Below are 144,179 nucleotides of genomic sequence, written 5' to 3' on the forward strand. Positions count from 1 at the left end.
GTGTCCTCGTGTATGGGGAACTGCATATAGGCCATTGTCAAGGTCATGGCTGACACATTACTTTCAAGTGTATACATCTGTATGAAGACAAGATATAAGGACGTTGATGGCATCATTTTATATCATTTGTAATATTGACAATTACCTGCAACTTTCTGTCAGTCGTGTATGTAAAACATAAACGTAAGAATGACACACCTGCGTGTCACTCAGCATTAGCACCTACGTCTAGATCTGTGGACTGTTTACTGACTGTTTGGGGCTGACCAAGTCCACACTGGCTTCCTACGTTCAGCAAACAATGTAGGGGCAAATTGAGACTGATTTCAGATTGTAACACAACACAGCAACTCATATAGTGTTATCGTGATGATCTTTATGACATGACATATTCTTTGCAAAATTATCAATGTGATTAACCGTGGAGGACGTACAGACGTTATTCTCGATTCTTCTATTAGTCCGTAGTTGAACTATTTAACCGTTGTGGAACACATGCCATTAGCAATAGCAGCATGCCAACCTGAAACTTAGATGGAACCGTCCCTAATTGCTCGGGCAAAACTACGTATGAGGTCCTTTCCGATCACACATTTTCTTCTTGTGTCTTTACAGGTGCAATTGCGCAGATCGATGATCATGCTGTTGATCACTGGATTGTCTGGACCAGACTCGATTATTTACAGACCGCCGCCATATAGCTGGAATATTGCTGAGTGTGGCGTAAAACTAAACTCACTCACTCACTCTTTACAGGTGACAGGATTGAAGAGTCCTGTCTTCAAAACTATCAGACAAAATACCCATTCCCATTCCGAAATATCCCTGGCTGCCAGTCGCCAACACTACACTAATAGTGCTTGTATTTTAACGTTTTTTGAAAGTCATTGGATGCTCCGTTGTTTTGGACATTTTCACGAACTGATTCATTTTCAAGGAATGAAAATCTACAAATCAATTACAAAACAGATTATTATTGTAATTGGGGGCACCGAGGGAAATAAACATTGTCCGATTTTTGCAAGTCCGAAGTGGGGAATGGAGTTCGTCCATCTCAGAATCCCACCAACGCGAATGCTGTGAAATAAATGAGCACTGACATTCAACCAGCACATCCAGATATGGAAGGGAACAATTTTCCCGAGCCATCAGTGCTCCCAGTCCAAACATGGAGCAAACTACCATCACATAAATGTTTCTAGCATATCAGTACGTACAGAACCAATGCACAGGGCATATTTTAAAACATAATTTACTGAACATTCAGCTATCACACATCACTAATATCACAGCAGTCTGGAAGTAATCTGTTCTGAAACTGGCAAACCCGTGGTGCGCTGAAACAAGCATTAGATTCTAACCCGGAAACTCAACGGGCCAATATATTGTTACTGTACGGGTTACTCTTTAATAGATTCTGGATTGTTACAAAATCAGGGATGAAGCATGCTGTTATGAGAGTCAATGAGTACAAACAATTCTTAACCATATGTCCGTATAGATACTCAGAACTAATGGTTTCAGAGTGTTGTGTACCATACCATCCTGGTATGTCTCAATTATTCACAAGCTGGTTTTGATAGAGCCACAATAGAGCTATCTGGGATCTGAATCATTTCGGACTTTCCTCCACCATTAACCTGCACGATTTAAGTGTAAGCAACAAGCCTGAAGTACATGTCATATAATTACTACATCTTTATTGGACATTAAAATTCCAATAGCACAACTGACACAATACTTGTCAATGAACATGTTTGTGAGTTCAGTATGCAGTGGTCATATCAAGTAAGAACTGATCTTTTTCTATAGTCTCTAAATTGCAAAACCCACAAATTCCGTCACTCTGAGGACTCTTGTCTGTATTCCCATTTCGATAAAGAGTTCGTGTGAGCTCCATCTGAATCTTGAAAGCGCAATTCGAAATTATTTGCGTGTTACATATAACGATAACTACTCCTACAAAAACCGTTTTGAAAGTGGGATAAGTTAAACGTTTATTGGATAATGACAGAGGAACATTGTCAATAAGTTAAAAGTTTTTTGGACGATGAAGATAAATGACAGTTATTCATGTAGAAGACTTGTAAGGTGAAAAACGTCTATGAAATTATCTGGATATCCTGTTGTGACATTCATTACCGTAACCACATGAATGCAGCTGATTCTTCACAGAAGATGCTTAGGGAGTTGGTCCTTGCTTTCACAGAGTTATGGCGTGTTGTAAAATGTCTCTGGGTATCTTGTTGCAAGCAATTTAACCAATAAAATCAAATAACGTGCCGTCTTTTTATTTGCTCTAGACGTTGATGGGCATCATCCTCTGTGAAGAGGTAAGTTAGGCATACTGGGTTTCACACCAAGGATTCATTAACTTTTATATGAATGTGCCTTTGCCATAACCTCCATGTTTCTAATCCACAAACATCCCAACTATACAACGATAATTAGACGTGTGTCGTAAATAATAAAAACTGTACTGTTGGGTGTATTTCCAAGGACTTCCAATTGACATCTTATCTTGTACAGCAGGCTTGTTTGCACGCATCGTCCCTGACAGTTGTAAATATGCATCTAAATAAAAAAACACATTGCATTGCATCATATGCATGGCTAGTGTGCAACCGTTTGCAAGTACAATAACTTTTGTTGTATTCATATATTGAAAAAATCCATTGTTTCAATAACATTCTGAGTAATTTGCTATTTCAAACCAGATATTACCTGAAAACGTTACTTTAGATTCAGAAGAAACAATGCCATCTGAACTGTATGAATATGTTGAGCATTCACAAGGAAAAAGAACAAAAACAGACTTTATCAGCATAACGCCAAGAAATATCAGATGCAATAACACATTTACGCACACAAACCTGTACATTCTGATACATACAGTACGTAAGCCTTCCAATTGTGCTGCTCATACCATGTCTTTCGGAACGTGATTACAATGTATTCCTGCTTTCAGAACCAATTTTTTAAGACTTTAGGAAAATCTGTTGACACTCTGCACCCTTTTCTACTATGTAAATTTGTATTATTGTCAACATATGTATTGTACCAATTGTCGACCATTATAACCTTAAACCAGACTCTGAAAGCATCTGCCAAGAATACTAACCTTTTGTAAATGATATATATTGTACATGTATGGGCTCTATGACGAACACATGATTGAGATAGGTGTCTATAGTTTTGGTGAGGTGGGGGATATCATAGGTTTCTGTAGAAACTTTGGAATACTCTTGCCATTACTATTTTTAAGATAAGAAATACCTTTCCTTATTTCATCACTCGTAACCGGAGTATCGAATGTGTTTCATAATTCGATATCAACATGTTATATCTTAATTACAAAATCCAGAGAATTTTTAATCATCATCATCACCACCATCGTCATGGCTATAAAACACTTCTTAAAGTAAACAATGTACAAATAATACCTTGACAGTGTATAGTCCGTTGTTTAAGTGTTGTACAAAAGACTTTGAATCTGAATGTTTTTCCAGGAGATGTTTTTCCGTGGTGTAGTGGAAAGCGGAAGGTCGCGGGTTCGATCCCCGACCGCGTCATACCAAAAGACGTTAAAATATCGTACTTTTTGGTCCCTGCCTGGCGCTTGGCATTAATGGGTACAACAAGGACTGGTCGGCTCGGAGTCAGAATAATGTGTCTGAGTGGGGTATTCATGCTTCACTGCGGCAAAGTATCTCAGTGGGCTAGCACTATAAAACCAGCTTCAGTCTGGGCTAGTACAAGCAGCCGCACATACACATACACACGCATGCACGTCGTCATATGAGCGAAATATTGTCAAGCACGACGTTAAACCCAATTTCACCTCACCTCCAGGAGATTTCTGCTCTTTTGATAGTACTGAACCCCTCTCTCCATATGTTTCGATATACTGATTGCGAATACGATGATACCATTAAATAACATTAAGGCTGTGTGCCTTCTAAATATGTTCACATGTCTACATCTCTGTTTTTATTAATTCAGGGCAATTTGTTAATGCAAACTTTTCTCACGTCGCATGCAACCATACATCAGACTTCAGTGATATATTTGAAAGGAACATTGATGCTATGGAAAGTTGTATTTACTGCCTTTGTAAGTAAATACGATACTTGACCCGATGACAAAATATGTCTAAAGTTACTCGCCCTATCGTAGAATCCTGCTATAAGAAGCGTTCGCAAATGCATTCGGAGAAGAGGGCTGTTGATGACTCGGCACATGAACATATATCAAAACTACTACATGTATCAAATAAGCCATAAGCGGTGCCTTGGTTTCCTATAAAAATGAACCCCCCCCAACACGCACGTGTGATCAAGATCTTTAATCCATGAGATGGATGTTCCAATTGCTGCACATTTCAAACAAACATTTACCAAATGTTTGTATAGATGCATCACAGAAATTCCATTCAAGCCAGAAGTATCCAACGACGAATCCCACCTGATGTTATCATTTCCTTCCAGCTATTCAAGGGTATCGTCTTGAGGTGGTGTGTCAGTTTTGGAGTTAAATGATCTCCAATGATAATGTGCACATCATCATATATAAACGGCATGCACAAAGGATCATCTTGCAACATTAATATATCGTTTTGACATTAAGTAAGGGGTTAATATACCAGGTTGAAGACTCACGATGATATATTAACTCGGAAATGCTTATCAAAGGGACCAACTCACTCACGCTCTTACTAACCTGCGGTTATGATCTAGCATTATCATAACGGCCCTGGTCTGCTGAATGCTGTGCACGTCTCTGTAATGCCAACCTCTCGCAGATCAATCGTAGTTCCGGACAGTAAAGGATGAAAAGTGTACTACGGTTTCTATTCTGACGTATTATGACATACAAAAACGTCATTAACACAAATGTAGTTCTAAATGCAGGCCGTATGACGTCCTTTAGCTTGAACTGGCCAATCACTTTTGAACATCGCTGAAATGCTCATATACAAATACTGAAGGTTATGACAATCGAACTTTCCGCCGATATCCGGTAACCTTATCCGCTGAGTAGCCCTCGAAATGCTGCTACCACCACCCACTTCTCAGTCAAGAAATGGTAATCGAGTAAAATTAGATATGCGACTAAAACAATCCTGATACCAGAAACTCATTTGTACACAAAAAAGCCTTGTGGAAAGACTGGTATTGATTGAAAATCTGGAACGTCTGCAAATGTCTACCCAATGCTCAGCATATGTATATCCTCTTTACTTTAGATCAGATAGGCTGTGTTTTGTTTGCTCTGTCCTCTGATGGACAAATAACTAACCGAAAGAAGGGAGGGGATTTACTTGTGGATGCCCTGTCACCTCACCAGGAAGAATTAAGGATATGAACTGAACGAAAGTTTCTCAGGATAGGATCACGTGTTTTACTCACGTGAGTGCCTGGTGTTTTTGGAAGCTCACCCGCACCCTAAACCTCACGTGGTGACATCCGCCAACCGGAAGATGGCAAATGTCAGCGATATAATTAGAGTGGTGGCGCATGGGAAATCGATAATTGTCGTGGCTGGCTACTGATATCCAGCGTAGGAAGTAAAAGTCAAAGTAGAATGTTAAGTCGGAACATCATCCAATGAACGTCGGTGGTTTGAGAATGAGATATTATGCATCTTCTGAATGCACACAGGGATACTTTCAGAGCATACAGAACATCCGTATCCAATGGGGCGGGGATTGTGAATGGGTGGATTTAGTTTAACGTAGCCTTGACAGTATTATAAAAGTCAAAGGTCAATAGACAACATACGGAAATGGGCCTTTCGAGAAATCAATGAACCTGATTCAGTGACACACTGGATGGAAGGCAAATGACCTTTCTTTTTACATTAACGACGGACAGAAATTGCATACATCTCCACAAATTAAACTTGACATTCAATAAATTAAATTATCTTTTTTAAAAGATCTCAACCCAGTATAAACAAATGTGAGATCAGGGTGTGATGCCGCCTTGACCTGTCAGTTTTCAGTTGTATCAAAGCCCGTGAGCAGCTCTTGGGAGGAAAGCTAGAGATGAAAGTCCTCTGGTGCGTTTATGTGCCAACCAGCCTACAAACAAATCCCAAGGCGATTCTGTGACAACGTACACACTAAACAACGACAACATGCTACGGCAGTGATCACCTAAACTTAGAATGTTGCAGCTATCCATGAATAATGACTGTGATTTATCGGGCTACACCACTGTACCACCGGATGCCGTGCGGTATTAATCTTCATCCCAGCCATCTAACATCGAAGATTTGGCTGGGTTCCTATTTAGAATCCCATCAATAGGCTCATTAACTGTTCAAGACTAAAACATGAAATGAATAGCTAGATAACACGATACGTTACCTTATCAGATCTTAAACTGAAGCGACCTACCTTCTTGTCATGTATACAAATAATCTCTGCCTGGAGCAGAGTCAATTGTATGATTAATAAACTGCTCAGTATATCATGAGCATGACTTACAAGTCATTATCACATAGTGATGATACCAGTTGTTTGCGAAAATGTGAGCGGAATTGACGCTTAAAGGGATGACTATCTACACATATGTTGTCGATGAGGAAGTCCAGCATTTCGCTTAGTGTTTTCTCAGTAAACAGATTGTGGAAGAAGTCCAAGCAAATAATTTGAGATTTTTTAGAACCGTGTCTGAATGTTTTCTGTGAACACACAAAAAGTGGATAATATTCAGGATTTTGGTTAATCTTTGAGACAGGGACTTGGTTTACATTTGCTAGATATATCCCCTTGTACGGATGTTTATCGAGATTTGAGAACCCGTACAAAGGAGGAATGAACATGTCTTCAAGTTTTAGAGTCAAGCCAAAAGTTGATAGTACTGATGAATGGTAGTGGTAAACTTCTTCCTCACTTAGCACACTGGTCTTATCTGTATTCCTTCATATGTCACTTTTACCAAGCTCTTTGGTCAGCTCTAACTATACTCTTGTAATAGTGATTATTTATTTGGGGCCTTGTCAGAGGGAGGAACGGTAAACGTTCTCCCCCTACGCTCATGAAACGCAACTCCAAGAGGATCCTGCAACTGCCATGATAGTTCATTTAGTTGTGTCCGGAACATCTTTTGTGTATCAGAGTATAGGATCTAAATCAATGCAGTAGAGTACTCAGTCTAAATTATCCGGTGACACATGTGCGACAGGCAAAACTACGGCCAAAAATATGTTGATGGATCAGAGAAACCTACTGTTACTTACGTACTGATGGCAGCAGGTGTTCGTCAAAACGTTAGCAATGTCTCGATACAGAATCAACATCACCAACACTCACAAACCACTTACCATTTGGACAAGAAGGTATGTTTGGTATAACAAATCTTCCAGATAAAGTGTAACATTTCGCTTTCATCCTTTTCTGATGATCGTGGATACGGATGTGCTAATGCAGAGTTACACGAAGGAGGGAGAGACAGACACGAAGGTGAGACTCCGTACTGTTTATTGTCAAAAGACTCAAACACACGTCTCACACGGCGCAGATGGTAAAGGATGGAAACCTAATCATAACTAAGTAAGCAACTTCTTAAGTTAGAACATATTAAGTATTCACAAATTTCAAGTTGTGAATAATTTTAAGAAAGACTGTGTACATAAGCGTCGCTGAACTGAATGAGTGAAGATAACACACAAATCAATATGCAACATTTAAAAGTCAGTACATTAAGTCTTGAACTCTGTTGGTGCATGTCGCTAGCGTGTCGAAGGACAGAGCGTTCAAATTCCAAACTGAATGTCTTTCTGCACCATGGGGAAGAGGCCTATTAGAGCCTCTTCCGCCCCCCCTCCCCCCTCCCAATCCAAACACGAATCAGCACACAAAGGTCAATATTTTGACAAAGACAGCAGGTTGAGACAATTCGTGGGGGATAATCGGGGACTGTGACTCATTATGCGTATCAGATGCGTTTGAGGGTAATTTGTCCTCAAAGTTATAATCTGGCTCATCTGGATGAGTGTTTGGTCAGAAAGATTAATCCGATAATCTATAGCATTGGGGCAGATTGACAAGATAGGAAGTCCCAAGTAGCTGATAGCTGAAGACTTTGCAGATGTCGCATGAACATGCACTACCAGATATCAGCACTGGCTATATTTTTTTAATCCATCAAGTACACAACATCTCCTGATTGTATGGATATGTCACGGGAAACATGTCCACTGGGGCAAGGGGAACATGTCCACTGGAGTGTTCACTACAGGAATTGTTTTAGACCGCCTTGCATGTTGGTCCTCAATCAGATACGAATCTAAGGATCTGAGATAGGAAATTGAATTTTAGAGAATTGGTCTCGCTGAGGCCGCATGTCTTGAGAGGACAGGCCTTGAGTTGAGTCGTGAGATAGCTATAACGAGAGTGAGCTGCCAGCATGTTCTAGGGCGTCCTGATTGAGTATTTCTGATTTTCAGTTGATGGATGTGCTTTTCTCCCATAGGACCCTTTATTAACATGTTATGTTACGTTTAGCTAACAGGGGATCGTGAACAAAAACTAAACTTCTGATGCAAGATGCTACTGTCCTGGGACTATAGAGTGGAATTAGCGGAAGACAAAGTTCAGATAAGCAATGTCTCATGTTTCGTCGCTAATGGAACAGGCACAAGTGTAAGATGTTATCGTCTCATTCATTACTGAGATGAACTGTACAGCACGTGTAATGACGTCAGCTCCAATTGGTAGCCACACTGACCTTAGTTGCTATTGAGTGTAAACAACATTCGGAATCTTGACACAGCGGAATGATGACACGCACTTTGACTCTGTCCAAAGCCTTATCTGTGTCCGGTGCAAGTTTGGGTTGAGGGGTGATCCCTGTAGTTAGTAAACCGTCAGTAAGGTTCCCGAGGACAGTGATACATTCTATTGATGGATACATCAGATCGCATTGAGTGACAAGTAGGCCATCACCTAATTAATACATTGAGATACCTTTTAATGTCTTTGACATCTCTGTGTTTCCAGGGAATGAGCCTGAGTTCGTCCCAAGTCTGAACATTCTAAAGATTGTGCCAGGAACTTGACAAGTTTCACCCTGACCTTAGTTGACTTCCTGAAAGTTTATGTTAAATGCCATAGCCTTCTCCATTTGCATAATAGGAGGAAACGTGTATGTCCATTGCGCTCGGCAGCTTTGCGACTCGCAAAATCAGATGATATGTTACCTGAGCCCCTACGATGACGCACGGAGACCTGGTACCTACACACACTTATGACATGTTTAATTCTTTTACATACAATGCATACATTGGTTTGTGACTGAATCATATAGGGGCTGAAATGCCGAGTTGCTTCTGCTATTGACAAAGCTTCTATTTCACATGGGATTTAAGTGTCTTGATGACCACGCAGTAACCCTGCCAACAACAGCTTGCCTGCTCGCATCACACTTTGGGTAGGCCCAAGACCATGACTGATCCATCTCGGACGATCCAAGTTGATCACAAGGTCATGGTAATGTGATGACTTGATTTACGCGCCTTTCGTGCGTAATGGAAACAGTGCAGATGCGCATCTGTCCATAGAAGTTTAACCTTGGAGTATCTACCTCTAAAGGTATCTACCTCGACACAGCCATATCCAATCCTGTAATATTGCAGAATTAATGTATTGGAGACTAAAGGTTTTTGTCTAAAGCTGATAACGCTTTTGAGAAGTTAGCGTATAAGCTGTCCAAATAGTTCAAGTTGATATATGAACATTAGTTACACAACACTATACTCTTGCAATTGATCGCTCAACACCCGACAGAAGCTCTTCCCCGATCCAAGCATACAAATGTACCCATGGCATATCTTACATATACCCTTACCCCTTTGACTTGGGATACTACTCCACAGTATTTCAAATATGTGTATCTAGTTGAATCTGATGGTAAGCTTTTAGGCCTGTGGTAATCATGCCCACTTTTGCCATTAACACTTGATGGATAAGGCTTGTATTGGCCTACATTTGCAAACGCAGTGACCAGTCAAACACCTCCATTGTTTTGCTTCACCATTTAGAAAGTGGAAGTCGCAATGGCTTAGCGGGTTAGGCGGCTGACTCGACCCAAGAAAAAGTACTCTATACTTTACTAAGAAAGTGTAATCCCAAATATAACATATGTTACAAGAATGGGTGTGTGGTGTGTGTGAGATATTCTACAGTTATAGCTGCACCATCTGGACCTACAAACACTCCACTCTCTTCAAGCTCATCTTTTTTTGCAATTCACGGAGCTTGTTCCTGACTCTTTAGGCTTAAGATTCTGCAATTTGGATTGTCGTACCTGTACGCGTTGTGTGGAAGCAGCTTGACCTTGAGTGCTCATATCATCCGTGACATGAGGTGTTGAATATCAGACACTCATTAGTTCTTCAAGGACGTCCTTGCTGTTGTATTCATCTAATAAGCCACAATCGGATGCCTGACAGGTCTGTGATTACCTAAGCGAGGGTTTTGAGCACGGTTCTGGTCAATACCTTTACTTGACCAGTTTTGGTAAGTCTGTATGAATAAACTAGACCACAGATCTTCTACAATTTCAACTTATGGTGAAATATTCCTCCATTATGGCGGAACCTGTTGTGACAATAAAAGCTTATAGACCCTGATACAAATCCTCAGGGCGTTCATCAAGTTGCAGACGAATGTCAGAAAGATCTAGAAAGTAACCTCATGTTGATTAAAGGTCAAAATTATGGCGAATAACTTGCCCAGTGCTTGTCACTGAAGTGCTGTTGGGCAACAATTTGCAGTCTGACCTAACATTAGTTCTAGCATGCTGACCTTTTACTGAACCGACCGCCGTTGTTGCCTTGGCACATCTTCACCATCGTCTTCAAATCTCAGCATGGGGTATTTACAAGAACGTTTCCGCCAAGTGACACCATCTATGAGAGGTGGGGTGAAATTAGGGTCGTATACAATACGTTGTGTCTCCGGTTGTCGAAAGTATTAACTGTTCTGTTTTAGACATCGTTGTGGATATGTCAGTAATCACCCACTGTTTGAATGCCTGGTCTGTCACAAATATACGCGAAATATCAACACGTTCCGGATATATGGCGGTCTCGTCGGAGTCGTACGTAATCCCGCTGACACCACGCCAGAATGACACAAACCAGTGACGATAATTTGCTGTTTAAGAACAAGCACACAGGTAGTACCCACGAGAGACAACAGAAAGATGGCGTCTGGAAACGGTACATATCCTAACGGGCGGAAAACGAATTACGTGCATTTGTGTCCTTGTCAGTTAATGTAACGTCTGCTATTCTGAGGAGAATACGAGGTGTTCTATTTGTTCAGCTACACAGTTCACTAAATTATAGACATTTTAATGTTCAGATTTACAGAAAGGTTTACTGAGTTGAAGACAATCACAGAAAAATGAAATTGTATCCTACGTGGAAACCGGTAATCACCCGGAATCATTCCAGCAAGTTTCTTCTAAATTATTGGAAAACTCTTCCAATTAGCATGTTCTCTGTATAATAAATCTTTGCTATTTGATTCATGAGGCTTATATGAATGTTAAAAAATATAAGTAAAGTAATAGTCCTTATTAAGTGTGCCCCGTGTTTGGTAGAGTCGTGATCGAATAGAAATATATCGTGTATACTGATGTATGCCTTATATCAGAAAGTAAATACTATGAAACCTGTATATTATCACCTATATTTATGCTTCATATGTAGTTGTTGAAGTTTGTTTTCATGTAATAGTGAAAGGTCACTGCATTCACGCTTTGAATGTGTAGAGCCGATGAGACTTTCCTTTGAATCGCAACAGTGACATTTTCCTGACTGTATCGATTTATAAAATACAAAAATACAAGAAGCGGGACGCTATTGTTATGCGCCACAAGGACTCTCTAAGAATCTGTGCCATCGCATGAGCTATTTTAAACTTGAAATGAAATGACATGTGAAATGTGTAACTGTCACATTCTTTATACAAATCACGAGAGATGAAGATTGTCATTGCAAAACAATCTCTCCAATAAAGAGAAATATAACCTCTTTGCACAAAACCATAAACTCGCACAAACACGCACGAACGCACATATATATTTGGTGGTACTGAAGAGTAAATTTGCTTTTGAGGGCACTGGAGCTCGGCACAAGTATGATGGATGAACATATTTTTCCATGTCTGACATGCCACAGTACGTAATGCCGACTCTATATAAAGTGGCTACTGAAACATTACCAAAGAGGCAAGAGTTGCATGAAAAGAAGCCTCTTGGTGATTAACGAGATTTAACGGTGTCTCGTGAGACTTGAGTCGACATAAACTTGAACGATTGAGATGGAGGCCTTATAGAGTAACGACAAAGCCCTCTCGTCCTCAGCTTAGAAATTGCGAAGCCCGTTTTTTGCAACATTTCTCTTCGTCGAAAGGATCAGTGTCACCTTCCTTGCAATCTTAAACAAGGTTCATTTTTTCTTCGATAGAGTTCCTGCAGTAATTTTGCTCATACACTGAATTTGAGAGTTTATACAGTGACACTTAAGTGTCTGTAAGAGGCACTCTATGTCAACTTTGTATTTCAATTTATTTTCATTTATATGACTTCTTTGTTGCCATTGCTGATAAGCACACGGAAAGTAAATTTTAGTTAAGCTTAGCCAAATTGGTCTCTTAATATTTTCTCACTTTAATTCTTGCACAAATCTTAGCCAAATTGGTTTCTTAATATTTTCTCACTTTAATTCTTACACAATTCAGTATTGTAAAAGGCAGTCCAATGTACGCGGATAATGTATTTAATGGTTTTAATTCTCATAAATTGAATTAATGTTAATAACCAGATAAATAAAAATCCAAAATGTATTGTTTGCATACGGGTCTGAAACAATTTAATGTCTAAGTTTGTGTCCACAGCGTCACTGGAACTGTCGTGAGTCGAGTGTCTCTTGAGACACATCTAAATTCACTCTGTAATATAAAGCATTCCGGACGTGAATCATCGACTAAAACTAAATTATATCAATCGAAAGATGAACTAATGCCCGCCGTATATGTTTCACGTGTTGCTTCTGTGAAATGCGTTTGTGAATATCGGCTCAGATTGTTTAGACGTTACTGTGATGAAATGATGAAATGACACATATGTCAATGGCACGATTTATACTGAAGATGAAACAAACCAACGTATAGAAAGTATGGTGTTGTAATTCAGTGTTTCATTTCTAATTGTTGAAAATACTATTTACGATATATTTGTAACATATGCCTCTATCTGCCCCAGAAGTAACTTCTATACTTATCACTGTCGTAATTACCTGCTGCAACAAGTGACACAGAGTGCAGTTTCGCATCTATTTTGAAACTAAGATCAAATCATTTTTCTTTGACAAGAATAATATTCTGAAGACAGAGAAAATCGTTTTTGCTGTCAATGCAACTTCATATACTAAGTCGACAGAAGCGCCGCAATTCGCTGTGAAGAGTTGTGACCCTTCGGCATGCAAGGAACCAGTTATCGAGGGTTTAGACTCGTCCTAGTTTTGTCATGAGCATACCATTGCTCACGGGCTTCAGTGATATACATCTAAGGGCTGTTTAACGTCGGATATTTTTCAACATTTAGCTCACATAATCGTCATCATGTTATGACTGGTAAAGACACAGGTATTTCCAGGCGGTTTGTGAGTAGCCTAAACATTGCTGGCAGCAGCGTAGATAGAACTACTTCATTTTCATATATGATTGGACCTTTTAGGTTCCGAATAATCATACTTCGGTATTCAATCGAACATATTACCAAAGTCCGTCGAGATTACTCTGTGACAATGCGTCCCTGATATGGCCTCACTACATAAGAGACGTCGAAAATTGTAAATCAAGAAGACATCTTCTGTCATGCTACCAAGAGCAGTGCAGATGAACGTAAATAGCATCACGCAAAAAAACCTATGAATAAGATGAAGCATAGCCATCTTTCATGTACAAAATCTTAAATGTCAGAGATGTTGAACGTACGAGTTATCAGAGATAAAACGAAGGTCCAAAGAAAGATGATATAGCTTTGCATCAAATTTCTTTGAGGGTGTTTTTATTCAGCAACAAGTCAACCTGACCCTTGAGATGAGATATACGACTTTAATACGTTCGTGGATAAATACGTGCGTCATGCGTATCAAATAGTGCAGGGTTCATATCAATCGTGTTCTGTCTTACAAATTAAACTGTAAACGAAACATGAACTCGTAGATTTGCTTAAGATCATGTAGATAGGAAATAGGATCTTCAAGAAAACCACAATTGATCAATGACAAGTTGTTAAGCACAGAGTCGTTTCTGGCTGGACTGCAATGTTGTTTCCAATACACAGATGTGCCCCGTGATGGTAGAATTGTTTTTTTCCTCTTTTCAAGGAAACTTATTAACAACTTGATCAATGTCTCTGCTATCTAAACATGTGCATGTAATTTGTTTCATTTCATTTGTCGCTGCATGTTCCTTCACTTTGCGATACTTAGACAAGGTGTTTTCCCAGGCTAATCTGAATATCTAAATGTTTGCCCAATGATAAATTCTTATATAATACTTATTCCAGTGTTGAAACCGAGTTGCCGTCTCCATCAATCTGCAATACAGACTGCTGAGACAAAGGTTCTCCCCCGGGCATCACTTGTAACTACAAGGTGATAATACGTTAAACCTTTCCATTCAAAGCAACATAACACTTGTTGTGGAATGTGGAAATGGGACTCTTGAAATATGTGTTGTCCAGTAACAGTTGTTCTTAAGAACTGTATTCACAATCATTTTGAACTATGACTTAAGGGTGAGAATGCTCACTTCAACTAGGGTATTAGAGTGATAATGTTCAATATAGAGTGGGGGAGTTGTGCAATTGTAATCAGTATTCAACAGTAACATATGTTATTTTTGGAAATTACCCTTTCTTAGTTTAGCACAGATTTTAGTTCTTTTTTTGAGTTGAGTCCCATCCGGGTTTCGAACCCACACCCTCAGAGTCAGGCACCTAATCGCCAACACACAAAGTCAGCCGCCTAACCCGCTTAGCCACCGCGACGTCCCGGATGGGACTAAACCCATCAAAAGTACCAGAATCTGTACTATATTAAGAAAGTGTAATCCCAAATATAACATATGTTACATTTGATCACTTTCTAAATGACATTGTGTAATCATAATCAGTATTCAGCCTCACGAGAAAGGAGACGTAGACGCTGACGGTCAGGTCGAAGACGTTCACCAACGACGGTGCTGACAGACCCAGGATTATGGTTATTACAAATCAAATCTCAACTGCTCCTGGAGAGACAGAGCGGTGCCCCTGGCAAAGCGCACTGTTGAGATCCTGTCAAATCACAATGAGAGGGTGACCTACACTCTTTTTTCGCCACACCATCTGCAACATGTAACAAAGCAGATTTGTACTCTACAACGTGGCAAGGAAGAATGACAATACATGGATTACAGAAGTTACAACGTGGCAGATTATAAATATACAAAAATAACAAGAAGAAAAAAAGTTGAATCTGAATTTAAGTTGGACAAAAGAACAACAAAAACACACCATTACAAGAAAACAACGTACAATCCTCGTCAGTGCTTTGGTATGGTCATTGTCTGGCGTCACGCACAAAAACGACATCAGCTTAAATTAAACCGAAAAAGATTTGCCTCAGCTAGCATTTTTTAAGCTTCAAAGAAGCTTGTTTCCTTGGTAACCATAAAAATTTGCAATTATATCAAGCACGTAAAGTGACGTAAAGACATAACACTTGGTTGAAACCATAGCTCCAGGTTTAGAACGGGCCAGCTGAATACACAGGAACTGCTTCAGGAAACGGATTGATGGAAAGAATGAACTAGATGCTACTTTTTCATTAGAGCCAGTTTGGACATGATCAATATATAACGATGTGTTAAGCTGGGTTTATTTATAATTAATGAAATCTTTTCTAAGAATGATTCACTGATTCACATATTAACACTAAAGAAAGATGTTACAAATAGGTTAACATATGATAACTCTCTTTCTCTCTCACTGTCTCACTACCTTTACACATGACCATGAAAGTTACGAGATGGTCATCACTAAAAGTGTAGTTAAGACGGAAATTGAGATCGCTAGTTCAGATTTAGTTTCAATTCATCCACATTATCCGTATGTCCATATGTCAAACAAACTATCTAATGCGTAAACATGGTTCACATGGACAGTTGGTCTAAAGCATGTCCTTTACATGGTACCCACAGGCTTGACTTTCTATACACATTGATAGATGCAAAAAGTAAACATACTGTTTATGATGAAATATGTGTAAAACGGATTTTCAAAAATTTAATTGATTTGAAAAGTAAATTAGTGAAAAATCGGAAACACTAAACTATTAGAAGTATTCTCCACGTTAATACAAATGCTTGATAATAATTCCGTATTGTGACCTAAAAGCGGCGTAAAACCATACTCATCCACCTTATTGTGCCCAGGGGATCGTCTTGCATGCATGGACCGATAGCCCGTAAACCCCACTTTCAAGTGGCGAGATGGCTGTTTGCCATGAAAAGTGGATCAGAGAGGTAGGGCTGATCAAAGAAGCCAGTGTAGTTGGAAAATAAACATACGAGACTGTCGTGGAAGGCCGCGGGAAGACGTACGTGTACCAAGACGGTGCTTAATTAAATTTAGCCCCCAGCAGGAGGAGATCTTTCCCTGTTCAAGCCTCCGATACATCAGCTACACTCCAGAATCCAGCTTCACCCTTGTACTTCCCATGGCATTGCAATGTAGGACTGTTTTGTAGCGCGATCTATAGAGAACGGTGTCAGCTTCTGCAGGCATATCCTGCCCGGCTGTCCGAGTGTCCAGATTACCAAGACCCTGACACCGAGCTCTGTAACGTAGTTAGACCTTGCAATATTGCACCAAGTGAATGGATCTACACAGGAGCTACCTTCGAGTGTATGCAAGCTATATCACGTCGTAGATGTTTGCCAATTTAGTAAAACCCGAGAGTTTCTAGGACTTCAGTCCTGCCCCACAACGAAGCACATACATGTGGTCTCACCTTAGGCAAGTGAGTATGTTCAAAATTGCGTCTGTTCACTCAGCAGAAAATGGGCACCTGGTGAAATAAGTCGTGAGACAACCTTCTAGCGACTAACAGGCAGCTTGGATTATCTGGGGTAATAATGATCAGATTTGAGAAGGATATCTAGCCTGGAAAAGGCGCGTTACAAATATTCTCGTTATTAGAAAACCTATGGACATTATATGATGCTTGTGGACCAACGTTGTTATCAGATTCGAACAATATAGCAGATCCATGCATATAATAGGACTCAAGTCGGCAGAAAATGACATTAGTTGGTGGTAGAGACGTGCTCACTCTCTCAACCATACCGGTGTCTGCACATGACGCAGACCTTTAGGTTTCAAACTATGCTCATGTGGTAGACGTTTTTTGTCCTTTGATGTTCACCGATCTGGTCTTGCACCTGATTGGTGTTTGTTTATCAATATATCTTGCGCACTGTATTACTTGTAAGAAGTATGCATTAGAGCTGTTCCAGTCAAAAGATCTCTTAAGAGTGTACTATATATTTTGTTGTGCATCGCATAAATTGAGTGTTTAGTTAATACGTTGTTTGAAAGATCATAACCAACTGTTATGCTCGAAGTGTGGTGCAGCATTTGTTGAAGATGAATTTCAGTTCCTTCTGTTATGTCCTTATTATAAGACATGTAGAGAACTTTTTGTACAACAATATTATAACAATCCATCCCATGATAAATTTGTCTCATTAATGTCAACAACATATTCTGTTCGTATGAAGAAGACATCATTGTTTCTCATAAGAAATGCTTCATGTTAAGTAGTCTTGCATTGTAGATCAATATATCTTGCGCACTGTGTGATGATTTTAGTATCCTAGGTAGCACTATGGGCCAATGATGAGGACTCGAGTAACTAATCAACTGAGTGAATAGTGATCAATCAGGATTAATTACATTCACCTATATGAGTAGGTATTCATCTACATTTAACCATTTTCAAAACGACACTTTTCACTTTACAGATGTATATTAATAATTTAAAAAATGTTCATTGGAATAGAACTTAAGGGAATGGTAATTTGGCAATAGCATCAGTCCCAGCAATGGCAGGGGTACAGATGGGTCAAGTTTATACCAACTGCTAGAGGTGGTAGGTTTTTAGGTGTAGGGGGATTTATGTTCAGACTGAACAAGAGGAAACGAGTACATCCAAATGTCAACTGAGTCAAGACTAACAGTATGCAGCCGGAGGCAAACCACCCTCAGAGAGGAGGAAATATGTCCGGTTGGATGAGACACTACTAACTCTGAAACGTCGACTTCAGAATGACGAAATTACACTCATGGACTATACGGATTCTGCTTCTTTCAATCTTAAGTTGTGCTAGCTTGTATGTGTCATGTGACATTTTAATTGTACAAGATTGTTTATATGTAAATATATGTACAGTCAACTCTCGTTAATCCGACACTTGTGGTTGCAGAGAAATATGTCGGATTAACGAAAATGTCGGATTAATGAAAATGTCGGATTAATGTATTGGCGTGAAAATATCAATGTTTACTAAATGTCATGATCGTCATACTGTTGCATGCATATCAGAAATGGTAGATCTAGTTATCGTCATCGTATGTAAAAATATTCACAGAAATAAAACATACTAACAATACATACTTGTTTTCATTTATGTATAAAGTTTATCAGTTCTTTCTGTTTTCATGTACCAGTCGATAAGCAGGTAGACCGACACACCTACTGAGCTGATCACTCAGGCATATAATCCGGGTTATCCGGATTAGCTGACAGAACAAAAACATAATTAAAACTGGCTTAACACTACTAGTCAAATGCACATGACACAGACCTAATTTTTCCCTCGAAAAGCTAGAAGATCTGCTTCATGTGCATAAACCACCATATAAAATGTTCAATTATAATATATCAATGCATTCATACAGTCATCTGAGTGCTGGCACTAATGGTTCCTCCAACCATAGATATCTAGCTGTCTAGTCTCTGTTCCATCTGCCCGTCAACACATCTATATCCCTTCTCCCCAAATGACATTAATTTGTCTCCGCCAATCACACAAGGGCTGACCTTTATCTCGTCTCCCGAGACTATCTCTGTTAGTCCCTTGTTTGGAGTTAATCAATCCTGCTCGGTGATGACAGGGGAGAGAGTTGACAACCTACCCTATAGACCTTATGCTATTGATTTCTATACACCACGCTACACTCCGCCTTTGATGTATCCCTGTTGTGGAGCCTGTCAACGCTCAGATCCAGCGATTGTAATTATTTTACATGAACCTCTGCTTGATTGGACTCGGAGTTGACTCGCCAGCAGTCGCCCCGCTAGACAAGGGTTTCTAAATGCAGTGGAATAAACATAGCAAATCCCAAACATAGTTGCAGACAAAATGTAACGATGGCATTGTTTGGCCAAAGTTTCCTTGGAGATTTGACAGTCTCCCGCTGAACCTACATACGCGTTTAACCTGTATAACATGTAATTAGCCAGTGTCCGCGAGCAAGTCTTCCACTCAAGTATCTAGAAATAAACATCTGGATCATGAGGAGGAGAGTAATTGCTTCATTGATTGTCTTGATTAAAAACTATTTGTGTGTCTTTCTGTCTGTCTGTTGTTAAAGCTTGTTTGACATAATGCTTCTTGCGTGCCCTGTCATCACTAATGAGTGAGTGAGGGAGTGAATAATGTCGGGTGCTGCGCCAATTACCACCAAGAAAGATAGCACAGAGGCCATCCACTGGAGTATTTGTCTGGGAACAAATGTCCGTTTGCAAACTACGTTCGTGACATTTAAATGTGTTCTTAGGTGGACATCTTTGATCCATCCGGGATTCGAACCCATACTTTCAGAGTGAGGCACTTAATCGCCAACACACAAAGTCAGCGATCTTTGTGCCAACGTGGCTTCCACGAAAAATCTGACAACTTGTAGTTTCATGTACTTTGGGTACCCCTCTGACAAGTGTAAATGGGCCCGACTCACAATGCCGAAGCTTTGAAGACATTTTTGTTGAGGCCGCGGTGTCTTAGTGGATTAGTGTGCAGGCAATTAAATGCCTCACTCTGTGAATGTGGGTTCGAATCCCGAACAGAAGTACAATCCCCAATATAACACATACATAATAGTTTAGTCATCATATGAAGGAAGAAATATGTGTACTTCTTTGGTGACACAGGGGCGGTGGGGTAGCCCAGTGGTTAAAGCGTTCGCTCGTCAAGCCTAAGACCCGGGTTCGATTCCCCACATGACTCAGTATTCCAATTTTGGGCACACACAACAAAATACGTACCGTTAGACGCTCTACCCTCGGCACCAACCACACCCCCTCACACACCTGCATCGGTGCAAGTTCTCAACAACTTCATGTTCATGTGAAGGATTGTATGAGACGTTATGTCAAAGTACACACACACTGCACACAAACTATTATAAATTATGTCCAATCAAATCCTATGTCAATAAATCTACTGATGTCTGCAGAATACTGGAGATAACGATGTAATCAAGTAGATCAGTCTGCCCATGTTAGGATGACACGCCGTAATATGTCTGAAAGAATGTTCACTCGCGCTCGCTCATTACGCACGTACTGAATCTTGGGAGAGATGTGATTGTGTTTAACTGTGTCCAGCGTAAACCCGAGTGACCCCATCGATACTACAGAGTGCCCAATGGCTAACATACTAAAAGAGAAAATGACATGGCATTATTAAGTGTCTGATTCCTCGAGGACATAACGTGATTACCATCAGAATGTTATTGCCAGTGTCAATCAGTGAACTAGGTCGTCTTCCTGTCTCACTGGCTTGTTGTTTTATCTGTCCGCGTTTTACATATCTTTTTATATTGAATAGTCATCCACCCGTTCAGTTGCTCTGCCGGTCATTTCATTGTGTCTCAATATATACCCTCTATTAGCCAGTGTATTCAAATAAATGGAAATCTGTAAGTGACTGAGTACCAAGACTGATTGAATTTAATACGTCACCTTGCCTTTTGCTTTTAGTTGGCAACCGTGCTTTTGCTCGCAGTAGTCTACCTTGGCCATTTTGGAAGATCTGATCAGTCCTGTTTGGGATATACCACGATGCCTTTGCTTGGAACACGCCTTTGCTTTAAGTAGGCAGCCATGCCTTTGAACGGCACGACGCTAAAATAGACGTCTAATACATGCTTCGACATTATCAGCGTCCGACTTCACTGTTTCGTGTCGTCTCATAACCCACAATTGTAACAAAATTACTTCACTCCATCTGTCTTGGTTCTCAAACATCTAAAGCTACATTAGATAAAGTCTTCGATTAATATATCAATGCGCGCTGGGACAAAACCGAAGTTCGAGTGTAGATCGATGCTGAAGTCACGTTTAGAATATGCATTGGCTGTTCATGAACTTGAGGATGTGCGAGAGTGATCAGAGAGATGCAACTGGTAATATTTCACTTCCGTAAAGGCGCAACGTCTTTTTCAAGATTGTTCTGCCGTTATAGCGACTTGCTGGCATGCATGTGTTGGACAGCTTGTACAAGTCCTGTATTATACGAGGTACCTGTCCACTGAGTCGAAAGACAAAAATAACTGTAATTAAAATTTGGGCACAAAAAGTACTACTATTATCTTACTTACCATTTTGACTCAGTCAACGGCGAAAGACAAAAGACTAAAGTGTGTGGTTTGGCCTGCAAGCGGACAATTGTTGCTTTCATCTGCTGTCATTTCAAGTCAACCCTCAACGCTATCTTTTTCTCGAAGCTGTGTCAGCCCTTCTACTCTTTTGCTTCGTTCATTTCTTCGGCGTTTTCTGCTGTTCTATTGCCGGTCTGTCTTGATGTATCTTCACTCGAATGCATGTGAAGGACATGGACGCTTGTGTTTCATGCTCTACACCTTGACGAGCGCATATCGTGTTCTTGTTGGGTTCACTTTACAACGGTTACTTGACAAAGTGCGTGCGTCATTACTGACTGGAAATAGTATCGAGGATCAGGACAGCTAGAATCTAAACCCTCACGTTGTTTGGTGATCACACATGTCCGCTACTTGGCCAACGCGCCGGGAATGATGGGTTGTTGAGCAACATAATATGTTTCTGTTTACATCCTTTGTGTCTTTCACCAAACTATGCATCATGAACGTGTTAGATCTGAGACGGAATGGTGGTCCAGTGGATAGAGAACATGGTCGGAGAGCGGAAGATCGGGATCGAGCTCGACGCCCGGAGGGGTCCGACCAGAATATATTAAAATATGGCACCTGGTGTTATCCTTGGCATTAAGGGAAATATGATCAAGGGCTGGACGACTGGGAGTATGGGAGGCGTATTGATGCCAAATGTCGGCATTCAGTAATGCCGACATTACTCTTGAATAGTTTAACTTAACACACACACGCACGCACGCATGCATGCATACACACGCACACGTCAGACACAGGCCAAAACACAAACGTGCATGCCTCTTGCTGTTAAAGTGTAATGATCTAGAACGCGACGTTAGGCCCTATTTTATCTCACCTTAGAGACAAACAGATGACGTTTCTACCAGACTGATTGTTCCTGGGTCTAAGAACATCCTGTATTTCTATCAGGCGAAGTCACTGACTTGGCTGACCCTTGTAATATGACCCTTGGACAGCCATTGTGAATAGACAGATGTGTAGATTGGGATAATGGGCTAGAGTAATACATCCTTCAAGGCGGTAGGAGCAAAAGACATTTATTCTAATTTGAGCCATGTACATAACACGGGTCATGGCCATTGTTCGTGACCCTTTTCGCAAACACCTGGTGTCATTCATGAATTTCATTCACCGCCTTGCCTTTTACACCAAAAGGATTCAGTTTCAGCAGAAAATGGAAATTATATTTAAATGCCGTGAAATAAGCAGTGAATGCTTTTTTTATGCTAGCAAGATTAAAAGACATTTGAGTGACATTAAAATTAAGTAAATATAAGCCTGTTTGTTTGTAGGTTTAATGCAAAAGTCAACTATATTACAGCTGCACAAGTCTGGACCAGATAATCCAGTTATTGACATCACAGGATACTATGACAGAGCATGTGTTTATGAATCACTGTCAACAGTACCATAAAGATTTTGAAAATTATACTTGGCCTTGAATGTTGTTACTTTGATCGAACAACTTCTGAGCAGGAATCGTATTATCGATAAACCCGATCATCTTGTCATCAGTACGCAATCTGCAAATGAATGAATACCAAAATCGTAAGAAATCTGAACTAACAGGAGACTCATTTGTCCTCTTCCCTCAGCATTACGATTCAGTATCATGCCAAATGGGCCAAGTTGTACACAGGGCTGCAATAGTCACAGATGCTGACAACCTGAGTCAGTCAGTGAGACTTGGGCGTGAGGACCAAAGGAAATATGTACAGACATTCCTGACCACCTCTCGCAAATATTCCGGAAGGGACCATTCTATGAAAATTATCAACAAAACCGAGATTATTAAGACTTAGTTGCAACTACTATGCATTAATTAAACGGGGTGCGTCTTAGTAGTATCGAGCTAGGATTTCTAACTTATAACAACAATAATGAGAGATGTCTTTGTAAACATATGTCCAAATTGCACGATTAACAGATCAGCAAAATACTCAATATTGACAACACTCTAATCCCCGGAAGCCAGTTGACATGTCACCCAGAACAGAACAGGTCTGTGCATTTTTAAACGAATAAATAACTTTTTACCACGAATAAATAACTCCAATGTTAGTTTACAGTGCCACGACGGGGGCTGGGCAAACACGACTAACATTATGGATGTATTAGATAAGACCTCTATAGATTGTCTTCTTCCATGTAACTCACCCGGCGCCAATGGAAGCTGTGAAGCAGGAAGCGTCATTATTGATCAGCTGAGTACATACACCACGCTACCGAGACGACGGACGTTATGACAACCACAGACAAAACTTCAACCCTGATAATGCGGACGGTGATGTTTTCGGTGTACATTATTAGGAATAAAAAATCCAGATCAACGAAACATAACAAATGATATATTTCGAATTACACTTCATAAAGTATATATATACAACATACAATATAGTATTTGACCACTTATAGGCATTGTGGAAACTGGTTCTACAGTGGTGAGTTGTTGATGGTTTGGCGTCACCAGACATACTCGCTCAGGTGTTTCAACATTAACAATGGGGATTCTTTGTAAAGGTCTTTCGTAAAGGTAATGATATATAATTATAGAACATATTTTGTTGTACGTCTCGTTTTATTGTCAATAGATAGATGCAGTTGTAGTTACAATAATGGGACAATCTGTTCGTTTCTGCACTGAGATAATTATATCAAGTATCACGTTCGGCTACGTTTATCATGTGTAAAATATCGGATATGAACCTCAAAAACTTCAAATGGACAAATTAATGTAAAATGTACATAATGAGTTGAAAGTGACTGTTCGCATGTAAATGTCGACTTGTGCAACTTGCCAGAAGGTTCGATATTGCCCTTTGAGTTTATGCATCTGCTTCAAATGTTCTTCACGAAAGGAAACACATCCAACCCGCCCTCTTCGTAACCAGTCTTCGAATGTGCTATGCTGAGAAATAGACCACACATCATCGTCATGATGAAATCTGACAATGACACACCAAAGTGACAATGACAGCCGGTGAGGCATGGGAATGCTTACACCCGTACATTATAGGGTGACGTCTTACGTAAACGCTAGTGGCACTAGCAAAAGAACAACCACGTAAGAAGCCATCCCCGTAGTGACGTGCGGATTCGAAGCACGCGTCTTCGACCTACATTTCTGAGAGCATCTTCACAGGGACGTATTTGTAGGACGGCGCATCTGCAACCGTCGTGCAGGTGGCCAGTGCTAACGGCAGATCATCAACGTCAACTTCCAGATCGCAGACAACCCTGGACATGGACAGCACTTCATTCAAGAAAGGTTCTCTTCACTTGATGAGTCACGTTTTCTCCTTCGTCGATTCGATGGCGGGACACGTGTAGAGGCGTCGAGGGGAACGTTACCTTAAGCCAGGCGCTCTTGAAGTCGATCGCTTTGAAGGTAGTTGCGCAATTATCTGAGGTGAAATAACCACTGAAGGACTCAATAATGGTGATTGATGGGTATTTAATACTGAGAGATACCAGGAAACAATTTTGCAAACAACAATGCAATACAATTACGTCAGTCCACCTGCTGATAGGGTTGTACAGCAGTATCGAACGCTGTCGACGTGTTTTCTTTGAATACAGAATTCTGTTATCTGTCACTAGTGAAATGTGTGACGCAGTGAATGGAACAACGCTTGTGATGTCTTCCAAAATTACCACTGTGAGAACTCCAGCTTATCCCTCCTTAGAGCCAGGTTACAATTCCTCGGGTATTTCTTGATTTAGTCAACGTTTAGAGAATTCACTGAAGTGACTGTCTTCGTCATGCATCATCCCACAAGGTCGAAAGCTGCTGACTGTGACGTTTTCTCTCTGATCTTTTGACTTTGCAAGTAGCGCTCCGTGTAACCTGTTGCTGGTTATTGTACCTGAAGTGACTGTCCTCTCCAATCATAATGCCATCCACGTTAGTGAACCATCTTTAGCGATATGTCAAAAATGCCTTCCAGTATATTGGGTCATAAAACTAATTACCACGTTAATTCTTGATACAATACGTTACATGCCTACTGCTACTAAACAATCAGTGCAGTTGGATAGCCCAGTGGTTAAAGCGTACCCTCGTCACGCCGAAGACCCGGGTCCTATTACCAACATGGGTAAAATGTGTGAAGTCCATTCTCGCCGTGATATTCCTTAAAGTAAACTCATACTTACTCACTCACTATTACGCATCCACGATTAAACATGAGAGTACGGAGATGGTATCGGTGACCTACAGACGTAAACTCCCACAGAGTGCGATTCTAAGACCATGTCAACCAAGGGACGCCACTCTAAGTGCGGTGCTTCCGGTAACATGGCATCTCCTGTTAGCACACAAGCTGGATCAGACACTTAACACTCAGGAAAGGTATCTTATCTGCTTCTATGCTGAACGACTGATTACGGGAATTAGCACTCCCTCGAGCTTCTGCAATGGGACATCATACAAAAGTAAACCGGTGATGTAATTGCCAGTAGCTATGACGAGATGTTTAGCATTATTCATCATAGTGACGTCACAGTATAATTTACATGGTTATCAAGGGGTATTCAACAACGCAATGTAGGTCAACAAGGATGTTGATGTTGATAACAAAGCGGCTGAGTTTGCTTTATGTGATGTCTTAAAGCACTGTTGTGCATTTTCTTTTGAGTATAGATGTACAATATTGGGTTTAAAGCGTTCATTAAGTTACTCATTCACCTATGTGTTTGACACTGCTTGTTCAGTGTGAATTAGTCGGGGTGTTCTCAGCCGTCCAGATGATGTACAGTTTGTTCCTGAACTGGGTTCATCATAACCTGGCGCCAGACACCTCCTGGGGAGAATCTTCTCAAGGATGATGGCGACATCGTTGCAAAGAAAAACAGCCTGTGATGGGACGCCCCAGTCCTGTCCATCTGTTTTCTACCGGTGTAAAGTGATCTGATCACTCCCAATCACTCTATTATTCACTTACCCATACGTTCATCCCCTCCCAGTTTCGGTTCTAACAAACTCTGTCTTTGAGTTCTACTCTAGTTGGTTCTGAAGGTACTATTGAAGTTTCGCACATGCTTTTTTATAAAGGCATATCAACAGCAAGTGCCTCCACATGTACTACCATGGACATCTCTGTATTGGGTCAGAGAGACAAACGGACCAGAATGTCGTGTGCAGCACCATCTGCTATTGACATATCTGTTATCCAGGCTAGACAAGGACGCAAACAGAGGCTTCAGTAAGACCACTTTCTTGTTGCACCACCCGTGCTCTCATCCAATTGTAAGGCGAACCTCAAAACCTGGAACAGACACTCCAGTCGCCTTTTGAAGACATAGAGTATTGACAAAGATAAGGGCGATACTGCCATTCAAAGAGAGTGATTGTTTGGGTGAGTTAGAATTCTCTATTTGATTCTGGCTGGTGCAACAGGACAGGAAACGCTCACCTTTTCGCGAACACCTGGTATCATCACTATTTGATTCTGATTCTGAGTGAGTGAGTGAAACTTTATAGTTACGTCTACAATATTTCAGCCTTACAGTGACTAAAACAAGTCATCCATCGATAATATATACAGGTAGATTATTAAACCTGTCGACAAATGACAGAAACGAAAGTATTTCTGATAAAAGTTTCAGTATGTGATTAGTGGTGAGAAAGATATCAGCATCTGTGAATACGGGAATGTGTTCCATGGACGTTCATTTAGGTGGTGATCCTCTTGCTGAAAAATTTGAAATGAAAGTGTTTTGTGGTAAAGTTACCTTTCGTAAACTATTACTTAGCTATATGTTAGAAGCCACTTATCTGTAGGCATTTAAATACAATAGGTAAATTTTGAGATGCAGTGGTTTTTAGCTGCAAGGGGGCAAACCTAGATATTCGTCACTCCAATGTTGGAAACCCGTTTCTGATTTTTTTTTCTTCAAATCTTGGTGCTCAAATTAGGTATAATTTCCATCATTGTAAAAGATGTTAGTTTCCACTATCAGTTGCATGATAATACTGACCGGATGAAGAACACGTTAAAACAGGGTAGTGAAGATGGCATTATGACCACTATCAGTATTGAACGACATGGGTGGGATGAGGACAATGAAAGTTGGCGTTTTGGAATCAGCAGAACGTATATCGCCACACTTTGCCAAACAGTTATTCATTCGACAGACGTCTGTCCTCCTCTCTTGCAGCGACTGGCCAAGTTGAACCAAACAGATACGCGACCAATAACTTATGTACTCAGATCCCTACCATGTCTCAATCTTTAGTGGGATAATACTCTGGACTCTTGCTGGTCATGAACTTCTATGGAAGTGGTGCTACTCGAGGTTAGAGCTGACTGTACGAACTTGTGAGCACGGACGTTGTCGTCCTGAAAGACAAGAAAGTAGAGGCACCAACACGCCGAGCAAGCGGGGCAACACCAGGTGTCAGTATTCATGATGTCTCTATGCTACAGTTCGGTGACAGTGGGAAGTCACAGTGATGGCACCCAACGCCTAACCGATTCCTCGCCACTGCCCTCTCTGTAATGAGACAGTGTGTTCATCACAGACTGTGAAACATTGAATGCATTGGCCATTACATGCTAACTTCTGCCGGTTTCCAGCATGCAGCTTGCCTTGAGATGCTCTTTGGATGGGAGACGCTGAGTCGATAGATCCTACAGTAAGCCACAACTGTATGGTGAGCACATTCAACATCATTGACAGAAATAATATTCCAAGTGATTCAATTGACCCCTGAAAGTGTCAAAATCACGAATGATACCTGCAAACTTGAGGGTGGGTTTTGTGTTTCCCTTTTTACCGACAAAAAGATACTTTGGCTGGAATGTAGGTCGTCAACACTTAGCTTTGTTTTATAAGTCGGTTTTAACATTTATATTTCATATATCTACGATGGGATCTGGTGTTACACGGCTTACATTTACTAATGGAATATCACCATATCATTGCTGCTCCAGGTATTATGTACAGTAGGTAGGGTGATTACCGTGTTTTCCCTAATCGGCGTTCACGGTGTCCCTCGCCGCTACCTGGAATATTGCAACAAGTGGTGCTAAAGTATACTCCTCGCCCACAGCAATAGTTCAGTTGGACACATTGGCTGGAGTTAAACAAATATCCAATTCCTTGCTTTCCTCGTAGTGGGACAAGCCTCAAAACGGTGATGAGAAAAACATCTTCATCAGTTGTGCGGGAGAATGTGGGTTTACGTCAAGTTAAGCACAATTACAGATATTTCACAGCCAGTTAGCTTCAAACAGGAGCAATTAGCGGGTAGCAGACGTTTGCAAACTTTGTCAACCCACGCGGGACGCCGTAGTGCAAACAGGCCTTATCGAGGCGAATACTGAGATTTAAACATAAACGGTAGAACCTGACATGATGGGGTACCAGGAGAGATCTTCCACTTCTACTCTGCCAGCAGTCAGTGTCTGAACCTGAGGCAGATGGTGGCGATATACCATAATTCTACGGCACCTCCTTCTTCCATGGACCATCATCTATCTTCCATGGACCATCATCTAAGTGAGGCCGTACATTTTCACTGCTGCAAGGTTGTTTCATTTGCGTGGGTGGTATGACGTCACATGTATGCAAGACAGCCTCAGCCATGGTCGGTGACAAATGTCTTTCTGATGCTGAAGCCAGAAGCCTTACAGACACACAGCAGGATCCATTGAAGCAAGCATGTGGTAAACCAGAGCCATCTGTTTTCGGAGACGAGGTTTGATTTAATTAAACATTTACAGAGCAAACCAGAACTGAAACTTTAAGCTGCAGGTGTGAGGGATGTCGGGCCTTGTTGAGTAATATTCCACGAATGTAGCGAGGAATTCTGCGACTGGTCTGGACACATCGCATCTATATCGGAAATTTACAGGCTTTAATAACCTGAGTAGACCTGTGTCCATTTTGAGAACTGGGAGAAATATTGTTCAAAGTGGCGTCAAAGAAAAGTTGCTAATTCACTCATGACATCTCTCATCCTCGCTGATCAGTGTGGCTGTTGTATTGTTGGTATATTGGGGTTTGGGGACAAGATCACATGTTCCTTGTGATCAGGGTCAGTGATGTGGCAGGCTGTAGGTCATCGTCACCCACGGATCGATGCTTCAAGACACGAGATGGTTTGCCTTGTCCGGCCGCATGCTAGAATGTTGCAGCTTCAAACAACACCAACACAATTGCTTGATGACAATGTTACGCACATTATTTACGAAAGTATTTCCACTGATGATGTACAATGTTAGGTCATTACATAGCGGCAGACGACGAATAGACCTCACACAATGTACGCATAATGGGAATTGAACCGATATCGTCAGCGTGACCAGAGAACAGAGAACACGTTCACTACATATATATGACCTCACAAAGGACAACTAGGCGTAAGGCACTCGGCTATTAGGCCATGAGCAAGACAATTTTTGGGTACCACTCTGAGGGACCAAACACTTTTATGTTTTTTAAGTGGTTATGGTCTTTATATATCATAAAAGTATGATGGCCATGACGGTTTGGTAGCTCAGACTCAGAACGAGGCTAAATTCAAGATGGCCGCCAAAAAACCCAAAATTTAAACAAAATGTCAATTCCAAGCTTTAATCATGAGTAAAGTTCAGCAAATAGGTTGGAAATGAAAAAAGGGAGGTAACATGGTGCTAACATGATTAAAAAGATTTAATTAATATCAAGTTGTGTTACTTGATACCTTTAAATCATATTTTTTCCTAGTTTTGTAAGAGTCAAAATTGTACGTTCAAAAAACGTTTTAAAAAACTTATCATTTAATTTATTCTGAGGACAGCTCTTTAATTTCAAAAAGTGAGAGCAACTTCAAGTTCCTCAATTTGTCTAGTGATTGAGTGAGTGATTCAGTATGGTTTTACGCCGCTTTTAGCAATATTCCAGCAATATCACGCGGAGGACACCACAAATGAGCTTCACACATTGTGCCCATGTGGGGAATCGAACCCGGGTCTTCGGCGTGACGAGCGAACGCTTTAACCACTAGGTTACCCCACCGCCCAGTGATTGAGTGAGAGCACCTTCAAGTTCCTTAATTTGTGTAGTGATAAATGTAAATATTGGTTGCCATGTCACTGCTCTTTGCTAAGGACATGACAAAGACATCTGTGTCATCTGAGGAAATGACAACTGATTCGCATCATAAATATCAGCTTCATCAGTGTCACTCTTCCGCATGTCATGGTCCATTGGTAAGGCACTGACAACTTGGCAGTTTACAGACTGTTGTGCACTTGCAAGAAATGAACTCAAGAACAGCAACTGATTTGGATTCCTAAGATGCATGTTTAGCATGCAACAGCATCTGCGTGTCTGCGTCTTCTTGTGTAGCTGACAAGGATTCAACTTCAGCTGAAGATTCAGAGGTCATTCTGTGGCACTTGCTTCCACATGCCACACACAGTATTCTGTCTTCAAGTTTGGCCCTGGAATGAGGAAGCTGCCAGTCTTGTGCTGAAGAGTGACACTGATGAAGCTGATGTTTATGATGCGGAACAGTGACTATCACAACACAAATTAAGGGACTTGAAGGTGCTCTCACCCAATCACAACACAAATTAAGGAACTTAAAGGTGCTCGCAATCTTTGAAATTAAAAAGCTGTCTTCAGAATGAATTAAATGATAAGTTTTTAAAAACGCTCTTTGAACGTACAATTTTGACTCTTACAAAACCAGGGAAAAATATGATTTAAAGGTATCAAGTAACACAACTTGATATTAATTAAATCTTTTTAATCATGTTAGCACCAATTTCCCTCCCTTTTTTCATTTCCAGCCTATTTGCTGAACTTTACTCATGATTAAAGCTTGGAATTGACATTTTGTTTAAATTTTGGTTTTATTGGCGGCCATCTTGGATTTAGCCTCGTTCTGAGTCTGAGCTACCAAATTGTGATGTTCATCATACATTTTTGATATATAGAGACATAAAGGAATATAAAAAACACTAAAAATGTTGGTCCCTCTGAGTGGTACCAATATGTCAATTTTCAGCTCCTGGCCCATGGCCTATATACACGTCTCCTTCCGCTACCTACGCACTGTCCGTGAGCAACGTTCGTGATGTACTCGACTAATTCCGGAACGAGCCAAACGGAGAATCGTGCTCACTCACAACATTCCACATTGGCGTGTGAACATCAAAACTATTACAAAGAAGATAACGCTTTTTCTGTTTGATTCCAGCAGTAATAACGGTGACTGTTACACTCAATCATTGCCGCTTTAATTAAGAAATACACTTCGCTTTACCACCATGTATAGTGTAATAAAACACACTTTTGCCCTGAACTATTATAGTTAAAGCACGAGGACGATTGCGTCCGAGTGCTTTAACGTTATAGTAGTTCAGGGCGAAAGTGTGTTTTATTACACTATACATGGTGGTAGGGCGAAGTGTATTTCTTTTCTAAGATGCCAAATGTAATACTTTCTAAAGATAATTACGATTAATTTAAGGCAGAAAACAAACGACGGTGTCGGTGACCTAATTTAAGAATCCTCGCACAGGGCTAACTGGCGCGCTGTTCTATTGATGTGTCTGCCCCCTACGTTAAGATGAACGTTACCAGAAAAAACAAATGATAACAGTTTGATGACGGTTTACGTTCGGATTAAATATCTTCTCTGAATTATTTTAATTACATCTGTCATTAACGTAAACCATATGTAGCAATATGAACGTTGCATTTCTACTACCAGCGTAAGTTTAGATCAGTACATCCAGAGGAAGTTGAGTAGTCAAGCGACATTCCACAATTGCATTGTGGGAATGTAAACATTACGAACGTTACCGTGTCGCTGAAAACTTGTGAGTCGAAATGACACATTTTAACCGTCGTAAAACATAAACGTAATGTTTCCACCAGTGATGTTAGCTGCGTGAAGCAACAGCAAATCCAGAAACGGGATGCAACGGTGTAGTTTACTGTAGGAGGCCGTACGAGGCGATGACAACTGACATGCATAGTGACGTCGCTTACATTGTGACGTAATGTAAAATGGTTCGATTACGAGGGGGCACACTAGAATGGCGCAGTGACGGGATAACGTCATTCAATTGTGACGTCATCAAAAAAACTATACCTTTATTGTCTGATAATGTATATTTTTTCGATTGTTCTAACCGCTAGGCATCTTAGAAACGTATATAGTACATCTCAATGATATATATGTATATATCGTTTATCAAATGTATATTCTTTTTTATATTTTTTAATTTTCATACCATTTTTACAGTTGCACATGGGCTCCAACATGCAGGGTTGAGGGCTTCCTCTGTTTAGAGGTTATACAGAGCATGTAGCAATGGCAATACAAAATAAATCAGTCATTGAACAGGTTGTGACATGCCGACCAGAATTTGTAAAAAGCATGGATTCTGGAGCATAACATAGCTGCATATTTGGTTAAATTGTAATATTGAGTAAGCCTTTTCAACACAAACTGAAATGTTGGCATATTTTCGGATGTTTTACGATTAAAAATTATACTTTTGAAAAGGATGAGGATCACATTAATTGAGTCGTTATGTTTACGACGGAATCCAAGAAGAATTTGAATCAAGTTTATCATTTAGCCAATCTTGGAGTTTCTGCCATATATGGGCAACCTTGCTACAATCATAAAAGATTTGGGGTGTTCGTTTCTATAGAATTTGAGCTATAGCTACATTGGTTATGGTCAATGTATTTCATTCTAAAAAGTCTACTATTCGTTGGCAAAATATGATGAAGCATTTTGCATTGAAACCATTGGAGGTCTGTATCTTTTGTACAACGAAAGGGAATATGGTTATAGTTGTGACAAGGATCTATATCAATTGCAATTTCATTTCCTAATATAACATTCCATTTCATACAGTTTTGATTGCGATTTGTTTTTGTTTCCAATAAAGCCCTGTAATAAACTGAACAACCAGTTCTTTGTCAGAAGGTTGAGTATATATGGTTGTATTGGGTCTACTTTTTTGTTGATGTTTTCTAAATTGATTTGTTTGCTTTTAAAGAAAGCTTTAACTGCGCTAATGACTCGACAATAATCTCGAAAATGAGTTTTTAGAGTATATGTGGTTCTTAATTTTTTCATGGGATAGAAATTTGCCAGCGTCGTTAAGAATTTCGTTTATAAATAGTATACCTTTTTCCTTCCAGTTTGTATAAAAATCGTTTTTCTATCGATTAAAATGTTTTGATTATACCAAATTATTTGGGAAGTAAGGTTTATTTCCTCATATCTCGAGAATAGGTCCCGCCAAGCATTCAGTAAGTCTCGGTAGAATTTATTGCGAACCAATGGAGTGAAAATGTTTCTTAGATTTGGACAATTATATTAAAAACTAATTGCAGATCTAAGTTCAGGTACATTTTCTGCAAATAGGTTGCTGTCTTTAGTGTTCTTCACGTAGAAACGTCTTATAACCGACACTTTTTGAGCCTGCATCACATCCTTTATATTTGGTGCGTCCAGGCAGCCATCTTTAATATTTCATATAAGTTGATCACGTTTAACTTTATCAGGTTTGTTTCTCAATAAGAACTTGAAACATTTTCGTTGAAAGGCATCTATAACTTTGTCCGGAGGATTTTGGATGGAAGCGAAGAGATGATTTAATTTTGGAATGATTAACGATTTAAGTACAGTATTTCCAAAGGATTTCTAATAGACCAAATTGACATGAGGGTTTATCTTTCTAGTTAAGATCAACCATTTCATCAAGATCTAAATCAAATTTTATTCCGAGTAATTCAAAATTAGTTTGTTCCTAATTTAGATTGAAATTTCGACAGGCCTCTATTCTTGAGCGTTATCTAGAGCCAATCCATAAAATTCTAGTTTTGTCTATATTTACTTTCAATCCTGAAAAACGGGCAAAACACGTTAAAACCCGAAGCACTGCTTGCAAACATCGTTCAGATCCATCTAAAGAGCAGCTAGTATCATCGGCAAATTAATTGAGTAAGCATTCAACATTGTTTACATGTACATGTATTCCTTTTATTTCTGCATTATTTCGTTTCATTATTGCTAAAATTTCAACACAAAGTATGAAGAGATATGGTGAAAGTGGATCTCCTTGATGACAGCCTCTATAGATGTTAAAGTTTGAAGAACCAAAACCATTAACTAGTACACTTGAAGTTATATTTTTATAAAATTTATGTAACCAAGCTTATGATAGAATTTCCAAAATTGAAAAAGGTGAGTGTCTTTTCGATGAATGACCAGTCTACTGTATCAAATGCTTTTTCAAAATCTACAAGAAGTAAAAGTCCAGGAATCTGGTATGTATCGGTGTAATCAATCAAGTCATAAATTTGCCTAATAATATCACCTATGTATCTTCCAGACATGAAACCCTTTTGATCTTCACTTATCAAAGTGTCAAGAACAGACTTGATTCGTTTTGAGATAGCCATAGAGGCAACTTTATAAAATACTGACAGTAGTGATATCGGGCTCCAGTTTTTAATGTATTGTTTAGACTTATCTCCCTTGGGAATACAGGTAATAAGTCCTTGCTTTTGAGTAACTGATAGTTCTCCATTTCTGTATCCATAGTTGAAAGAACGTAGAAGGTATTCTCCTAAATCATGCCAGAAGAACTCTGAAGAAGAATTCTGCAGTAAAGCGATCTGGGCCTGGACTTTTATCGTTCTTAAGACATTTAAGAGCAGTTAGGATTTCGTCTTTGCTAAGTTCACCTTCGATGCTGGATGATACGTTGTGACTCAGTTTCGAAATTTTACAATTAGTCGATAGGTCGTCATTTATTTATATTAGAAACGTCATGATTACTATAAAGCTTTTGATAGAACAGTTTTACTTCATTATGGATATCATCTTGGGTGGTTAGAATTTTTCCATTCACATCTTCCATTCTTGAAAATGATTTATTAAGCAAGTTTCTAGATTCTAAATTTAAAAAGGAAAGAAGTTGTTTTTTCTCCCTGTTCGATCCATGTAGCTTTGGACCTAAGAATTGACCCTTGAGTTTTGGTTTCGTATATTTCTTCGAGTTCCTGCTGTAATTGTTTAATTTCAGAAATCAGATCTGCCTTTACTGTGGCATCGTTTGATTCATCTAGATTAACTTCGGCTTCAGTGAGTTTATATGTAAGTTGTGTTTCTTTCTTAATTCTTTCCTTTTTCAGAAATGAAGAGTACTTTATGGTTTCTCCTCCTATTCGTTTGTCCCAACGTTGTACTGCTGAACTGTTTGGGAAATAATGCCCATAATTTTCATTAACATAACAAACAATAAACGGCTTCAGTTAAAATGTATTACCTACAGTTTAATGGATATCCAAGAAAAGCAATTGCAATGCCTTCCTCTGAATGGGAAAGAAAATGATTTTTTGAAAGGTAGTATTATTTTCAAATGATAGCTGTAACGAGCCATAGCTAAAAATATTTAGTATACAGTGTTGTTATTTATACGATTAAAATACATTATATTTTTACAATTCACATTTGTCAGTTTTATATAGTTTTACCTATATCATAAAATTAACATAGCTGCTAACTGAGGGAAAAACTTGATTACTCCATATTAATATAGAAATATAGCACAGGAATCGGCGTGCTTCCAAAATGGAATCCTGAAGCTATTAATGATTATCTGTAATAATAATAGAGCATCGATTAATTCATCATAATCATAATATCAAAGAATTTCACTACATACGTTCAGGTAATTTTCACCATTCATTATACTGTCATGGAATATCACCATTCGACACAGCATCAGGGAATTTTAGCATTCAATATGATAATTTTATGTTTCAACATAATATCAGGGAATTTCACCATCAAACATGATACCAGTGAGTTTTATCATAATCATTTTCTCAAAGATTTCATTTCATTTACCAGACAGGAATCACCGCACAGAATTAACTATAAGAACGTTATAAAGACCGGATGCAGACGTGTTCTGATGTAACGGGTATACAAAGCAGCGTTAAATTTACCTCACCTTTTGTTCTTATTTATAACATTGTACACAGACATTCCCGTGACGCAAGTGAAATATAGACTGTGTTGAACTCAGCTGTAAATCCAGTCTCTAACTATAAACAGATTTTACAATCCATAAACGACTCTAGCGGAGGCATAAGCCTAACACTTTACGCAAGTCACATATAAAGATATCCTCATTAAAACCTCTTTTTCCACTCCAATATGTCATGCCTCTGTGTAAAGATATGGAGACACGTCCAAGGGAGAATATCGGATTTTAAGATCAGTTTTCAAGTAGATCAACATAAAACATAGTTCAGTTGTCTTGTTAGTATGTAATGTTCAATCTGCATTTAGATAAAAAAAATCAAGTTTCAGAGTTGATCATAGCATTGACCAAAACGTGTACTTGTTACCAAACTTTGTATGAACCTATCGTCAATCAACTGTCTTTGTGATGTTACTTTTTTTCAAAAACTTATCCTAATATTGAAATAATATTAAATTTATTATCGAAATGTTCTCATGTCTAATCATATCTCATCTAATTTACTCATGCTTTCAAAACAAAGCGGGAGATATTCGAAAACAACAGGTGATTCCAGAGAGACACAAAGAGGTATCGAGCGATGGAGACAGACAGGAAAATGGGAAGGACGAGGTGTAACATGACAATTAAGTAACATGCTGGCGGGTACAAACAACCAAGAACGACGAAAGCAGCGTGTAGTTAAAACTGAACGTGGCTTGATCAATAATGGAACATGCCGCCACCATTTGTTAAACATCCTGTCCCACGGCATGGCGTGATCCGAATCAATCTCCCAACCATAATTTGAAGGCTTCTTGTCCTCTCCTCTTGCAGCGCCTGACCAAATGCGGCCAACGTAGCCGATGGCTTTTGATGTCGACGTTCAGGTCTTGCGATCATGTCCCAGAGAAGATGTATTTGGGAAAGGTCAGGGCTCAAGCTATCCATTGTATTCTAGTGACGTTTTGCTGCTGCATATAGCTGGTTACGATATGTGCACGGTGGGCACGAGCGCTACTGTCTTGACAGAAAAAACGCAGACAAGCACAACTATTGACGACAGTGCTACTCAGAGACTCTTCTCCGAACAATATGTTGTGGTGTACTGATAGTCATAATGATCCTGCGCCTTATTAGTAGAGATCGACCCCGAAAGAGCTGTTAGGTTGCCTTGCGTTATCCTTCGATGATGTGAAGTTGGACGTCTCAAGAAATCATTATCCAAAGATCCCGCATTATTTCCTTGCAGACTATTTCTTAGGTGGTGAATTACTTGTGTGAACGTTGTTTTTCTTGTGTCTGCAGAAACTTATTTTAATGTGTAAATAGTGCGACAAAACCCTTTCCACATCCAAATCAAAGACTGGAGAATCAGAACTATGGCTATCTCCCGTGAATTTTGTCAGTTTGAAAAATTCCAATATTCCCCAGGCCTTCGTCACTTTGTAGGTTACGAATTCCTAATCGGATCACACATACTGCATTAGAGCAAGAGTATTAACTCCCGTGTTACTTTGGATAATGAAAATCAACAATGCTAATGGCTCCGAGCGACTTCACGACCTTTTGCTGAAGTGTCAAAATCAAGAACTGTACGGTCTACGTGTATTGTTCCAGGTGTGTTGGAGCGTGAGGTTTTGTTCCAAAACCATTCTGTCTCTGCCAGTCATTTTTCAAAGCTTGATGACCGATCATAACCTGTATGTGCACAGCGTCATTGTTGAAGGGCGCCTGACTATGTTTGCAATGTGATAAACAGTTAACAAAAATGTTCTTTATGTCCATTTATGAGACTGGAAACACTGGACAACAACTATAAGAAACTATGGAAAGTGCATGATCAAAATCAATCTGAATACAACAGTTACTGATAAATATTTAACATGTTTCCATTTCGGGATGAAGATATGGTTAAATACCCCGTATTCCATGTTGCCATTGATGCTATGTGTGTAATGTCCCTGTTTTTCTGAAAACTATGCAAATATGAAACGCCAGAGAGTAACTATTCACAGATATCCGACAAAACAGTTGCCAAATAAAAAACAGTTGCCAAATAAAAAAACATTATATGAATCGATCACCGTTAATCAGGTGATGATACCAGTGGAAACAAATATATAATAATTGATATTTGAATATGTCCAGTAGTGACATATATAGCTTAACATAAACATATACTCGAGACTTATCGCTAGAGAAGTATGGTATTGTACGAATTGTGTTTCTAAGACTCAATAGATTACACAGACACACACACACACACACACACACACACACACACACACACACACATATATATATATATATATATATATATATATATACTACAGAGCCATTTAAACCTAAAGATACCACTAAGTGAGTAGAGAAGACACGTGTTGCTTGTTGTGACAGTGAAATTCATTTCACATGACCTGTGGTTTGTGATATCAGGAAAAAGTATATTCAACCACGTTATTGATTGTAACCATCAGTCTCCAAACGCGTATAATCACTGCATGTCGACATCAGTGTAATTTACTTAAATCTATCATACAAACTATAAAACCTAAACTAATTAGTTACTGCTGGCTGATTGTATACATTCTCCTCTCATAAATGTGTTCATTTACTTCTCACACAGCATCATATCCTAAATACCTGTATAATGTATGTATCTAAGCAGCAAAAGCTATGAGTTGAATCTCTTAAATTCATAAAGAATTGATTGAACTGAAGACCACCCAATCCATCACTTGCGAAGTTGATACCACTTCTCATTTCATTATGAAGGCAAGATCTTTAATCAACCTCACTATGAAGTTATTGCTACCTTAAACACAATAGACGTTATAACGTTATTGTTGACAAAGTTCAACACCGTGTACGATAAACACTTGAACAATATCAAAATGACAAAATGAAAAGCCACACAGGACTACTTACCTTCTCCAATCAACCTGTTGATGACAAGGAAAACCTAGTGGTTAAATGGAAGCTGAGGAGTCAATGAGTCCATGGAATTTTAGCGCTCACTCCTGTTCAGATACCATTGTATCAATGTCCTCGGATTGCCATCAGAGGCAGCACCTGTTAGGTTAACAGTCTAACGTAGTGGGAGACAGCAGGGTCAGATTAAGTCCCTTCTCCGTGTGTTGTGTGCACTGTCATGCTGGAGAGACGTTAGCTCGGGTAGCAAGTGACGCAAGTTTCGATCGACCCCGCGTAGCGTCCTTTGTGGTTGTGGCAAGTTCAGTTGACAATACAATCGATGGCTGTGGGTTTCATTACCGACGGTTGGCGATTGCAAGCACAGGTCCGCAAACCTTGCTTGTATTTTGGTTAGATAAGCCTAATAACATAATCATTGGTTGTTATTCCTGACATTGTGAGGTAACGGTATGAGGATCCTTCTCCGAGTGCTGATTTGTCATCCAAACCAGCGTTAGTTGCCCATCAAAATGCGTCCAGTTGTACTGGGATCACGTCATATATATCCCGTGTCTGTGGGCACTGTTGGCTAATACTTGGCCGGGTTGTTAATAGCTGTACGTGTACGATTATTTTATTAGCTTGTGTGGAAAGAAGTTTGAGGTGAAGGTATTTTAGGCCGACAAATGTGTTTATTTTTCCATGGATGTGAGCATGAATAAATTAACGGTTGATGTACCAGGCGATAGATGTTAGCAGCTAGGTGAAATCCCGAACACCTGCATGGCGCTACAACAATGAAAAATATTAATCGGGTGGAATCTTGAAACAGGCGATTATGGCATTTGCAAAAAGTAGTCATCCGTGTCCCCCTGGCGATGACAGAAAGTCATAAATAACAACAGATGCAGAAGGGAGCAGTTTAATATTAAGTTAAATATACCACACACAACGGAATCACACGAAATTCAGATCGACATTGATTGATTGTTGTTTAACGCCGCACTCAGCAATATTCCAGCTATATGGCGGCGGTCTGTAAATAATCGTGTCTGGACCAGACAATCAAGTGATCAACAGCATGAGTATCGATCTATGCAATTGGGATACGATGACATGTGTCAACCAAGTCAGCGAGTCTGACCTGCCTCTTACGACAAGCATGGGATGCTGAAGATCAATTGTTACCCTGATCTACACGGGTTCAGATCAACAGGTGAAGGTAAGGGTGTTAGATGAAGATGTTGACAAGATTTCCAACATTAAGGAAAAGTTCAGAAAAACTCATCAAAGAATGATTTGTAACTTATCGTCTATGCAGTATATTGCATAATATACAAGAGATTGAGGCATGTTCGAAACAGAATATGCGATTCAAAATCGAAATCAAAAGTGAATGCAAAAACATTATAATGATGCCCACATGTAATCCGAGGAGCAGATATGAACACAGCCATTGGTCGAGCTCCTCTTACAAACAGAAAACTACGATTAATTATGTGAATGTGTACTTTTATTGCAGCGTCGTCTAAGAGTGATGAGGTTGTATCGCATGCCAGTCAGCATCTCGCCGCATACATCCTGTGAATACGTATTTGTGTGCACACATCAATGACCGCACAAGACGCAATCGGATTCCAGACTCATCCTCCACGGACAAAATAGACATACCTCTCGTATTCTGAAAGAGAAGGAGATAATCAGGCTTTCATCGGTCTCGTCTTTCTCCTATCAAGGGATAAGTCTGTCGTCGTCTGCGTGTACTGCATGATACCGTAATGTTCCACGGATTAAATATAAACTCGTAGCTCAACTTTTCTGCGCACTTAAAGCTTGTTTACAATTGTCACATTTATAGTTCGTTCACAGTGAGTATATTTTCTGTCATGGAATACGCACTGGAAAAGAACAAATTATATTTCGACATATGACGACTCTTTGGCATGTTGATGAGTTTCATAATCCGTGAAGATCTGGGTTAGAATTGAGTAACCCATGCTTTTCTACCCGTGAAGATCCGGGTTAGAATTGATCTTCAGTAACCCATGCTTGTCGAAAAAGGCGACTAACGGGATAGGGTGGTTACTCTCACTGACTTGGTTGACACATGTCATTGTATCCTAATTGCGTAGATCGATGTTCATGCTGTTGATCACTGGATTGTCTAAGTACAATGTGTGAAGCCCATTTCTGGTGTCCACTGTCCTGACATTGCTGGAATAGCTGAACTCACTCACTCACTCACACTCACCAATGTCTCCACGGGGCGTTCTCACTTATTGTTCTCATCGGCAGACTGAAAGCCATAGTTTGTTCACACAGTGAGTGTAACTGTCTCAACATGTTTTATATTCACTTTATTCATTTCATTTATCATTAACGAACAGAACGAATAGCATACAATTCAAACAGAATACATAGCACTACCATCACAGAAACTGGTCACAGAAAATGTTCAAGTTCTTACCTTAACAGCAACTAGGTGTGAATCAGCATCACCATACGGAGGACCCACAACGGTGCCATCTTCCAGTCAGCGTTTCTAGGTGACGATTTGGTCGTCGTGCTAGATTAACTTTTTCTCTTGCGTCTCAATGAACCACCTGATTCAATAATTTCAGAGTCTGACGATCACTTCTCAGAAGTCCAATTTCTCAGTCGCGTTTAGATGGGAGAATAAAGTGCTCCTGATCCCCACAGGTGTAAATATCGGGGTCAAATCAATTCAGGAAGTGAATTTGAGGTATCCATACAGTAGTAAGTAAATGAGGTGGTAAATAAATGAATAAAGTAAGGAAAGACAAAAGACCAAACCCTAGATAATATAGAGAATAAAGAAAGACGTCAAAGACGGAATCTGGTTTAAGGTATAACTAACATGAATCAGTGTTGCATAGTAAAGCATATGTTGAGGATCAGTTAAGCTTGTAGAAACAGTGTAGAAAAGGGGTTACAGCAAACATCCTGTGGTTAAAGGAGGACAAGGGACTGGGAGGTCAATTGTGTGGTTATAAGAGGCGTGCATCCTGGATTTTGATATATTTCATCTTATACAACAGGTGAACATATTTCCCTCAGTGGTAATTGACTGGCATACTTGGCACTTATCATGGCGGGTTTGTTACTGGGCCGCATGACCCGTGAAGATCCGGGTTAGAATATTGATCTTCAGTAATCCATGCTTGTCGTAAGAGGCGACTAACGGGATCGGGTGGTCAGGCTCGCTGACTTGGTTGACACATGTCATTGGTTCCCAAATGCCCAGATCGATGCTCATGCTGTTGATCACTGGATTGTCTGGTCCATACTCGATTATTTACAGACAGCCGCCATATAGCTGGAATATTTTTGCGCTCGGCGTTAAACAACAAACTAACCAACTAAAATCCTCTTCTAAACCATGTATATGTATCTATAATAGGGGTAACTATAATATTGTACCTGCATGCCATGAACCCGTGAAGATCCTGATTAGAACTGATCTTCAGTTACCCATGCCTATCGACTAACGGGATCGGGTGGTCAGGCTCGCTGACTTGCGGCGTAAAACTAAATTCACACATTCACTACTGGACCAGATCCTTATTCCGCATGCCCGCATGACTTCTATGCCCGAACTGGAGACAAGAACTTCTTCACTTCGAGATAACTTGGCAATGATGGTTTCAATTCCTGTTTTGGGAGGGATCTGCATTTACATTAATTTGCAATTGTGAGATGTTATGGTGTAAGTGATATATGGCTGGAATATACATGTAGTGTTAAACTTCGCGGTGTAGCTCAAATCGACATTTCTAAACTGTCCTTTTGAACAGGCGAATCTTGGTCATATCAATTAACAGGAAATTTATATCAACAATAGTTTTTTCGTCGCGGATATGTCTGAAATATTGTCAGTGTGACATGAAAGTTTAACTCCCGCACTCACTGTTACCAAGAAGTGTACCAAGAAGTTTTCACTGTGACTAATGGTTGGCGAGGCATAGGGAATACGGGCTGACGCCACTGTTGTCTATACAGTAATGATTTAAGTACTACGATATCCTGCATTGCTCTCTCCTGATATTATCAGATGTAGGAGAACGGTAGCTGGCTATTAGACTGATGTGGTTAGAACTGTCGATATTCAGGCCTCAGCTCCGCTGTCAAGTGCTCGATCTCAATCACAGAATCTGCACGAATTGAAACTGTCGGGCACGTAATGAAGATTGAAGTTAGGACAAAATATTATTTGACTCTCGAGTTTTACAGGCAATTTCTTTTGTTAGTGGTCGCAAATTGAATGAAGCGCCCATAAAATGTCCAATGCACTACTTGGCTGTGGTATGAATCTACACCCACAGCAGTACGTATATCCGGAGTAAGCGTCCATGAATGTTTACAGTGCAAGCTCCGTCCAAGCGCTCTCCCGGTATATCACAATGTCTATCGAGCTGGTTCACAGTTGCTGGTTCACAGACTGACGCAGCCTTAGTTTGTTTGAACCTTTTCTGGACGAGGAGTGAGTGAATGGGTTTAGTTTTACGCCACACTCAGCAATATTCCAGCTATATGGCGGCGGTCTTTAAATAATCGAGTCTGGACCAGACAATCCAGTGATCAACATCATGAGCATCGATCTGCGCAACTGGGAACCGATTACATGTGTCAACCAAGCCTGACCACCCGATCCCGTTAGTTGCCTCTTACCACAAGCATGAGTTACTGAAGATCAGTTCTAATCCGGACCTCCATGGGTGTTTGGACGAGGAACTGTAGCATACTTTCGGCACTCGGTGGTGGATTAGTGGCCAGTGAATAGAAATAAACGTTCTCAAATCGAGGAGTTTTGTCTCGTTTAAATGATCGTTTCCAAGTAATTTTATGTCTTCAGGGTGGATTCCATTCGAATATCAGGTGTGAGATCAATCAAATGACATCCACAATATCTCTCCGTCCCAAGTTGTGCATTTTAGACTCAATACATTCGTTATAAATTATTATTATTACACGTGTCAAGTAAGTCAGCGAGCCTGATCACCCGATCCCGTTAGTGGCACTTTAGACAAGCATGGGTTACTGAAGACCAGATCTTCACGGGTCCATCTCTTGTCATAAAGGACATTTAAAATAGAAAGATATAAATGAATCAGTTTTTATTCATTAAAAAATGACAATTTAAAGTTTGCTGGCCTAATCGAGAACACTCACCACGTCGTGAAAACTAGACAACCATAGTAGGTCGACGGAACCGATACCAAAGTGAAACATTTACAACTCATTCAGTTCCTCCGTTAACCTATCAGTGGCAGAAACGTATCCATCCGGCTGAGGGAGCTCCACATCCGATCCCGACGTCCTTCGATACGGCCCAGATTGATTCCGCGTCACTAGCAGACACGTCTAGCTTGGTACTGACAGCATCCGAGCTTTAGGAGATAAAGTTCTGACAGTAGACTGTTCACAGATGGGACAAGATTCATCGGGACAGCAATGATGATCTTGTAGGGGTATCCGGGCGTCTTGAGGACGTTATAACGGCCTTCACGTTATTCAGTTTGGAGGGCTGGGGAAGTATAACGGTGTAGCATTACAACTCATGGGAGAACACAACACATAATTGTTATTGAACAATTAACAATCATAATTGTTATCGAAACTTTGAATGGTGTACTCTTCCAGCACGACATCGTTCGAGACCATGTTCTGTCCTTTGTGAAACTGTGATGATTTGACGTTACATTGCAAACTGGGTAATGTCCACCCACGTGTGACATGTGTTGTCCATGCGGTTGTTGTGATAAACATCGATCAGACGCATGACTAAAATAATATTATGTCCTTAGTTTCGATATACACCATTGTATATGAACCATGGTTAATATTTTCTGGGGCGGTGGGGTAGCCGTGTGATTAAATCGTTCACTCGTCACGCTGAAGACGCGGGTTCGATTCCCCACATGGTTTCAATGTATGAAGCCCATTACCTCGTGATATCGCTGAAATGTGCTAAATGCGGTGTAAAACACTCACTACTGTTTTCTGCTAGCAACCGTACAATCCAACAGAAGCAAATGTCAATAAGCGTGTTGATCTGATCCGAGTTAGTATTTTCGTGGGTGTAGAGGAAGGTTTACCAGTAGAGGTAGCTGACAATGTAAGAAGATTTAGTCATACCGATTCTTCCTTCATCAAATATCACATTCGTCACCACTTGACCCTTGACCTGCAAGAACCGATATCAGGAATACCTTCTCTGTAAGGCCGGGTTCGGTTTCCCTCATGGGTACAATATGTAAAGCGTGTTCGCCCGCAGTGATATTGCTGGAATATTGCTAAAAGTGGCGTAAAATATACTTACTCACTCACTCACTCTATATAAGGCGTAACAAGATATGTAACAAACACGTAAGAGAGTTTCTTTATTAAACGATTTGTTTTGTTTGTTTTTGGTCTTTTATTGTTTGCTTTTGTTGTTGTATTTGTGTGTGTGTGTGTGTGTGTGTGTGTGTTTGTTTGTTTGTTTTTTATTTATTTTTGGTTGTTCGCGGGGAGGCGAATTGTGTTTCAGAATTGGAAAACGGACTCGCGGAAAGACAGCATGGATATTCTCAAAGCCTAATCTCTTAATCCCAATATGAGAAGGCTTGAGAATGGTGAGAGCAACTGGGACCATGTAATAAAGTACGCCCGTAAGCTGTTACATGTCTTATGGTATGACTTCAAACATGTAGCTCAAATTTACTGTTTGATGTAAAAACAGGGGGAAGTAACTTTATGTAGTAAATCAAGTCTCGTGGATTGTGTAATGGATTTCGACAAAGACCATCTGCTCTTCGTTGATGTATAACCACTTCTATGCCGTACCGCATCTGATGGGTTGTCGCTTTTTGCATCCATATACCGGCGCTGTCTTCATCAGTGAGCGATAGAGTAGGGTCTCTTTGGCAACACGATTTAGATTTTCTTTATAATGGTAAAAAGACTGTTTGAAGCCAGACGTTTTACTTCGTGATGAATAACAGGTAATTCCGGTGGGTTAAGAAGTGAAAGGTTTTTCTGTGGGAATCAACTTCTTGCCAGAGTCGCAACATCTGCCCTTTTACCCGGTGTCACTACTATAGTGCACTATGTCAAACTCGGACTCTGTCTTTCTCGGATTGCTGTGTAAACAGGACTGAACTTACGGTCCCGACGTAATTTGTTGTCATAATGTATAACGCTTTTATCATTGTGAATGGGTAAGCTGAATTTCGATGTTACGGTCCACGTCCACCGAGGCCTAAAACTGTTCTTTTCCCATGCGCATTTAGTAATGAAAGTTATTTTAACAATACATACTGTACGTCCATGTGAATGATGAAGTGCCCACTAACATTTCATTCTCAGCTCCTTGAGAATCATACCACCAATGCAGCCTTGTGAAACGCCGGACGTTTCGCACTTATATTACAATACCATTCCACAGGTTATATTTCGAGTACACTCTCATGAGCCAAGCTTCCCAATACGGCCACCATTCCATCTCCTCTCCGTGAGGACCCATACTAAACTTGTTGGCCTGTTTGCAATAGTTCGTGCGTGCAGTATCCACGTGACACATTTTTTAAAAAGAAAAACCCTGTTTAATAAGCAGTATTGTCTTAACATATATTGATGACTTATCGCGTGATGTAAATATTTGCTGTATTACTGAAACTTTTTTATGTGCTGTAAGATGTGCCTGACGTGTCCCACTCACCTAACAGTCATGCAATTACAACACAAAAGATGGGTAACTGAACTGAATTGATGTTTACTGAAAGAAACACGTTCATTGTCTTTCGAAAACACATTACTTGAAGCGTGACAGTGATCGATTGCACTCTGACGTTTTTGCATTTGCAACACGGAAGAGAAATATTTTTCAACTGAGCAGGCGAAAAACATGGACTTGGAATGAACATGAGAAACTGTAACACTATTGTTTGCCAGATGACCAATGTTACAATTGCAAAATAACGGGGTTTTTACGATGATTATAAAAGCTTTCGTGCTAAACGTCGAACTTATTCCTATTCCTGCATAAAGGTCAAATTATGTGGTGTGGTTGTGTCTGTGTGGATGAAGACGTGTTACGACATTTACGTTTGGTTTATAGATCTGTCAAAGTTGGGTTTTCTTTCGTCGTCAGGTACAAGGTTTGAGATAAATGGGACTATTTCTAAATGCATTATAGTTTTCTCACAAAGTGTACAAGAGAATCATTAAATAGAATACCAAGCCCGTATATCGCTTTAGATACTGATTGTTTCCCAAGAATAATCCTTTTTATTCTCCTGAGCCCAACATAACACGCCCCCAACATAAAGGCATCATGGCATCAACATAAAGGCATCATGAATATACCGGAAACAAAATATTCTGAGCAGTACAGAGTTACGGTTACTACAGCAGATAAACGGTAAGCCTATTATTTTGTAATAGCTAAACGAAAATAGCTAAGTGAATCTCGTGATTTTCAAGACCGCCTCCGTGGTGTAGTGGTTAGAGCGTCCGCCCGGAGAGCGGTAGGTCGCGGGTTCGATCCCCGACCGCGCCATACCAAAAGACGTTAAAATATGGTACTTCTTGGTCCCTGCCTGGCGCTCGGCATTAATGGGTACAACAAGGACTGGTCGGCTCGGAGTCAGTATAATGTGTCTGAGTGGGGTATTCATGCTTCACTGCGGCATGGTATCTCAGTGGGCTAGCACTATAAAATCAGCTTAAGTCTGGGCTAGTACAAGCAGCCGCACATACACATACGCATGCACGTCGTCATGTGAGCGAAATATTCTCCAGCACGACGTTAAACCCAATTTCACCTCACCTCACCTCGTGATTTTCATGAACTGAAGAAATCTGTACAGTTCAAATTATATTGGACTTTCGTGGAAATATTCGCATATACTTGTTAGGGAGTTTGTGTGATGTATACTCGCCACCACGATGTATTGTGTCGGCCGGTGTGAGGGGCAGTGATGGTGACACTGGTTGACGTACTACAAAGCCAGGACTGAGTGAGTTGCATTAAACACTACCCACAACAATATTATATTCCAGTTATATCACAGCGTGCCAGCCTCATGTGTGAATATAGTCATGTATATATCAGATATTTACCACCACAGTCAAACCCATGAGGACAGGTATGGTGCTAAGAAACAACACACAACATACTTGGGTCGCATCGGGAGTCAAACCCACATTTCTGGTTTCTGGCATGGAGTGTTCAAGTGACCAGGGAATTGCGTCGGGCGCAGTACGGTAGACCACAGAATCGATGGAAGATAAACGTGGTGTCGTTTTATTGCTTGATTGTAACTATCAAAACATTTACACAAGCACCCGAAGCAATTCCTTGTTCTAAACCAGTACAAATACCTTAACATGTGGGACAACGTGTTGCTTTTGCAGGATTTTAAGAACGCTTCGATCTTCTCCCTTCTCCCTCATTCCAAACACATATATACAGTCTGTAACCTTAAGTTGGGTTTAGCACCGAACAGAAAGTGAGTGAGTGAGATTAGTTTTACGCCGCACTCAGCTATATTCCATCTAGTCTGTAAATAATCGAGTCTGGACCAGACAATCCAGTGGTCAACAACATGAGCATCGAACTACGCAATTGGGATATGTGTGAAATGTGTCAACCAAGTCAGCGAGCCTGACCACCAGATCCCGTTAGTCGCCTTTTACGACAATCATGAGTTACTGAAGATCAATTCTAACCCGGATCTTCACTGGGGTAAAAAGAACAGAATGAAAAAGGGTTTAAATGTATGAAATTGAATAACACATTCGCACTTTCATTCCACAGGGACCAGCACGCCGTTATACATTTGTAATAATAGCTCTGTAAGAAAGACGTTGGGGTCTGAGTAACTTGTGTGTAGGAAATTGAAATTTTGAAATCATTTTGATTATCATTTTAAAATAAACTATCTGCAACAGTTTAGTTTTTGACATATGTGTTTTATACATTTTCATTAATATGATGTTAGTTGTTCACTTACATTGTTAACGAAACTCCTGATTTCATGGAAAACTTTTGGAGACGCTGAATGGTTTACCGCGCTTCCACGAGGTTCTAGCGTTAGGGGAGATAACCGCATATGGCCTAATAGAGCCACCACGACCATTGCCTGTGGAGATGCAGACTAACGCTCGGTCTATTCTAATTTTATAGAGAGAAACAACCCCATTTCAATCGGAAAGGAGCCTTATGAGATGGGAGATTCACAACCTGAGGAAACGTAGTCTTGCTTCATTTAGGGCTATATCATTGCAGGGACGACTATGCAGTAGAGAAAATAATGTGGTTCAGGGACTGTGAGACAGACAAGTGGTGATGCCGTGGAGGAGATTATCGTATGGAAGTCGAAAACAGGATGTTAGTGTAAAACTGAAAAACGGTGAATGAACTGATATCAGTATTGTTAACACAGTGGTTAACTATGACATGCCTGTGTTGATTAAACATTAGTAGAAAACTGTTTCATTGTACATAATTTTGTTTGCTGTTTTGAATGAAGACATGCTACTAATCTTGCCCCGTGGTGGTGCCTTTCAGCAAAACGTTCTAGTAAAAATTGTGAAAGGCTTCTGATTATCAACTATATTTCAGTAAGGTTTTTCATCGACGCTACCGGGACGGTGGGGTAGCCTAGTGGTTAAACCGTTTGCTTGTCACGCCGAAGACCCGGGTTCGATCACCCACATGGGTAAAATGTGTGAAACCCATTTCTGGTGTCCCCTGCTGTGATATTGCTGTAATATTGCTAAAAGCGGTGTAAAACCATACTCACTCACTCATCCACGCTACCACAGAACCACAGAATATATAACCCGCTCTTTTAATTTCCAATATTTCATGTAACAATATGATACATGCTTGTAATTCAAGTAATTTCATGTGAAACAACATGAGCGTCTGTCATTATGGAGGTTATTTTCTCCGCCCGTAGCCAGGGTGGTTTGTGTCACGAACCGATGTGCCACAACCGTCGCTTTGACATACAAACAAAGCCAGGAGCAAGTCTAGGTCTAGGTTTACCTTAACCAATCGCAGGCTTCGTTTCATTTAGGGATGACAAGAGCCAAAATGGCGGACGTAGATAAGTGGATTGAGGTTGCGAAACAGTGCAAATATTTACCAGAAAATGATTTGAAGGTACGATGTGGAAATCATGACTGTGTGTATTTAACATCAAGTTAATGTATGTGAATATTTGTATAAAGTCACACGTCGTGTTAAAACTTTCCTTGGAAATTGTGTGTCCTGTTTTCGATCACTTTCCTAAATTTAGCTATGATAACACAGCGTAGGTATGAAGCCTCACGAGTGATTACATTGTCAGCTTGTCAAAATGACCAGTTTAAATATTTTGAGGGGACGAATTTGCTCATTTAATTATCTTACATGCAGTACCTATTCGACCACAGGTGTCTATTGATATGTGAGAAAAACAGGTCGCTTATAATGAGTTGTTTACCAAACACGCTCAAGTGTAAAGGTATTTTTATGCCAAAATCATGTTTTCCAGGCTTAATGTTGCAACAGGTTAAGAGAGTTTATATCCATTGGTGGAACCTTTGAATTAAAATTCGAAACATCTCTAGGAAATTATATGAACTGATTTGGAATTCCGGGGGATTCCCTGGTTTTCTACCCTACTCTTTTGAAACCAAGTCTGTTGGTTGCATTATCATGTTAATGTTATGGTGTTAATGTGGGCTAATTAAAAGCAGAAATATACATAAAACTGCTTGTCACAAATATACATAAAACTGCATGTCACTCAGGGGTGGAAATAACCCCTTTTTCCGATGTCTGAGTCCAGTGGTTTTTTTTGTTGGGCAACAAATTTGTATATCACACTCTACCGTTGTCCAGTTGACTTTCTAATGTTAATTATGTTGTTTATTTAAAAATCAACAAGAAAACGTCCTGTATAGTGGAAAAATTATCAGGGCAAGTGATTTTACATGTACCACTGTACCTGAGTACACTAGCAATTTTAAAGTTATTTCCACCCCTGGTTACAAAATACTGTTTTTTGTAGGTGAGTCAGATAATACATATTGTGAAAATTTGTCTGTTAGGGTAAAAAGATATTAAAAAAAGAAATATAACAAGAAGTATCATTGTTATAATTGTATCCAATACAACGAAATTGCATTGACTGACCAAGCACAGTAATATTTCCTTTGGAATGTATACATTCAGTGTCGTGAACTGTAGAATCATTTAGCTCCCAATTTATTGCAATACACATGATACATATCACAATACAGCTGCCTGTCACAATAACTGCCTGAATTTTAGTATACTGATCATCTAATAATGACAAACATTTTCGTGTTTAGTGTATTAGGCTCAGTTAATCAGACTATGTTATGTTTGGATGGTCTAGTTTGTGTCAGGTGATTGACTTGAGGATTAAAATGTTTGCTGTGTTCTTTTAGAAACTCTGTGACATGGTGTGCGAGCTGCTGCTGGAGGAGTCGAATGTCCAGCCAGTGTCCACCCCAGTCACCGTGTGTGGAGACATTCATGGCCAGGTGAGTCAATGCAACATCACAGGTTTTACCTCCATGTGAACGGCACACTAGAAATTAGGTCCCCTACATGCTGCACGATCTCCACATGGGGATTCAGGGATAGAATAGGTTCCCTACATGCTGCACGATCTCCACATGGGGATTCAGGGATAGAATAGGTTCCCTACATGCTGCACGATCTCCACATGGGGATTCAGGGATAGAATAGGTTCCCTACATGCTGCACGATCTCCACATGGGGATTCAGGGATAGAATAGGTTCCCTACATGCTGGATTCGATCTCCACATGGGGATTCAGGGATAGAATAGGTTCCCAGGGATAGAATACATGCTGCACGATCTCCACATGGGGATTCAGGGATAGAATAGGTTCCCTACATGCTGCACGATCTCCACATGGGGATTCAGGGATAGAATAGGTTCCCTACATGCTGCACGCCACGATCACCACATGGGGATTCAGGGGATAGAATAGGTTCCCTACATGCTGCACGATCTCCACATGGGGATTCAGGGATAGAATAGGTTCCCTACATGCTGCGATCACCACATGGGGATTCAGGGATAGAATAGGTTCCCTACATGCTGCACCATCTCCACATGGGGATTCGATCTCCACATGGGGATTCAGGGATAGAATAGGTTCCCTACATGCTGATCACCACATGGGGACGAGGTTCCCTACACCACATGGGGATTCAGGGATAGAATAGGTTCCCTACATGCTGCACGATCACCACATGGGGATTCAGGGATAGAATAGGTTCCCTACATGCTGCACGATCTCCACATGGGGATTCAGGGATAGAATAGGTTCCCTACATGCTGCACGATCTCCACATGGGGATTCAGGGATAGAATAGGTTCCCTACATGCTGCACGATCTCCACATGGGGATTCAGGGATAGAATAGGTTCCCTACATGCTGCACGATCTCCACATGGGGATTCAGGGATAGAATAGGTTCCCTACATGCTGCCCAATCACCACATGGGGATTCGGGGATAGAATACATCCCAAACAATCGTGTGGGGAATTGGTTGAAATCTCATAGTTGACAATTCGTTCATTACATCTGACCAATGAGTGAAAAGAAATTGGTTAGCATAATAATTGGTTAGCATAATATTTCATATTTATCTTATAAGGCTGTGACTGCAGATACATACCCCCCCTCCCCTCTCAAAAAAATAAATATTTGGGTTCACTGTTTCTTTGTAATTATTTTGAAATGTTTGGTACTTTAAACTAATGACTAATAATATATATATCATGAATAAAACCTCCTTAGTATGATTTGCATGATTTTTATTATTTTGAATTTCACAGATTTTGAATTTGTTTTATCTGGCTTGTGAAGGAATGTATATATTCAGCAGTAAATTTTCTCTAAGACCAAATAATGCTTTCAAAGTTCAAAATCCGAATGTATCTCATTCTAAGGTTTTTTACAATAGGAACCATGATGCATTAGTTTGAGGGGCAAATTGCTGAACAGTATGAATAAGGAATCTGGGTGCGAGACTAGACATATCTTTACCATGTTTACAAAATTTGCAAAAAAATACCATTTGCGTTTACACTTTCGACTTAGTTTAATTATAGCTTGATTCATGTCTAAATAATGTTTGGATAGTTTTGTTTTTGTCTTGTCAATTTTTTAAACTAGGAGTGAAAGGTTTGACCAGCATAACTGTTTATAATGTCCGCCCTTTTTCATTGCCGGTTACTTGCAAAATAAGAACTAACATGTGGAACAAAGTTAAACCTCATGTAACACTTAATTTAATGCATATGTAAGACGTGGGTAATAAATAAAATACCACACTTGGTCTCATAACATACGAACTATACGGAACTCGTGACCTTCCTGTGGTTTCTGACCTCCTCGCTTTCGCTCGGTCAGATACCATAGGAAGGACACTCGTTTCGTATTATTTGTATGTAATGAGACTCGTCTACTATTCTCTATGTATACCATGGCTTTACATAATGCAAGAGTCATACATAATGCTTACATATTGTACATGGCAAAGTGGAATACTTTATTTGCACAGAAGTAATTTGAGTAAACATGGTAAATGTCTGTTTCTAATGACAATGAATATGATAAACATTCAACAGAACTCCTGAAAATGTTCCTCTATAATGACATGGCTTCAGATTACAGTGTGGCAGACTGGCTAAATCATTTGCCCCTATTTATCTAACATATATGTCAAGTTGTCTGTCAGTCTCTACCTTTAACATTTTGGACATCTTCTCTGAAACTTTAAGGCCTCAGGAGCTGAGTGATCTGGTTTTTATGTCTGATCAGTGCTCACATGTTAACTTGAAAATCAATTTTGGCTGCTACTTGGCCAGTTCTGCACATATCATGAAGTTTGCAGCAATACAGTGAAACCTGCCAACACCTGTCTAATCCGGCACACTGTCAAAACCAACATAATATTTTGGTCCCTCCATTTTACAACGATATTATGATCATTAAAACCTTGTCTAATCCGGCACCTGTCTATTCCGTATTCCGGCACGACTTTTCAGTACCAACAAGCAATTTGAACTGTAATTAACACTGTCTAAACCGGCATGGGTATGAGTAGTCCAATCAAGGACCCATAATCCAACACACCAATTAGTCCTCTTGGCACGCTAGAAAATCAAGAAGTAGTGATTGCGCGGTGAATCAAACGCTCTAAGCCGGCATGGGTATGAGCAGTCCAATCATGGTCCCTTTATCCAGTACACTTCTCTTGGGACATTGTTTGAATTTGTTGCACAATTACGAAAGATCAAAGGCATTATAGAGATAAAGAGATTGTCGAGTGTAAATGGCAGCCATGTTGGAAAATGATCGTCACTGTCCAATCCGGCACCCTGTCTAAACCGGCATTTTATCTCGGTCCCGTGGGGTGCCGGTTTAGACAGGTTTCACTGTACATGAAATATGTGTGCTTTAGAGTTTAAACTTGTATCAGCTTGTGTTGATATCATTTTCCAAAGGACAATTGGTTGAGCTGAAAACAAGTAGGATGTCATGTATAGCAGACATAAGTATTTTTAAAAATAATAAATAGTTTTTTAAATATTTCTTTTTCTTATCATTTCCAAGGTTGAAAATGGGAGTCTGAAATATCCTTTACATATTTATTTTGTATTATTTTCTTAACAAGCAAGAAACACAGAGTCTGCATTGAAATGGATAATTCTCCAAGACTTAAGATTTGTTGCTAATGTGTTTCAGTTCTATGACTTGATGGAGTTGTTCCAGACTGGTGGACAGATGCCAGACACAAACTACATCTTCATGGTAATATCACAGAGAGATGTCGCCCTTCTGTAGTTGTATATACCTTTCCCCAGTAAATATAGTATATGAATATGTTAACCTCACATGCAGTGTGGCTGTGTTGCCTTACCGTTTCCTGTAAACTAAGTAGAGACTTTCCTGAAATAAACCAACTGGACATCATATCTGTGGGCCCTACAGTTTCCAATAAATATACAGTATATTACAGTCTATATCAGCATTTGATTGTGGTCTGACAATCGTGTAACCTGCATTAAGTTGTGAGTTCCTTGGCCTTGGTTCACTGAAGAAGCTGGAATGTTTCAGGGGGACTTTGTAGACCGTGGGTACTACAGTCTGGAGACCTTCACCTTGCTGCTTACACTCAAGGCCAAGTGAGTTTGACCTTCATAGTAACTTATGAATTGTCTGTGGATTTTGCTTGATGATGTAAATGCTGATGTTCCGTCTTTTGGTTACCAAGGTGAACAGATACCTGGCACAAACCTGTTCAATCTTTTTGATGTATGTGTAAAAGCTTTTGCTACACTTTTGTAGTGGAAGTAATATATATATATATACAGAAGAATCCTTTCCCTACTTGTCTTGATGTACCTTACCACTCACCTGACTGTTACCTTCTTATGTATCTGATGTCGCATCTTAAACATCTTCTCTGCACCAATGAACTTCAGAAACTTGGTACCTTGAAAAGTCAGTAATGTCCATAATTCCATTCCAGATGGCCCGACAAGATTGTTCTATTGAGAGGAAACCATGAAAGTCGTCAGATCACACAAATCTATGGGTTCTATGGTAAGACTCACTTCCCTCACAGCGTCATGGTTACTGGAGCACTGTTAAATACCAGTCCTGTTTGTAATATAGTCCAAGTTGTTGTCATGTCCAAAGGTTTACCTTGTTGTATCTGCTTGTGACATCTGGTGAACTAGGAATATGTTTTTGGAGTGCAGCAAAATTAGCCACTGTAAAATGCACCTTGTGGATGTCACTTCCATGAAGCTTAATGCTGTCATTTCATTTCGCTTCTTTTTGTGTACTGATATCCTCATTTGATGATTTACTTGACTGAGTGAAGAAAAGCTTTAAATGGACACTATGTGTCTATTGTTTCTTATCAGAGTTGAAAATCAGCTATATATATTCTGAATGCAATATTTGAATGAACCTCTTTGGTCAGAGGGCGATGGGGGAGCCTAGTGGTTATAGCGTTCGCTTGTCACGCCCAAGACCCGGGTTCGATTCCCTACATGGGTACAATGTGTGAAGCCCATTTCTGGTGTCCCCTGCCGTGATATTGCTGGAATATTACTGAAAGCAGTGTAAAACTAAACTCACTCACTTTGGTCAGAATGGTGAAGAGGTGAAGGTGTGCGACTTCAGATCAGGTCCACAGTTTGAATTCCTTCATGGCAGTTGGAAAGCCACCACAAAATCACTGGAATATAAATGTAGTTACATCCATTCTCAATGTTCAAGTCTATGAGGGGGTGTTAATGGGCAATTCAATGGTGATGCCATTCTGCTGTGCAGTTGTGTCCCCTTAACATACCAGAAGCCTGAGACAGTGGGATTGAATTCTAGTGCACCCAGATTGTTTCTTGCTGTGTCAGCACCGTGGCCATCTCATGGCTGTAACTGAAGTGATATAACAGGAACATTGTCAGAAGTTGTGTTGAAACCAGTTCACATTCTCTTGTGTTGTGTGTTCAATATTTATGTCCAGCACCTTACATGTTGATGTTTTCTCCCTGGTGTCACTGGTCAATGAATACTAGCCTACTTGCTACTTAGATTGTGTTTTATATCGAGAAATGCTGTCTGTTCCAGACGAGTGTCAGACTAAGTATGGGAATGCCAATGCATGGAGATACTGTTGTCGGGTGTTCGACCTCCTCACCATCTCAGCCGTAAGTACATGGAGTTGCACAAAATATTCTCTGTCAAACTGGAGCTATGTTACAAGCTACCACTCCACTTTGACTATATGATAAATATTTGTCACTGATATGAAGCAACAAATCCCTCCAGGGCCTAAAGCACCATTCTGTGAATCCCTTTTGCCCCACCCTGATATTGCTGTGTTTTTACCAAGAGGAGAGTTCGGCCAATCTCACTTACTGACAAAAGTTCAAGTTCAACTTTCAAGTTCAATGCTGATTTGGCTGTCTAAGGATATGTGGCTAATAGTTTATCAAGAGGCTATTGCATGTGCATGTTATTCAGCAGTGCTCATTGGTGGAATATAAAGTATGAAAAGGAAAACACTTTCAATTCCTTTATATGTGTTTGTCCAGGAACACAGATACTAATATCTGCTTTCATTTCTAAGATCAAGACATGCTTGTACATCCTACATGCATAAACATAACTATCTGTACCTTTTTAACTTAATCATCTCCAGATCATCTCAGCAAAATGTCAGATATAAATACTTGTATCCTATAAATGGTAAAGATGTTCATGCTCTTTTTAATATCACAAACTAATTAAGACCCAGTATCACGCTGAAGACCCGGGTTCGATTCCCCACATGAGTACAATGTGTGACCCCCATTTCTGGCGTAAAACTAAACTCACTCACTCACTAAGACCCAGTATAGTTCACAAACACTATTAGTCACTGGATGAGCCTCATCTTGGCATGTGGGGGCGGTGGGGTAGCCTAGTGGTTAAAGCGTTGGCTCGTCACGCCGAAGACCCGGGTTCGAATCCCCACAAGGGTACAATGTGTGAAGCCCATTTCTGGTGTTCCCCGTCGTGATGTTGCTGGAATATTGCTAAAAGTGGCGTAAAACCAAACTCAGTCAGTCATCTTGGCATGTTACACGACGACGATGATGATGATGATGGTGATTTGTTCATGTTTCAGATCATCGATGAATGCATCCTGTGTGTACATGGTGGCCTCTCTCCAGACATCAAGACAATCGACCAGATCCGTACCATCGAGAGGAACCAGGAGATCCCTCACAAGGGGCCTTTGTGGTATCCTTTTAGAAGCTGCATGTTAGAAAAGACTTCCGGCTTCCCAAATCTGCCAGTACATAGCAAAATATTCTTCTGCCAAATCACAGGGACTAATACTGTTGTGGTCTACATGCAAGCACTCTTCCATCCCCAGTTTTAGGTCATAAGTACTGTTGGCATTTTAGCAGATTAAAATCCACCACACTACAGAAGATCATTAATAGTAAATAGACAGCTATCCCGAACATGCTGAAGTGTACTGTGGACCATTCTCAAAGCTCTTTCTGAAACAATGGTATTAGTATATACTAGGGCTGTAATGAATACACTATGTGGCAAATATGATACGTATCATGAATATTGGGTAATGAATACGAATAACTATTTAAGAATACAATATTGTAGTTAAGTGATTGATGCACAATATTGAACGCCCATGTTGACAGTTTTGATTTGTCACAGCAATAACCAGTGATCTCATGACACTCAAATTTGGTATGTAATAGTTATAGTCGACAGTACCATGCGCTGCCTTGGCAAACTAACATGACTTGCACTACTGCAATGCTAGTACATGTTCCATTCTTGCATATCTCACTTTGGAAAAGGACATAAGGGTTCAAGTAAAACATGCTCCCTTAAAAAATCATAAATATTTGTTAATATTCGGTTCTGGTGACCACGAATAACGAATTGAATTCATGAAGGGCTACGGTTCGATTCACCGAATATGCGAGTGAATCGTTACAGCCTTAGTATATACCTCTTTCTCATTAGGATACTTGTACAAGTGAGGGAGATAATGCATGTTCTGCCATGACTTGTGTAAATACTTGATTGTGATTAATTAACGTTATTCAGAAGTACAGTCGTGCCCCGTTTATCCGGACACTTGTGTTTTTCTTGAAATTGTCCGGATAAACGAATTTTCGGATATCTGAAACCACGGAAGATATGTAAAACGACATACAAAGAAACGAACATAATAGACCTCAGACGTAATCTTTATTGAAAAGACATCAACAAATAACGATGCATACATAAATATCATCTTGTCAAATAAAGTAGTCAAGTCAATAACGTGTGCGAATATACCTGTACATGCATCTGTCTGTCAAATGCTAGCAACCAATCACGAAACAGTTCGGATGTCATCCACGCGTTCGCATTGTTGCTGTACCTAACATAAACTTCCGGATTAAAGTCACTACCAAAACAACAGGGACGTCTTGCCTTGCCAATCACAACTCAAAATTAACTCAGTGTCACCTTGCTAATTACAGGTAGTTAATCCTCTCACGCATCAAAGACTGCAGACTTCTTTTATGTTAGGGCGTGCAAGTCCACTTGGTAAAATACGTGTGTAAACTTTACTGACAGGTGCTCAGCCATCCGGATATACAAGAAAAAATGCATATAATATAGCGTTTTGTATGTGAAAATGACCGTTCGGTTACAGAAACAGGATTTCCGGATAAGTGAGTAATTTTGCAACGTTGAGAATTCGTTTTGATGAATTTTCGTTTGAAAGGCGTGTTTTCCAGATATCTGAGGTTCGGATAAACGGGACACGACTGTATATGATCACATTATTCAGGTCTGTGATTTTCCGTTGCAAAAGTGCTATATCATAATGTACTAACTAGCGGGTCAGAAATGGAGTACTATGATTGTGCTGTCAGAAATTACATATCTGAACATGTTCAGTTTTAAATGATATTTAGAGCTGTAAATCTATGATACTACCTCAAATTTTGTTGGCCTTAATTCCCAACACAGACCTGGTCTGGTCCGACCCTGAAGATGTTGACACGTGGGCTATGAGTCCAAGAGGTGCAGGCTGGCTTTTTGGGGCAAAGGTTACCAATGAGGTTTGTGAAAATTTAAGATCAGTTGTCATAATTATGGGGGATGTTTTTGAGGTTTGTCCCTGCACGATTTGAGTCTGGGAACCCCCTCAAACTCTGTTTTTCACCATTATTGTTATACCATTAACACCTTGAATTTGCTTAGTTTTGGATGCTAAACATCTCTCCCCATGTACATGTTGAAGTGTAGAGAGATGCTGTTTGGTCTTTCATTGCATTGCTTCGCTCCATCCTTTACCTCTTTTGGATGATGAAAAAGAGGTTGAGCATGTTTTGAGTACCGGTAGCTTCAAAATATTACAGGGGGTGGTGGGGTAGCCTAGTGGTTAAAGCGTTCGCTCGTCACGCCGAAGGCCCGGGTTCGATTCCCCACATGGGTAAAATTTGTGAAGCCCATTTCTGGTGTCCCCTGCCGTGATATTGCTGGAATATTGCTAAAAACGGCATAAAACCATACTCAGTCAGTCAGTCAGTCAAAATATTACAGCATCCCAAGCCCACAGGTAAAGTATTATGAAATCTTGGTTTAACTGTTTAAATTACATGATGCAAAACTGTACGTGTACACAAATGTATAGAATGGATGCAGAAAAATGATATATTGCATGCTAATGGATACACTGTAGAACTCTTGGTACTCCATGGGGCATTGTCTCCATCCTGTACACATCATTATCACATTACCCCTAGAATCTAGAAAGGTTGGGCTTTTGTGTTTGTCTATTTTGAAAATGTGTTTCTGACCTGTGTACAATTACAATGTCTACATGATGTCCACTACTGTACTCAACATTCCATTAACATGATTCCTTCTGTTGCCAGTTTGTCCACATCAATAACTTAAAGCTCATCTGCCGAGCTCACCAGCTGGTTCATGAAGGTAAGAAGAGCCTAATGGTGAAAACATTCCATATCACTGTCCCATCTACAAAGTCCACTTGTGATGATCTCTGATGTAGAAAAGTTGCTATGGATTTAAACCCATTCCAATATCATGGTTATCTCAGTTGTCTAAGACTTGTGGTGTGGCATGCAAGGATCCTATGTTGTGGGATCAGTGTCAGATTGACGCTTGTGTGCCTGGGTTTTGAAAATAGTAAAACCCCTTAGACCTGTATCAATTTCAGCTTTTCTCCTACATTAATCTGGGCGAGAATTTGTGTCCCTCAGTTGTCCCTTTTGGCCTGGTCCAAAGCTGTAATATTCAGAACCCATTACTTATAAGGAATATGGTCTGCCTTGTTAAATAACTGACAACTCCAACTCAGCCTTTCGGGTTGGGGCGCTGAGGTAGCCTAGTGACCAAAGCATTTGCTCTTGATGCTTAAGTTCAAGGTTCAGTCCCAAAAGTGCATACAATGTACGAAGCCCACTTTTGGTGTCCCCTGCCGTGATATTGGTGGAACATTGCAATAACCATACTCACTCACTCACTCTTCCAGGGTACAAATACATGTTTGATGAAAAGCTGGTGACGGTGTGGTCAGCACCCAACTACTGTTACCGCTGTGGCAACATCGCCGCTGTCCTCTCCTTCAGCAACCCTGACACGAAGGAGGCCAAGCTGTTCCGTGCAGTGCCAGACAACGAGAGAGTTATCCCCCCTAGGACACAGACCCCATACTTCTTATGAGCAGTATGTTATAATAAGAAATAATAAGTTATAGTGCTTCACACATTGGCATATGATTTACTAGCAGTGAAATAATTCAGGGTCAACCACTGCAAGAATCAAATGAAAAATACTCTTTATCAATGACTGAAATATTAACATTCTGAAGTGAGATAACATTTGCATGCAACAATCGTATTTGATAGAGACATACTAATGAATATGTATTTCATCTGTGTTTAATGTGTGTGGACAAAATATGATGAGATTCAGTCTGGGCAACCCTCAAATGTTTAATATTAAGATATACATTTAACAGGAATTATTGAAAACATCATGTTACTCTCACCTTGCAACTTTCTTTTGGTAGTGTTGGAATTATAACACAAAAATGGGCAATGGTATAACTAAGAGTTTTAAATACAGGATAGAGGGAAGTCTCTTTTGAGAGCATTTCCTTGTTTCAACATGAGTCAGTCCTAGATGTGTTTAGTTAATGAGAGTTTATTACAGTTTATAACATTGGTTCAATTCTTTTATGGGTTTATGTGTACTTGCTTATAAGTCTTTTCTCCTGACCGTTGTACAAATGTGATCTAAAGTTGCAGTGAACCTAATGTATCAATTTTAAGCACCATTTCAATCTGTCTCAGAATTTAGAAAGGGAAGAAATTAGGTCATTGAAACAGATTTATCACATGTCTTATCATTTTGACTGAAGTGTTGAATATTTCATTCCATGTGCTCGCAGCAAAACTATTATTTGAAATTGATGTTATCATTCTTATTATCATTCTTGTAATTGGAGGAAAGGTTACTTCAAAAACCAATTACAAAAATGTTCAACCCTTGGCTAACGTTGCAAGGGAATGATCCCAACATCCCTCTTTGTCTGTGCATGCTGTTTAGCAGTATATGTTAAGTACAAACCATCCAAGTCAAGGGTGTTTATCTATACCATAGATGGTGTAATTTCAGATTTAAAATATGAATTATGAAATTATGTCCTCATTTTCTAAAGTAACAATACAGTTCTTTCCTCAATGAGATTCTTTGTTTCATATTCCAATAATTTTCATTTTTCTTCTGGTTTTCTCTTATACGATGATATTTTAAGAAATCTTATTAAAATGAGATCTTTCTCTCAGACTTTCAGATCGGATCGGATTTAAACATCTGATATTAATGAGATCGATATTTTGAAGAATGTCCATGTCGTCCTTGTTGATTGAATGTGAGCAAAGCTAAAATATTCATCATGTTTAATGATTAATAAAATATATGTAAATATTTTTATAGTAGTTCATTGATTTACTGATATTTATATTGATTGTAAATCAGGTATAAGCATTTGTTTATTTGTTTGAAGTTGTAATCTTTGTACGGACAATTCATCCATTGCAAAGATGATGAGTCAAGATCTACCATGAGTCATAAAATTCTCACGATAGGCCATAAAACTTGCGCTATGTTCAGAACAGTGATGATGTGGTTAATTGTTTGTGCAATCTTTGGCAACCCACTTTGAAAACCGACAGTGAAGATTATTTTTAAGATGGCTTTAAAACAGTATTCCAAATTGTAAACAGCAAGATCTATAATTTATGAAGAGAGACAGTTCAGTTTACATTCCTTCATACCCTGATATTTGTGACCTGACAGCTGATCGTCTCAACAGGATAAGATGACTGAATGAATTGTTAAATAGACTGAAACATAAAATAAGTCAGTGATTGTTTGTGTGGATAATTACTAACACATTTCTTGGCACCATTGACTAACACAACTCGAATTATGTTGCATGTTCAGCTAGCTGCAGACAAGATGTATACAATGTACGCTACTTAATGCTGTGACACTTTCAATTTGACTTTGGATTATATTGCAGCTGTTTTAGACAGTATCACTTGTATGGTGTCAAATAGTAGCTGTGGAAATATATTTTTGTGTTCAAATACTTCAGCTCTAGGGTTCTTTCGCGTTTTGTCATTTATTGTTGGAGTTGGAGGGGAGCGGGGATTATTAAAGGGTGTCATTAAAAAACTGAAACCACAGAAAAACTGATGGCCATTAATCATTGATACATATGATACAGTCTACATGCCCCTCTCACCCCAATCCCTCAGAGTGTGTTTCCACTACTTACTAGTCAAGGTAGTTGTGGTATATGACTCTCAAGTCTCTTCCCATTGCCACTGTGTGTCACTTGGTGGGGCTGCTGTGATCAGTTGCTGTTTAAGAGAGGTAGTACACGGAGGCCTTCTGTAACTCCTGACAGTCACACAAGCACGACACCATAGATGAATGTTGTTCAATACCTGACATTGCCTGATATGGATGGTGAGATGTCACTGGAAACCAAGGGCTTACTGGTCTCAACACTTGCTGTTTTGCCTGCATATAGAATAGCGACTTCACAGTGCATCTTTACATATTTACAGCTGATGGAAGAAGGTATTGTATTAAGACTTGTGAACGTCTGAGGATGTGCCACAGCATGGCTGCCTTGGAATTAATTCTGTCACAGGTCCTGTTTCAACAAAGCATTGTGTTGTTATCTCGCCTGGCAAAGAAGTACAGAATGTCTACCTTGAGATGCCTGTGGTGGATACAGGCATGGCAGGGCATTAAGATGGTACTAATAGATTGCCAATCAGTGCCAAAACTTCCTGAACTGTACAGTAGCAGGATCTGGTGATTATTGGTTTGAATCACAGATTCACCTCGGCCCTTTTCCTTGGTTTGTCTGCACCATACTGATGTCATGAGTTTATCAGTAGGATAAATGTCTAGGACGGTTGTTGGGCTTCCCACTCACATTCAGCTGACATACTGGTTGAGCTGGTTTGTCTTGACTTGACCACTCACATTCAGCTGACATACTGGTTGAGCTGGTTTGTCTTGAGGTGACCACACACTTGATGACATTCTGATATGTGATGTCATACGCTTGTGGAATAACCAGAGGAAATCACAGCAATATTTACACATTATGTTTTTAGTTGTTTGTAACTTTGATGATTGTTAAATATCTCCAGGCTGCATATATTGATGGAAGCTGTATTCTTTGTCAGCTGATGCACAATCAAAATGGTAACGTAATTTTATGACAATGTCTTTTCTCATCACATGTTATGTAAAGGTTATCTTAACATATGCATTGATTCCAACATGAAATGACCGGTTGTACATATTTTTGTGTTATAATGTAACATACATGTTTTGTAAAACAAAAGTACATATGTAGTTTCCAATAAATATCATGAATTAAAACATTTGTTTGTTATATTATGGTTGTGTTTTGTATCAATGTCCGAGAATTAACAGTGTATATAGTGAGGAATAGGGGCGGTGGGGTAGTCTAGTGGTTAAAGCGTTGGCTCGTCACACCGAAGACCCGGGTTCGAATCCCCACATGGGTACAATGAGTGAAGACCATTTCTGGTGTCCCCCGCCGTGATATTGCTGGAATATTGCTAAAAGCGGCGTAAAAGCAAATTCAACAGTCAGTCTAGTGAGGAATAACGTTTTTTTGTTTGGTACCATTTTCAGTGAAATCAAGATTTACGTATCAGAAATAAGCAATGGACTTCACCTCACCCAAATGTGTAGTGTATTATATTAAATTTGTTCTGAACCGATCAAGCTGAATCAAGAGGACGCTTGCATCTGAGTGCTTTGACAATTGAATAAACTGTCTAAAACTCTGGCACTTCACACAGGGGTAGATCAAACTTTATTTATTTTCTAAGGTGTCGGCCGCTTTATTTTGACTAAAGGTTTCTACAGAATGAGAATGTCCTTTTAAGAGAAAGAGGTGCGAATATGATCGTGATACTTTTTAAGAATTCTCATTCCTGTGTTCCATGGCGCACAGACAACATTCACAGAACTAACGCCCACCTGCTGATATAGACCATTAAGTCATTAAACAGATTTCTGATGGTTTGGGGGCGGTGGGGTAGCCTAATGGTTAAAGCGTTGGCTCGTCACGCCAAAGACCCGGGTTCGAATCCCCACATGGGTACAATGTGTGAAGCCCATTTCTGGTGTCCCCCGCCGTGATATTGCTGGAATATTGCTAAAAGCGGCGTAAAACCAAACTCAGTCAGTCAGTCTGATGGTTTGTTTACGGGGTTCGATCGCCGTAAAGCCTTCCCTGACCTTTTCTTTAATCCTCCTCCAGAACCTGTCATCATCGTAGTTTTATATTTATTCATTGTCAATCAATTCTATTGCTCTTGCTGAATACAAATAGGATAAGGAAGGATGACAATTATGGGACTGTAATAAAGAAGTTGTTCATCCCTATATTGTCATCCTTTTTTATTAATCCAACTTCTAAATGCCTCCCAAATAAGTTAAACATAGGATGTTCATTTTGAAAAGACTCTTTACTACGTGGTAGTCAGTTTGACGATAGATGGCACTGCGTCAAAAGGACACATTAGGCAAGTGGATTCCGGATAACAATAGGTTCCCCGTAACCGATGCTGTCGTGAGGGGCGACAACTTGGTAGGTCAGACTTCACTGGATTGTCTGTTTCAGGCTCCGTCCTTGGTAAAAGCTGGAATATTTTGCATTAAGTTAAAACTGGTTCTTTGTGAAAAGTATGAGTGCAAGACGCATTGTTGGAAATGGATCTGCTCTCGTGAATCGGCAATTCTATGCCGCTTTCTTTGGGAGTCGTATGATCTACAGTGACAAATATCACAAACATTCTAGGCCAAGAAAACCGCAAGTGGGCACGAAAAACGTTCCACGGTATCGAGGTCCGATAAGAGGCAATCAACCAAATGATTGAGCCTGACCACCGCATTATAATCCACCAGCGATAACAATATTATATACTGGGGTCTATCATTACCCGGGTCGTGCAGTTGTTTATTAAGTACATACAGTTTAACGATAAAGTTGGCGATGTCACAGCAATAACACAATCGGCAATTTGTTCTAGTCAAACTAGTGACATTGAGGTTGAAGTAATCGAGTTCATATTCAGGTCAGACCTAATTCTTTTGACGATTTTCTTTGATAAATAATATGTCAATACGGAGCAAGCAAAGGTTATCCTATCTGGACGTTTTCAGTTTATTCCGTACAACGTTTTTGAAGTGAAAATATTTTATGTTGGCAGGGATTATCTGTAAGACAGGAAAAGAAACTTGATCAGGATCTGTTGAGATTCTATAACGCGTTCTCAACAAAATACAATGTATTGGGAATCCTGAATGATACACCTGCACGACTTAAATTCTCTGTGTGAGTGAAACAAAGTTAAATGTACTTCTCAGAATGTAAATACTAACAAACGCCAATGTTTTATGGGTATTGGCCACACTATGTCGTTTCTGAGCACCTTTACATCAACACCAAACATATGGTGAAACAATGGCCATGTTTTCTGTGGTTCTTCTTCCGTTAAATTTCCAAATCGAGGTGATGAGGAATTGAAGCCGCAAACTGATTTTCAATGCTGACATCTGATTGACATGCTAACCCACACATCTTTCAGATAAATTGGGCGGTCACGCCGAAGACCCGGGTTCAATTCCCCACATTAGTACGATGTTTGATGCCCATTTCTGGTGTCCCCCGCCATGATATTGCTGGAATATTGCCAAAAGCGGCGTAAAACTAAACTCACTCACTATATTGGGCGGCCAAGGTTTATTCGGGGCCGACCTTGAGGGTTGCCAGTTGTTTAGGCAGTGATGTACCGAATCGAAACAAAGCTTTCACGACCTATTAAGTTTTGCGTCACCGTGACCACAAAGACGCGGGTCGCTGCTCATAATATCAATCACCGGACTATCTTGCCCAGGCACGACTATACAAAGATACCCGTCGTATAGTGGGTGAACTTGGTTTAACACTGCCCTTCACAGTGCTCATGACAGTGTTCCAGTATAAGCCCTGTATTCAGCCTAATGCTGGAGGGAAGCCTGAAGTCATGCAGGCATCAGACACTTACTACTTCGGTGAAACCCACGAGAACGGTATTCAGCTTAATGCTGGAGGAAAGCCTGAAGTAATGCAGGCATCAGACGTTTACTACGTCAGTGAAACCCAGGAGAACGGTATTCAGCTTAATGCTGGAGGGAAGCCCGAAGTAATGCAGGCATCAGACACTTACTACTTCGGTGAAACCCACGAGAACGGTATTCAGCTTAATGCTGGAGGAAAGCCCGAAGTAATGCAGGCATCAGACGGTACTTCGGTGAAACCCAAAAGAACGGTATTCAGCTTAATGCTGGAGGAAAGCCCGAAGTAATGCAGGCATCAGACGTTTACTACGTCGGTGAAACCCACGAGAACGGTATTCAGCTTAATGCTGGAGGGAAGCCTGAAGTAATGCAGGTAACAGACACTTACTACTTCGGTGAAACCCACGAGTACGGTATTCAGCTTAATGCTGGAGGGAAGCCCGAAGTAATGCAGGTAACAGACGTTTACTGCTTCGGTGAAACCCACGAGAACGGTATTCAGCTTAATGCTGGAGGGAAGCCCGAAGTAATGACGGCATCAGACACTTACTACTTCGGTGAAACCCAAAAGAACGGTATTCAGCTTAATGTTGGAAGGAAGCCTGAAGTAATGCAGGTAACAGACGCTTACTACTTCGGTGAAACCTACGAGAACGGTATTCAGCCTAATGCTGGAGGGAAGCCCGAAGTAATGCAGGTAACAGACGTTTACTACTTCGGTGAAACCCACGAGAACGGTATTCAGCTTAATGCTGGAGGGAAGCCCGAAGTAATGCAGGCATCAGACGTTTACTACTTCGGTGAAACCCACGAGAACGGTTATTGTGCTGACAAACCGAGAAATGTAATATGGCGAATTCGAACACGCAGTCATAGGATTCAAAACAGTATGATGGATATCTCAATGTGCTAGCTCAGACTCAGAACGGGGCTAAATCCAAAATTTTCAAAAACTTTCATTTCCAAGCTTTAATCATGAGTAAAGTTCAACAAATAGGTTGGAAATGAAATAAAGGAGGTAAAATGGTGCTAACATGATTAAAAAGATTTAATTAATATAAACTTGTGTTACTTGATACCTTAAGATCATATATTTTTCCTGATTTTCTAAGAGTCAAATTGTAAGTTCAAAGATTTCTTTCGAAAACTGTTTGCTGACTTCGACGTCAAACAAATAAACTACTTGAGATACACTTATGGAACAGTCATACGGCAGAGATCGCTCTTCTGGCATGGGCCGCTGTTCCATACAGATTGTAGCGATACGAGTGTCATGAGTCAGTTTGAACATACATGGCTGTAAGTAGCATGTTAACGCAAGCATCGCTCTGTGGGCCTTGGCCGTTGTATAATGTTTTCATCGAGATGACCTTGGGCGTTGATTGAGGATTATCGTGATTGTCATTATAAGATCAGTAATTGGAAAACATCAAACCAGCATTGCCTTGAACGATTTCCACTAAAGAGGTAGCCTCAAAGAACAAATCCCAAATACAAGAACAAATGTGAATATGAATATTGCGTGTTCCTACGTCCACAGCAGTCCGGAGACAAAGCTAGCAGGTGTGGCAGTAACTGGTTTGCCATCAGAAACACTTTTAATCGGAAAGAAATTATAAGACAGTGTAAACTCCCAGCAGCGCATTAGTGCAAACGGGACTAATGGATTTATTTAATTAAGTCCGTAGGGAGCTGTGGCAGGGAAGGAAAGCCAACTGATAGTTCAAGACAATCTCACATTGATTCCTTGCTACATTGTACAATGGTGGTCTATTGATTCGGTCATTTATAGTTTGTCCATTATCAAAATGAAAAGCTAAGGTTAAACAATACAATGTGCGTTGTTGATATTTTTGTTGCTATTATCGAAATTGTCTTATGCAGAAAGATGATATATGTGGGTGTATGCTGTACATGATAGATTGTCGATATAAGTATACGAAAGTCGATCTCTACTCCTTGCCTTCAACTATAAAGACTGAAAAAACTAGTTTTGGTCGTCGGCATACTTATTATTGTCGTAAAAAATATCGCTTTGTTATGTTTAAAACATCAGCCAAAGTCAGTTACCGCCCTTTTGTTTTACCTAATGTACATCGTGTTTGTCATACTTTAAGGGCTTCTAAGTGGAAGCTAATGCTATGTCGTTGATCTTTGATAAAATATGATTTTTATTAAAAGAGTATGTGTTGTTATAATGTATAAACATGGGAGTTGTACCGATTGATTGTAAAAATGTATCAAAAACGCGCATGAATGAGGCGACTTACAAGATCGGAAGGGTCACTCGGCTGACTTGGTTAATGCATATCATCGCGTCCCATCTACAGTCTCCAAGTATAATCAATATCCATATTGTCAATCACTGGTTGTCAAGATCACAAGACCCGTAAAGATCCTGGTTAGAATTGGTCTTCATCTAACCCATGCTTGTCGTTAGAGGCGAGTGGTCAGGCTGACTTGGTTGACTTGGTCTGACTTGGTTGACACATGTCATCGTATCTCAATTGCGTAGATCGATGCTCATGCTGTTGATCACTGGATTGTCTGGTCCAGACTAGATTATTTACAGATCGCCGCCATATACATGTAATATTGCTGAGTGCGGCGTTAAACAACAAACAAAGAACTCATAAGACCCTTCATCATCAGCCTTTTACTCATTCGGTCCTTCATCGGACTTGTACGCTTTATAGAGCCATTAAATCGAATGAGTGAAATTTGATTGTAGCCATATAGCTATATACAAGCAGCATCACAAATCAGGAAGTCTTAACATTGTTTAACTCATTAACGCAAACAGTATCTTGAAAACAGAGTTTATATCTGAACAGAATTTGGACACGGGCACCGAGAAGTTTGCACCAGGGGTGCATGTGTTTGTTGTTTAACACCGCACGCCAGAATACTCCAGCTATATGACGGATGTCTCTATAATTGAAGGGGCTGTGGAGTAGCCTAATGGGTAAAGCGTTCGCTCGTCACGCTGACGACCCGGGTTCGATTCCCCGCATGGGTGCAATGTGTGAAGCCCATTTCTGGGGTCCCCCCTCCGTGATATTCCTGGAATATTGATAAAAACGGCGTAAAACCGTAACCACTCACTCACCACACACAATACCCCCTCAATGCCGATCATTGTCAACAAGTGTTTCCCTGGCATACCAAACTCTATAAATATGTTATTTTATGATGCAATTGTTAAATTTTCATTCTGCTTTTGTAACAACACAATATGCCTTTAAATTTGACTTTTTCCTCGATCTTGTTATAAAGTAGTGCATTATTTAATTACTTATAGGTGATCGTTTGAGGTACAACACCTTTTAAATACCGTTAAGGCATTTTTTGTGATGCCAGTCTTATGGCTGCGCGAAAACAACAATAATTTAACGTTTCCATTTCTTTGCATTACAGTGCATCACATGCAGTTCCTGAATATGTTTAGGCTTATGTACTATATTGTGATCGCGTTTTCTGAAAAAAGAAAACATTCCATCATTATATCTGATTGTGTAAACTGTGTAAAGTATGTGTGTGATTAAACAACTTGTGTCACTGGAGTTTTCAAGATATACACTACTTCTGTGGGAATTGGGGTAAAATTCACCCAGGTGCCACAGTACCATGTTAGAAACACGGTCAACATTCGTGGTGGAGGACAAGCGGGTTTCAATTTCGGCCCATACATGCTGCTGAGCTTATGATGCATACAAAGCGGTTGACAGAGCGCTGATTAGTTTGTTTACGAGGAGACCAGCAATGGTATTAAAGTACAGCATGAAGTAACTTTCGCAGAGGAACTAAACACATTGTACATAGTATTAAAACACGTTTAGGGGTATGTGACATCTCAGAGGAATAAGAACATATAAATACTGAACTTGTTGCTGATGACACATCGGATATAACTATATGAGCTGAAACGGCAAAATCTGTCTTTACGAGAATTAAGATTCGTGAGCCAACTGGTCCCGTGTGTAACATTGTTGTGCTGATCAACTTGCATCGAGTTTCTGTAACCTATTCCACCTTTCATTGGATAACCATGCTGTACTTAGTGGCTGGAAATCATCCAAGAACATACCAGTGCTTCCAAAAAGCTCATCCGAAAGGCGTGAAGGATTACAGACGGTTGTGTTCACACCAGTGGCAATGAGATGTTTTGGGCAAAGTACCCTACAACATTTCACTGGAGTATCACTTAATAACTTGGAGTATCACATAATAACTTGGAGTATCACATAATACCTTGGAGTATCACATAATAACTTGGAGTATCACAGAACTTGACCAACTTCAGTTTGCATGCCGCGCTATTCGCAGTGTACAAGATGCCGTCTTGAACAAAGTTTACAGCCATCTCGAAAAATCTAACTCTTACGCAAGAATGCCTTCAACACAATCAACCTCGTATATTGACCATGAAAGTAACTGACATGGGAATTAAGTCAACACTGCGTACCTAGATATTGGACTTCCTTACAGAAGGGGCTCAGTGTGCGTCTGTAAATACCACTAACTCCAACGTGCTGGTTACAAATCACAGGGGTACCACAATGATGCGTATTAACACCCAGTGTTATTCACAACATATACTGATGATCCAATCCTGGGCCTAGATTTTCGAAGCTCGCTTAGCGCTAAGATAGTCGTAAGTGCCATACATTAATATTAACTTACGACTATCTTAGCGCTAAGAGAGCTTCGACATCTAGGCTCTGGTTGTTAACTCGTCAAGTTGGCTGATGACGCGGCTCTTGTAGCCCTTCTTACTGACTGTAAAGACCTCTAAAGAGAAGTGAGTGAGTGAATTGGATTTTACTCCGCTTTTTAGCAATATCCCACCTTTATCACGGCGGGGGACGCCAGATATGGGCTTCACACATTGTACTTATGTATGGAATCCAACCCGAGCCTTCGGTGGGACGAACGAACGCTTTAACCACTAGGCTACCCCACCGGCTCTCTGAAGAGAAGACATTACACAATTCACTTGACTGTTGTCAAAATTATTTACTGATAAACGTCACCAAAACAAAAGAAAATCGTTGACTTTAAGACAAACAAAGAGACTTTTTATCCCATTGTTACGGACAATATAAATATACTGGAACTGTGATTGACACTAATATAAATTGGTCTGCTAACATTCACCTCATTTATACAAGATACCAGCAAAGACTTTACTTTGAAACAATGCTTTTCCCCCATTACATCTTTTTTATCCAAAGCGATTTTACTTTTCCTATTCAAGCATGGTTTACATTTCTGTCCATCCAAGCTAAGAATAAACTAAACAGAGTTGTAAATCAGGCCAACAAAACAGCAAGTATTCCATTACCACGGTTTGATGCAGTTCAACAGGAGAGATTCCTTTCCCATGTTTCTAACATATCATCAGACTCTTTCCATGTTCTTATGTGCCCTTTTAACATCCGACAGTTGGGTGCCAATTTCAAGTGCCAAATCATCTTTAGTATTAGTATTAGCCTTCTTAATCATGTTAATTATGTTTATACACATCTAAAACGTTGTGCTTATTTATTTATTATAACTGTCAAATCCATGCATGGTTGTGCTTTATTTGTCTCTTTTAACACTTGCTGATGCTTTGCTTTGTTTTCTGTAACTTAAATTCCCATTTGCGTAATAAAGTATTATCTTATCTTATCTGGTATTATCTAAAGCCATTTTTAAAGTGACAGTCATGGCGCTTTCTCAGATGTACGCGCATGCGCATCGTTTCCTGGGATATTACTAGTTACATGTTTCCTTCAACATTCACACCCCCGATATGAAGCAAATATTGATTATTTAATTTACACGTGGGTAATGTCAAGCCAGTTATTGGTTGTCAACACCTTTACCCGTGGCTTCTTGCGATCGTTAAGCTACACAAAGGCACCGGCTATTATTACTGACGTTATACAAGACACAAATGGAAATAATAGGGAATTGGTAATAATAAAGATATGGGCATCATCATAGGTTTCATTAAACCAATGAAGATATATGAAGGTTGGTGATAATCAAGAATTGGTGTTCAATTAACAAGGTTTTTCCATATACAAGATTCTGCCTCATAGAAGATAATTAGAAAGTGGCGATAATGGATTGATTATCACATGTGTAATAAATACATGATCACGTCAGTGTTTTCCATCGAATTTGATCATTTCAAGATTTTTAATTCAGAACAAAAAAATTGGAAAAATTGAATTTGTCCTCAGGTTTGGCCAGAAAACCAAGTTTTCGCCAGACACGCTCGATGTCACAGTGCAAAGGAGGTTTTGAAAGAATAAAATCGTTCGTCTCCTCCATTCATAGGTGTGTTTTGGGGAAGTGAAAGAGTATCCTGTGACCATCAATGACCTATTGTGCCTTCTGTCCTTGAGGGGGCGGTGGGGTAGCCTATGGTTAAAGCGTTGGCTCGTCACGCCGAAGGCCCGGGTTCGAATCCCCACATGGGTACAATGTGTGAAGCCCATTTCTGGTGTCCCCCGCAGTGTTGTTGCTGGAATATTGCTAAAAGTGGCGTAAAACCAAACTCAGTCAGTCAGTCAGTCTGGCCTTGAGATTGACGAGGATATATATTTCGTTTTCGAGCTGAATATTATGTGCCATTTAAATATAAGTGCTATATTGTTCATGTCATCTTAATAACAAACACGACGCGTGAGTTTACAATCACGTTGTGGACCGACTGGAGAATCAGGTTATATCCAAAAACTTCCACATCCCAATACTACCACACATTGTTGAAACAACAACTCCTCATCGCCCCTCTTTAGGTAATAGGATAGCCCAGGAAATGCACTGAACTGAAACAACAGATAATGATACATCGCCCGACTTAGCAGAGTAGAGATTTTAGTAGAGAAGAGACCAGCTAGTAATAAATCTGAAACATATATATAATATAAATTCGTGCACATTTCATATAGGCAAAAAAATGTAAATTTTGTTATCTTGTTTTACCCTGAAATATTGTTAATTACATTCATATTATTCTGACAATGCTATGACGTCATGAACTTCATGACGTCACAATGCTATGACATCGCTGCACTGCAAGTCTAATGGTAGTACAGTCTTCAGAGATGTAAATTTTTCATTGAAAACTAGTGAAGAAGGATTTTTTATGATAAATAGAATCTCACCCTCGTGTCTTCTGATATCAAATATATCAACACTCGTTGATAAAAGTAAAAATATCATCAGCAAGCCTCGGATATTTGTAACTTTATCAACTCGTGGAGATATATTTGATATCAGAAGACACTCGGGTGAGATTCTCTATATGTAAGCTTAACGTACATTTAATCTACATGTATATTCAAATACGTAGTTTTACAACATAACATGTCTAATGAGTTTTGAAGTTTTATATTTATTGCTTAAAATGGGCCAACAAGCCAAATAATTGCTGATTTGCAAATATGGAGTAATATGTAGCAAAAAATTCAAAATGAGAATATGAAATGTATTATGTTTACAATCAAGTTGTGGACCGACTGGAGAATCATGGTATTGATTGGTGGTACACCATGGTTCAATAACTCATTTGCATGTTATTGTCACGTGACGCCCTTGAATGACGGACGTCGGCGATTTTGATTTGTTAATGGACTGGATAAAAGCCGGAACTGATTACTGTCACACACAGTGCTGGAGACTGGAACGACATTGGCGGCTGAAATAACTTAGAACGAAGAAGTTATCCGTCCTTTGCAAGAGCGATTGGTAAGTCGAGAGCAATAATCTTTCGCTTGTCTATTTTACGAGATTTTAATAACACATAATCTGTTTAATACATTGATGCCACTCCTTACTCCGTTCGGAAATTCAATTTTGCGTCACGTGGGAACAGTTAAATGGATTATATTTGTATTATAAAGTATCGTAGTCTTTATCCACTTGACGACAACTTGAAGCCAATGGGATGTTTCTCTCTATTATAGCATATATGTATGAAATAATCATAGAGAGTACTGAATATATCCAGTAAAAGGTAACATCAAGGGTTCGCCTTGAGAATTGTTACAGGTTTGTCGGACCCAAACCCTTGCTCGTGGCTTTCGCCAAAGTAACCTGCATCATACCGAGGTTTCGTCCCACATAGATCTCGCTGTTAAACGAGGCACTAAACCAAACTCACTCACACCTCCATGCTGCTGTCGCTGGGGTAGTGTAGTGGTTACATCGTTTGACGGTTTCCTGTATCGCTATCCAACGTGTTGAACATCTGATCATTACTATTAAACCTAAGTAGTCAAACCAAGCGATATTTATATATTTTAACTGTATATAACACGCTCTTCCAAATTACTAAATGCCGGCGGTCGTTATATCAGATCAGTCTAGTAGCTGTTTGGGACGTCTTTACTTTCTAGTTTTTTCGACAGGGCTTCTTCAATGTGGTCAATATTTTCGACATTGAGTCACTACGGTCTTTTCTCCTAAAACAAAATGACAAGCCAAAGTAGATCTCTAATAATGCTCAAAACGTAAAAAACAAATCACTCACGTTCGGTGGGGTAGGCTATTGGTTTACGATATTACATGTTGGTATCCACCTTGTATCACACCACTGTTGAAATGCATGTGCATTGCTTTATTTATCCCATTTCTACAAAGGTTGTATGTGCCGATACATACACATATATATATTTCCTACACTCACTGTCGCGGTTGTAGGTGGATGTGTTAATGATTACGCGACACGATCAGCAACTCACATAGGCTGGACTGTGGCCAATGCAGTATATTTTTGTTGACAACAAAGTGTGGTATATAACTGACATCAAAGAGGTCTGTATTTTCAAAAGGCAAGGGCACTTGAAAGTACTATCTGATCTTTATTATTTCCATATTTATGCGTAACTGACCCCAACGGAGACTGTTTAATCTGTTAGCTTCACCATGTGGAGAAATGTACCTTTTATATGATTACTGTTCTATAAAGGAGGTAGGATAATAGTTCTCTTTGGTCCACTTAATTGTTTTAAAAATCTTAAGGTTATCGTAAATTTTGAAATATTCCAGTGTCATCCATCTGGCTTTTTTCCTCTATACACCATGTATACATATTTCCTAAAAACCTTTTAAACAATTTTGTAATTTTCTTTGCATCTAGTTTTCTCGTGCAACGAAACATGCACATGTTGAAATAAACAAAGTTTAAATCTTCTTAACGTTCTGCTCAATTCTAAAATGTTGCGGATGCTGTCGAACTAAAACCTCGCCCGTTTGTGACATACATCGACATCTCCTTTACAGATAATTTAGAAATCGTACCACAACATTAATGTTATCAAAACACAGACAATGAGACACTTTAACAAGCGTAATCATTCTAACCTATAATAGGGATGTTGTTATTCTCTCTGAGTCATGAGTACAAATATGACCGTTTGAATGAACAGACGGAATAATTATTGTGTTAGATAGAAACATCTAGCGAAGTCACCCAGTCTTCCACGGTGCAACAACTACCGGACCAGTTGCGTTCCTTAGCTGTGTCATCTATTTCAACGTGTTACACATAGGAGGACCTGCATGGCTTTCCTCCAATAATAAGCTGTTATAATACACTGGGACATAATGAAATGATGTAAGAAAATGTTTTCACAGTGACGAGTTTACAAAGGGTCCAGGGAAAACAGGTGGCCTGGTCAAATATCACGACGTAATTCCTCGTATAGCCTTGCACTAGCCGGGTAGGACAATTTCCCATTTTCGAAGGGTTCGAATACCAGATTCGTCCCGATGTTTGTAGGGATATCACAACCAAATATACCCTTGCCTGTGCGCATTACTTCATCTTTTATTACAAAGTTTATGTAACACGCAGTTATAATCCAAGCAACAGGAATTCCACGCATTACAAAGCATCATACATTATATATAAAGCTTTTCTTGAAAAATAGCCTTTGGGTTCGGAGTAGAGAGAACTATTTCAAATCTAGGCTTCCACCTGCCAAAGACATTGCGCTCCAGTTATTAGTGCTTGTCGTGACACGGGCAATGACGATTATATTTATTACCGCTTGCACATGGGTTTGTTTATAACACCTGACGATGCATTATCATGGCCAATGAAACTGAAGTCCTTGTGTCTTGAGTGTAGATTTGACACACTGTCCTTCTGTAATCACAGCATACGTTTATGGAAGAATAACCTGACGAACCTTTCGTATAGATGACTACTTCTTCAATGTTAAAAAGGTGTCCATATCAAATACGTGTTGTTATCTGTCCCAGTATCTCCTATGTCAGTAATAGAATAGATCAACGCGAATATCCTGAATTACCGAAGTATTGATTGCTTTTTAATTAAAGAATTATCGAGGGAATTTTATGAATTCGACCAATACCGGCACACTTGACCCTGTACTTATCGGAAGCTATGATCGATCCTTCTTTCCCACGTTTCTCAGTTTTTAATAGATAACATTCTTGAACACAATAATGGAATATCTGTAGTCGTAGTTACTTTTATGATTAGACTATATTTGAAGTCAATGTACAATCTTCAGTTTAAGCTTTCCTCTCTTTTTCAGACTTTTGAGCTATTAAAGATGTCGCACACAGCTTCGTCTATCGCCAACGTAACTACATCCGTGCTTGTAACCGGAAGTCACGTGATCGGAGAGATACTCGAAAATGTGACACATGCAATGGATCACCACAGGGACCTTGATCATAGGCACCATGGTGACCACGTGGAGGTCGCGGACGACCATCACGAGGAACACATGGACGACCACCACGCCGTATCCTACATCCCATGGAACAACCCCGATAACATCATCACAGCAGGACAACGAGACTTAGGCCTGACTATCATTGACTGTGGCCTGGTGCCACCCGTGGTGTTGTTCGGTCTGATCGGGAACGTGATAACTTTGCTGGTATTCATACGCCAAGGTATCAAGGAGAAGACCAACATCTGCCTCTTCGCTCTGGCTGTCTCAGATACTATGTTCCTGTTCACTACTTATATGGAAAAGGCGTCATGTCTTGTGACAAGGATGGACGAGGTCATCGGTAAGAATTGGGCTGCACTACTTCATCCGCAAGGACACTTCATCTCTGTGTATTTCGGTCGCGTCACCAGCCTTCTCACTATGGTTATAGGAATCGAGAGATGCATCGCTGTTCTGAAACCGTTGCAGGCGAAGACTTGGTTGACGGCCAAGCGGATGAGATCCTGTGTCATCAGCGTCTATGTGATCATCGCGCTACTAATCACGCCGATGTTCTGCGTGTACAAAACTCGCTGGGAGTACGACACAAGCATCAACCGCACGCGCATCCATCTCGAGACCACCAAGATGTTTGAAGAGAACCATCGAGCCTTCGAATGCTATGGTGACATTGCTCTCAGCATTGCACTGCGGCAGATCCCTTGTTATCTCGTTGCACTGTCAACGATCGCTGTCATTTGTACCCTTCGAAGGCAGAAATCTTGGCGATCTGAAACCGGATCCGGAAAGAAGGACTTCTCCGCGCAGGAGAAGAAGCTGACAAAGATGCTCGTTGCCATTTCTTGTCTGTACGTATTCTGTCTGACTCCAGGAAATATTCTCATGATCGTTCGTCACGTGATCACTGATATCCACGTTGGAAGAAAGAACCACAACCTCGCTATCCTCCTCACCGCCGCCAACGTCTTCACAGAGATCATCAACTCGTCCTGCAACTTCGTCATCTACATGTTGATGAGTCAGAAGTTTTTAGCCACAGCCAAGAACATGTTCGGATGTGAACATGTTGAGAAGAAATCTAATCCCAGTACATCTGACGAATCTTCGTCTTCGAAACAAACGGTGGTCTCCACGGTATCTGCCGGATTATCCACTTAGGGCTGAAAGGACATTCAGACATATGCTGTCTGTGAAGTATTCCAACGTTTATAGAAGCACGACCGTCGGTTAATAACAAAAGTGAAAAGTGATCCGCCCTTGTGAAATAGCCCGCAACTCACTACGTCTGTAATCCCTATACTACTACTACTACTACTACTACTACTACTACTACTACTACTACTACTACTACTACTACTACTACTACTACTACTACTACTACTACTACTTGTTCCATTTGGCTACAGCTAGGTAGTAACATAAATAGTTGTGATTTTGTGTAAGTGTTTATTGTTGTCTATGTGGATGTGATGGTGGAGCTGCATTTTGCTGTGATGGAGATTGCGGATGTGGTCGAGATGGTGGTGATATTGGCGTGGCGTTGTTTTGTGTTGATTAGTGTGTTTGTATATAAATAAATCACCGCATCTAATGCTCGATCAAGGGGCGTGACGTGCACGTTAACACCGGGAACCAGGACAACTATCGGTTGCTGAAGACCAATTTTAACTCGGATCTTCACGGGAATGAGCTGAGAGGCACCAAATCTCACCAAGATGTTAACACGTGATGATTCACAAAACAAGATCTGACACGTGGTTGGAAATGATGAAAACGGTGATATGCGGAATAATATCAATAAATATATGTGTTGTCGATGACACTATTTTCATACTGGTATGCCAGCAACCTTGCTTGAAATATGAACAAGCCTCTGTTTGCAGCGAATGGGTGCCTGGTCGGATGCAATAGAGGTGGTAATGAGATGGCAAACGCATGTTTTGTATATACACATGTACTATGATCCTTAACCGAAGTGTACACCAAACTTGTGAAAATTGTGGCTGAAATTCTACATTGTCTACTATGTATAAATGAAGACAGTAGGAAATAAAGAGTATTATTTATAATACTGCAACAGCTTCGACAATACAATGTGATCGTCAGTAACCGCTGGAACTTATGTGAGATGATAGAGGCATGCACATGCCCACTCACGGTGTATGGGTACAATGTCTGAAGCCTATTCCTGGTGTCCCCCGCCATGATATTGCTGGAATATGGCTAAAAGCGGCGTAAAACTAAACTCACAGGACAAACAAGCAGCATTTATCAGAAATAGCTCTGATAACTACAAATATTTAGTAACTAAATGATGAGGTGACGTCGTTCATCCCATTACCCTTATTAGTTAATGGTTATTTTGCAGCGATATTGATGATGTGAAATTTGTATGGTTTTCTATATGTCTTACGTTTCATAATAGATACCACATACTTACTTATTGTCTCTTTTGTGCACCCGTGTATATGTATTTGACGTTGTTATTTGTTAATAAAACTAAGAACCTTCACATGTGATATTTTCTTATTTTATGTTCAGTTAATCACTGATATTCTCGCCCCTTTGGTTTAATGTTCACACTTGCCGGTCATACCCAGTTTAAGCAAGCAAAAATTCAAATCAGTTGATTCAATGAAACAACTGAAATGTGAAAGAAAGTTATAAATGGTGAGAGGGAACTTTGGATTAGGCAATAAGAACTTCCGCTGATCCTAATATATTCACAGACTTATGTCTATGTATTATGACTTATATCTTTTATGTCTGAACCTAGAACATTGATAGATTGTTTGATCTGTTCATGCATATTGGACTTCTTCTACCCTTCTTTAATCTTATGAGGGTTTCTTACAGTTTAGAATTAAGGATCATACTGCTATGAAATGTATTTACGGCTAAAACTAAGGGCGTTTGCTAGATTTATGGTGTTACTTCTAAGGAGAGCAATGGTAGTTGTAATGGGTTGACGGCTGTTGGCGTTTCTTGAGGATTGTGTCCGGGACGGTTAGGACTTCCAGATGTGCAGAAAACGAATCCATTACACCCGACAGCTACTTTGGCCGATGATTATTCGCTTCCTCAAAGGGGTTAGTTTTAAGCCGTCAAATGCATTCAGTCCACAATTCTGGTTCTAACATTTCTAAGTCTGATTCTCAGTTCAGTTTCAGATACATCTTGATTTGCATGAGAGCCCACTTATAGATATGTCCATGACACTTGACACATGGGTGTAAAACGCTCTCTCCTTAAACGTTTCTTTTGTGGTTCGGCTAATGAAGAGGTAGCTAGTGTAGACAAGGCATCAAGTCTGGTGCGAGAGATGAACGCGTGTTTTTCGTTCCAATGTAAAGGCGACAGTCCCAATGTTAACTACATTACAGCTTTGGGGGATACTGGTGCTCTTCAAGCTTTTATTTTGGATGGTATCTTGCCAATTTCTGAGGAGTAACAGCAAACTGTGCGGTTTTGTTAGAGGATTCATGTGGATTTACAAGTGCGCCTCTCCAATTCGACACTTTGTGTCTGGAGAGTCTGGGTTGGTTAAGGGGTTGTATGAACTGTAAGGGGTAAGCATGTCCTGCCCACCCGTCACCCACAGAATAAAGAAACAAACATAATCCAGATCGTTCGAAGTAGCACTCATATTTATTAGGTACAGCACTTTATGGCATACAGAACACCGACACTTGGAGATGCCCATGTACATTTTTATCAGACAATACATGAATTCAAATGCGAAATAGCACTGTCATTATGTTAATATAGTATTTAAGATGTTATTAATTCAAATGATTAAGATAAAGTAAAACGTTCTGTCTATCATTGAAAATTTAGCATCTCGAAGATAATTTCAATCTTATCTCCTTGTCAGTTTGAAGAAAGTTGGTTTTCTTAAACGTCAAAACCTCCTGAAAAAGTACATAAACATACAATCAGTGCGCGGTATACAAGTCATATCAGAATGACAGTGATTATGTGTATCATGTTGAAGAAAATAGTTACCATACACAGACTGACTGACTGACTGAGTTTGGTTTTACGCCGCTTTTAGCAATATTCCAGCAACATCACGGCGGGGGACACCAGAAATGGGCTTCACACATTGTACCAAGGTGGGATTCGAACCCGGGTCTATGGCGTGACGAGCCAACGCTTTAACCACTAGGCTACCCCACCGCCCCACAATACACTGAGACGTCCTAGATAGGTCATGAGGTAATATGATATCAGGAAAGAAAACAATGGATATGAAAGTCATTAAAGAATATCGTAAATATGTCATGATGACATATCATGTCTATTTCATGAAAGCATGTCAGGAATATGATGTCATTAGAGCATAAAATGATTATATGATAAGATGGAAATATAAGATAAATATATGATTATCAGATGAATATGATGATAAGATGAATATATGATGATAAGATGAATATTATGATGATAAGATGAATTTGATGCTGCCATATCTAATCACTGCATCATATTCTGAGAAATACCGAAAGAATGCCTTACGAGCCAGAGTAACTACATTTCGAGTTTCCCCTGTAGAGACAACAGCATACCAATAGTCTTCTTAAAGTCCACGTTTGCCGTTTATGAGACGTTTATAGACATGTCTCAATGGAACGTCAGCGCTGAACACAAAACACTGACGTACAAAAGAGCGTTTTGAAAATGTTTTGACAGTGTTACAAACATTGTGTACTTGTTGCCAAAACAACACAGATGTCCCTTCAAGTTCTGTGAAGGGAATATCATGAAAATCGTGATTGTGTCTTGAGCGAACAGTATAAAACAAAGTCGATTGTGATCAGGCGCGTAGCAAGACAATTGTTTCGTGTAAGCCCGATAGGTTGAAACGCTTTAATATATTTAGACAGTATTGAGGGCTTGCCCAACCTTTTTGAAGCAACAATCATGTGTAAGCCCTGGCTTTTTTTATGATGGTAGCTACGCCCCTGGTGATTGTTTGCTGGAGGAACACACCAAAATGCCAAAGTAATCAGCGGCGGAACGAGAGACGAGCCATTAGACGCAGATTGAGGCTTCGAACGGCCATATTGTCAGAACGTTAGGCTGTACAAGACTATCATCAGACTAAAGAGACGCATCAACCAGACGGGTCAGACATCTGATAGTCCTCGAACTGGGAGACCGAGAATGACCACCCGGCAAGATGACAATCACCTGCGCATTTTCCATCTTTGCAACCGGATGCTGACAGTGACGCCATCAGCATCAACAGTGTCAGGTCATCGAATCAGAAGCAACACAGTGATGAGACAACTGCGTGCTGTTTGCACCAGGACCTATCGACCATTTCGGGGCATGTCATTAACCCGTCAACATCGACTAAACCGTCTACGTCGGGCTAGGAACGTGAGCCGCTGGTAACTTCGCAACTGAGTACGATATCTCTGGGTGTTGTGGCAACGTATCTTTGTAACTTGTACCTTTTTTCAAACTATTTACGTATGGGTTTTTTCTAACAGAACAAAGTATTTACTTTCTTTCCTACGTCAGTATATATTACACAAAGTAGTATTTTGATTTTGTCCATTCATGACCCTTAGCCTATAAGGACTTTCGAAAGAGCAAGTTATGAAGTTAGGGTAGTCTGATCTTAACATGCTCAATGGAATGAAACACGTTTGGGACATGATTGCTATCCACTACATTCTTCTCACTGCTCATAATATCATGTTGAAGTGCAGGTAGGGATGAGTATGATAATAAAACAGGCACTCAGTCAGTTATTGATACCTAAACCAGGAGAATACACATTCAAAATGATTGTACTGAAAGGTCACGTGAGAGCTTAGCTTCTCAATGCCCGTCTGGATGCTTTAAATACACGTCCCCTGAAATCAACACCATATGAGGTGAATGTTCCAGCAGCATCACTAAGTGTTGGACGTGACTGTGATGATAGTGAGTGAGGGAGTTAAGATTTAAAGTCACATCGGCAATATTTCTGCCATATCGTGACTAAAACAAGTTATAGATTTATAATAATTAAAGGTAAATTTAAAAACACTTGTCAACGAAAGACAGTAAAACAACTAGATTTTCACAGATATAAATTAAACTAGTAATTCAATTTAAAACAATTCAATTATAGATGACAGGACAATATAAAAACCCAACAGCTGAAGGCAGATCACCATACTAGGGACCATGGGGACTTACAGTACATTTGCTACTGAGGATGATAGAATCGGTAAGGGTCCTCAGTCTTATAGTTACGACAATGAATATAGCTCAGATTCTGAGCGATTATTCTCACAGCTAACAATGAAGGTTAAAGAAAAGGAGTGATGTTGTGACTGGAATTGTGGTGGTGAAGACCATGAATGATGTTATAGGAATTAATCATACCGGTGTGTCTGGCAAGCATTCAAACTTCACAGTTCTCAGAAGATGAACCAGGGCTATTTTAGCCTCAATCAGAGCTAGACGCATCCCAATACATTTCCTCGGACCGTACCCAAAAGCTAGGAAGGAAAGCGGATGGGAGTGTTCATCATGTCTGGAAAATAAAAACGAGAAATAACCTCAGACATCATCGATAGTATCAAATATCCCAGTTCAGATCTCACATGTAAAGTGGAACCCACATCGTCTCATACTTAGCGGGACGGTGTTGAAACTTCACCATGTCCGGTCATTTCAGACAACGAGGCTAAAGCACATAGAGAGATGAAGTAACATTATCATAGACAGGCATACGCACTATACGTTTCAACGATGTCAGTGTGTGGGAAAAGGTACTAGATATCATTTTCGTTTCCCACAACTGTTTGTCTTCCAACTGCTAACTTCAGGATATAGATACAAATATCCATTGTAAAGTCGTAGTTTGGACGCGCTTTTTATTTTGATCTCGATTCCGGGCGTAAAGTGGGCGAATATATAAGTTATGCTGTTCACCAAGCAGGAAAATGGGTACCCGGTGGAAAAAGTAATGTGGCTTCTAGCGCCTAACGGGTAGCTTGGGTTATACGGGGTAACAATGTGCAGTGCTATTGATTGTTAGCGCTATGAGCATACCTAATGTGGAGTTTGGCGCTATATAAATGGACACATTATTATATGCAGTGTGCTTCGGGACCACAAAATATCGTCGAGATATTGGTACATTCGAGATAACAAGGTTCGAGATAACGAGGTTCGTCACACATTGTGGCTAGTGTCCGAGCCATCTCCTTGAGGAAAGGGCTAGATTAACGCTTAGTCTCTGAATATATATAATTTTGATTGTAACAAATAAACCCATTAAAATTGAAAAGGAGCCCCAGAGAGGCCAGAGAATCAGCCTGAACCTGGGGAAATCTAGACTTGCTTCATTTAGGGCTTTGCATTGCAGGGAGGACTAGGCTGCAGGGAACATAATGAGGGACTGTGAGTCAGACTAGGAGACGGTGTCCACCAGCCTATAACATTGTCTAGTTTACACTAATGCCAAGTAATTGCTCCATGTGATGAAAACAGGATATCCACGGGAAGTACTTAAGTCCAGCTCGTTGCAGTATTACAGACAATACACTATGAAGTAACACTGGACAGCGCGGTAACATGACACGTTTAGCATGGGTGGTCTAAACCTGACACTGAATCTTAGTCACCGCGATCAGCATGCAGGCGCGTTGCAAGCTATTTTGTCGTGTAAACCCGATAGGTTACAAGGCTTTATATTTAGATAGCATATGAGGTATTTTTTGCAAGAATTAGAAACTTCATTTTTTTTAGCAAAATTCATGTGTAAGCCCCTGGCATTCTCTTATTAAGAATAGAATGAAGTTTGCATTCAAATATATAAAAGCACTAAGTTCTTGGGCGAGTTAAGTGTAAACCTTTTTCTTTGCCTAACTGTTGAAATAATTTCCACGTGAATAGACATATGACGGCTGTTGTCATCGCAGTGGCCATGTTTTCAGAACGCGAATGTTGTTTCAGTAAACCGTTCCCTGATTGGAACTTATGTGCGATGGTTTCTATAACAATATCCCTCGTTAGCCATGTCCAGCGGTTCGCATTACCTTTCTGGACTGAAGGAATATGGATTCTTGAAGAACTCAGGGTCTCTTTGCATGGCAAACACGGGGATAAAGATAGTCTGTCCCTTTTGGATTGTCAACCCCTTGATCTGAATAGCTTCAGACGCTCTGCGATGTAACCTTAAACACATAGTAAAAAGCATGTATGTCAAGTCTGAATGACACTTTTTCATTTGTGTACACGAACTAGAGTTGGTACAATCAAGGTAACAGTTAACAGTTAACAGTTAACCAGGTGGGTGTTACAGACAAGGTAGGCTAGGACATGCTGATCATTTTGTCGTCAGTTTTACTTCAAAGTTATCAATAATACAGATGACAGCAATCTGACTATGAGCACAACAACGTTTGTGAAAGCCTATCCTATTCAGGGTATGAGTCTCGAAAAGCATCTGTAAAGGGAAACAACTGTATGTTTCGATTCTTTAAACTCACGCAATAACTGGTGGGAAGAGTCGGAGCGTCTCAGTGATGACGTTGTTCAGATACTTCAGTTTCCCAATGTTGTCGTAGTTTGGTTCCTCCTGTAGGAAAACAGACTAGAGTCTGACTGTTGCTGCTTTATCTAGTTCTTCAAACAGAATCTCATTTAACGCTCGTACACCTGTAAACTCACCTGTCGCGTTGCTTTGAAAAGACTTAAGAGTCATGATGTATTTGTCAAATGCCTTATAAGTCTGACACTGCGTATTAATGATATTGAACTATGTCGTCACGCTGAAATATGTACTGTAGTATTCATCTGAGCGTTAAATATATTGGTTTGATAGTGATATATACATGCTAACGGTGAATACACAATGCCATTTAGAATGTGGACAAATGTAACATGTTATATGTGGGATTACACTTTCTCAGTAAAGTACAGATTCTAGTACTTTTGTTTGGCTTAGTCCCATCTGTGATTCGAACAAACACCCTGAGAATCAGGCACCTAATCGCCAACACACAAAGTCAGCCATCTAACCCACTCAGCTACCGCGGCTGATTTAGTGGGCTGGTGATTGTTAAGCTACCAGCACTAAATATGTACAGTCAGTAGACATGTCTGTCGACAATGGAAAGGTTTTATACTTTTTTGAAGTATCTCTCAAGCGCAAGTCTGCTACGAGGATATTCGTCAATATTCTGATGTTACGATGATGTTAATAATAGCCATTATCAGATCTACCAAGGTGCTGGTAAAGAGACTCCTACTGACATTTCCAAGCATTTCTTTGATTTCATGGTACACCTGCTCTTGGATATCCGGGTTCACCGCGAGGCTGTGCGACGCAAAGGTCAGTGTTGACGCCGTTGTTTCGTATCCAGCAGCAAAGAAATTTATGCCTTGGCCAACTACTTCATCTGTCGATAGACCTGAAAATGGCGACAGTGGTGTCACTCTTGTACTACAGAGTACGCAAATGATGTCATGTCATACAGGGTCATTCAGGACATTTCTGGAATAGATCCTACCATCAGCTGCAGGCACATGCATGAAGTATAGGATATATAGTGTGTTGCTTGTTGAAACTTAAAGTTCATCCGGAATCAGTCCTTTAAGGAACTTCTTGTGAAACAAACAATGAAGAGATATGATGTAATCAACATATGCATTCTAAAATTAACTAAGTTTACAAACCAATAAATGGACTATCCCAGGGTAGAGAACGATCGCACAAAATGATGGTCATATTGTAGACTGAAATAAAAGGAAGTTAGCAGCTCCCTTTTTCCTAAGAAACCAATGCCAGAAAATTCTATACTAAGACAAATAATTCAGGAATAAGCTCCATGCAGCACCTTCCAGATCTTTCTACGTTGTTTCAGTGTCTCTGGTGATTGGGTTGAAGCACAAGTCTACATATAGCACAATCTAAATACAGCACACCATTGGCCCTCAAATCACATGTATCATGTTTTTCACTTGGAACTTTGTTGCACACTATATTACACTGCAACATAATAACTGATACAGTTGCTGATCTGTCCAAAATGGTGTTAAACAACTTACTAACCGTGGCGTATGTCTCTACTTACCTCTGATTGTATCTTTCTTGGACTTCTCTCGATTTGCAGCGTAACCATTGTCGTCTCTAAGTGCGTCTAATGCTGGGTCAAGCAATCGTTGCAGGATGTCGTCTGTCTGTTTTTGATGCAAATGTTGTTGTTTTAATCCTTCAAATATTTGTCTTGTGGCCAGGTGTGTTTGACCTATAATCCGATAGATGCACTGTATATATGATATAGGGATCAAATGGAACTAAGTAGCCAGTTAATTAAAAGGAACTAATCTGCACTTGTATAGCCATGGTGCTAATCTGCATTTCAAGACCAGATTTGGTACTCAAACAATTTTAGGACTGTCCCGAAACAGGATTTACTATTGTGATGACAACACTATCATCTGTAATATAACCTTTCGCTGTTCCATCGTTCGTTGTTTCCGCTGTATTATCATTTCTGTGATGTTTCTTTGAAAAAATGTCATGACGCGTTGTGGATAGATTCCAAACCCGCGCTTCCTTAAGGCCCGTGCTAGTCTCGGCATTAAACCTGAAAGAGGAGAGGACATTAGTACATCCATAAATGTGAACATTGACGGAACACCTCTGAAGAAATACTCAAACCCTTTGTAGTGCACCACGAGAAAAGAATCAGATGTATCATTGAAAGAAACGGTAGATAAACTGATGTATATGCCAGGCTGAGAGCATGCTCGTAAAAATGGTAAAACAGTGTTTCTACTTAATCAAGTCACAAAACCTATCATGTATGCTCAACTTCAACAAGGTGAGGGGCACATTACCTGCTATTATCGGCAATAATCTTCGCTCCTTGGTATGTTTAAATATCTCTTGAGCATTAGCAACAAAAGGGTTGTGGAAGTCGTTTTGGGAATCAACCTTTACACCAAAGGCAGTTCGTGAAATGACATCCATGGCGTAAGCTCCAAAGTATCTGAAAGGGATAACGTTAAAGTAACTCGTGATAATTTATTAGTTAATTATATTATGAATTATTATTGGTTATACTACTCACAAGAACTCATGGCTTTTTGTGACACATGATAGTGTTAACCAAGGCGAAGATGATCTGAGGAGTCAACAAATGGGTATTTCCTCACTCACTCAGTCGACGTCACTCCAGCGGCCTGATAACAGTCCAGTCTGAACCATGTACATCAGCCACTGCTTTGAGCAACAACCCTACCGTGTGGCTAGTCACAGTGGGGAACCTAATATTTGAGCGTCATCTCCTTGATGTGAAAACTGTGTGACGCCACTATGTTGCCTGCCCACAAGACATTTCATCCTGTCAGTCATGTACTTAACCAAATGTTGAGGAGGTTGAATGTATTGAAAATGGAAATGGTGTGGAATTTCTCATGGCATGCAGTGAGTGAATGAGTGAGTTTAGTTTTACGTCGCACCCAGCAATATTCCAGCTATATGGCGGCGGTCTGTAGATAATCGAGTCTGGAGCAGACAATCCAGTGATCAACAGCATGAGCATCGATCTGCGCAATCGGGAACCGATGACCTGTCAACCAAGTCAGCGAGCCTGACCATCCGATACCGTTAGTAGCACGCAGGTACAATATTATAGTTACCTTTACAAACAAAGTAACCCCTATTATAGATACATTTTCATGGTTTAGAATAGGATTTTAGTTAGTTGGTTTGTTGTTTAACGCCGCGCGCAGCAGTGTTCCAGCTACATGGCGGCGGACTTTGAATAATCGAGGCTGGACCAGACAATCCAGTGATCAACAGCATGAGCATCGATCTACGCAATTGGGATACGATTACATGTGTCAACCAAGTCAGCGAGCCTGACCCACCCTGTTAGTCGCATCTTACTACAGGCACAGGCTGCTGAAGATCAATTCTAACCAGGATCTTCACAGGTCGGTTGGAAATTTTGTATTTGAAATCATTGGAAGGTGTTTTTACTCACATAGATGAACGCCGGAGAATAACCAGTCACGATTAACCGACGGAACAATATTTATGGAGTGAAAGGCACAAAATAGCTGACAGTTCCATGGTTGGACCCAGGACATTAGTGCTGACTCAAAGTTTGCGTGAAAAGGCTAAGCATGACCTGCCCTACTTGTAGCACCGACACTGATTGGTTTCATCATGAAGACAAAGTTTTCTTTAATTTTATACACAGTATATATGGCGTAAAGACATCCCTTCTAACGCAAATAATTGAACATATAAAAGTCAAAACTTTTTTCATAAGAAACTTCCTTTAAAAGCAGTTTCCTTTGTACACTATCATAATCATGGGCTTATGAATCACTATAACATGGTAGTAACAGCAACTGTTCGCAAACAGACCAGTGTATATTGGAGCATCTCTGGCACCCGTCACAAACACAACAAAGCCAGTTGTTTAACAAAATTCTGAAATAAAGAATACTATAGTTTGGCATGAAATGCATGTGGACACGTTTTTTTGTAAATATCTCTCCATCCAATGACCCAATCGATCTTAAACTGTGCAAGTGGATGTTTTGTCAGACAACCTAATCACATTGTAAATCACCGATTTTATGCATTTGTATTAAAGAATCTGTCTATGTAACTGTCAACAAAATAAACAGCAGAACGCAGAATGCTTGCAGAGGGAGGGAGCCAATGACCTGTAACAGCATCAGTGTTGGGTCATAAAGGTCAACGTTCGTCAATGTAGGTCAGCTATGCACGTGACAGGTATGAAGAGGTGTCACAGGTCGTGAATGGGGTAAGGTGGGTGCCAACTGTTAACCATCATACGGAGTTTGTTTCTCTGAGTTGTTCAACATTAACCACAAAACCCATTAGTTAGAATTATTCTGCAGGTTAAAATCTTTAAATTTTGCAAATAGCCGGCGAATGACATCTCTGATGACCCTGATGTCAAAAAAATCTAACTTTGGATTCCTACCTTTTTGTACAAGATTTTGTTTATTGGTTGTTGGTTTATTTTTCACAATTTTTAGCACGATGTTCTTTTCATTCCATGAGCAAAAGTTGTAGTTTCATGTAATCCGACACCTTATAAATCGGTTTGCTACGTTTGCTCTCTTTTAAAAAAAATTTCAACACATTTCTAATTAAACGTTTAGCATCATCTGAATAAGCTTTCATGATGACAGCTAGAAGTAGTCAATGTGAATGATCCAAACGGTCTATCACTGTGCAGTGCACGGGTAACTATCATGAACTGCACGTGCATTGACCTTTATGACCCAACACTGACGCTGTTACAGGTCATTGGCTCCCTCCCTCTGCAAGCATTCTGCGTTCTCCTGTTTATTTTGTTGACAGTTACATAGACAAATTCTTTAATACAAATGCATAAAATCGGTGATTTACAACGTGATTAGGTTGTCTGACAAAACATCCACAGTTTAAGATCGATTGGGTCATTGGATGAAGAGATATTTACAAAAAAACGGGTCCACATGCATTTCATGCCAAACTATAAATCTTGTAAATTGTATGCCTTCGGCAACGGCTTTAAAAGAAAATTTAAAATATGCATCACAAATGTGTGTATGTAGTTCCTTTAAAACAATAAAACCGTTCCCCGAAGTAACAGTACAACTTAACATGTAACCACAATACTTACTCTTTCATATTCACCGCTTTATTATTCCCAGCGACCTTTGAGAAGTTATTAGCGAGAGTCGTTGCGCACTCGTTGATGGCACCACACATCTACAGAATAGAAAAGAACTACTTAGGAGGTATTTCAACCAAACTGACGACCAATTGAAACGTTATCACTTATATATGAGACTACAAAAATGTAAAAACACAAGTTCAAACTAATCAATAGGAACACAGCAATGATCTGTGCAGACTACTACACAAAACAGAATAAGGAAAATGTGTCAAACTTTCTAAACTTACTAGTATTCTATCCTCTACTATTCCTAACTTCAAATCAACATGGATATCTACGAACGTTTCCAAATAGACTGGCCTTTTCATGTATCAAAACCGGAAAGGGCTCAGAAAGATCAACACACAGGCATGGACGATGATGATCTTTGACTATCGACGAAAGATTCTGAAAGTCTTTTAACATCCACTGGACGCAGAACCTGAAGTCGTTGCCATGCCTACCCAGTCCATAATTCAAAATCACGACTGAAAAAAAATGAAGGGCTTTGAGTCTCAACGACACAGAGCACCAACCCTAAAAACACTAAACACTGAACCGAAAGAAATGCTCTATGGTAGGTTTTGTTTTAAATACTAGTATATATTTTTGCGGGTTGCCCGAAATTACCTAATTTCGTCAAATGAATTATCTGATCCAGACTAATTATTTAAAGTAACATTTTCGATTGTTGACTGGTCTTTTGAAACACGGACTGGCAAAGAATTGAGGCTATGGAACTTGCAGAACTGATTAGATCCTCCTGTGCAGAAACTATCCCTGTTTCGGACACAGATGACGAATATCGATATAACTCCATGGAAAACATCCGACCTGCCATCAATTGCCACCACCGAATTTTACTACGGCTCATTGACATTTTGAAAGATCGCCAGTTTCAGAAGGCAAATGATCTCATGGATGGTAAACTGGGGCCATTGGCAAGTCCAGTAGGCGAAGGCCAACAAAACACAAACCTATCATTATAAACAGGTCAAAATATGGGACTGAACAAAACCTCTTCTTGTGTACATCGCAAAGCATGGGTTGACCTGGCAGTTCGTTTTGTGTCACGTGGAATGGAATTCCATTCACTGTTAAAGGTCCATTCATGTTCCTTTCAGTACGATGATGTGTCACAATTGTCACAAGATATCACAAGATATCACAAATAAAACACTATAATATACTTTACCTGTACAGAGGAAGACTCACCAGTCTAAGTTTGCTGCTGCTGAAACCAGGGCTGACGATGCTTCTGACTCTCTTCCAGTGGGCATCGTCCAGAAAAAACAACCCCAGGTTTAACGGAAAGGGTATCATTGGGACTCTCTGGGAAAAAGTACATTGTATCTATAATTAGTTCGCAGTACAACACAAGTGTATTGTTTGAGCAGATTGTCCAAGTTTTAACATTCATTGTTTACATTATTTCATAAGTTCCATCGTGCGTGCCGTCAGAGCAACAGAATTGATTACATCTTCGACGATTCTTTCTCTTTTCAATCTGTATTATAACAGCGTAATTGTCGTATTGCAGATAGTATTTGTTCAGTGTCAAACTACTTAACAAGTAATATTGCTTACCATCCGGTTCCTGAATGTGTTGAAACTTTTGACAAAGACCTCCTTCAGAATATCCGGATCGGATATGACTAAAGCTTTTTGTTTCCCCATGAAGATCCTATTGAAAGACATGCATGATAAAACGTGATAACGATAACAAAGAAGATTGTTTCAAATACTGCATTGATAGGGAGGGGTGCTTTCATGCAAATAATCCTATACATAGGTTCACTAACATATTCCAATCTTATCATACTTTAGAACAACACATAGAAATCAACCATGGCCATTGGGCATCCGAACACGTGATGAAGGAAATGGAGTTATGTCTTTCTTCTAGTGCCCCGTGACGTCGTAATTCACTGTGCAGAGTTGCGGCCCCTAGGCGTGCCAGAACCCAGTAATCATCAGTTCCAGTCCCAGAATCACTCTGATTGTGATTCTAATCATAACGAAGTGCTAAACTTCCAGGACTTGCATCAGTTTGAGGTTTTATCACGCATCAACCAAAGTTATGTTCAAGAGGATCACTTTTATCAATATGACCACCCAGTACTTGTAAGATATATGTGTGTGTTGATAAATATCAACATGAATGGGACTATACGAAACCTATAGCCTAGGTTTCGTTTCTGAACTGAGCATTGACAATCTATTTTCTAACCTACTAGTTAATGTAGGTTAGTAAAATCCGACACCTGCGATTCCAGAGCGTCCTTTAGTACTGTGTATGATCTGCATGCTACTTTGTATGTGTATGGGATAAGGTTTGTTCGCACTCAGCAATGTTCCAGCTGTATGAAGGCGGTCCCTAAGTATGCGAATGTTTACCTGACAACCCAGAGATGAACATATCGAGCATCGACCTACATGTACGCACATGTAACACGATGACATGCATTAACCAAATCACAAGCCTGACCCTTCCAATCCCGTTAGTCAGCATGGGTGGCTGAAAACCCCTTCTAACCCGGTTTTTACAGGTGGTATGAGATAATGAACATACTTTGTACGATACACCTACCCAAATACTCTTCCATACTTCTGTTTCCAGGAAAAGAACTTCGGGTAGAAAGACTGTAAGAAGAAATCAATGGCGATAATATTTTTCATTTGTAAAAGGCAAATATTATGCATGACAACGTCTTCTTAATTGTATGTCAAAACGTTTCTGGGCTATTCCTTGCCCCTTAGTCAGGTGAGTTGTAACAAACAAGATACATCAATATATATACTAAACGTACAAGAAGCCAGTGTTGCATGTATATACAATAAATTGGATAAGAAACAGGAGATGAAAGAGTGAGATGTGCAGATAATTTGGTTTGGTGTAAGCGTCACCGATCCGTTCAGACTGGACACGTTTTGATGAGCCATGTTTTTTAATTGGTCATTTTCAAAGGGTCATGTGTAGAGGAAATGTCAGACGTTTGCGGAAATATATGTTTTGAGGATGTTGAATTCTGAAAATCAGATTTAATACATTATTGTAGAAAGCAGGTTCATATATCAAGTTATGCCTTTTGTAAATTTAGGGAAGTGTATTAACAGTATTTTTACACTTTGCAACGGAATTTTGGTTAGGTCACAGAGATTGTTTATACACTATATCATAAACTGTAGTTACAATGACTTCAGATATTTTAATTGTAATTAGAATTGTGTACAGTTTAAGTATAGAAACACGGGTCCAGACAATTGTGTAATCTGTTAGGGCTTGCTGAAAGTGAGCGAATGAGCATTTTGTACCTTCGCATTATCAAGCGCTAATCTGATTCACTGTATACATGTATCTAAGTGGAGCTGTAGTCTGATTTTGTGTTTATGACATGTTGGAATTCGGGAATGACTAACGCTTGAATTAGAAGATCAAGCTACTCTGTTTTCAAGTTTGCGGTCCTTTATCGTTGATTTAAGACCGCTTAATGTTTAATTTAAATCAACGATAAAGGACCGCAAAATTGAAAACAGAGTAGCTTTATCTTCATTCTAGCACGAGTTATAAGCGTTTTAAAACCGAACTGTTTGGCGCGCAAGAACACAATGCGTGAAAGGGACTTTTTCCTGGAAATCGCTTGGAATCGTCCCATTGAGGGACAGGTTGTGTAATGAACAAAATAAAACATTTTTAACAACATAAATGCTGTATTTGAGGAACCAGTATGCTTGTATTTGTAGCAAGTAGCATACATAAATTTAAAAAATACAGTTTATACTGTGAGCAAGTACAATCATTTGATTTTCCCAAGCGCATTATTGATCTACCCTACTGTATGACAATCGACTCGCCCCAATTCAAGCCGTGAGCTCGCCGTGAAGTTTTGTTGCCGCTAATCTTTAATCAGCCAATCAGAATCGAGTATCACACAATGTCGTGCTAGAAAGTCATGGAAGCTGCTTTCTTCAACTTGACTACCACTGCTTCTCCATCATTCACCACGAATCTGATCTACAGAATGGATGCGAGATTGCTGAGTGTGTGTAACTGAATACTGCGTTTATAACTCATCACCAATTTCACAGCCACGTCGCACTGAAATCTACTCAGACTTTTATACGGAAATCAATTGAAGCTGGTTCAGTATGAGGTATTTCATCGTGTGCTGATTGAGATGGACACCCGGAAAACGTTATGTGTCCACTGAAGACGTTACACTGTCGAGCGACACATTGGCAAAATCATCTTGGAAATGACACGAACCAATCCATATTTATGATGTATGGTTCTGGCGCGTAATGAAACCACTCGCCACATGTTAAAACTGCATCTGGTGACGCTGAAATCAATCACATTGGATTTTATTCCGAACTTTATTCTTAATCATTTTTCAACATGCTATAGGGAATGACACGACGGCAAGTAGTGATATGATTAATACAGGAATGTCCCACAAAGCTGTTTTCTCGGTTACAACAATTCGGGTTTAAGCAGATTGGCGCAGAGACAAAACCCCACTAATGAGGTGACGTAGTGTCCAAATTATGGAAGGGATCACAAGACTGCAAGGGACCTCGCTTTGGTCGAAATCCTGAAGAACTCACGATCTTTTAATTTTTACTCGCAATCGCCTTTCCGGCGAAGAACTTGACGTCAAGCCAGACACAGGTGTCATCATTGACACTGCGAAGACGATGGGCCCACAGTAGTCAGGATTGTGCCGAGAATAGCTTAACCCAACCCTGGAACGCATTTAACGTCCCAGAGGAGGTATGGGTTTGAGGGTTCAGGGGGCTAATATTGTTATTGATTATATCTTATTATCATGTTGGGTGCATAAAGGTTACATTGACTAGCAGTTTATCCGTCACAGCGGTCTAGCGCACCTGCAGCTCGAACTATATCACGTACCAGTTTTTCAATAATATCAATGACCACCAGTGTTATGAATAGCAGTTTCTAAACTGTCATGACTGTTGAATATTTCAGTTTAGATGAGCCTGACCACAGGTTCCAAACCTGATGGACAGATAGCAGGGGTTTCTTACTAATTTTGCAGGTGTGTATAAACGTGCTAGGCACATGCACATACGAACAGATGAGGCCTACGTTTGCCCAAATGTAAAACCGGAACATTCACAAAAGGCTTGTTTTCATATTATTAATGAAAATGAACGGGCCCAGCTGAAAAGATTGTTAAGTAGTTTTATGTAATGCTTGATCATCATTGCTTTCATCTTTTAAAAAACAGCAACATTTGTTTCCATTTAAATATTTAATAATTTCGTACTTTGAAGTTTACACAGATTCCCGAACGTTGGCTGGTTGAGAGTGCGGTCACGTGATCTAAATTTCAAGCTTCATTTCTCTTGAACCCTTCAAATCGTTCATACGTATGTAAACATCGTTCATACGTGTGTGAACGTTTTCGAGCCGATCTAGGTCATGTGAACTTTTGCCGGAACTACTTTCCGGGATTTCCCAGGATAATCTCTGGCTTGACGTAAACAACATGAAAATTATTTGTATTCACACACCCTTTAATCTCTTGCAGTTTGCGGGTTAATCTGGTGTTTTTCTGCCCCGTAGGACTGTTTAACAACTGCTCAATAAATTTCACAATAAATAATCTCAAATAAATAGCTATAGAATGCAACGACGAGATCTGTTTCCTGTTCGCCACGCCGCACAACTTCAAAGTTGGTCAGTGTATTATTACGCGTTCAAACGAATCCGTCATACTGTAAAGGTACAATGAAAGTTTGTTAAAATGATATTGTCATTGTTATTAATATTTGTTTGATAAATGTATTGATATTATACTTATAAAAGCAGTTTCAAACCTAATGACGATATGTTAAGGAATACTTTGAGAACTATCTCTTCAAGGGTGCAAACACACAAACTGACATTCAGTTCTGAAATGTTTGCAGAAATGCTTCTTTTAACAAGCACTGTCATTTTCACATGCAAAACTCATGAGTGTGTGTGTGTGTGCGTGCGTGTGTGTGTGTATGTATGTATATATATATATATATATATATATATATATATACGCACAAAATGTCCAAAATAGTACAGGTGTTCAGTCATAAATATTACATACATAAATATATCTCCCTGAAGAGTAAAGAACGAAACATGTTGGAGAAAAAGGCATTCTGTTTTATTTATTTTATTTATGTATATATATATATATATATATATATATATATATATATATATATATATATAATTGATTTAATGATTAAATCTGCACCTACAAATCCAATGCTGCATCCGATAAGGGGGTAAGGTTTTGGTCCGGGAATGCCCAGCTTCTTGAAGTAATCATAGTCCCAGGTTCCATATCTGTGAAATAGACACCGTTTGTACAGGATGCAACTTTGAAAAGGTATAAAACACCGTGGTGATTTGCTTAATAGTATTGCCGAAATGAGTGACAGCTCAAAGATTGGTAGTTAGGGCGGACGATGTAAAATTAAAAAACCCGACTACAGTTCAAAGACGACATATTTGATCCTGTATTGGTTACTAACTGAGGTTCCTGAGAGGCATATAGATGTTGGTATTCAAGTATAGGATAAAACATTATGGATATCAACTTCTTCTTTATTGTATACACAAGGGATAGCCCAGAAACGTTGTGTATACAATGAAGACGAGGTTGACATCCGTAATATTTGTCTTATACTGGTTACTAACTGCTTCAAAAGGGACATTTCTTTCAGAACTTACCCTCACTTTGTGAAGGCTCATTGGACTATGAACCTGCACAGAGTGTTGTCCAAACTATGCCTGTCCAAACGTTGAAGCTAAAGTGGAAGATACTTAGTAAAATAGTTCGTTGAAAATTTCGTTCGCTGAAATTGCAAACAAAGACAGCTGTCGAGATCCGTACTCACCAACTTGTGTCGTCAATTCATTGTTCAGTAGATACATTAAAGCTGAGTGACAGGAAATAAAGTCGCCGGATGAAGAGAACGCCTGTGACGGTAGGCGTAGTAGTTTTGTGGTGCTTTGTGCTTTGCTAATTGAAGAGCACCATCGCCTTCTCTCAACCAACTCTGTGCCCATTGGTAGTTCCTTCATGTTCAGTTAACCTCTTGTGTTGTCAGAAGTATAATGTCTGATGTTGAGTCTAACACTTACCTTGCCTCTGTGCCCCGGTATTACTGAATGCCGCGCAGTTTAAAGGAGGCGTTTTTCAAAACGTAAAAACAACCCACCGATGAAACACTCTGTACTTTTTGGTATTCATTTTGTTGGTGTTGTTGTTGTTGGTTTGGTCTAACGCTGCATTAAACAATATCCCGGCTATGTGTCTTAGGTTTGTAAATAGTCGAGTCTGGACTCAATCCAGTGACTGACATCTTAAGTATGGATCTGTGCAACTGGGGTACGATGATATGCATTAACCAAGCCTGTGAGCCTGACCATCCCATATATTAACTTACATATAGATTAGGCCAGCCGCCACAAGGGTGAGAAGAAGATTCAATGGGACGTCCACTAGCCCCAAGATATCCATGTTGTTGTGACGAAAAAACGTATGCACGTCCTCTCTACGACACAATAAGCTTCGAAATAACGTCAGGTCTGTTTGCTCCGTAAACCAATGGCAAAATCTAGTCAGAATACCTGACTGTGATGAAGGTCACAGCTGAGGTTTGTAACAAGTTGTGTTTGACGTTGGTTGTAGTAGGGGGTCTAATTAATTAGTGCACGTTGAGATGAGCAATTTGAATCCATTTAATTGAATACTCCGTGGGCAAGCTACATGTATGTCGTGTCCCTGGTGTGTTCATCATTATTTGCTCAGTCACCAGTACATATATAGTCCATTAGACAGCACGATATTACCGGAAACATTAATTGCACTACAAATACCCGAACACTTATATAAGGTGATACGTCATTAGATACTGTGGGTTATCAGAAACAGGGTGAACTCACACGAATTTCAGTTTTCATTTTCAATGAATATTTCCCAAGTGTGTTGGTTCAGTACACTTGTCGTTTAGTGTAAATTGACAAGGCTAAAAGGAGCGGCAAAGCTCTTTCCATATTCATAAGAAATATGTGCTGAAAGCAGCATCGACTTTATTCAAAAAGTATAGTTACACATTGTACGTTAGGCAAAGGCAGGCAAAACTTTCATTTTCTGTCAAGATATGATGTAGATGTGATATTGACAATTTATTCAATAATTCATAGTTAGTTACATGTACCACAAATACGTTAAACAACCGCAGTTAATATGACAATGTCATGTATGTGTGTACAATCTGGCATACACTGTGCTTACAGGGCAGTGACACTAGAATGTGCACAAATTCATGTGTATTTCACGTTACATTTCACGTTAGATATATGTAAGCGCAGGGTATACAAAGCGTTCATTTTATGTCTAGATATGTTATGGATTGTAACTTGGAACCTCTACATCATCTACTTAGCATCAGTCCTAATTGTTCCTAACAAACACAAGCATCAGCGATACAATGATATCGACTGCTTGTAAATACAACTTTAAAAAATGTCATGTCGGTCTTTATCAGTGGAACATTCCCTATCAAAACCCAAGTGAGAAAAATGGTATGTGACGCAATATCCTTGTATAAGGAAGATCGGTGGATTACCACTGAGAGAAGATCTGGTCAACTCACCCGAAACGTAAACTGCATGTACTATAGAATTAGCCGTAACGTATCCTCATCTTAGATATATCGTCCAGTACTCTCTTGAGATAGTATCCTGACCGATTACATCTCGAGAATGTTCAAAATGTGGCAGACATGCTTTTGCTTATGACAGACATGTACATTTACACTGTGGGTACTATATAAAGGAACGAAATGAGTTCTTCTCCACCCTCATTGTATGTTGAAAGCTATGTTCAGTTTGAACGTTTGAGTGAGAATGCAATGCTTGCACTGTTCTGGTGTTCAGCTCAAACACTATCTGGAATAGTAGGCCAGACTACTTGGGAAACTACTTATCAATATTCTGTTAACATGTAATTCAGCTAATAAAATATCAGACTGTCCCATCTTTTCATTTGCTGTGCAGCCATGACTGTTGTTTGTGTACATAGGTGATATAGAATAAATACTTATACAGGTTGTGTTAGTAGGGATCATATCTATATTTATGTACATACTAGCATCATGCTTTTGATCTGAGTAACATCATTGATATTGTCAAGGGCGGGGGCTAAGAACTTCATTCATTCAAAGCCTACATGTGTTTTATAAGAATTCACATTCCAGTTTAAACTTTCTGTAAGTAAATAGATATTTCCTGAAAATATACATGTACTTAATATTGAGCCCGAACTTGATCAATTTAAGCAACATATTCCACCTCTTCTAAACACTCTTAATATTTTCCCCATTACAATGTATATTATACATACAATACATACAGCTGTACACATGTCATTCAAATGGCGACATATTATTTGGAACAACACATTGTCTATCTGTCTGTATGTATGTCTGTCTATCTGTCTGTCTGTATGTCTGTCTGTCTGTCTGCACACTCCACTTCTCCCATTACTGATGTATGGTCAACGTCTGTTCTGAAAATCGTTCTTCAATACTACAATCATTTACAGTCAAATGTTTAAAAAGCAAGAATTACTGAAACCTAGAAATGACAGTACAATCACGAAGGTATGTTTTCATCCAACACTGCTCATTTCAAAGTTTTCTCTGAGGAGAAGAAAAAACTAGCAAGGAAAGTGGATTGAGTTAACCAAAGCACCAAAATTGTTATTAATCACAGTGAGTCGTACTGGGAGGAAAATCCAAAGTTATGCAGGTCGATTGCGTGTACAAGTTTCTGGCACTCCAAAGTGAAACAACTCATCACATCAAACTACTGCGCCTTGTTTGAAAGAATCATGAGCCAGTTACTTTTACAACCTTTTCTCTCCTTTGTTCTTATCATTGCATGACTGCTGGTGCCTCTTCCCTTTGCTCAGCATCTTGGAGATACTTTCAGCTTGATGTCCTTTTCTGTTTGAAGAACGTTGGACATCTTAAACGTCAATACTTCCTGTAAACAAAAGATTCATGTACACACCTGTTGACTTTCACATTTAGTCACGTAAGTATACAAAGCAGCAAACGAAACGTCAGTTTGGAATTTCCCTTCGCAGAAACGGATAACTGTAAACTCATTTAATGTTTAATGTTTTGATTGTATATTTTTGACAACATCTCCAACATTACCTGAGCAAAGACATTCCTTCCCAAACTCAGAATGGAACCCAGAAAATGGTCCCAAAAATGCAACCTGATTTCGGAGATGGTACGGTGTTCTCAGTGTTTTTCATGGAACTCGTGCTGTACATGCTGTTCACAAGGACCAGCCCTATAAAATGCGGCCCCAAACCTGGTTGAAACATTCTCATTGCAACGTTAGCAGGATGCCGCAACTCACGACAGCTCAGAGGAACCAGGCGCTAGGAGGACTTGAAGCTGGCCAAACTGCACAAACCGTTGGCAATCACTTCTAGGTCTACAGGCTGCAGCAACGTTTCCGGGCCACCAACACCACAAATGATCGCCCCTGTACTGGCAGACCAAGGGTGACCACAAGACGACAAGACCGCCATGTTGTGCGACAGCATGTACAGAATCCCCTCATGCAGGCATCCGAAACAGCACGCCAGACAGCGGGAACACATGGAAGACCAATCAGTACTGATACAGTACGCCGACGTCTTAACAGCGGGAACCTCCATTGCCGTAGACCTTACCGTGGACCTATCCTCACCCCTCGTCATCGGCGTGAACGTTTACAGTTTGCCCTACAACACCCAAACTGGCGATACAGTCAATGGAGAACTGTTCTGTTCACCGATGAGAATCGGTACTGTGTATCAACTGCAGATGGCAGAACAAGAATATGGCGACGCCGTGGCCAGCGTTACTCAGACCAATGTGTTATGGCTAGAGACTCATGGGGAGGTGCAAGCACCGTGGTATGGGGTGGAATAGGCCTGAACCAGAGAGTGGGTCCTGTGGTGTTCCAGAACCTTGGTCCAGGGAGAGAAGGCGTCATCACAGTGGGTGTCATAGCATATAAATTGTACAACGACATTGCTTTCGTTCCTACATTGTTACTTGCCATCAACTATAATATCTGGACATATTAGAAGGAAATTATATTTGTTCAAATTACAAACCTTACAAATTGTGTGTTTTCATCAGATCCCCATATATCTTCCCGTACAGATAAAGAAAGGATTTTTTAGCTACTTCAAGTACGCTATGCTCTCTGCGAAATATTCTTAAAGAGAGAATATGTTTAGCATTGAGCATCATGGAATCTTTTGCATGCACATAAATGTACTTTTCTACACCACAAAACATTTCTAATCCATACTGCTAAGTAAGAAAACGGATGCTTTAAAAACTATAAAACGACAGAGAATAATTAGTCTGGAATATTCATCAAAATAGCTTCTAAATATCTCAGATAAGTTGTGACAATAATGCGACTGAATCACTGAAAACCAATGATAGCGCAAGGTGGCCTGCCCTACCGTTACATAATTAATATCTGCATGCCTTAGGAGTTTTGATTCCCTAGGCTGACAATGATGCAGATGACAATCGTTGAGATGACAAAAGATAGGATGATGGTGATGATAATTACAAAGATGCAGTATACCTGTGTATCCGGCATACGCTCAAACCTCACAGTTCTCAACACATGAACCAGGGCTATTTTAGTCTCAACCAGAGCCAGACGCATCCCAATACAGTTTCTTGGACCGTATCCGAATGCCAAGAAGGACAATGGGTTGGATTTTTCATCATGTCTGAAAAACCACAGTGAATGAAATAATCTCAATAAACGGTGGACTGTTTTGATTAAATTTCATACTTCACTCATATATTACACACAATCTATCTGGAAATGAAAAAGCACAATCATGTTTTTATGTCAACGACACTCTTTGCTAACACAATCAGATAGTAAAGTTTGGTATTCAATTGAAACAAAGCATACTGAACTGAGAAGGATACGTCAAATAGTGCACACTGATGTCTGAACTGGAATCTGCCATACACAACTCACTAAGCTGGGGAGGCGAATGTGTTTAACAAAGCACATAAACCCCGAATCTGTTCAAAGCACACCTTGCCAAAAAGGGATTTGTTGAAGAGAGTTTACTGACTTAAGAACGCGGGGTGTGTTATCGTGATGATGGATACTGACACAAACTGTGAACAGCGTGGGTGTGTATGCCATGTCATGTTGCCTGTGAGAGAATATGTGAGCTCCTGTCTGTTTTTTGGAGTAATTACAGCAATACCATATGATACGTTTGAGGGTAGCATTACCTTTCAGGTTTGAAGGAATGTGGATCCTTGAAGAGCTTAGGGTCTCTCTGTAGTGCAATTGTAGGCACGAAGACAGTCTGACCCTCATAGATTGTCAAGCCTTTGATTTTAATATTCTCAGATGCTCTGCGATGTAATCTGAAATAGACAATCATCTCTAAATATTTTCTAATGCGAATTTGGGCAAGTAGTCAGTAATATGACCCTAACACTGATGATAATAAATGTATGAAAGACTTTCACATGTTCTTAACTAGACTGTATTTCTTGGTATAACAAAACCTTCTGTCTCCATGTGGAAACCCCTGGTAATTCCCTAGCTCGAATAAGCACAGAAGTGAAGTTTTTACTCATTTTGATACTAGAATCTTGAACTTAACGTTTTAGCATGAATTGGGATAAGTAAGATAGTTTAATTGCGTGCGGTCACGAATACCCTCGCTTCGACCGATCCTGGTAACCGAAACGACAGATACAAATCCACTCTTTGGAATGGAACATACAGTAGAACATGGTTATAGCGAACACGGATATAGCGTACAAACGGATATAGCGAACAAATTTAAAAGTCCCGTCAACAGTCCTTTATAATATCATTAAAATTATACGTGAATAACGAACTCGTGAGTAGCGAATTAATGGCTATAGCGAACTGATTTACTACCCCCCAAGACCCAATTAACGACATGATTAGCGAACTCACTCAGTGTCAGCTCAGCCACTTAGCGGTACAGTATACATCAATCTTGTTGGCGGTGAATCAACATTGTTTGATGGTCATTAATTAATTAACAAAACAAACACATCGTGTTTAACGTTATGAAAAACGAAAGTTTTCGTTGACGAGGGCGGTATCCATTGCCGTAGTATGATTGGCTGCCTTAGGTCACGTGTAGTTTTAGCGGACAGACAATCAATAAATTTTCCTCAGTATCTTCGTTCAACGTTCATAGCGTTTGGCCCTCACTTTATGACAGTTTATAGTCCAATGAACTCACAAAAGTGAAAAGCAATTATCAAATGTTGATGTAAGTAGTACATATTGCACTTTGCCATCGAAATGTCATAAAGTGTCATTGAGTGTCAACTTACGCAATAACTGGTGGGAAGAGTCTGAGCGTCTCAGTGATGACGTTGTCCAGATACTTCAGTTTCCCAACGTTGTCGTAGTTTGGTTCCTCCTGGGTAGAAGAAAACAAAAACGATTATGTCTACCACTGTCTTTTTGTAGAAGCCTTTTAATCAAGAGGTCTAAGCAGAACGTCTTTAAACATTGGTTTTCTGTTTCTGAACAAGTGTACCTATCAACGGATTAATTCATGGTTCACCAATGTTTCATGTCATACAACAACCTTAAATCCAACACTGCCATATTAATCTACGATAGGTACACGAACAGGTTCGAGTTCAATTTCTTGAGACGACCTTGACTATGACTATATCAGGAGAAATCGTCACTTTGCTATGTTATTTACAATTGTTTTCTCATGAGACAATGATAATAATGTTTCCGAATGAATCCCTCAAGAGTGCGTGTGCTCGTTATATCATAAGGTTCATACTGACATTTCCAAGCATTTCTTTGATTTCATTATATGCCTTCTCCTGTGCATCCGGATTCATGGCGAGACTGTGCGATGCAAAGGTCAGCGTGGAAGCCGTTGTTTCGTATCCAGCAATGAAGAACACTATCCCTTGGCCAACTATTTCATCCGTTGTTAAGCCTGCAAAAGTAATCATACAGTGGAATATGCACACGACGTTATTTCAGACTCTGGACGCCTCAGCTACGTTACAAGTATGATGAAGATCCAGTCAGTAAACAATCGAGTCTGGATCACGTTGTCGATGCATGATGATATGCAAAATACGAAGTCCCACCTCATGCATAAAGCACTGTTCAAAGCCACGTTCACGCTCAGCATACTCAGAGGTGTTTCTGTACTCACGTCTGACTGCATGTTTCTCCGAAGCCTGTCCATTGGCTGTGATACCGTTTTCTTGCTTATCTGCATCGTCCGTTATCTCAGCGTCTACCAAGAGTTGCAGGAAGTCGATTCTCTGCTGTAAATACGACATCCTTTCTTGTGTGAGTCTTATAAATGAATGTGTGTGAATTAATGTTTATAATCTAATGCAGGTTTGAATTAATTGATAATGATACCCACATGCAGTAACCATGACAAGCATACTGTGGAATAGAATCACTGTATAATAATGATCTTCGATTAGAAAGTTCAAAGCAGGATATGTTTTACATATCTGTTAACGTCATGGAAATTATCTTAGCAAATATTTTGTAGCTGCTTCAATTTAGTCAACTTAGTTACCTATTCTTTATCTAACACATTTCTTTGGCACGTTATTATTGGTTTAAGAAAATATAAACTAACCTATTTACTATCAACACAACCTATAAGAAATAGACCACATCAAAGAGCCAGCGTTCCACAGATATATCTAACCTCGCGATTTTCATTTGAGTCGTTCTGTCGTTGTTTGATCATTTCGGTGATGTTTGTTTGAAAAAAGCTCATGACGCCATTTGGAAATATTCCAACTCCAAGTTTCCGGATAATCCACACCAATGGTGGAAAGAAGCCTGCAAAAGATAAAAACGATTGAATTCTGCTCAACGATTGTGGACTTGGAAAATATTTATGCCGACGTGACGTCTTAGTGTGGGAGTAGACCCGTGAAGATCAGGGTTTTCAACAACCCATGCTTGTTGCAAAAGGCGACGGACGGGATCGGGGGGATCAGACTCGTGGACTTGGTTGATGCATGTCAACGTTTACAAAGTGTGAAGATCGATGCTCATGACGTCCGTCTGGATTGTCTGGCCCAATAATGATTATTTACAGACCGTCGTCATCTAGATGGAATATTTCCGAGTACGGTGTGAAACAAAACATAAACAAGCAACAATGTGGGGAGGCCGGGGTTTGGTTAAATACAACAAAACTCTTTTCATTATCTTCCCATAATCGTAAGACATACATGTATGTTCTAAATGCAGGACCCATCCTACATTTCTGCCGATGGTTAGATTACGAGGTATGACCTCTTTTTGAATCTTCAAATGTTGTGAAATATATACATCATATCAATACATGCGATGATATCTGTAATATCTCTCTTTGTATGGGTTCGTTTATTTATGGCACTAAGGAAATACAAAATAGCAATGAAGATGTCTCTAGGCTTTGGAGGCAAGTCAAATAGTATAACAAAAACATTGTTACATTATTTTCAGATTTCTTCAACAGTTGAAACACTTAAATTGTTCGAAATGCCACAGTTCCTTGGTCAAACATAACACCCATCCACAACTTCGTGCTAACAACAGATATCGGTTTAAGTTCATACCCCACTCTCTCGTGTTATGGGTACTAACAACAGATATTATTATCATTATTATTATAGGATATTTATATAGCGCACATATCCAGGCAATAAGTGCATGCTCAAGGCGCTGGTATTTTCCCCTCGATCATTGGATGTCAATCTCAACGGCACATCGTATTATCAATTTCAACTCCCTGGGGAGTATACAAATCTTGCAGCCACTAGGCGCACCGAGTTATTGCGGCTTTCTCATCCTAACGATATATATATCATTATACGTGGTCATCCCATACCTTCCTTAAAAACAAATGTATTTGTATAGAATCAGTATTCAACAGAGAGAAATAGTAGAAATTATAGACAAGGCTGTTGAATGAAGAGACGTTTCTGCAAGAAGTGTTTAACATACGTGCTATCATGGGTAGTATTCTCCTTGGCTTTGTTTCTGTAAACATCTGCTTAACATTAGCGACAAATGCATTGTTGAAATCGTTCTGAGAATCCACTTTTATGCCAAAGGCAGTCCGTGAAATCACGTCCATAGTGTAAGCCCCAAAGTATCTGAAAAAATGCAAAATATATATGCGTTTTAACAAGTTGCAATGCCATATTACACGAGATAAGTAGAAGTCCAAATAGTAATATGTTTATATCTGCCACGTCTCTGTATTTTAACAACACTGATAAAATAGAATGAATATTGAATGTGCTGGTCGTTTGCAAGAGTGTTCCCGTTAAGATAGAGAACTGAACGAGTGCAGTCTTGAAACATGTATAATATAATAATAATAATCACTTCACTTCATTTCACTTTATTCAGAATTGAAGGCCATTTGGCCAAGAGTACAACAGGTAATACAACATTTTCATGGTGTGTAGAGTTGAAATATAATTCATAATACAATTATTTTAACGTAGGTTTTGCTTCAGGAATATACATATTCCTTTAAGAACAGTGACACTGAGTATCTTCATAAGGGCTCGGAATTTGACAATTGAAGGTGGGCTGTAGAAATAGGCTGGAATACATTGGGATCTGCATCGGTTATAAAATGGACATATTAGCAACAAGTGATATTCGTCTTCAAGCACGTTTAAAGTACATTTGTTACAAACTAAATCTTTATATGGGACAATTATCTTGGAAAAACGTTGTTTTTGTATATTCAAGTTATGTGATTGGCATCGGAATTTGATCAACATTCGCATAAGATCTTTGCTTAATGCGCCACAGGAAATATACAGTTCAGGTTCAAGAAGTGACTTAAATGTACTATAATTTACAAGAAATGATGAGTTACTTATTTTACTATTCCAGTGTTGTATATTAATATCTATGCAGCGTTGTTTGAACTCAAAGCGAACCAGACATAGGAGAAACCTGTAGTAAATAGAAGCATTCGAACATGTGAAACCCAGTTTGTGCCTCCGTTATCATCATAGGCTTTCATCATCTTATAACAGGCATTCGGGTATCTATTTTGGTCCATACGAATAATTCGGCACCAATATTTAATACACCTTGAATGGTAATGTACACACAAGTTATATCTGCCAATTTCTCCAAGTACAGCACATGATGCAGTTTTTTACTGAGTGACAGAAATCTTTTATAGTACTCACCATGAACCTTTTCAATACACGTTCTATAAGTATAGCCCCAAATTTCACTTCCATAGGTTAGAATTGGTAGTATCTTACTGACAAATATATTATTAGCAATAGTTAAAGACATACTTTGATACTTGGTGAACAGTTGAAACAGAGGGAAACATGCACGATTGGCTTGTAAAGATAGCGTTTCATTTTTTTTCTATCAATAAGATCGAAGGCCTTGCCGTAATCGATGAAAGCTACATAAAAACGATGTTTTGCTTTACGCAGGTACTTATGAACTAAAGAATGAAGTGAGAACATATTATCTATGGTAGAATAATCATTTCTAAAGCCTCCTTGCCCTTCATTAAGTAAAGCATTAAACTCGGTCCAGCTACGCAGTCTTTTTTCAAGAACATAAGTGAAACTTTTACCAATGACACTTAACATGGATATTCCCCGATAGTTGTTGGGATCAGACATATTTCCTTGTTTATAGATAGGTACCAGTAAACCAACATTCCAAGCAGAGGGAAATACTCCTGAATCTAAAATGACATTAAACAATGCATAGAAATGATCAGCAAGGGAAGGTGCATTCTTCATTAATTCTGGTGGAAGGCCATCTATTCCTGGTGACTTGCCCGATTAAATATCAGAGATCGCTTTAATAATTTCCTCATGGCTGATGGTATCTGATAACATATCAATGTTCAAGCATTTTTCACATGGAAAACTATCATGATTTTCAAGAAAATGTACAACATCGTGATCAAATTCAGTTTGACTATCAGAAGGATTTAAAAGATCTTTAAAGTATACAAACCATTCACTTGGTGTTATATCATTTTCATCACGTTTACTAGCAAGGAGACGTTTCAGTTGTTTCCAAAAGTTTCTGCAGTCTTTATTATTTACAGCAACTGACAAATTATTTAAAGCTTCGGCAATGAATGTTTCCTTTTTTTCGTTACAGATGCGCCGGAAGATATGTTTGGCCTCCAAGTATTGATTGATATTGACTCTGTTTCTGTTCATACGTAGCTTTTCTAAAGTGCTATACTTTTTACGTTTGAAAGAAGAACATTCTTTATCAAACCAAATCGGTTGTTTTTTCATAGATTCATAGCAACCCCCCTGTTGGACTTAAAGTGCTCCCCAGCAAAGTAGCAAAGCTGACATAATTTTTCAACCGCACCATTAACATCAGTTTTTTCAAGAAGAGATGTAAACTCTGATACCAGCTCTTTAGCTCTGATATTTTCAAAATTAGCACTAAAGAGATGTTTACCATACTCTTTCCATCGGAACTTAGGTACATCAAAAGATGGAATATTAGTTGAAGCCGTAGTATAAGTAGACGTAGATTCGTAGTTCAAACTGCATGATATAGGTAAATGATCAGACACTGTAGAAGAATGTACTCTCATATCCGTTAACGAAAACAGACAAGCTGATGCAAAAAAATTAATAATAATGAGTAGTTATAAAGCACTGTATCTATGCACAAGGTGCATGCTCAAAGCGCATAAAATGAGAGAAAAGACACAGGTAGTGAAATAATATACTCAACAGCAAAAAATACGTCAATGCGAATTCATAACTAGATAGGCACTGTAATCAAATCATTACAGAAATAGACATAATAAGCGGATCAAAAACATTTTTTGTGTACAATATCCTGACACATCAATGAATAATTCAGCACAATTTCAAGACATTACGTGAACATTTGCGTCCATTCAGACTCTTGACTTTAGTATCTAGTGTGACCACCACGAGCGGCAATAACTGCAGCACAGCGTCTATGCATGGAGTGCACCAATCGATTGATGAAGGCCATTGACACCTGGAACCACACTCTGAGAAAGGCCTGGCGCAATAAATCGTCTGTGTTCGGCCTTGGTATGACATTATTCAGTCTCCTCTGAATTTCATTCCAAAGATGTTCAATTGGGTTTAAATCAGGACTAAGGGCCGGCCACTGCATAATGTTGACACTGTTCTGCTGTAGGAAGTCCCGTGTAGCTCTGGCAGTATGGGCCCGGGCGTTATTATGCTGGAATGTGGTATGACGTGGGGTCTGAGAGCTTGGTCGATGTAGCGCACCACTGTGATGACGCCTTCTCTCCCTGGACTAAGGTTCGGGAACACCACAGGACCCACTCTCTGGTTCAGGCCTGTTCCGGCCCATACCATGATGCTTGCACCTCCCCATGAGTCTCTAGCCATAACACATTGGTCTGAGTAACGCTGGCCACGTCGTCGCCATATTCTTGTTCTGCCATCCGCAGTTGATACACAGTACCGAATCTCATCTGTGAACAGAACATTTCTCCACTGCTTGTATCACCAGTTTGGGTGTTGTAGGGCAAACTGTAGACGTTCACGCAGATGACGAGGGTTGAGATAGGTCCACGGTAAGGTCTACGGCAATGGTGGTTCCCGCTGTTAAAACGTCGGCGTTCTGTAACAGCACTGATTGGTCTTCCGTGTGTTCCCACTGTCTGTCATGCTGTTTCGGATGCCTGCATGAGGGGATTCTGTACATGCTGTCGCACAACATGGCGGTCTTGTCGTCTTGTGGTCACCCTTGGTCTGCCAGTACATGGGCGATCAGTTGTGTTGTTGGTGGCCTGGAAACGTTGACCTGGAAGTGATTGCCAACGGCTTGTGCAGTTTGGCCAGCTTCAAGTCTTCCTAGCGCCTGGTTCCTCTGAGCTGTCGTGAGTTGCGGCATCCTGCTGACGTTGTAGGTTTGGGGGTGTATTTTATAGGGCTGGTCCTTGTGAACAGCATGTACAGCATGAGTTGCATGAAAAACATGGCAAACACCGTACCATCTCCGAGATCAGGTTGCATTTTTGGGACCATTTTCTGGGTTCCATTCTGAGTTTGGGAAGGAACGTCTCTGCTCAGGTAAAGTTGGAGATGTTGTCAAAAATATACAATCAAAACCTGAAATGAGTTTACAATTATCCGTTTCTGCGAAGGAAAATTCCAAACTGACGTTTCTTTTGCTGCTTAGTAGTATGAAATAAAACTTATGAATGATAGCCTTAAATAAAGCCTATGAATAATAGCAGGAGAAAAAATCATTAATTAAAGTTCATGAATGATAGCCTGAAAATAGTTACGTCTTGAGTTTTGATTTGAGTACAGTTAATGATGATGAAAGTTTGATGTCCAGAGGAAGTTTGTCCATAGTCGAGGAACTGCGTGGGTAAAAGACTTCTGTTCATAGCTGGTAAGATTATACTTTGGTATGTTCAGAAGATTCAGATTTTGAGATCGAAGAGTCTTTATAGGGATGTAGTCTACTAGCATATTAGAAAGATATGGTGGTGCCATATCACTTTGACATTTGTACACCATACACAGTTGATTCTCGCTTCAGTTGGAAGCCAATGCAAATCCTTAAGAACTGGCGTTATGTTCGATGATTTTGGTGTTCTCGTCACTATCCTGGCAGCAGTGTTCTGGACTTTCTGGAGTTTACTGATTCCTATCAGTAAGTTGTTACTATAGTCAAGTCTAGAATGAACAAGCATTTGCACAAGTCTTTTAGAATCTCGTGTTATGAGATGGCGTAGTTGACTGATACAACGGAGATGGTAGTTATAAGTTTTACAAAGTTTATCTATTTGCAGTTCCATAGTTAGCTGAAAATCAAAGATGACGCCAAGGTTTCTTACATGGTCAGCAAAAGGGATTGAAGCATTTCCAACTTCAACAGAGTTTACAGGAATGTCACGCAAATCATGTTTAGTGCCTATCAACAAAACCTCTGTTTTCTCATCATTTAGCTTCAACATATTTGATGACATCCAACACTTGACATCAGTTGAGCAATCAGTAGTATGTGTACGGCCTCCTGAATATTCTCGGGTTTGAAGCTGTTAATCAACAAAGCAGTTTCTGTACTATGGTTATCAAGGTAGGCAGACTGAAACTCACCCGTAAGTTCATTTTCTGTGAGATGATCTTTAAGTCTTATATTCACAGCATTTTCGATGATTTTGGAGATAAATGAAAGATTTGACACAGGCCTATAGTTTCCCAGATAGTTAGGGTCTAAATCGCTTTTCTTGAGAAGAGGCTTCACAATAGCAGATTTGAGAGAGTCTGGAAAAACTCCAGTGGATATACTCAAATTCACCAAATTAGTAATGAAAGGAAGAAGTTCATTCAAATAAACCATCAACATCGATGAGGGAATAGGATGTACAATATTAAAAGCATCTGTGCTTGTGTTGAACATGTAATACTCGAGGAAGGAATATCCATTTATTCGCATATGATCGAACATAAAGGACAGTTCGACATGTCAGCACAATACTTACTCTTTCACGATCACCCCATCCTTTTTCCCAATGGCGTTAGAGAAGTTAGTTGAGAGTGTCCGTGAGCACTCGTTGATGGCGGCGCTCATCTAGGAATCCAAAGCGATAACATATACCTACATACTAGTCGTAATGTTGTAAAACCGGAACACATAGGAACTACATGTATATCAAATTAGACAGACACAGAACCCAGCCTCAAAAAGGCTGACAAATCCGATAAATTGCGTATCCTCGCACAACAAGCAAAGGGTGCTGGGGATATTTTCTAATACGTTAAATACCAACCCAACAATAAGAACTAAAGTGGCTCACTTTCCTCAGTTTTCCGCTGCTGAAGCTCGGTGTTATGATGCTTCTCACTCTCCGCCAGTGCTCATCGTCCAAGAAAAACACCCCCAAATTGAATGGATATGGAACGAGTGAGAATTTCTGGAAACATATTGACAAGACATGCGTGTAGCATTCAGTTGTAATATTCCCGCCACCAGAGTGAGTTTGAATATCGCATTTAACAGATCTCTATTTATAATGTCATGCCGTCAGGGAGAAATATATTTTCCGTGCTTGTCCTTAACAAAAATAAAGTAATTGCGTCTGCAACAATGTCATAGGCAAGACACTTGAAAGTACTGTTTACCATCCGATTTCTGAAAGTGTTGAAGCTCTTGACAAGCACCTCCTTTAGAATGTCCAGATCCGATATAACATAGGCTGGCGTCCTTCCCATAAATATCCTGAGGTCAAGAAGAACATAACTTGTTTCAGTGGCATTTTAGAAGTTTGGACGAACAATATTCAACAAGCTTTATGGATAACAACTTCTATATTTCGTGAGTGCGACGTTTCGATACAGATTCTTGTACCGTTGTCATTCCTTGAAGTTTTTTCAATGTTGTAAGAAAGAACATAGTTTGAGATAACGTAACATTACATTCTAAATGAAATCGGATACAGGGAGTTTTGTTTTTATATGCATTACAAGGTACATTATCTTTTGATTGAAGCATTGCTACATCCACTGTTCAAATTCTGGACAAACTGGTATTAGACTAGCAAACAACAATGAATGTCGCCTGCTTTGTATCTGATTTCTGTAAACCCTCAATACGGCGTGTCAATGGCTTTGAGTCAATAAAGGTCCTGCTCTGTTAGGTTTGAATCCCAGATCCAACTTGTTGCCTACATTTTAAATGTACGAGGACTGCATTACGTCGAGTGACCTCCACAACTAAGCTAACATGCTGGCAGTTTACTAAAATACTTCCAAAAGGGCCCCAAAAACAGTGATTCGACATCATGGATGTATTATTCTTTTTAAAGGACATCTGGGACCAAAGAAGTTTCTATCAGTAGCTTCGCCCTGAATGCCCCGCATACAAGTGTCAAGAACAAGATGGTGATTCTGCTGTCCAGATTACCCGGAAGTCGTGTGCAAAGTCATTCAATCAGTGTATGAGATGTACCTACCCATATACATTTCCGTATTGCCGGTTCCATTCTTTGAATTTTTGGAAGAAAGACTGTAAATAGATAACATAATTCATGCATTCTATGCCAATTTTAAAATATGGCGCCATAGTCTGGGTACAAAATCAACAGTCTACATGTCAATAAGGTGAGTCTCGGAACGGATGTTGTTTTCAGCACTGAAATGCATATATTTCACCATAACAACGAGGATTGTGGAATAAATATGAAACATGTAACTAGATTGCCATAGTATCACTCGGTCAGGTTTTATCAATTTTAAAGAACTTATGTATTTTGTACTATGCACATACAGGCACAGCTTTCTGAGGCAAGATATGGCATTCATATTCATATGTTACCTGCAAGTATTATTTCTCATACGTGAAACATTCTGATTTGCTTCTTTTTTATACTATACACACAATTTTCACGGAAAGCATTACTGTATTTAATGAATGCCTGGTCGTCATTTCCTGAAAACAATTACTAAATCTGGCCCTGATGTCTCGAAACAAACTGAGTTTGACAAATTTGAAACTTTAATTGAAATTTAGCTCAGCTGCCTGTTTAAAATACAAAAGCCCAAACAACTTCAATTATCTATCCACCAAACTCAAATTGTCTTTAGCTACTATGCTTGAGCCTAACATTGATTTCAATTTATTCTGGGAAAAACATTTTCCTGCGTTTATTCAAACTTGAGTAAAACCTCTAACTTAAGTCAAAACTCATACTTAAGTTTGTTTCGAGAAATCAGGGCCTGGTCAGTCAAATTTAACATGTGTTACGTATATATAAACATGGAACTTAATTAAGCACCCCCTAACATATTTTAAGTTACTGACTTATCTTATGATAAATCTTGAATTGTAACGATGACTATTATTTGAACTGTATTCCCTTTCAATATTGTTTAAGGGTTTTGCTAAATCAATCGTCAAAACGCATCCCAATATGTAGTAGGAGCACACTACCCACGATTGTCTCAGAAAGCACTATTAACTCAATGCGGCGAACTGTATAAAACGTCACATTTTTTTAATGATTTTACCAGTATCTGTTACAATGGCACGAAGCAGACTACCAGAAGCAAGAAGATGGCAAATTATTGGAATGCACGACACCGGATGTCATGCAGGGCTATTGGGCGACAATTTGACATTCACCACACCGTCATAAGTCGACCTTTTCAAAAACACCGTCAAGCCAACAAGGTTTGACCAAGGCAAGGTCATCCCCGAAAGACGTCTCAATTTGAGGATCGGGATTTAACAAGCCTTGTGACACGTCATTCTCTCACTACAAATGGCGTCCTGAATCACCTATGGCTCCCCAACAGACGTCTGTGCAACAGGACTGTAAGAAACAGCATAAAAGCACATGGGATGAGGGCAAGAAGGGTGATCAAGTCTTCACAAGATAGCTCATTTGCAGTGGTGAGAGCTCATTTGCAGGGGGTGTTTACCCCGACGTCATTTGAAATTGACGTCATGGAGAAAAGTGCATTGGTCGGATGAGAGTCACTTTTTTATTGCACATCACAGACGGGCGCCAGCGTGTCTGGAGGACCAAGAACAGTGCCTATGAGCCTAAGAACACCAGAGCATCGGTTCCTTACGGTGGTGGATCTGTCATGGTCTGGGGTTGTCTCTTCCATGATTGTAAACTGGACTTGGTAACTGTTCGTGGAAATCTCAATGGCGACCACGACATCCGGGACATTCTGGATCCTGTTCTTGTGCCACATTTTGATGACCACCCATTAGCCACTCGCCCTGTATTTATGGACGACAACGCCTGACCACATCGTTCCCGACTTGTGACAGTTTTTCTCCAACAACGCTGTCACCAAACATCCATGGCCTGCTTTGAGCCCGGGTCTGAACCCATTGGAGCCTGTCTGGGGCATTCTTGGACGCCGAGTGCAAGCACTGGATCCGTCTGTACAAGATCTGGCATGCCTGGAAGCAGCTTTGCGCCGGGAATGGCAGCAGCTGCCTCTGGAGCAAATCTGCAGACTCACGACAATCATGAGGAGGAGGGTCAAAGCAATCATCCGTGCACAAGGTCGACATGCACGCTATTAACATTTTTCATGTGATTTGTTGTCTGAAGATGACAGAGAACAGTTTCAGACTGAGAAACACAGACCTCTCCCATTTTGGAACTCTGCAGCCCCATAGTTGTACAGGGATACTTTTTGTGAACAAAACATCGTTGACGTTTTCATGTCATTTTGTAAATTAAAATACTGCAAATTTTCATGATGTTGTTGTTATTGTTTAGTCCAAAATGTCAACTTTCAGGAAACAATGGCGTTTAAGCTATCCAGCATACATACTAATGGTATTGGTTGGTCAGTTTCATGGCAATATGAAAAAATCGGGGGGTGCTTAATTACGTTCCATTTATATATATATATATATATATATATATATATATATATATATATATATATATATATGATCATACATCGGTCAGATGGCAAATGGTAAACTGAACCTACAAATGAGGTACTGTTTCCAAAAAGAGGGTATGGTGTTGGTCCAGGGATTCCCTGTTTTTTGAAGTAATTGAAGTTCCAGGTTCCGTGTCTGAAAAAAATAGACATAATCGTATTGCACGAGGCCCATCTGTGAAAAGTTCTTAAGTCTTACTGCTATTTTACTATTGTATTCAAACATCGCATGTGTGATTTCAGGGGGAACTTTTAACGGTTGTGTCTACGATTCAAGGCACATTCACGCTTTAGATAAACTGTTCAAATGACATGCATTTCTATGGAAGCGTATTAGTACTAAGTTCCAAAAGATTTCCTCTGCACAGATGATCCCTGTAAACGCAAGCGAGCCCTTGTTTTTGACCCATATTATGTTTCTAATATTTTGTGTGAATACACGATGCCATTTAGAAAGTGGTCAAATGTAACATATGCTGTGTGTGGGATTACACTTTCTCAGGAACGCACATTTTCTAGTACTTTTGTTGTCCATTGAGGGACTTCCACTGTGGAAGTCGCGGTGACTGAGCGGGTTTGGAGGCTGAGTTTGTGTGCTGGCGATTCTATAAAGGTGCCTGACTCTGAGGATGTGGGTTCGAATCCCACATGGGACTCAACCCAACAAAAGTACTAGAATCTGTACTTTACTGAGAAAGTGTAATACCGCATATAACAAATGTTATAATATGTTGTGGTCTGACCCTTCCGTGCTCCTGCGTTCCATCAAAGCGTTCAAAGTCTACATCCAGTGTCTCTATGGTTTCCTGCATAAAGATAGTCCGCCGTGATATACTTCAAGTGGTATTGAAGGCTACAGCATATGTAGTGTAAATAATAGTGTTTACGTTGGCATCTCCATTGATGTGTCATGTAAGTTGTAAATATAAATTTGACGAGAATTCAAATTGTACAAAAGGGACTCACACTGACGATGTCTTGCTCGATCAGCCTGTAATGGTGTTGATTACCAGACATGCAGCCTGTCACATTCGTCTGGAGATAACTGGTCCATCTAAAGTAATACATGTATTGTCTACTCACATATAGATCAGCACAGCCACCGCGAGGGCTAGAAGGACATACAACGGGACGTCCACGAGGCCCAAGATCTCCATGGTGATGGGGTGACAGATATCTTGCGAGCCTTTTCGCCAAGCTGTCAAAACACACAATGGCTCAAACGTCTAGTCACGCGCCACTGTTCCGGCTCAGTCAAAGGGGTCGTACAAAGGTCATTTGCACTAACACCACTCGATTTGCATGAGTTATCGTTTCTAAAATAAACTAGTGCTCAAAAGAAACTATACACCACAAAATATTACATAAAATTCACAGAAATAAAATGAAGTAATAAAACCTGACTGAGCCATGTCACACACGCACAGACCTATTCTTTCCGGGAACAGCCTACGCGATACGTGAGTAACACAGTAGTAAAAAGAATAAAAAATATGCCACGTTTAAGGAACAACGAAAGAGAGAGAATGGCCCAACAAGGTGCTGGCCACACTGTCATTGCCAGAACCTTCGGCTGCACCCGAAAAACTGTCAACAGACTGACGCAACAGACAACTGACAAACAGGCAATACGTCAGACAGGCCTAGCAGTGGTCGACCACGTGTGACAACGCCAGGTGTTGGTTGATCGCCACATCCGGACAATTCATCTGACAAATCGTTTTGTAACGGCGACGTCAACGGCAGCGACGGCTCTAGGACATAGTATCAGTCGACATACAGTGTAGCGGCGACTATTAGAACATGGTATTCGAGCACGTCGACCCTACCGCGGAGTGCATCTGACTCAATAAAGTCGAAAACCACCCCCGCGGTGTTCCCTCTTGCCCGCTGAAAATAAGTATGTATTTTAAGCGAGAGAGTGAGTGAGTTAAGATGTATAGTCACATCGGCAATATTGCAGCCCTGTCGTGACATTAAAAAGTTATGAATTCATAATAAACGCAACTGAATCATCAAAAAACTGTCAACGAAGGACTGTAAAATAACTAGATTATCACAGATAGAGAATTAAAACTAGCATGTAACTGCAAAATTAAACACACTTGTATAGACAATACCATATAAAAACAGACTGGAGATTACCAGCAACTGAAGGTAGTGCACTACACTCGGGACCATGGGACTTACATAACCTTTGCTACCTGCAGGGACCCTAGCTTGATTTACTTTAAGCAAGAGAACGGAATGGTGAAAACCTGCCTGTCAGATTATGTTCTCTATTCACCCTTAGCCCAGGTCAATCAGACACGGGACAGCGTAGCCCAGTGATACCCTGTTTCAGTGGAGACGACCACACATCGAAGTGACGGTCATACAAGCGGGGTTTTATGTAAAGGTCTGACAGATAATGAGAGCTGTCAACAGGAAAGCGGGCCTCAATATTCATAGGGACACGGTATACATTATTTCCTCCATTGTCATGAAGAGCAGTGCACAAAATGAAAAACACGAAACACAAAGTAGTGAGTCAGCCATAAGCCTGGATGTACAAGGATATTGCATATACATATCAGTATGAACTTCATCCTGATATAATGACAAGCTGGGGTCTGGACATATGTATGCCCTACATTTGTGAACGAATTCAGATAATATTAAGATCACTTGAATCCAAACGAGAAAGTCCAAGAGATCGAGTTTCACACTGGGTATAAAGTTCATGATCTTCTTATCACTTTGGTCACAGAATGGAACAAAATCCTGCACTGATAGAATTTATGCAAGTGCTCTAAGAACTTCTTGATTAAGTGTTGCACAGTTTAGGAGTACATATTAAGCACACTTTTGTACATATTTGTCACATAGGGCACAGTGTCTCGCAATGCTTTTTCTGCTAGCTATTTCCACAACATAATTATGCTAGTTTTACTTGGAATTGGTGACGAACATAGGCTATTTTCCATAGTATATGGGTAATTAATTCTGGATGGTTAAGAGAGCAGTCAAACGGTTCAGACTAGCTATTCTCGAAACGTTCGTAGCCCTACGAACTTCTTAAACCAATTCTTAAGACATTGGCTACGATCAAAGTTAAGAAAATCTTAGTGCTACGAACGTTTCGACAATAAGGGCCCATGTATTGTAGTCAGAAAAGATCGATAGATATAGTTTTCGTTGGATGAAAGTGTCTCCGTTACTGTCAAACTCCAACGGTTTTGTCTATGTGTAATATGTGTAATATGAGATGAACGAAAAGGCGGAATGTACAATAAATGAAATTTCACATTTATCTATGTAAGCCTTCATTGACCATAGTCCAAGAATGCCTATAGTAGTAACACTCGGTGACCTCTTAGGCAAACCTTGTACTCTTTTAGCAAAAGTTCTGTCAACTCATTCCTGATTAGTGTAGTCTGATTTCTTAAGGTTGAGAAATAATTCACATCCACACGGGGAATATTACACGTTTCCATATTTTGGTGCTTACAGTGGGATTAAGACCATTTACGTGATGGCCAGAAGCATATAAAGAGTTCATGGCTTATTGCAGTGGAAGTTCTTTCACAGGCTGACATGTGGAGCTTCCATTTGATGTGAACAAAACTCCTGCATATTTTGTTTCTTGAACTTCATTGACAATGTTTTGTCCAAGTTTGAATGCTGGATTTAAGTGACTGTTTTGCTTCCTAAGCTTCAGCTGAAAGAAGTCCTGGTATGTTCACATCAGCCATACCACCTCCGTGGTGTAGTGGTTAATTTTACCATGTTCGTCGTGTAATTTAAGCATTTCATAACAATGTAAAGGATGACGTGAAACATTCATTCTTAGTAACTTAATCCAATATTTTAAAACTTGTATCTGCGTTTTTAAGAATAAACAGTATCGTCCGGTTTCTCCAAGAATAGCTTTGTTTGCACCATATGTACCAACCCCCAGACATCTTTTGAGGAAACTTGTTTGTACTTTTTCTATAACTTCGTGGTATTTTACCCCCAAGATTTCTGACCCATATGTGAGAATAGGAGATATTTTGGAATCAAATATTTTACAGGCAGTTTGAAAATCTATTGTTATTGTGTATATAATGTGTCCAAGTGAGGTGTTAATGCTTCACTTCAGCATGGTATCCCCGTGGGCTAGCACCATAAAACCAGCTTATACCAGTCTGGGCTAGTACAAGCAGCCGCACATACACATACACACGCATGCACGTCGTCATATGAGCGAAATATTCTCAAACACGACGTTAACCCACTGTCACCTCACCTTACCTCACATCAGCCATGTTTATAAATACCATATGTCTCAATTCTTTCATGAGGTCATCAATAAAAACCAGAAAAAGTCATGCTGACATAACTCTTCCTTGACCGACACCACGTGAAATATGGAATAAATCTCACTAACATCTTTGAAACATAACATATACTTGTGATTTACTGTGTCAATATTGACGTATAAGACGCCAATACTTTGAGTTTATGCCTAGATCCAACAATTTGCGAAACAAACCATCTTGCCGTATGCGGTCAAAACCTTTTTCGTTATCCAAAATTATTGCATAAAGAGGAAACGTAGAGCTAATGTATTGTGATGCACTACTGAGTGTCCATGCAGCCATCTGTGATCCGTTGTTCTTCTGGAAGCAAAACTGTAGAAAGTTAGGAAAGTTAAGTCGTTTTGCTCAATCCACTGTTCTATTCTGTTAAGAATGATCTTGTTCCAATGACCGATGTAAGTGTGATATCTCTGTAGTTTCGAGGATCTATTTTGTCCTTGCCATTCTCTTTATAGATAGGAATCATAAACCCGTTCGGTATGATTTAGGAACATATTTAATCCTTGTAATTTCGTTGAATATTCGGATAAGGGGATCCATTAGTTTTTGGCCTGCATATTTTAGATGTTCTTTGTAACATCCACTGGCCCAGGTGATTTATTATTTTTAAGGGATATTATCAAATTCCTGGTCTCATCAGCTGTCATTGGGCTGACCAGAATGAACTCTTTGTCTCACCCATATCCTTTTGTATAAGGATGCTCCATGCTACAGCACCTAAAGTTTGAACGTTTAAATTACGTAACTTATGTACTCAATGCCATCCCCTAATTTGTGTGATCCTCATTTTGAAATCTCATAGTACACAAAGGACACACCTGCAGTTAATCTCTCTGTCGCCAAGTGACACAACGCTCCTTACCCATCTCTCGTCACAGAGGGAAACACGCCCCTGTGTTTCATGAAGGTGAACAACACTCTTGACCAACCTGTCGTCAAGGTTAGTACAGGCCTTGGCCTATCTGTCGGAAAATTTATCTGAGCGTGAAAAACGCCCCCGGCCCTGTATCGTCAAGCATGAACAACACCCCCGTTTTGTTTCGTGTACATTTTGATCGGTCTTGACCTACTCTCATCAATGCTGACGAACGTTCTTAAGTGTATCATGTAGATGGGAAATAATGTCTCTAATGCAGGAACAAGGCTTTCAGTATGTCAATTACGACGCGTGACAAACACTTCCGATATGTCTAGACTGCTTGCCCATTACGGAAACTACTTAAATATAGAATGTCAGTGCAGCAGAATACCTGGTTGGCTGTGTCAAGAAAAACAACTTCTGTTTGATGTAAAGGGAAAATGAGTTGTGAAAATTATACGAATGAAACACAGAACATCAGTTTCACAATTCTGTGTCAATTATCAAGATGAATTGGCAGGATCTGAATTTGGAACACGTAACAATTTTGTGTTGACAGTAAAAATGTGTCACATCCAGTGACGTATGTACTTGATGACAGTTCTTTTTATGCATTATATGTCTGGAACTTTTCCTTTTAAGTGCTGTGATTTAAATGCTTTGCTAAACTAAATCGGGAGGCGCAATGTTTGCGCAAATGTATACGTTTATTAAACAATCTAAACAGAAAATGGATATAAGTTTATACAGAATGTGTGTAATAAGATCAAAACATAGATCAATTCAAAAACAATAACTGAAGTATTTTATGACGCTTATGGATATTGTTTATATTTTGCAGATATAAATGCAGAAGAGAGGGTTCGGGTGATCCTGGAACAGGAAATGCTACCTAGTCGAACCCAAGAACTTTCCGGAGAATATGTAGACTCCACAACACTGCAGCCTTCTGCATTACCCAGAGTGTCAGAAGGTCTGTGCTTCCGGTGGAGAACCCGGGCACTCTCCTGATTTCTTGACGTAGATCAAGAGGTACCAAACCAAGGGCACCGAGAACAACGGGGAGCCTGACAACAGTGTACTTGGGATCCCAGCGATACATTGCAATGGCGAGGTCCGCATATTTTGAATGCTTTTCCTGAATCTTGCCAATCACGTTGCTGTCAAACTGGACAGAAGATTCAATGATATAAATCAATTCATTGGTTTTATCAAAAAGGACAAGATCAGGTTTGTAGGCTGGGATTCTTCTGAGGCTGTATATGGGCCTATTCCACGGAATTTGAAAGGATGATTGGTCAGGGTCGTACCATGGATGGACCTCGGAGTCGAAGCCACAGGCATGACGAAGACAGTAGTAGAAGCAACGAGCCATGTCATCATGTCTTTTAAGATATGCTATTTGTGCTAAGGCAGGGTAACCGCTGACAAGGTGTTGGGCAGTCTCTGTAAATTATTAATTTAATTTGATTAAAAACTAACACTGAATGTTTTCGTGCAAAAAGTCATGGGTGAAAAGGTCAATGTGTATGGATAAATTAGGTATTGCATTTAAATTGCTTTAAGCTACTTGATTAAAACGTGTGTATCTTGACAACTTGACTCCCAGTTCAGTAAAAGTCTCTTGAAAACCTGAAGCCCAATTCAGTGTATATATCTTGACAACTTGACTTTCATTTCGGTGTATATGCATTCTGACAACCTGACACCCATTTCATATAGATATCTTGACAGACTGGCTCCTGATAAGGCAGAGTCACGTCTTTTCCGTGGAATCCCATAGCATACAGCGCAGATATCATTATGATTTTGGAAAATCGTTTCTTTTCCAGGGTTGGATGAGACATTGTTGAAGCGTGGGTCTAAACATGTGACGGTAATGTTGTCCCGGCATTCAGATGAAAATGCTTCACCTAGGTGGTGAACGTCTAACACCCGCATCGCATCGAACGTTCCTTCTGTAGCGAGCTATCTCGATGTGTTCCAACAGAAATACCATTTAAAGCTTTGTTAACCACTAGCAAACATTACTTTGCTCAAGATTTAACAAAATGTTCATATAACTGTGTCGGATGGGTCATGTCAAGGTAACATTCTCGTCGATCTGTGCACTTCGTGTTCGAATGCAGAATCAAACTGTTGAGAATCATCACTGGTCATCCACCTGAGGAGCACCTACAATGTCTCTCATCTACCATATTCCATCTAGATATCCACCAGTTCCACACAAACAATATCGACATAGAGTACTGCTTTCGTGCGGAAGCCTTGTTATGAGCAGGTTTTGATGGTTTCTATTATGCCCATGTTATTTCGGTTTCGTATTTTCCTGCCGAAGTAACACGTTTCTTTAATCAAGGATTTACAGTGATTTGCAACTGATGTCAGTATGACCTAATTGCCAGACAGATACGTATACACCATTTCAATAACTGATTTGAGAGGTACTTAACTTTTATCGGCAGGTGACTAAAAGCTACACACGCTTTCCGCAAGCCTAAGAAAATCACTGCTAAGAACAAAATCGATTGTACTATTCTGACTATTACGTGAACATGTGTCTATGAACCACTCTGAAATAATGTTCTATTTTTGAAAACTCTGAAACTATTCGTAGATGTTAAATTAAATACATTATATCTGCAAAAAATAACATCCATTCATTATTCGCAGGTACATCTGATGACTGTTATCCTTGACTGGAACCTTACCAGCTTGTTCTCAAAAGAGCGCCCTATTCGATAGAACGTTGAGTTCTCTATTTTCTCAACATAGCTTAACCAACTGCTCCCTGTCTCGAGGTGGTTCCTCAACAACTAATATAAACTGTTGGAATTTTCAGCACTCTTGAAAATTTAGAAGGGTCATGAGAATGATCCATGAAAGCGCCAGCCAAATGATAATAGGAATCAATCCCAGAAGAAATTACCTAGGCGTAGCACAAGTGACAACACTGGACTCTCCCTGCCGAATCAGTCCCAAACAGCGAGTCCATACCTGTGATTGGGAGATTTTCTACAACCACTACCTCACCCAACCGAAGTGTAGATCGATGCTCATGATGCTAATCACTGGACTGTCTGATTCAGACTCAATTACAGCCGTCACATAGTTGGAACATTGCTGCATTAAACAACAAACAAACAAACAAAATCTAACTTATAAGTGCATGCTGAGACGAGCCGTTTCAATACAAATATTTGAATACTCTGTGTTCAGTGCACTTATTGTTTAGTTGAAATTGACAAAGGGAATGAGAGCAACAAAGCAATTTCCACATTCAGAACAAATATATTCTAAGCGCAAAATCGCGTTTATTCAAATTAAGCACATATAGTTACATATTCGATGAACACGTTAAACAAATGCAGTTTAAATGTAGCATTGACGTTCAGTATGTGTCTGGCATTCAGTATACATACACTGACCTTAGAATGTGCAAGAAATTATGTTTATTACATTTTCTGTCAAGATATGATTTGGTTTATAATGTGGCTGAAGCATATATACTCGAACGCAAAGACAAACAAAGCTTTCATTATTCTTTCAAGTAATACTGTGGTTTGTAATTTGGCTGATGCCTGTTACACTACTCCTTTTAAATACTCTACAGAGCATTTATTCTTTATGATACTGTGGCAATTTGTATTTCACAGACGGCACTGGCAATACGGACAAATGAGATATGACGCCAGTTGACATCAAGTGTCACAATCACGCCTGAGCTTCATAATTTATTATTCAATGTATTTAGTTCTGGGGTATATATTTTGTTCTAACAGGTTCATCGTCGAAGCTGAACTGCCCTGATCAATGTCTTCACTACCATGTTCTAATTTCACAACACAAACTTGTGCTTTATAAGAAATTACTTTTCAGCATAAACTTTCTGGGAATATACATATTTCCTGTATGTACCCAATATGTAGCTTTAACTATCAGTTCAACCAACAGTTTGTTCCAGAACTTTTAAAACTTTCCCCAATGCAATGTATACTATGCGTACAATACATACAACAAAGCACATCTCATTCAAAAGGAGACAGATCAGTTGGAACAACCCATTGTCTGTCTGTCTGTCCGTCGGTCGGTCTGTCGGTCTGCCTCTCTGCATCTTCTACTTCTTCCATTACTGATGTATGGTCAACGTCGATTCAGAAAATCGTTTTTCAACACCACAATCGCTGACAGTCAAATGTCAAGAAAAAGAATAAATTATTGAAATATGACAATTTCTGCTGATTACTGATAACAACAAAGGTATTTGAGAAAGTTTTCAAACAAGAAAAACCCAAAAGATGCAGTTTTCAGACGATCATGTGTATAGGTTTCTGGCACAAAAAGAGAAACTGCAGGTGCCTCTTCCTCTAACTCAGCATCTTGGAGATATTTTCAGCTTGATGTCCTTTTCTGTTTGAAGAATGCCGGACTCAATAAACGTCAATACTTCCTGTAAACAAAGGTTCATGTATATATTTCTGATGATTTTTACATGTAGGCGCGTAATTCTGAAGAAAGTGTATTATCATGAACATCGTTGTCAAAATCAATTATTGACTACTTAATGTTATGACTGTGCCACAGAGGCGTATCATTTCATGAGCAGGACAACATGACGCTGGGGTAGGTAGGTCCATTATGATAATCAGACTAGGTGCGTACATCGTGATGAACAGATTAGGTGCTTCCATCATGATGAACAGATTAGGTACGTACATCGTGATGAACAGACTAGGTACGTAAAACATGACGAACAGACTAAGTACACTCATCTGGAACATACTACCACATAGCACGCAAACAAACGTTTCCAGAAGATGACGACTATAGAAATACTTATACCTGTGTGTCCGGCATACGTTCAAACTTCACAGCTCTCAGAACATTAACCAGGGCTATTTTAGCCTCAACCAGCGCCAGACGCATCCCAATACAGATTCTTGGACCGTATCCGAACGACAGGAAGGACAGTGGGTTGGATTTTTCATCGTGTCTGAAAAATATCACAGTAAATAAGATATTGAATAACAAGTAGACTGCGTTGATGAAATATCTTCAGTTATATATGACACAGAATGTGTGTTGAAATGAAAATACATAATCTTAATTTTTGTTGTTGTTAACGTCACTTATTTTGCAATCAAATAAATGAAATTGGTATTCAGTGTTTCAGTCTCGGTCTGAATTGAAACACAGCACATTAAGCTAAAAAAGGGTATGTGTTGAACCACACTGATCTTAGAGAGGGGGTATTTTAAAGATCCGACATAAACTGTGAACAGCGTCGGTGTGTGCATATGTGAATGTATGCCATGTCACATTGGAAGTGAGAGAATGGGTGAGCACATGCTTGGTCTATGCGTGGATTGAGTTACTACAGCAGTACCATTAGATACGTTTGACGGGTGACATTACCTTTCAGGCTTGAAGGAATCTGGGTCCTTGAAGAGCTTAGGGTCTCTCTGTAGTGCAAGCGTAGGAACGAAGACAGTTTGACCCTCATAGATTGTCAGGTCCTTGATCTGAATATTCTCAGAAGCTCTGCGATGCAATCTGAAAATGGACAGTCAATTCTGAATATTGTTTTAATGTAAACTTCACACAATATACAGGTTTTCCATTGGACGAATATGAAAGTGACGCATAAGTGCATGATAGACTGGAACACCCCCTTACAAAACAATACCCCATCTTGCGTTTACTGCACACCGTTAATTCTCCTCGTGTGTAAATAGGCATACTTTATTTGACCATCTTACATACTTTAAGACGACTACAGTCAACATATTTCCCTCATTGTCACTTGTGTGGTGTAGATATCCAACACAAATGGCACCTGTCACGACTGGGCTTAACTTACGCAATAACTGGTGGGAAGAGTCTGAGCGTCTCAGTAATGACGTTGTCCAGATACTTCAGTCTCCCTATGTTGTCGTGGTTTGGTTCCTCCTATGATAGAGAAAAAAAGACTATATCTGCTACTGACTGTTACCTTATGTACCAGATTCATCGAGAGCTTCAGGCAGAATTTCTTTTAACATTGTTTCTTCTGTTTCTGAACATGTGTTCCTATCATCGTGTTGTTTCATGAGATAACACGACCATAAACCCCACATTGCAATCTTGCGAGAAGAACACGAACATTTCATAAATCTCAAATCCCTTGAGACTATCTTAGCTTTTTACTATATCAGGAGAAATCGTCACTTCGATATCATATTTACAATTGTGTTTTCACTTGACAATAACAATAATGTTTCCGAATGAATCCCTCTAGAGTGGGTTTGCTCGTTATATCATAAGGTTAAGTGTGAACGTATCAAAGCGCCCAAGCGTTCATACTGACATTCCCAAGCATCTCTTTGATTTCATTATATGCTTTCTCCTGTGCATCCGGGTTCATTGCTAGATTGTACGATGCAAAGTTCAGTGTGGAAGCCGTTGTTTCGTATCCAGCAATGAAGAACAATATCCCTTGGCCAACAATTTCATCCGCTGTTAAACCTGTAAAAGTAACCTTACAGTGGACACAGAGTTTCTATCAGACACTGAACGCCTCGCTCAGCTACATCACAGGCATAATGTTGACCCAGCCAGTGAACAATCGACTCCGCATCACGTTGTGATGATGATATGCAATATCAAATTTCAAGTTAAAATGTTTATTGTATGAAAGGTCATAGGCCTATATACATGAAGTGCATATGGTACTGTATAGGATCAATTTAACCAAATGACCCGTGAAGGTCCAGGTTAGAATGAGCCTTCAGTAACCCATGCTTGTCGTAAGAGGCGACTAACGGGATCGGGTGGTTGACACATATCATCGGTTCCCAATATCGATGATCATGCTCTTGATCACTGGATTGTCTGATCCAGACTCGATTATTTACAGACCGCCGCCATATAGCTGGAATATTGCTGAGTGCGGCGTAAAACTAAACTCACTCACTCACTCTCACTCACTTCAACAAAATATTCACATTTCATTTCAATCCGTTTCTGCTCTTGAAGACATATTTGAAGTATAACAAAATAGATTTATATGTCTTGATAGTCTGTGGTTGTCATACTGCGAATAAAGTGTTGTACTGAAGGTCGAATTTATTTGGTATGTACTGATTTCATAGGGTTCTTACAAACTTGCAATTTTATGGTATCAATATTTAGTGTTGTACATCCAACTCAAGCACGAGTCACTGCCCGCCACATGAGTGACATACTGTTCAAAGCCATGTTAACACTGAGCAGACTCAGAGGTGTTTCTGTACTCACGTCTGGCTGTATGTTCCTCTGAGACCTGACCATTGGCTGTGTCACCGTTTTCTTGTTTAACTTTATCATCCGTTATCTCAGCGTCCACCAAGAGTTGCAGGAAGTCGATTCTCTGCTGTAAATACGACATCCTTTCTTGTGTGAGTCTTATAAAAGAATGTGTATCAATTGATGTTTGTAAATCTAATATAGGTTTGAATTAATGGATAATGGTACCAATATGCGGTAACCAAGACAAGCAGAATGTAGATTAGAATCACTGGATAATAATGACACACTATTAGAAAGTCCAAAGCTGGAGATATTTTACATATATGTATTAACGTCGTGGAAATTGTCTTTTCAAACATTTTATGGCTGCTTCTATTTACTTACCGATTCTTTTATCTCGTGTCCTAACGATATAGATAACTGACAAACTGTGTAAACAAATGGTTCACTGTTTTACCAGATATGCTTTATCGTACTTCACGGCTACGACACATGACCAAAACAGAAATGTTTAGGTTCCGGGTTAAAAAAAGAAGAAGTTTTATTTGCACACCTGTATATCAACACACGTTATGAGAAATAAACCACAACAAACACCCAGCGTTCGACAGTTATATCATACCTCTCGATTTTCCTTTGATTCGTTCTCTCGTTGTTTGATCATTTCCAAGATGTTGGCTTGAAAAAAGCGTATGGCTCTACTTGGAAATACTCCAACTCCAATCTTCCGGATAACCCACACCAATGGTGGAAAGAAGCCTGTAAAGGATAAAAACGAATGAATTCTGTTTCAACGATTGTGGACCTGGAAACTATTTATGCCGACGTGGCAGCTTAGTGTTGGAGGTGACCGCGTGGAGATCAGGGTTTTCAGCAAACCAGTCTTGCCGTTAAAGGCGACTGACGGGATCGGGTGGTCTCGATTCACGTATGCCATCGTTTCCCAGCTGTGTATATCGATGCTCATGATGTCAGTCACTGACTTGTCTGGCCCAGACGCGATTATTTATAAACCACCGTCATATGGAAAAATGTGTCATATAAAACAATATGGTACAAAAAAAAACAACAAAAGAATAATGTGGGATCCCGAAATAATGTTTAGGTCGAAATATCAGCGACAAAACACTTTCCTTAATCGTGAGACATATGTACTATAAGCCCAACAACTTGCACAGTTCTGTCGATATCTAGAGACGGGGATTTGGTGCTACATGGATGCTCCCAGTAATATATCTCTCCTTGTATGGGGTCTTTTTTATGTAGGAAATCCAAAAGAGCCAGAAAGATGTCTACATGCTTTTGATGCAAGTCAAATTATAGTTTAAAAGTACTGTTACACATTTTCACAGATTTCTAGCATTTTATCAGTTAAAACACTTGCATAAAATGTGGCAGTGTTTGCTCTGTCACTTATAACAGTTATCAAACCTAACACCCATCGTGTTAAAAATAGACATCATCATAGGAGCACATCCACTACCTTTGCGTTAACATAGATACTGTTATAAGTGCATACCCTATATATAATACCGTCGTGCTGAAAACAGATATTGATGTAAGTGCATATTCCATACCCTCGTGTTGAAATATGATATCATCATACGTGCATATCCACTATCCCCGTGTTAAAACAGATATCGTTATAGAAACATAGCACATAGCCTCATGATAAAAACATATATCGTTTTAAGTGTATATCCCATACCCTCTCGTTAAAAACAAATATATTTGCTGTTTTGCTATATTTTAATATTTCCTATTAACAAATTGATGAAAGTATTTCCTGCTCTTCCATTTAAAGTAGCTGTACAAATATTTGATACAAAGATAATGCATATTCTATTGTACGGGGCTGAAATATGGGGGTTTTCGTACAGAGGTAATATTGAAAGAGTACACAGTCTGTTTTTCAAACGATGTTTAAATGTATCCACATTCACCGCAACTGGTATAGTGCTAGGGGATGTAGGGAGGCATCTAGTTTGTGTAAAACATATTTTTTAGTCGCTGTGTAAGCTACTGGAGCAGACTTTTAGGTACGCATTCAGGGCGGTATCCCAAAGCTTGATATGATCAGTTAAAGATCTTTGATAATGATGGAAAGATAAATTGGGTAACTTGACTTCGCAGACTTTTAATTTCAGCAGGATATTCCTATGTCTGGATTGCACAGGATCTTAGTGATTATCAACTATTTATGAGTATGTTTACCCAAAGATGTGTAGACATTCAATTTCCAGAATGACATGATAAGCTGTCTCATTTTACTTTAAATCTCTGTTAGATACCGAGAAATACGTAATAGAATTGTTCAGCCACAAAGATTTACTCTGTATACACTGCACACTACGTTTCCAGTCTAATAAGTTAAAAGTGAGTAAATTGAGATATGATAAGGACATTGAATGTAATCAACTTATTTGTTCTAAATGTAACATGAATATTATAGAAGATGAATTCCACCTGATCTTAGTGAGTCCATGTTATAAAAGTTGGATGGAGCAGCTTATACCCTGTTTCTTTCACACCTTTCCCTCTAAGAATAAGTTATATCAACTCATGTCATCACGTTATGTGAAACATGTTAACAAACCTTGCTATATTCCTTAAGAGAAACCTACCTACTTAATTATGTATCCAAAACTGTTTGTATGCGCAACCATTATTTTGTATATGTATGTGATCTTGGCCTTAAGGCCTCTACATAGCATAAACTTGTCACTTGTCAAATATACTTTCCAAGTGCCCAAAATTCAAACAGTAGAATTAATAGACAAGGTTGTTGAAGGAAGAGACATATCTGTAAGAAGTATGCAACGTACGTGCTATCATTGGTAGTAGTCGTCTTGGCTTTGATTGTGTAAACATCATCTTAGCATTAGCGACAAATTCATTGTTGAAATCGTTCTGAGAATCGACTGTGATACCAAAGGCAGTTCGTGAAATCACGTCCATGGTGTAAGCTCCAAAGTAGCTGAAAAATATTGCAACACATTTATGTGTTGTTTTTTAACGAGAGAAATACAAGATCGGACAGCAACATGTTACATCATAAACTACCAAGTCCATGTTCTGCAACAAGTACTTATAGTTTAACAACGTGGATGAAGTGGCGTACATAGATTCAAGATGAAAACTGAATGGTTTATTCGTTTGCACGGCTGTTCGCATTGAGGTAGAAACATGTATGCACTTCCAAGAAAAATCCCGAATAAAAAAGCTTGCAATATTAATCTGTTATTGAAAATGTGATACTCGAGGGAAAACATATCTATTCCTTCGCATTTTGTCGAACATATAGTACAGTTCGACATGACAACGCAATACTTACTCTTTCACGATCACCCCTTCCTTTTTCCCAATGACTGTAGAGAAGTTAGTTGTGAGAGTCCTTGAGCAATCGTTGATGGCAGCGCACATCTAGAATCCAAAGTGATAACCCATATACCTACAGACTGGTCGTAGTATTGTAAAACCGGACCATATATAGAATGTATTAAGTCAGACAGACACAACATGTATGTAAATTGTATATATAATACACCTATGGGCAAAAGGTCAGGTTCGCGTCAGATCAGTGATAGTATGAGCGCAGTGGAGCGCAGTAGTGCAGTGGTAAGGCGTCTGCCTATCACGCTGAAGGCCCGGGTTCGATCCCCGGTGGAGGCACCTAGGTTCGGGTCCCAAGGTGGGCACATTTGCGTAGTATCCTTGGACAAGATACTTATATCCACATTGTCTCAGTTCACCCAGCTGTAAAATGGGTACCCGTGAGGATGTGCTGGCAATGTGAGTGTTCAGCTCATTGCGCCTAACAGGCAGCATGGCTGTATGGTCCCCAGGGAGTTGAAAAAGTATCGGAAAGTACGATAGTGTCCTATGCCGTGAGCAGGCAATGTGCCTGGATATGAGCGCCATATAAGCGGACTCTTACTATTAGTATAGTGTGACATGTTTGTTTAGTCCTCAGTCCAGTACGACAACAAAGAAGAACGTGTCTGATAAATTCGATAACTTACGTACGTAACCTCGCACAACAGGCAAAGGGAGATGGTTACGTTTTCTAATCCGGAATCTCTACGTGGGATATCTACCCAACAGTAAGGACTACAGTGTCTCACCTTCCTCAGTTTGCCGCTGCTGAAGCTCGGTGTTATGATGCTTCTCACCCTCCGCCAGTGCTCATCGTCCAAGAAAAACACACCCAAACTGAATGGGTAGGGCACGAGTGAGACTTTCTGGAAACATATTGAACAGTAAGGTTTATAAAAGACATGTATGAAACATTCAGTTGTAATACTCTCACCATCATCGTGCGTTCGAATATCTGTTTTAAAATAACATGTATTCAGAGAGATATTTTTCCATGCTTGTCCTTTACAATAATAACGTAATTGCCTCCGCGGTAATGTAAAAATGGGTAAGATATTGGAAAGTATTGTTTACCATCCTGTTTCTGAAAGTGCTGAAGCTCTTGACAAACACCTCCTTCAGAATGTCCAGATCCGATATAACATAGGCTGGCGTTCTTCCCATAAATATCCTTAGGTCAAGAAACAACATGGTATGAGAAAACGTAACATTACATTCAAAATAAAATCACGTACAGAGTGTCTTGCTTTTTATACATATATTGGGTAATTCTTTGCAATTCCAAAATCCTCAACTTTAACAAAGTGTGTTCCCTTTTTAAATTAGGTATTATGACCTTTTAAATCTGTAAGTAAGATTGTAAATATTTTATGTATTTCAAGAAACGCCTTTAAAATCTGTACACTATGTAAACATCAACATATAGCCACATGTTACCTGTGTATTACCTGATCTCAGAGAACCCTCAATGAATGAATAAAGGTCCTATTCTGTTGGTGTGAATCCCAGATAGATCCTGATTGTAATTTGTGGTTTATAAGCACTGTGCACATGATCGTGAATTTTTACCTACATTTTAAACGCCTGAGGTCGACATTACGTTGGGGTGATCTCACACACTAAACCAACATGCTAGCATCTTTCTAAAATACTGCCAAACGCTAAAAACAGTGTTTCAATGTCAAGGATGTACTCCTCATTTTTAAAATCTAGGAAGGTATTTTTCGGCATGACCATACCAGTACCTTCGAGCATTTTTTCCGATTGTCGTGGAACAGGATGCTGATTCTGGTGTCCAGATCACCCAATAAGTCAAATCAATAAGTTTACGAGATGAACCTACCCATATACATTTCCGTACTGTCGGTTCCATTCTTGAATTTGTGGAAGAAAGACTGTAAAATAGATAAAATAGGCGTCTGCATTCTGTCATTTCTGAAAAATGGTGCCATGGACTGCAGTATTAAATCAACAGATGTTAATAAGGAGAGACAATCATATGCATATTTATTACCTACGAGGGCGAAAATATCGGTCATGGTGACGTGACGTCATGAACAATGCTATTACGTCACGTTTCTTCTGTGACGTTGCGGTCTACATATGGCGACGGCGGGTAGCCAGCGTATGTTCGAAAGTTGATTTAGGGTTATTTTCCTCAATTTGACGACTTCGGTAATGAACACAATATATATTATACATTGAGGTGGAAGTTCAAAAACTGTGTACAGTCCGATAGTTGCAGTTTCCGGAGTTCGTCAACCAGCCATAATATACACACAGGATCGTGTACGCTGGAAAGAGGGCACAGACTGGTGTGATATGCAAAATCCACAAAGTCATGTCGAGATTTCAGCCTGTTATCCGCTTTGTGATTTTCATTCTTGTCAAGTTGGTTTCAAAGACTGTAAATCACAACAGCAGGCTTCATGGATTTGTTCCTACCATGGTTTTTGACACATTAACTATCAACAATTTCATAGCCCTCACATATGTTTGACACATATGCCATCTCAGTGGTACACTTCCCAACACGTCTATGTCTCTAATGCTCCTTCTAGCATGTCAGTGCCACACATGATCAACATTTCCGTCTGGACTGGTTGCCTGTTGCTGAAACTATTTAAATATAGAATGACATTGCAGTAGAATATCTAGTTGGCTATAATCGGAAACAAATTACGTTTGGTGTAAATGAAATATTGGTCGCGAAAATTATATGAATTAATCACTGAAAATCAGAAAATAATTTCTTCTCCTGTCTGACTGATAAACTTGATGTTGATATATATGTGAAAATAGATATGCTTGACGACGATGAGATGCTGTCACTCTTTCTCGGCGGAGATATACATGACTTAACTAAAACAATTGACTATGTTACATGGGAATACATAATACTGTCATTTTCTCAATTCGTATGGAATCTAAAAAAACATCTCATGTACATCTACTAAACAGAACCTCCCTACTGCTCACAAATTGTACATTGTAAATTTAATGAGCAGTCTAACATATGCTTCCATTTTGCTACGAATGTTGTTTCATTATGTTTATTGCAAGTGATGCCTTGTAAATAATGTATTTGCCTTTGTATGATCTTCGGATTCAACTCTGGAGGAAATAAACACATTCATTCATTCATTCATTTATTATAATATCCTGTATGTATTTTGTACTATGTACAAAGGCAAGACGACATTCATATTCAGATGGGTATATGGCCTGAGTATGGTTTCCCACACGTGATAGGTTTGGCTTTGCTTCTGTTCATATTATATACACACAGATATCATCATTTCCTGCAGAAAAATAACCTCCTTTACATCTGGTCATTCAATCGAAGATATATTTCACATATATATATGATCATAAATCAATCTGATAGCAAATAATTAACTTAACCTACAAATGAGAGGCTGTTTCCCAAAAGAGGGAACGGTGTTGGTCCAGGGATGCCCTGTTTTCTGAAGTAATTGAAGTTCCAGGTTCCATGTCTGAAAAATAAACATCATTGTATTGCACGAGGGCCAACTGTGAAGCGTTCTTTAGAGTTTGGAAACATTGGTCAAAATAAGCACTTTACAATTGTATTCAAACATCGTATGCGTGATATCAGGGAGACTCTTCACGATTGTGTCTACAATTCAAGGCACATTCACACTTTAGGCAAACTCATAAATGACATGTATTTCCATGGAAGCGTTTTTCTACTATCTTCTAAATAAATCAATGTGGATGCTAATTTCATCTACGTAGATGATCCCTTTATCAATGGAGTGTAAACACTAGCGAGCCTATATTGCCGTTGTTGTGTTTCGTGGTCTGTTGGTAATATACATCCAGTGCCGTGATATATCTCAAGTACTATTCAAGGCGGTATACAATCCCAGCACAAGTGTACCTTAAAATGTACACACAATACACACCTAGTGTACACAGACGTGTTTACTTCTGTTCCTCCATTAACGGGGCACTTGTTGTGTCAGTTCTAAATATATAATTGACCAGAGCTCAAATCATGCGACTGATTTTATCAATGCCTCGTCCGAGCAATCTGAACTAATTACAATACATGCAACTTGTCTCGAGATAAGTGGTCCACCTAAAGTAATACATGTATTGTCTACTCACATATAGATCAGCACGGCCACCGCCAGGGCTAGAAGGACATACAACGGGACGTCCACAAGGCCCAAGATCTCCATGTTAAAGGGATGTTTTTTGTTAACTACCCCAAGCTGCCACAATACTCCCCAGCTCAAACCTGAAGTCACCCGCGATTGTGCCGTGTATGGCGCAGCTCCCCTCGGCTGTGAATATAAGTGTTGCTAACGGCTTAGTCATAGGGGTCGTACAAAGGTCTGAAACTAGTTCATTTTGAGGGTCATTTTGTAACTCGGCAAGAGACGAGGTAAGTATGCGCAGATCAGTGTGCCGTAATCAAAATCTGAAAGCAATCCTAAATAATGCCTGAGGTACGTACGTACCCAATTCTAGACTTGGGTTGGACTTCTCTTATTAATTCTCTTGGGTCCTGGAGACTTACAGTAAACCACATACTTATATCCTAAGTCTACTCATATCAAACAATTTCAGGACAATATGTCCAACTAATTTCTTATTTTCCATGTTATGTTTGGCGTCTTTTGATTGTCGACAAAGGACTGCTGTGTAAACATATTGTTTGTTTGTACGCTCCAGTATCATTCATTGCAATTGCGAATATCATATTTCTGAGAAAGGTTTTCAAATATTTAAGTAATCAAGGTAAAGTGATCATATGTTTCGAAAAAGGATGTCCATGCCCACGTATTTTGATAGTATTTATAAAAGACTCCTTATGTCCATACAAGAGATGGGGGGCATTAAAATCCTTAATTTGGCCACTTTTCTTAAAGTCACTGCTCTCCTATTATGGTAGGAGAAATGTACTTGGTATAAAGTGAATAAATGAGTGAGTTTAGCTTCACGCCGTCTTTAGCAATATTCCAGCAGAAATTGATTTCACACAATCGGTGTGACAAGCGAACGCTTAAACCACTAGGCTACCCCACCGCCTCGCGAGGTATAAAGAGTCTTTAAGAGCTATGTACTCCATTTTACAAACTCATATAATCCGAGTCAGCATGTTCACAAAATATTTAGGACCTCTACACACTACAAATTATATCACATCCTGGTGGGTGCCAGACGTCGGAAGGGGTTTTAGACGTATGAGATTTCAGTAAACTTGAAAACCAGGTCCGACTGACCTCTGAGAGTATGTATTTTAAGCGAGCATTTTAAGAGTACACATGTACCTGTCAGATTATGTTCTATATGTATACATAGCCCAGCTCACTCAGACACGGGTCAGCATAACCCAGTGAGTCGATAACGCGTCCAAGGGACGGTCGTACAAGCAGGGTGAAACAGTATGACAGCCTAACGGATAATGGGAGCTGTCAACAGGAACGCGGGCACAATTGTCCTCACAGTTCATGGACACAAGTGAAAGTTCAATAACTGTGTACAGTAAACGTTTCATGGGCAAATGTGTATTAAACGAGACATCGGAATAGGAAGTAATTGACACGTATCTTTTTTTTCGTAAGCATGCATGTTTACCTGCCTTGCGAACATAACTCTCTCCCTTTCATACTTGCTCAGTACTATTTGCCCACGGTTCATGAGCAACGGTGTATAACCTAGACGTCGGAAGAGGATGTAAGAACGGCTTTGAATAATTATCCGTGTTATTATCTGTACTTGAACATATCAGAATCGCACCGTGCATGTATCGGGTAACCTGTGTTATGGCATGACGGTCTCATGTAACCCATTTTTTATTTTATCATTTTGACCTTTTCACCTTTTTTAATACTGGTATTGAAACTGCTAGAAGCCACTCAAAAGGAGCGTGTTCCGTACAGTTAATCATGTGGAATTATACATTAAAACACTATCTTGTAATTATTCTGGAATTATATACGAAAGGTATGGAACTGTACTTGATTCGTTGTATATTCTAAATGTATTCATGAAACCAACCACTTTCCAATGCAAGCGATATCGTTGTTTCCTAATGCCTCTGTAAGTCTTGCACTGTAAAAATAGATGTGAGTCAGTGTCAGGACGTATGTCCTCCTTGACTGAACTAGGCCCCGGGACGCTACGTGGTAAACAATGTCTCGTGCAACACGACCCTCACAATTTATACACTGAGGTGGAAGTTCAAAAACTGTGTACAGCCAGATAGTTGCAGTTTCCGGAGTTCGCCATTCAGCCATAGTAGCACCCGTCATCCACCAAACACAGCACAATTCTGCGTGATCAAGATGGATTGGCAGTATCGGAATTGGGAACATTTTTGTGTTGACAGTTAAAATGCCCATATATGTGTTACATCCAGCGACTTATGTACGTGATAACAATTCTTGTTATGTATTGTTTGTCTGAAACATTTCCTTTTTAACGGCTGTGATACAAATACATTGCCAAACTAAACCGGGGTCACTATTTATGTTGTGTATAAACTTTATACGTTTATTAATCAATCTAAACACAAAATGGAAATTAATTAATAGAGCATGAGTTAAATAAGATCAAAGCATACATAAAGCATACACTAATTTGATTAAATGTCTATGGATAATTTAGGTTTTGCGTTTTAACTGTTTTAGGCAACCTTATATAAAAAAAACCCCGAAGAATTTGTCAGTTTAGGCACTTTCTTTATGAATGTCTAATGACCTCATAATAATAACTTCAAACCTTACATATTGAGAGCGCATGGAGACTCCCAACGCTACCTGTCCAAATACCAGGAAGTTTAAACTGTGTCTTAGTACACAGTGGGTGTGGAAAGAGAAGCTGACGATACTTGACTGCTTCTTACATCAGACGCTAATTTCGCAATTTTAATGTATCGATGTCAGGAACAAAACACCGCTTTCGTACAGAAGGAAAGTCACTGTGGTGACTGTGTAGATATTTGACTGCTTCTTACATCAGACGCTATTTCCGTAATTTCAATGTATGGTGTGAACTGCACGTGAGCATTATTGAAGACATTGTGAAAGTTAACAGATTTAGTAGTTAAGAAGTATCAATGGCAAGATCGTATCTATCAATCCATTTAGCATACCCCGTATGCCATAATATGCGGTGAAGATGACTATTAATCAACTATAATAAGCAATGGGTTTGTTTCATTGCCACATTATTTCGATGTGTATATGCTATATTTGACAGAACATGTTAGAGTGTAGTCATATGCATCACTGAAGGCAACTGAGAAATGAAAAATATTCCTCGGTATAAAATTAGTCTCACACCACATTTTGAAAGGAGAGCAACACTCCACTGTAGCTGTGTATGATCAGCAATCCTAATTTCAGTGTATGTATCTTGGCAACCTGGCTGTCAATTCAGCGCAAGTATCGTGGCAACCCGTCTCACATTTCAGTGTATGTATCTTGGCAACCTGGCTGTCAATTCAGTGCAAGTATCGTGGCAACCCGACTCACATTTCAGTGTATGTATCTTGGCAACCTGGCTGTCAATTCAGTGCAAGTATCATGGCAACCCGACTCACATTTCAGTGTATGTATCTTGCCAACCTGGCTGTCAATTCAGTGCAAGTGTCATGACAACCCGGCTCCCATATCTGTGTTTTCACAAGTGGACTATCGTCTTAGTCTATGTATCTTGACAACCTGACCACTAATATATATACACAGACACAGACTATCGTCTTAGACACACTAATATATATACACACAGACACACAGACACGCACGCACGCACGCACGCACGCACACACACACACACACATACATACACATTCCGTGAATACCCATGACATAAAGTGCAGATATCATCTGCCTTTTGAAGCGTAGGGTTTAACATGTGAAGGTAATGTTGTTCCGGCAGGTAGGATGTAATGTTACACCTATGTGGTGAACGTCTAACACATGTACCGCATCGAGCGTTCCTTCCCAGATCTGGTTCGCAACAACTAAATTGTTAGAATTTTAGTACTCTCCCTCGAAAATGTAGATAGGTCACGAGAATGATCTATGAAAGTGCCAGCCAAATCATAACTGGAATCAATCTCGTAGCACAAGTACAACACATGAAGGAAAATATCAGAAATGTTTTAAAGATTTCCAGTACTTTCTGAAGAACAAACATATGGATCTGACAAATGCTTTGTCCCTGCCGAATCATTTCCAATACGTGATACGGAGATTTTCTACAACCACCACCTCAAGCAAACGAAGCTTAGATCGATGCTCATTGTGTCTATCCTTGAGTCGTCTGTCCCAGACTCAATTATTTACAGACCTCCGGCATTTAGTTGGAAAATTGCTGAGTGCAGCATTAAAAAAAATCCCAAAAAAATCTAATCTATTAGTTCATGCTGAGGCGGGGAATTTCAAATGATAAGAGCTACAAAGCAATTACCACGTTCGTAAGACCAAATCTATATGCAAAATCGAGTTTCTTCAAAATGAGCACATATAGTTACATGTACGACAAACAGGTTAAACAACATCACTTTAAATGTAGCATTGACATTCAGTATGTATACCCTATCTGACATTCAGTATATATAGTGGGCGCTGTCACTAGAATGTGGAAGAATTCATGATTATTACATTTTCTGTCAAGTTATAGTTTGGTTTGTAATATGGCTGAAGAATATATACTCGAGCGCAAAGGCAAGCAAAGCTTTCATTCTTCTTTCACGGTATAATGTGGTTTGTAATTTGGCTGAGGACTAACATGCTACTCTTTTTAAATACTTTACACATCATTTATTCTTTTTTTAGACAATTTTTAGTAACTGTCCACATACGGTACTTTAAATACTGATAAATAGGATGTGACGTCTTAGGATTCAATGTATTTAGTTCTTGGATACATATTTTGTTCTAACTGTTACGTAATCGTAACTGAACTGCATTGTTCAATGTCTTCACTACCATGTTCTAATGTCAAGCCTCATGGTTGAAGCACTCTCCCGTCACAATATATGTGCTCAAATGGATACAATGTGTGAAGCAGATTTCAGTTTACCTGACATGATATTACTAAAAGCGACGTAAAGGCACTCACTCACTTAAAATGCATGAGGACCATATGTTGTCTGTTTAGGCTCCTGAAAAGCGTTCTATGTCCTTTTATTATTCACTGCATCCAAAAAGTCTTGGGGGGTCCATAGCATGTAATTTGTACAATGGCAGTACTTTCCTTCCTACATAGTTACCCGCCACTAACTGTACCACCTCTAAACTGGGAAAACGGGTGTAATGTTTATCAATGAACTGTCTTTTAATATCAGGATATATCAGCAAATCTTGTATTCTCGTCAGACCGCCATAAATCATCTCATCCTGATAAAGATTTCGTGTGAGTTACATCTGAATCTCGCAAGTTCGATTTGAGAGGGTTTTAGTGTTACTTAAAGTAAACAGTGCTGTATTCTGAGATCAGGATACAATGGACATATTAGTAAGAAATGATATTAATTAAATCTGACCAATCGTGTGTTCTCGTCATATCGCCATAAATCCCCCCCGTCCTGATAAAGAGATCCTGTGAGCTACTTTTGATTCCCGCAAGTGCAATTTGTAAGGATTTTAGTGATACCTTAAGTAAGCAGTGCTCTCCGAAAATATTTGGAAAGGAGAAATAAGCTGACCGTTAAATTGCAACTACAGGGTTTCACGTAAAGGAATGTTTGCATGTGGATATATGTATTTGTCTACAAAATCAAACATTTGTAATCCCGAATGCTAAGTGAGAAAACGGTACTATTAAAAGTGTGAAACGCCCGAGAATTCTCAGTCTCGATTATTCATCGAAACAGATTCCAAATGTCTGAGATGAGATTGCCCTCGGAGTTTGATTCCATGTGCTGACAATGATGCAGATGACAATCGTTGAGATGACGAAATATATGATGATGGTAATGATGATGATGAATAGGTACGTACATCGTGCTGAACATACCAGATACGCACATCGTGATCAACAGACTAGGTAGGTATATTGTGGTAAAATATATGATGATGGTGATGACGATGAATACAAAAATGCTTATACCTATGTGTCCGGCATACGTTCAAACTTCAGAGTTCTCAGAGCAGTAACCAATGCTATTTTAGCCTCAACCAGAGATAGGCGCATCCCAATACAGATTCTTGGACCGTATCCGAACGCCAAGAAGGACAATGGGTTGGATTTTTCATCATGTCTGAAAAATGTCACATCAAATATAATATTGAATTATCTGTGGACTGCTTAGATTAATATCTTCAGTCATATATTACCCACA

General features: G+C 39.6%; 4 protein-coding genes and 2 long non-coding RNA genes across 6 annotated transcripts; 1 reads left to right on the forward strand and 5 right to left on the reverse strand.

The window, feature by feature from the left end:
• Positions 1-13,227: 13,227 nt before the first annotated feature.
• On the reverse strand, positions 13,228-18,978 carry LOC124264473. Its single transcript, XR_006895142.1, has 3 exons — positions 18,875-18,978; positions 14,131-14,132; positions 13,228-13,237 (listed from the first exon to the last, which is right to left on the reverse strand). It is a non-coding gene; the product is annotated as an uncharacterized LOC124264473 (long non-coding RNA).
• Positions 18,979-33,713: 14,735 nt separating this feature from the next.
• On the reverse strand, positions 33,714-45,233 carry LOC124264469. Its single transcript, XR_006895141.1, has 3 exons — positions 45,222-45,233; positions 43,173-43,176; positions 33,714-33,787 (listed from the first exon to the last, which is right to left on the reverse strand). It is a non-coding gene; the product is annotated as an uncharacterized LOC124264469 (long non-coding RNA).
• Positions 45,234-50,777: 5,544 nt separating this feature from the next.
• LOC124264462 (serine/threonine-protein phosphatase 6 catalytic subunit) lies at positions 50,778-65,287 on the forward strand. The gene is made up of 11 exons (XM_046699203.1): positions 50,778-50,867; positions 52,163-52,258; positions 55,504-55,569; positions 55,876-55,943; positions 56,291-56,364; positions 57,400-57,479; positions 58,442-58,557; positions 59,605-59,606; positions 60,319-60,410; positions 61,230-61,287; positions 61,850-65,287. Exons 1-11 carry the CDS (start codon positions 50,784-50,786, stop codon positions 62,038-62,040), a joined length of 927 nt encoding a protein of 308 aa, XP_046555159.1. The 5' UTR covers positions 50,778-50,783; the 3' UTR covers positions 62,041-65,287.
• A 17,056-nt stretch (positions 65,288-82,343) lies between these two features.
• Positions 82,344-95,062, reverse strand: LOC124264470 (cytochrome P450 3A13-like). Its single transcript, XM_046699210.1, has 11 exons — positions 95,016-95,062; positions 94,013-94,109; positions 93,641-93,757; positions 92,390-92,478; positions 89,574-89,725; positions 88,805-88,876; positions 87,984-88,141; positions 87,218-87,306; positions 86,765-86,902; positions 85,104-85,254; positions 82,344-82,630 (listed from the first exon to the last, which is right to left on the reverse strand). Exons 2-11 carry the CDS (start codon positions 94,100-94,102, stop codon positions 82,553-82,555), a joined length of 1,134 nt encoding a protein of 377 aa, XP_046555166.1. The 5' UTR covers positions 94,103-94,109; positions 95,016-95,062; the 3' UTR covers positions 82,344-82,552.
• Positions 95,063-100,615: 5,553 nt separating this feature from the next.
• LOC124264466 (cytochrome P450 3A8-like) lies at positions 100,616-119,252 on the reverse strand. Its single transcript, XM_046699208.1, has 14 exons — positions 119,093-119,252; positions 118,058-118,145; positions 115,549-115,601; positions 114,719-114,815; positions 114,394-114,510; positions 114,079-114,167; positions 108,549-108,700; positions 107,257-107,393; positions 106,741-106,855; positions 106,358-106,515; positions 105,884-105,972; positions 104,792-104,929; positions 104,115-104,265; positions 100,616-102,491 (listed from the first exon to the last, which is right to left on the reverse strand). The coding sequence occupies exons 1-14, from the start codon at positions 119,164-119,166 to the stop codon at positions 102,414-102,416; spliced, it is 1,536 nt and encodes a 511-aa protein (XP_046555164.1). The 5' UTR covers positions 119,167-119,252; the 3' UTR covers positions 100,616-102,413.
• Positions 119,253-126,508: 7,256 nt separating this feature from the next.
• LOC124264467 (cytochrome P450 3A13-like) lies at positions 126,509-138,032 on the reverse strand. Its single transcript, XM_046699209.1, has 14 exons — positions 137,987-138,032; positions 137,262-137,349; positions 135,696-135,747; positions 134,927-135,023; positions 134,602-134,718; positions 133,812-133,900; positions 133,303-133,454; positions 131,100-131,236; positions 130,487-130,601; positions 129,558-129,715; positions 129,072-129,160; positions 128,627-128,764; positions 128,054-128,204; positions 126,509-127,661 (listed from the first exon to the last, which is right to left on the reverse strand). The coding sequence occupies exons 4-14, from the start codon at positions 135,014-135,016 to the stop codon at positions 127,584-127,586; spliced, it is 1,314 nt and encodes a 437-aa protein (XP_046555165.1). The 5' UTR covers positions 135,017-135,023; positions 135,696-135,747; positions 137,262-137,349; positions 137,987-138,032; the 3' UTR covers positions 126,509-127,583.
• Positions 138,033-144,179: the final 6,147 nt, after the last annotated feature.

The sequence above is a fragment of the Haliotis rubra genome, unplaced genomic scaffold (assembly GCF_003918875.1).
Source record: "Haliotis rubra isolate DU_JTF1 unplaced genomic scaffold, ASM391887v1 Scf926, whole genome shotgun sequence".
Taxonomy (NCBI): Eukaryota; Metazoa; Mollusca; class Gastropoda; order Lepetellida; family Haliotidae; genus Haliotis; species Haliotis rubra.

Bases quoted from the DNA above. Each gene is read 5' to 3' on its own strand.
- LOC124264462 (XM_046699203.1), top strand. From the start codon at position 50,784: ATGACAAGAGCCAAAATGGCGGACGTAGATAAGTGGATTGAGGTTGCG. The intron at 50,868-52,162 runs GTACGATGTGGA...GTGTTCTTTTAG, and splicing joins TACCAGAAAATGATTTGAAG to AAACTCTGTGACATGGTGTG. The intron at 60,411-61,229 runs GTTTGTGAAAAT...TTCTGTTGCCAG, and splicing joins GGGCAAAGGTTACCAATGAG to TTTGTCCACATCAATAACTT.
- LOC124264470 (XM_046699210.1), bottom strand. From the start codon at position 94,102: ATGGGGAAACAAAAAGCTTTAGTCATATCCGATCCGGATATTCTGAAG. The intron at 92,479-93,640 runs GTGAGTCTTCCT...TCTATTCTGTAG, and splicing joins GCAGCAGCAAACTTAGACTG to ATGTGTGGTGCCATCAACGA. The intron at 89,726-92,389 runs GTAAGTATTGTG...TATCCCTTTCAG, and splicing joins AAAGCGGTGAATATGAAAGA to ATACTTTGGAGCTTACGCCA.
- LOC124264466 (XM_046699208.1), bottom strand. From the start codon at position 119,166: ATGGAGATCTTGGGCCTCGTGGACGTCCCGTTGTATGTCCTTCTAGCC. The intron at 118,146-119,092 runs GTGAGTAGACAA...TATTTTTTTCAG, and splicing joins GTGGCTGTGCTGATCTATAT to ACACGGAACCTGGAACTTCA. The intron at 106,856-107,256 runs GTTAGATATATC...TCGTATTTACAG, and splicing joins ACTCAAATGAAAATCGCGAG to CAGAGAATCGACTTCCTGCA.
- LOC124264467 (XM_046699209.1), bottom strand. From the start codon at position 135,016: ATGGGAAGAACGCCAGCCTATGTTATATCGGATCTGGACATTCTGAAG. The intron at 133,901-134,601 runs GTGAGACACTGT...TTTGGATTCTAG, and splicing joins GCAGCGGCAAACTGAGGAAG to ATGTGCGCTGCCATCAACGA. The intron at 133,455-133,811 runs GTAAGTATTGCG...AATATTTTTCAG, and splicing joins GAAGGGGTGATCGTGAAAGA to CTACTTTGGAGCTTACACCA.